The sequence below is a fragment of the Rattus norvegicus genome, chromosome 10 (assembly GCF_036323735.1).
Source record: "Rattus norvegicus strain BN/NHsdMcwi chromosome 10, GRCr8, whole genome shotgun sequence".
Taxonomy (NCBI): Eukaryota; Metazoa; Chordata; class Mammalia; order Rodentia; family Muridae; genus Rattus; species Rattus norvegicus.
Window position 1 is genome coordinate 41,562,401 of NC_086028.1, and position 144,179 is coordinate 41,706,579.

The window sequence follows — 144,179 nt, forward strand, 5'->3', positions numbered from 1 at the left end:
CTCAAACAATGAGGGTAAAGTTAATTTGTAAAAGGAAGTACCCATGCTTGAAAGTGATGTCTAATTAGGAGGCAGATAAAGTGATGAATCAGAGAAAGGTTTGGTGAAATGGGATACACCCAATTCTCACAGAGAAAAGAGTCTATTTAAGATTGAACAATGCAGAGAGAAGAAGGCAGCTTTACCAGGAGATTTTTCAGGAATGGGTTGAAGAAGAGAACAAGGTAGATAGAGATAAACAAGGTAGATACAGATAAAGACAGAATGAGGCAGGGTAGGAGTCAGAAGATCAAAACTGGCTGTAGAGTAAGTTTGAGGCCAAGCAGAGCAATCCAGTTATAGGCCAAGAGAGAAGCCAGATTGTATCAGTCAGCTTGTAGAGGAGTTTAAGTCAGAACAGTCAAATTGAATCTGCCACCCAGAGCTAAGAAAGAACTAGAAAGGATGAGCTTATTTAGAGTCAGTCTCAGAGGCTGAAACCATTCTAGACCTAGATTAGATTGTGAGAAGGTTAGAAGCTTCCAGGACTGGGCCTGGGTAAGCAGATGGAGGCAGTAAGCCTCAGAGATGACAATTACATTAGGTGAAAAGAAGCAACTTTAACTGCACCGTAATTTTTTCACTGAAGGTAAGTATGCCTCACTCTTTTCTCTATATATTTGGGCTACTGTTGAAATAGGTATTGATGGGCATATGTACAATCTGGAGACTCGGCTGTTTTAAACTGGAGAGATGGGCTGGCAATGATGACTCAGCAATTAGGCAATCGCTGTCCTTGCGGAAGTCCCAGGTTTGGTTCCTAGCACTTACATTAAATAGCTCACAACCTCCTGTAACTCCAGCTCCACTGCGAGCCAAGACCTTAGGTATCTGCAGGTACCTGCACTCACATGTGTATGCACACCCACATGCATGCTTACGATTAAAAGTAAATCGTGAAACATCAGTGCCTTTGGATCTCTTTCTCCTAGCTGGGCTGCCTTGTCTGGGCCCAGTGGAAGAGGATAAGCCTAGCCCTACAGTGATTTGATGTACCAATGCGCGGTGGTACCTATAGGGAGGCTTCCCTGAGGAGAAGGGGAGCTGGAATTTCATTGATGGGGTGAGAGAGTGGAACTGGGAGGAGAGGAGGGAGGAGGACTACAATCGGGAGGTAAAGTGAATCAATAAATTAATGAAAAAATACATAATAAGCAAAAGAATAAAACTAGGGAAATTTTACATCGTGTTTAATTTGTGTGTGTGTGTGTGTGTGTGTGTGTGTGTGTGTGTGTGTGTGTGTGTGTGTGATGTTTGTGAATGTACATGTGTATGCACATCCAGGTGGAAGCCACAGGTCAACTTAAATTGTCATTCCTTTAGGTACATTCTAAATTGATATTTCAGACAAGTTCTCTCATTTGCCCATAGCTTGACAACTAGCCATGACTCAATGATTTGCAGGCGTATGTAGCCAGACTATTTCAATCTCCCAGGTTCAGGAATTACAAATGTGTACCACCATACCGTCACACCCGGGTTTTTTGGTTTATTTTAATGTGGGTTCTGTGGGATCAAATTTCATGTTTGCTTGGTAACGACTTTGACAACTGAGCAGCCTCCCCAGTTTGAGGTGTAACACTAAAAAATGTACCTCATCATGGAGAACTGTGAAGATTTGCTTTCAAATCTGGTGATGACAGGTAGTTAGAGCAGAGAGGCTGTTATCTGAATTGTGACAGGGCTAGGAGAGCTAGTCATAGACCACATTGCTTCTAAATAGGTACTCCTCTCCTAACTTTACCCTGTGGATGCCTGACTTTTGTTCTGATTCCTAATAAATCAGAAGTTGATCCAGAGAAGTTACAGTATGACAATACTTAATCATTGTGATGGCTTGTATATGCTTGGCCCAGGGAGTGGCACTATTAGAGGGTGTGGTCCTGTTGGAGTAGGTGTGGCCTGTTGGAGTAGGGGTGTGTCACTATGGGGGTAGGCTTTAAGACCCTCATCCTAGCTGCCTGAAAACCAGTATTCTACTAGCAGCCTTCAGATGAAGATGTAGAACTCTCAGCTCCTGAACCATGCCTGCCTGGATGCTGCCATGTTCCTGCCTTGATGATACTGGACTGAACCTCTGAACCTGTAAGCCAGCCCCAATTACATGTTGTCCTTTATAAGAGTTGTCTTGGGCATGGTGCCTTTTCATAGCAGCAAAACCCTAAGACACCCATTGATTCTATTTATTCTAAAGACACCGACAGTTAAGACATGACTTCAAGTGACAGCTAATCAAGACCTGTCTGAGAGGGGTATAAGCACTTCCCCTTCTTTCTTTCTTTTTTGTAAATATTTATTTATTTGTAGGATAGTGACATGTATGGCACAACTCTAATGTGGAAGTCAGAGGACAAGATATGGGAATTGGTTCTTCCTTCCAGCACATGGATCTGGGGTTTTGACACCAGGTCCTGAGGTTCAACAGCAGGTACTTCCCCCCCACTGGACTCTTTATCTGTCCTTATTTTTGAGACTGTTGACTTTTTCCTCTCTAACCAAGACCCCATGTAGGAAAAATTAAAAGCAAGGCAGCTAGTTGGCCAACTGCTATATTCAGATTGCTTTTCCCAATTAAACTAACAGCTGTTGCCTTTCCCTTTCACATTAGTGTCTCCATTAGTGTTTTCAAAGTGACAATCCTATATAGACCCTTTTCCTGACTCCTGGACCTTACCTCTTTCTTAGACCTGAGACTTTGCCATTTGAAGTATTGTTGCCCTATTACCTTGAAACCTGGAGAGTTGTCCTTGACCAAGCTGTTGACAAATGTTTATAATGTGCTTCTGGAGTTCAAAATGTATGCTTTAACATTTTACAACACAGACAGGATTACTTCTTTCTGGAAGCTTTGTTCTTTTATTTGGGGCCAAAGAAATTGTGTAGCCCCATTCAAAGGATGATGCTAATTGTATTTTCCAACAAACTCTGCTGCCAGGCTCTCTGCAAGTCTTCACATTCAAATATCTATGAGATGTGGGATAATATCAGTGTCAGGTAAGCAGTATTACGGAGAAATAAATACAGTTAAAAGCAAACAAGTATTTTTAAAGATATTAAATTGGCTTTAAGAGCTAAATTTGATGATGGTGATGGTGATGATGATGATGATGGTGTGTGTGTGTGTGTGTGTGTGTGTGGTTGTACGTGTACATGCATACACACACATGAGTGCATGTGTGTGAACATGCACATATAGGTAACTGCAGAGACCAGTAGGGGGCACAGGATCCCATAGAGCTGGAGTTAAAGGCAGCTGTGAGATATCCTACATGGATCCTGGGAATCAAACTATCCTGATCTTCAGAAAGAGGGATAAATGCTGTAACTGCTGAACCATGTCTCCATTTCCAACTCTTAAAAATTTAAAAATATAATGATATTAATAACTTAATAGTAATGTCTGTCTTGAATAGTAGTTATAACAATTGGGAAATAACTCATGTACTCCATCCTTCATACATTAACAGGGTTTACCTGCTTCTGCACCTGATGCCCCTCAAAAAATGTTTAAATATCTATAATAATCACAATACTATCTGTCCAGGTCTGTCTGAGAACCTGTAGGGGTCCATGGGGAGCACACTCTATGCTGGAGTCCCACTTTCTATCATGAAGAGCTAGGTTCTACAGATTGTTCAAGCTCACGGGGTGGAAGGACCACTGGCAACAGGCCTTTTATTCTTCACTGACTTAATGTACAAGTGGCCAGTGGGTACAACATGATTCATGTGTCTCAAAAGTCCTGAAGTGAGGGGGAAAGTCCTTGAACACGATGTTTCAATTCTGCAGCTTATGCTAAGGAGCTGGTGGAGCAATGCAGAGGTTTAAGCACAGGCCACCCAGGCACAGCTGTGCCCAAAGTAATATGCAGCCAATAAAATATGATGAAGATATGTGATCGTTGACGTGGAAAAATGATAGTCATCATGGGGCACATAGAAGTAATTCCATATGCATACATTTGCACAGAGAAAAGCTGCAAGGATACACACTAACTCTCTTAGCAGTGATTGCTAGTGATTTAATGACCATTTGTATACTTGTGTTTTCTTTTCTCTTCCTACAGTGGAAGTAGGATCATTTGTACAAATAAATAGATGAAAAAGGAGCTGTCACATCACCATGCTCAGTCCTTATTTACCTTGCTTGGGAAGAATTTTGTGGGGAGAATGTATATATACTTTTATTCATTCAAAAACTTCATGTCAATCACTTTTCTGGGTGCTAATGATGCAAAACTAGACAAGGCAAGATGCCTTACTTCACAGAACTTTCTTCCCACTGTAGAAGGCAGATAATTATCAAACAACAAATGCAGAACTAATAGTATAAGAGGCAGGGATAAGCACTTTGAAGAAAATATATTAAATACTTGAAGGTGGTGTTGAATACATGGGGTGTGAGAGACTTCTGTAAATTAAGTCTTAAATCTTTCATTGTGGTAAAACTGGAGTAGAAAGGCAGTCAGAGATAGATTTTAAAAGATCTGGAAGAGAAGAACATTTTATACACAAGGAAAGCAGATCAAAGGCTTTGAGACAGGAAGAAACTTGGTATACTTGTAAAGAAAAAAGATTGTGTGTGTGTGTGTGTGTGTGTGTGTGTGTGTGATGCAGTGAGGGAAACAGCAGAACTAAGAGACACTACAATGAACAAGATTCAAGTCACACAGGTCTGGAAAACATCAAGAATCATTTGAATATTATCTAAAGTGTGTGGTAGATGGAAATTTTGCTTATTATATCAAAGAATCTCAAATCTGTACCCTTGAGAGGTGTAGGCCATCTACTGACCAAGAGTCCATGCTAGAGGGGCATACATTTCCACTCCTTATATTTGGGCCCTGAAGACCTCCTTGAGAAGTGAAGCAGAACTGTGGGCCAGACCATGGAGATCAGGGGACAGCAAGTTGCTCATCTCTGTTGGATGTGCCCCAACTGGATGCAGCAGGCAGGGGATTGACTTAGAAGGAGTCTAACCTGGATATTCCTGCCCCCTTTTTTCCCCATGCAGGCTTCCTCAGGAAGGCAGGCAGGGCTGAGGGCAGGAAGATGGATGTTAGGGGATAGTGAGAAGCTTACCTCTGTAGGCTGTGCCCCAGGTGGACCCAACAGGCATGGGGGAAACCTATATCTAAAATCATCAGAGGAGAGAGTCTCAATTAAGGAATTATTTAGATCATGGACCATGGTAGACATCTGTGGGGATTGTCTTGGTTGTTACTTGATATTGGAAGACTCACCTTGCATGTGGGATGCACTTTTCCATGGGCTTGGCCCTGAACTGGGTGAGAGTAAAGACAGCCAACTTAGTAGCAACAAGCAACTGAGGACTTGTTTCCTGTCTCCTTGCTCTTGACCATAGATTTTCTATGACAATCTGCTTGGATTTCTGCCTTGACTCCTCCACCATGATGAACTATAACCTATAATTTTAATCTTAGTAATCCCCCTTTCCCGACACTGCTATTTGATCAGTGAATTATATCATAGCAACACAAATGAAACTAGGAAAAGATGTAAGACAGTAACTGTCATCTATTCAAGCCTGCTTGTCACTGCCAATTCACTGAACCAAGCTGTTACATGTAGCTTTGTTCTACCTGTATTTGCTCTGGGAAGTGGCCACACGACCAGCCCCCTCCTAGCTTCCCTTGAATCCATGGATAAAAGACATACACACAGTTGTTCATTTTCAACCTGCCTTCTTGGCACAATTGCTGGGTGCTACTATCTCCCAGCTGGAAAACGTATGTGCCAGTATCATTACTCTTAGCTCCACTTCTCCCACCTAACTTAGTTGGTCAGTTGAATCGAATTCCAGCTTAACATCTCTGACCACTTGCCTATAGGAGCCGCCACAGCCCACCATTCCTACCAAGACCTCACATGGTTGCCTGGTTCTCCTCTCTCCTTCCTTTCATTTCCTTTTTCCTCCAGGGAGCCAGCAGTCTTGCCTGTACCTTCCGCCCAACAATTGGCCCACGGCTTTCTTTACTGGCAGATCAAAAGAAGCAGTCAGGGAAGAGGACCATAGCATCAGAACCACCCTTACACCAAGCCTCTTTTTAGAAAGTTTTAGTTGTAGGACCAAAACTAAGCTAATATTTTACTTTGAATGAAGTGTGAGGACCCAGATAGAACATTTTAAGCCCCAGAACAGAAGCCTTTCAAATGGAAGGTAAAGGAAGGTGCAGAAAACACTGTGCACCACAATGTCTCCTGTCCTTCTATTCTACATGAACCATGTTAGGTTGTTACCTAGCAACACAGAGCTCATCTCTGGTCGATTTGCAGTCATTCCTCATTTGTCATCATTTGTCTAATCAGATCTGATCATAAACAAAATCTCCCCATATCCCACTGACTTCTGTTTGTAATTAGAATCTTTCTCCATCAGGGAAAGGACATTAATAGCCTCACACCTCTCATGTGCTGATTGATTTGTGTCTTTCTGTCACTGTCTAATATCCCACTCCCTCCTGTCTTCCATGACTTTCGTAAAATTTCAATTTTTTTCTCATAAGCTGCCATCAATCCAGGTGCCTTTGTAGAACATCTCCACATTAAGTCTCAGCTGAAAAGGTGGTTTGCTTGGGCAGTATGCTGTTTATCTTAAACACAGCATCTTCAATGATATTACGGCAACTGACTTTACCAACATGAGTCCACACTAGAAGCATTTCTCATTATCGGTGGTAGTAGGCACAGGTTGCATATATGTGTATACATATACATATGCACATACACACATATGTGTGTTCACATGCATGTACACCACACACACACACATACACACACATACACACACACACATACACACACACACACACACACACACACACACACACACACACACATATGCCTGGCATTCTCATCCTCTTATTCTCCTAACACAAATCCTATTCCTTTAAGGACTTCAACTAGAAGCTTTGAGTTTGGCTAGCATTAAAACTTAAAGGAACAATGGTCAACATCTTGGCCGAGTCACAGTTTTTCTCCTAGGATGAGCCTGATACCAGTAAAATCATATTTTGGAGGTTGTCTCTTCTATCTTTTTTGAAATAAAGTGATATAGGCTCAGAGTTGCCTGAGCCATATGAAAAGAGAACACTGAAAGGCAGAGGTTTGCTGTGTTTTGCTATAAGTCTACTCAAGTTGGGTTCCATTCAAGGCTACAAAACTGAATTTAAACAGTATAGAAATAACCCAACTGAGCTGCAAATGCCTTTAGTTTTAAGAAGTAGTTGCATATGCATTATCCTCACAACCATCTTCAACTGAGTGTAGTTATGTAGATTAGAGGTAGTGGATGTGAGCTGGACCCATTTGACGGATGAGAAGATAGGTAGAGAGCAATGACTTGTTGTCTAGCAATGCAGCTGAGATCAGCCATGTTTAGTCTCAGCCCAGTCTCTGAAGCTATAGCAGGCAGTCTCCATTGCTTCTAACACCTGTTAAACATGAGCAGAGTGAGGACAGTGGGCAGTGATGAAGACACACAGCTCTAGGCTTGCCTGATACAAGACATTTATTTACCTTTTGAGGGAGATCAGACAGCTTCAGCTACAGTGGTAACTATAACTACTGAGATCAGCCTCATGTAAACACAGCTAAACCATTACTACTGTTGCAGCCCTGAGCTAGGATCCTCAAACACATTGAGTTCAGATAGGCACGAGAAGGGATATGATATATTCCTAAGGACAGAATTTGGGAGACAATTGGGAAGAAATATCAGGAGACCTAAAATGTCATGGGAACTCATCTGGCTGGGGGCAGGACTTGCTAACTCCACTTTCTAACACATCTGGCACCTTCCTTCCCTTGAAGACCTCCTCACCCCCTCTCATCTTCTGCATAGATCACTGCAGTAGCACCCTGGCTGTTCACACCACATCCCCTCTTTCACTGCAACCCATTCCTCACAGTGAAATCTGAATGACCCTTGAAAGGGACAAATCAGAACTTCTGGATAAGCTCCTGCCAAAAGGGACAGGACAGAAATGCAGAGCAGAGCATCCTGCAATCCCTGGTGCGCATACTTGTGCTGTTTATCTACAGCAATGTCTGCAGTCAATCAATCCATCTGTCTGTCTATCTGTTCCACCCTCCTTTATCTTTCTGTCCCTCTTCCTCATGCAACTCTCTCCCCACTTCTCTCCCTTCTTCCCCTCTTTTGCTGTATCTTCCTTTCATTCTTCATTGATTAAAAATGTAAATAAAGAGGTAGACTTGACATGAGGCAGGCTTAAGACTACTCTCACAAAGATTATGGGACAAACTTCATGGTTAAAACCAGCTCTAATCTTCAATTCTGGCTGTCCTTTACAGATCTGAGAAGGTTTTGTTTCCTCTCCACTATCATTGTAACTGATGTGTGTGGCTAGAGATAGTCAAATATCAATGACTATCATAGAAAAGGCTGTGTGTCTGTAACAATCATCTCACTTTCTACATGTTAAAATAGGTCTATGACTACACAGCCTTCTCCAAGTCCTTAATGAAACTGGACCTGTATCCACAATCTCTTCTTTTACCGTATTCTCCTTTTCATAGTTAATCGACTTATCTGTCTAGATGAGTGGATTGAAACCGTCAACTGTTATCCTCAGAGCTGTTAGTTACTGCAGTGACTTGCAAAGTGAGCTGGTACACTCACTCCTCCCTCCTCCCACTTTGGAAGGAGCAGCACGAATGGCACTGTACAGACATGGCCCTGGATTATAAATCCTGAGGAGTTAGGCATCAAACTGGTTTTGTTCACCATTTTACCAACCTGTCTTACTAGTGACTGGTTTAGAATAGGTGTTAAATACATCAGTTAAACAAAAATGAAGGCCAGAATGGTAATTTTTTCAAAAATCCATAAAAACAAATGAGTTGAGGCTCCCTTGCATTGTCAAGGTTTAGAGAAGGTGTGAGAACTCTGTTGATTTCGCTGGATTGACTTCCATAATACTGATTGGTAAGGTAATCCACATAATTTCTGTTACCAACTGAATTTCTGCCACCTTATTTAAGGACACCTGGGTCAGCTTGCATCTCATAATGGTGAGTAGGATATTTCAAGGCCCCACCATCCCTCAAGATTTAAAACAATACCACAAAGACAAAGCAAAAAGACAGGGAGGCATGGAAGCATACGCTAGCAGATATTTAAATGTCAGAGGTAAAGAGGTCACATCCTAGGACAGCTGAAGGAAAGGAGAGGCAGGAGGAAAGATCAAAAGGAAAATTCAGCAGCTCCCACCTCTGGGCACTTCCATCAATCACACCAGTGGTTCAATGACAGCAACCACACTGTGTGAGACACAGACTAGACAGACCTTCTTGGTGATGGAAGAGTGTACTCCTAGCTTCTGACTAATGAAACTCCATGTTGAGGGGCTACTACACCTGCTACCCTCCCTCCTTCAGTTTGAGCATTGACTTGGCTGACTTCAACTTGGCAGCCATTCATAAGATTAGATAGATGATAGATAGATAGATAGATAGATAGATAGATAGATAGATAATGAATAAACATTTATACACACATAAAAATAATATTATGCATAAACATATCCATACACACATAAAAATAATACTATGCATAAACATATTCATATACACATAAAAATACACATCTACATAGGAGATATACAGGTAAGGCTGGACCCTCAGTAAAATCATAGGTAAGTCAAGTTGGGAAGACATTATCAGAATTCAGAAACAATCTATATAAATCAGCCAGATGAATTACTTAAAGTCATCTGGATCCTTCAATATAAAGTCTTGAAAAATCTCTTAGGAAAGCGGTCAGGAGAGACACTTTGAACATGATCTTGTTTTCCCCATCCTTTTTTTTTTTTTTTTTTTTTTTTTTTGCCGCGGTTGGCCGAGCATAGAGTCATGTCTGGATCTCTGTAGAGCTGTGGAAGGGAGGACTGTGAGTCAGAATTACAAGAAGAAATACATCATTTGTTATTCTTGTGCACACTGAGCCTATATTGTCTGTCTACCTGTGTCACCAAAGCTACATAGAAGTCACTTCTGTCTGGCCATTGCTTGGCTCAACACACTGAAAACATTTGGTAGACGCTCTCTGGAGAGCCACAGAACCTGCAGAGAGCCCACAGCACAGGAACTGGACCAAACAAGGACTAAGGACCAGTGGTATACAGTAAATATTTACAGGCTGACTTCCCACGAGAAGAAAATATGCATAAATGTTTTTTACAAGTGTGAGTTTCAAACAAATTAACAATGTAGTATATAGAGTATGACAATGACAAGTTAGCAATATTTTTTCAATTTTTAATTTTTTGAATTTTTAACATTTTTATGTTATTTATTCAGTGTGTGTGTGTATGTATGTGCGTGTGTGTGCACTCGCACATGTACATGTGCACTTGCAAGCAAGCATGCATACATTCTATGGCCTGCATGCAGAGATCAGAGGACAACCTGTGGAAATGAGTTCTCTGGTTTTATCCTTAGGGTTTTGCGGAACTCAAGCTGTCAGTTGTGGTGGAAAGCGCTTTCCCTACTGTGCCATCTCATCAGCCCAATATTCTTTCTTATACATTTTATGTAGTCAGCTACTCCTCATAGGAGGCTTTCCTTCGATTTAGGAGAAACTCTAATGTCTGTAACCAGCCTACTTCCTTGTTCACAAGCAAGATAAAAGAGAAATAAACAAAGGGGGATTTGAAAACAGAATTCTCTGACCACCCACAATCCACTTTCCCTTGAATGCCTGGTCTTCCTGCCTTTACTTGTGGAATGCTGGGGTCAAAGCTGTGTGCCACCTAATCCATTTTTTCATAGTGCTAGAACTGTAACCTACGTGCATGGAGCTCCAGTGTTGCCTCTGGGGTTGGACAGTCCAGCTGTGAACTCCATTTCTTCCTCACGAGCTGTGGAGGTCCTTAGCTTACCTCACAGCAATCTCCTCCTGTCACATAGAGATTCATGTGAGTCTACTTCACTAAGTCATTTTGAGGATTAAGCAAGATGATGCATATGGATTCTTAACAGCTTTTTAATTAACACAGATTCATTATGAATATTAAAGGTAAATTGTGGGATATTAACATACATGCATACCAGGTGTGACCAGCCAAGTTCTTAGCAAAGGAACAGACAGAAGTGAAGTCTCAATAAATTTCACTTCCTAATTTAGATGGTAGAAATCAACAAGTGCTTACCAACTGACTTTTCAAAGCCTCCGTATTTGGGGTGTGTATGCCTTTTACTATTTTTTTACATCATTTACAGGTTTCAGGACTCAGTTCAGCAAAGGTTGTAATGGATGGTTATTATATGCATGACAGGGATACAGGGAGTCAGTAGAACCACTGTCCATGGGGTCATACGTGGAAGAGATAAATTATAAAAATAATGAGAAAATGAAACCAGCGTAGATTTCTACCAATAGAAGAATGGATAATGGCATGTGGTAAATAGACACAGTGGGATTTTATTCACCTATAAAGAAAAGATAAAGCATGAAATCTGAAGGAAAATAGATATGCCTTGACAATACAATATTAAACAAAGTTATCCAATTGCAGAGAAGCAAAAATTGTACTTTCTTCCTTATGTGTATCTCCTGGCCTATAATATGTACACATATAATATGTGTACTGTATGAGTATGGATAAAAGTCTCAGAATCTGGAAAGGAGATAAAAAAGAGCAACGCTGGGTACTGAGGAAGGATGGAGATCAACACAATGACCTTAGGACAGGAAAGGGCAAAGCATCTGGCTGGGGAGGTTATAAGCTGGGAACCGAGAATGCAGTGGGAGCAGGGCAGGAGGTGGGGTAAGGAGAATTACACACTTCATCTAAAACTGTCACAATGGATCTAACACAGCATATGATGGTTAAAGTAATACAGACTTAGGGGCTGGAACAATCATTCAGCAGTTAAGAGCAATTACTGCTCCTTATAGAGGACCTGTGTTCAGGCAGCTTACAACTGCCCGGACCTGCAGCTCTAAGGGATCTGGCCTCTGAGGACACTGCATTCACATTCGCAGACACATACACAAACGTGTAATTTTAAAAATTAATCCCTGAAATAATAAATAGCAACATTAACATTTAATAGCTTTATTTCGAAGTAGACCATTACTAAACCTGTTTGTGGAGAAGAGATTGTTCATATATCATGGCAGAGCTTCAGCTGGGGTTCTATAGGATGGTTTCCTGAGACAAAGAAGAGATTGGAGCAGGAGAGGAGTGTCTTAGGTCTACCTAGGAACCAATAACAATCTAGTTTCTTTCCTCCTGATGATACCAAGTAAATGATAGACTCAGAGACATAAAATTGATACAAACTGGTAGACACTCTGAATCACAGCATTCCTGGAAAAGGTGGTCCTGATTAAGCCCTAATGGTCACCATGGAGAATTGACATGGAGGACATAAAGTCAACCACTTTAGCTGCCTCCAAGGGAAGAACATCTGTTGACTGTTTCTCATCACATAGGGTGAGAAGAAGAAGAAGAAGAAGAAGAAGAAGAAGAAGAAGAAGAAGAAGAAGAAGAAGAAGAAGAAGAAGAAGAAGAGGAGGAGGAGGAGGAGGAGGAGGAGGAGGAGGAGGAGGAGGAGGAGGAGGAGGAGGAGGAGGAGGAGGAGGAGGGAAAGAAAGAAAGAAAGAAAGAAAGAAAGAAAGAAAGAAAGAAAGAAAGAAAGAAAGAAAGAACAAACATTTCCAGGTGGACCTTTGCTCTCTCACTCTTTCTTTTGGTGACCCACTAACCCTATCATCATCCTCACCCAAGGCAAAATGTTCCTCTTGGGAAGAAACTACACATTTCTATTCTTACTGGGAAAACAGAAGACACTTGGGAAAGATTTCTCAAAACCAGCTGTCAGTTCACACACACACACACACACACACACACACACACACACACACACATATCTCCCAAGACAAGGTCCAAGGAGGCTGTGTATGTGTCTAAAGCTCTGACACACTGTACTAATAGAACAAGCTGAGTGTTCCCTAAAGAACAAATGAAGCATTAAAATATCCCTCCTTTGACGACTCATCCACACTTCCTCCTGCTCTCAAGCTGGGAAAATAAATGGCCAACAAGAAGTGTTTTAAAAGGGATGTAGATTTCTAGATATTTTCGAATGATGTTGCCCTATTTAAATAGTGAGAAGCCTTCTCTAATCTGGCAAAGTTATGGGCAAAGGAATACTGCTTGGTACACCCTTCTCTCAGATGTCTGCTAGAACCTGGATGAAGCATCTCAGGGTATATGAAAATACAGGAGTCTCTCATGAGAAATGGAAGAAGAAATGGAAGGAAGGAAGTTTGGCGGGCATGAAGAACATTGTTTTATATTTTTATTCATGTTGTATATTGCCTGTACATTCTGTAGAAAAGAGAGGGAGTGGTGGCTATTCTTGGTTGTCAACTTGACTACATCTAAAATTAACTAAAATCAAAATGCACCTGTGAGGAATTTTTTTCCTTAATTGAATCATTTGAAGTAGGAAGACTAACTTCTAATCCAGATCTTTGAGGTGGGAAGATACACCTTTAAACTGGGTCACACCTTCTGCTGGCGACCTATATAAAGCACTTGGAAGAAGGAAGGTTGCCCTCCCTTTGCCTGCTCACTCCTGTTCTCTCTGGCAAATCCATTCCTTCACTGGCATTAGAGCATACTTCTGAGGGATTCCAGCATCTACTGAAGCACAACTGAGACATCCAGCCTCATGGACTGAACAACTACTGGATTCTTGGATGTCAGAATTGTGAGCTGGAATCAGCTGGCCAAAATGCGTCATCCCCATGTAAAATCCAACCCTGGGGTCTGCATGTCAATGGCATAGACACAAAGGGGGATATGGGGAGCTGAGAAGTAGCTCATGTGAAACCATTCAGTAGACTGAACAAGTGATGGATGATATGTCTGCAGTGTTACAAGCACAGTGTGAGGGTCGAGTATTTAGAATGCTCATTAGGAGTGATGGAAACTTAAAACAAAAAAATTGAGGGTCTGCTCTTCTCTGGAGTGTCACTTCTTGGTGTTTAGGAGGGAATGACCATGGTTAGAGGAGAGTGTAGGATGAAGAAGGGCCTCAACCCTGGCCTTCAGATGCCATGGTTTGGAGCTCAGGGCTCTGTGTGACACAACTTGCTCAGACACATACTCCAAAGGTTCCAATTAGAGCCCTGTCTTGTGGATCGTTGAAGGCCTTTATCTCAGAAAGTGGGACAGGTAGACATACCAAACATGACCAGTCCACACTGGGAAGTGCTAAAAAAAATTATAAAACATGTCTCAGAATTTGAAGATTCATCATGAATAGAAATTTATAAAATATCAAACCCATCTTAATAAGTTGCCCTTAGGAGCCCAGCTGTTTCTTCTCTCAAATCTGAAGCATGCAGGTAAATTAACCTGCTCAGGGGATAACAGGAGAGATGGAAAATGTTGTTCCTCACTTGGAAGGGACTGAGAGCAGAGGACCTGAAGAGACTCTGTGGAGTGCATGGGTCAAGGAAAGGACTTACAATACCCTTTTCCCCCAAGCCAGAGACACACAGAACAGAACACAGAGGCTTCAAAGGCTCTGACTTGACCCCCCACCCTCTACAGTACCAAGTGGGGACTGCTGGGTCTGATGATCCAAAAGCTTTGACATCAACCCAGCCCAGCTGTGCCAGTAATTAACTGTTAGATTTTATTTTCTATTATGGCCTCCCCACTCTTGCTTATATGTCTCCTGATGGCTTCACTTTTGTCTGCAGCCTGATTCTAGGTTTTAAGCTTCTTATGTGTCACTCAGCAAATGAGACATTCTCTGCCCATACCTCTTACGCATCCCCTTTTGTTTCTACATCTCCTCCTCTTATTATTTCTTAATTAGAACCTTCTATAGCTTTGACAGTCTCTAAAATCTGCAGTCCTTAACTCTTCCCCTCCCAGTTCCTTTAAATGCCTCAATTCTTTTCTTTTTAAAGTGGATCTTCTACTCTTTCCTATTCTCACCAACCCTACTTCCCTCCTGACCTAATCTAACTAACATGTGAATATATTCCATACTATCTTTGGTTATTTATCTTCTAGTTGTTACTGAAGTCAATGAGGACACTGTTGTTAATGGACTAGCACAACATTTGCATAAAGGCCCATATCCAGCAGCTGTTCCTGTAATTAATATTCTATTCAGAGAATAATATACAGTCCACATCAGGCACCCTGGGCTCCTAGACAGAGGAACTATTTTCTGAACTATGCACCTCGGCTCTGCCATATCCAAGTCCCCCAAGTACTTCCAATAATTCAATAGAAAGAAAAGAGCTGATAAAAATAAAGTCTGAAACAACAAAATAACCAAGGTGTAAATCCCAACTCTGTGCCAAGAACCCAAAACCCACAGATTTTCCAATAATTACTGGGAATGATACCTATTGAGAGTGAGTTAGCTGAAACTCTAGAGAACTAAAGGGGTTGTGGGTTTGTTCAAATAAACTAAAGAGGAATCGAAACTCCTGCTCGAACACAGAAACAGCTGAATAAAAAGAGGAGGGTGGTGTGAGACATGAACAAGGAATTTAACCAAGAGGAGGACTGAAGAAAAACTGCCCTGACAAAAGTCAAATCAAAAGCTCTGAGGAAAGTGTCAGCAAGAGAGAGAATGGGCGAAGGACAAGGAGAGAATCTGGCCTGAGGACAGGGAGGAGGAGGAAGAGCAGTCAGAAAGGGACAAAGATTAACAAAGAAGGAGGAGCTTGTGGGAATTCCAAGACAAGTGTGACCATGAAAAAGGCGACTCTGTGGGTTACAGGCATAGAAAAGGGAAGAGAATCTCACTCTAAAGGCACAGAAACCATCTGCAAGTCAATCTTAAGAGAAACCTTCCCAGAGCGAGGAAAACTCAATCTAGGTACAACAGGTATTTAGGTCAGCAAACAGAAAAGCCCCTATACTACCTCCCCTTCTCACTTTATAGCTGAAACACTTAACTATACAGAAGAAAGGGCATGCCCAGAGAGCAACAAAAGAGAGTCAGCAGGGCAAGCCTAGTGCCATAAAAGCAGAAGGACCAGTTGAAACTTGAAAAGCCAGGAGGTCTTGGAATAAGGTATTGCCAAATTCTGAAAGACAGTAACAGCCCTTCCAGAGTCCTGTAAGGTTTAGAGTCAAACCAAATCAGATTAGTTTTTTGCCCTCATGACCTCAATCTCAGGTTAGTGATTCTTCTCATTTGTGTGACAGAATGCCTTGCAAAAGCAACTCAACGTAAAACTAATTATTTTAGTTCACCGTTCAAGGCTGCAGTCCATCAAAGCCATTTGCTTTGCATCTGCACTCAGGAATCAGAGAGAGACGAATGGATGATCAGCTCCATGTCTTATTCCCACTCAGGCCAGGACCCTCACTCGTGGAATGGGGCAGCCCACATTCAGGGTGAGTCTTGCTGCCTGTTACCCATACCTAGATAATCGCTCACAGACAGGCCCAGAGTTTGGTTCCCATGATGATTCTAAATAACCATGAGCTTACAGTCAAGGTAACCAACACAGTCCCTGTCATCTCCCCCTCTAAATGGATTTCTATGTATTTCTTTTTTTGTGTGTTTGCATCATGTGCTCAGTTAAGCATTGCCAGGGTCTCTTCAAGTGGGTGTGAAGAGTCTACTGGTGTAACCAATTTGTGTATTTAATTGTTGTAAGGAGCCATGTGTGTGAACCTCGGTGTGTGAGTCCATCTCTGCATTAGAACTGCAAAATAACACAGTAAGTTAAAGTAGGGGTGAAGATGTATCTCAGTCACCCAGCGTTTGCCTGGGATGCATAAACTCAGTATACAAATGATAGGACTTCAGAGTTATTCTTGGCATCCAAGTAAGTTTGAAGTCAGTCTGGACTACTGGTTCTCTAAACAAACTAACATTGGATGAAGGGGAAGCGTCGGGCAAAGCTTCACTCAGACAGCAGAAGTGTGACAGGTAGAAAGTGCTTCCAACCATCCTCTTTGCTAAACTCTTCCAGTGTGAGCCATGCGTGTCACCTAATTTAAGCCACAGTACGAATCCATACTGACTCAGTTTCCTCACAGCTGCATACCAGACAGCCCCTTTCCGAATGGCCAGGCCCAAAGTCTGCTCATTTCTTATCACTCCTAGGCCCACACAAGCATTCCTTGTCCTCTGTCTGAACCGTAAAGGTCCTGCATGAAAATTCAGTATCGGTCATACTGCATTCAGAATGGTTTGTGTCCCAAAGTAGATGCTGAATGAATGCCAGCTGAGCTAATGGTGACAGCAATCATTTATTAGAAGCCTATCAGTCCCAACCACTGCATAAAGTTTAAGCTTTTTGCATACACATCTAATTCATTCTTAACTGGAAAAGCAGATATCCATCTTACTCATTTTATAGGCAGACAGCAACTCTTTTGGGGATTAACTACCCATGATCACACCCGCCTTCAAAAGAGGAATCCGAACTTGAGCGCTGACTGGCTCAGGCTGGCTTGCTCCTGAGCTCACGATCTGAACCACGGGTACCAGAAAGGTAAGTGGACAGTGTTCAGACAAACAGAAGGATGAGCGAAATGACGGAGGCAGGATGTCTGCATCCTCAGACGCTAAGTTCAAGATCAACTTTCAAACTCAGCTAGCTTTCCTCCCAGCATTCAGTGGGAAGTTCGTCAGGAAACGGGGGGAAGGCGGGCTTATTTCACCATTTTAAAGATTCATAATGAGCTAAAAGGCCAAGTCAAAACCAATTTATTATTCACCAACATCTCAGGTCCCCGTCTGTTTTGTTCTCCTGAATAAAACATACCTTCCTTCTCAAGTGCAAGGTCTGCCAGGAGCTGGGAAGGAAAAGGGGGCCAGTGATACATATTTACATAATTAGGAAGAAAAGACTCGCACTCACGCAGGTTTCCTTGTGACTGCTTATGTTTGGCTGAGTCTGGCTCTAGAAAATGTTTACCTGGTGTCCAAATCGTGGGTCTCTTTCACCCCAAAGCAAGATTTTTATGAGACAGGGTTTCTTCTCCTTTTAGAACTGCAACATTCAACAACTGCCCTACATCACTCTGAGCTCAACAAAAGAAACCACAGTCCATGAAACCTGGGTTCTAGCCCAAGAGAGGATGAATCTACCTGCTTCCCTGGCACAGACTGGGACTTAGCCCTGTCTCAGAAGGTGACAGTAATTATGATTTATCACCTAGGCTGATGCGCAGGACTTGAGTCCTTGTGCAAACAAGCAGGAATTTTGCAGTTGCAAATCCCACCAAGAAAACTGCCATTGTCCTGCATATACTGTGCTCTCAAAATCCACTGAGGTGGGCATTGCAGTTGTGTGCATTCCGCACAGACGAATAGCATGTCCCTGGGAAAAGAAGCCCCACGCAGCTTCTATTTAACTTTAAAACTGCGTTTTAATAATGCATTTTCAGGGAAAGAGCTAAAATCAATGATTTTACTCTCACTAAGCCCAGAGCATGCAGGCAAAATGAAATCCTGTCTGCTTGCTTTCTCTCGCCCACCCATCTCTGAGCGTTTTGCAATAGAAGTCCCTTTTCAGTCACAATGTCATATTTTAATCCAATCAATGCACATTAGCTACGACGTAATGTAAATGTCATTGTATTATTTCCTGAAACCATTCTTTTAATTTGTTGAAGCCCGGAACTTCACAATCTTTCTACCTCAAATTAATAAGTATTGGACAGCTTTTCTATATCTCTCTCCACCCTCAATGGACTGTTATTGAACAAACCTGTACTAGGACACTCCAGGGTGGGGCAGGACTGGATTTTCTTCAATTCCCTAAAACACTGGCAAGATGAGACCTCTCCACCATGACTCCTTGTTATCTTCCATTTTGCGAGACTATAAGTACATAATTGGAACACATAAATGGCATCTTATATATTTCCTTATATATTCGTACAACACCTGCTCAAAGGTGCTAAAAATATGTCAGGAAGGAAGAAATGAAGAGAGACAAAGAGAAGAGGAAGAAGAAAGGGAAGGGAGAGAAAAATAAAAAGAAGACTTCAGACTCAGGTTTTCGCCCTATTTTATTTTCCACAGCATGAATACTAATAATAATTATTATTATTATTGTCATTATTATTATTGCTGCTGCTACTACTACTATTATTATTATTATTAATTCAAAAATTTGTCCTGTGTTTTGGCTAGGGTCTTTGTCTCTTCCTAGGTCCCTATTTGTGTGTCTTGAGTGACTTTCCTGAGAAGACATGAACAAATGTCTATTTGTGCCATGTGGGACAGCAGTCACAGACTAAAGAAACAGGGCCATCAATATCTGACTTGGAAGCCCAGCTAGACTGATGAACCAATGAGGTTTTGCCAAACATCGCAGCCCAGCATGGACAACACCTCACAGAGAATTCACATCCCGAGAGCCCCGACACAGCCAGCAGACTGCTCCATGGAACAGGGTATTTTTTCACCAATGGCTTACTGATTTTATAACCCTGGGGAGGGCCCCTGAGAATTTTCTAAGTTTCAGGATATCCTAGGCCTAGTGTTGACTGAGCCATAAGTTTCTTGAACTTGCTAACCTCCCTTTTCCCTCCTCCACCTGGACAGAACAGTTCACTTTGAAGGAAATAGCTACACAATGCTATGTTGCCACCATGTTGATTCTCAGCTTCTCCAAGCCCACCCACCACAACCACTAACTTTCAGACTATTGGATACATTAAAGGTACTTATGCACACATTGGCCTTCTGCTATTACTTCTAAACCTAGCCATGTCTGCCTGTCTGTCTCTTTGACACACTCTATGCTCCAGTGTCACTGAATAAGACCATGTGATACCACCACCAGAGCTGTGCTACCCCAAGGATTATAGCAATTTTCATCATCTAATAGGCCACTGGATGCTTTCAAACTATGATTCCATATGCTGCCTGGGAGGTAGTAACAAAAATATGTACTCAAAGTCTTCATTCATTTCCCAAGAATAATGGTCACTTTATATAAAAAGTAAAACAATATTGTTCTTGGAGTTTTATAAAGACCTAGCTTCATAAACCCAGTTCCAAGGCTTACTCGCACTACCAGCATGGTGACTCGGTAATCCCCCAAGTGACTTCACTCTTATGTGAGGCCATCAGTGCCAGTCTGCACCAGGAAGTGATAGAAAGTCTTAAATAAGGCAGTGAGTGCGGAGAGAAGACCACTGACCCTGCCTGGAGGTCATGGGAGGCCATTTTTTTCTGTAGACACAGTGGTGTCTACTGACAACTTGGCTAGACTTAGAATCTCCATGGCAACACACTTCTGGGTGTATCTGTGACTTTGTGTCCAGAAAGGTTTAAGTAAGGAGGCAGCACCACCCCATTGGTTGGAGTCCTACACAGAATAACAAGGAGGGTGAGCTGAGCGCCAGCAACCACCTCTGTTTCCTGGTTGTGCCTGCGTTGTGACCAGACATCTCACACTATTGCTACCATGCCTTCCTGCCATAATGCACTGTACCCTCATAAAAGGAGTTCAAACACTTCCTTCATTAAATGTCTTTCCCAGGGTTTGGTCATGTCAACAGAGACATAGTGTGGCTGTGAGCATGATCAGTGACACAAGCTCCTCACTCCTCTTGCCGCCATTTTCCCTCACCAGTCTCATCGTTCATGCATTCTGTGAATACCGAGCTACACTTGTTTGCCCCAGAGGCAGCTTCTGTTCTGAGGGATCCAAATGAGGATGATAATGGTATAATGACATAAGGCCTGAGATTAATGTTTAATACAATATAAGGTGGTAATGTGACATTTAATAAAATTGGAAGGGCCCCAATCATCTAATCACAAGCTCCTCTCCCCAAGGAAAGATCCTCTAGCCAAAAAGACATTTCTCTAACAAGAAGACCAAAATCTCTTGCAGCAGATCCTTAGTTTAATGCTCCCTATTTGCCATGGACCTCAGAAACATTCAAGCAAGTCAGTCAGAGCCTCTCGTAAATTAGAAGACTACAGCCACGTATTACCACTGTGTCTTGGCTGTGTCTTGGCTGTGTCTTGGCTGTGTCTTGCAGCCCCTGGGTGGTGAAAAGGCTCCCACATGCAACCCTTGGATTCTGAGCAGTGTCCTTCTCCAAACTGGGACTGTACCTGACTAATACTCTCTGTTGACCCCAATCACCCAGTGGCAGGTGTCATGTATGCACAGGACCTTCTATATCACCTTAGGGTAGCATGTCAGCTCTCACCATGAGGCGAAGAGGGGGCATATAACACTGTAAACATGGCCCCTGGTCCTACCATTCTGTCTAATGGAGAAAATTTGAGGGTAAATGGACTAAAGGTGAAGTTGAAGGTAGAATATGTTATGCAAGCGGAGAGAGAGGTGCAAGATTTCAGGGCATCAGGAATCACAATTTCCAGGGTATCTTTTAGGCTCCCTGCCCTTATGTGCATCCTAATAAGTACATACGTCACTCAAGTGATCTGCTTATAGCTCATGCCCAGGTTTCATCCAGTGAGCAAAACCCTATCAATTCCATATTTAAGCCTGCTGCTGATGCTCTGTGCTTAAGGTAGGGCTCTAGGGTTCAGAATGCCTTAAGCCTGGCTGCGTGCTGTCTTTATTGTTCTACCTCCTTTGTCCCAGGGTCCCTTTCAAATCACTCTCTTCTCACATTCTTCTGTGAAGTATTTCTCTGCTGTAATAGAGTAGCTTGCCAGCATCACTTGGCTTCCGCTTGATCATGTTCTACAGAAAGCATGCTCAATCTGTCTCCAGAGCTCAGCTGAGCCCATCAACCACCCATCCAAGACAAGAACTTTGTCAAAGACAAATCAGGATCTATTACCACGGCTCCTTCTAGAAAATTCTTTCCTGTTTTTCTCCATCCTCTCCTCCCTCCTACCCATCTACCTGCCTTTCCTGCTTTCTTCTTTCCTCCCTGCCTGCCTTATTCCTTCCCATTATACATGCACACACACACACACACACACACACACACACACACACACACGATATATATGTACATTAAATTTAGAACACATTTTAAATCAATAATAGCACTTACTATTTGAATGTCTAGTGGGCCCCAGGCACTGCAGTAAAGATGCTAAACCCATTATCTTGTTTAAATCTTAATATTCCCAGAGCCCTTCAAGGTATAGAATTTCCCATTGAGAAGCAAGACTGGTGAATATTGAGCCATTGATCCAAAGCATGGATTCACTATGTATAAAATTAAGTATTTGATTTGGGATTAGGTTTTTTTTCCTCTAAATCCCTACTCAGAACCCTTGGCTATCTCTATGCATGTATACACATGTGCCTAGGTGAGGCAGAGATGTCAAGCAGTTTGAAAGTTTAAATTCAAAGTAAGTGATGACATCCTCACACCTTGACAGACCTGAGCCAGTTCTTTAAAAACAACCCTTTGCTAACAATCAGCACAGACTTCTGTTTGCATGAGTCCAATCTTGTTTTGCATTCTTTCCAGCCAGGTTGCATGTTTATTTGCATGTCCTGCCTAAGAGGAGTGAACTAAGTAGAAGAAACAGGATTTGGGGCTGGTGGCCTGCTGTTAAGTGTCTTTCTAAACATCTGCAACTTGCCTTCCATTCTCTGCACCTCTGCAGGATCGTGCCTAAGCAGACAGAATTCATCTTCCCTCTGTGCACATCACAGAGGAGCAGTAGCTTAAATAAGCTTTAAAACACAAAAGCACCCAGCCTGTGTTTTCTCAGGTGCGACTCAGGAAAGTCTAATGGGCTGGGGGATGACTTTTCCCAGAGACTCAATTATCATAAATCTGGAAGATTAGAGTAGAAAAAGCTACTCAGAAAACCAGGCATGCGGTGCTGGAAATGGGCTGTTGGAAATATCTGTCTGTCTTGAACTGTCCTGGGCCTGGATTTAAAAACCTTTCCCTTTTGTGGTGTTAGACTTCAGCAACACCCCATCTAAGTGGTCCAGAGATACCTCAACGCCCGTGAGTAGAATTGAATCCCCTGCTCTTCTGAGCAATTCAGCAAGGCAAAGAAGTTTATATTAAGAAATCATGTTCTCTGGAAGTAGTCCAACAACCAAAGGGGAAACCCTGACTGCTGATAGGAATTTGGACCCAGAGACACTCCGACTGGTGCCTTTCCCTGTGTCGGCTGCCTGACTTTCCACAAAAGATGGAAATCTGGGAAGCAGAAACCAGAATCCCCAATAGATGAAATGTGAATGTAATGTCAGCTTTAATAAAACAGCTGGGCTTTAGCTGGAAGGTGGCTTAATTGAGAAATCTCAGCTAGGAGAGATCATTATTTCTTTAATCAATTCCTCGTTAAACCACCAAATGCTGGAATGCAGCAAAATAAGAGTGCCAGCATCAGGTCCCAGCCAGGGTCTACTGAGTCCTCCTACATACAGGGTGACCACAGATGATTCATGGAGATGATTCACGTAGAAACATTGGTTGTATTTCTTTTTCTTTAAAGTCTCATACATGGGTGAATGCGCAGAAATGGCACAGCATCTAAGATCCACCGGTGTAAATTGTTGTTTATTTATATATGATCATACATGCAACCTGACAGATCAGATGATATCATATAACTATAAAACAAAAAAGAAGCAAAGGTTCCAGGCACCGAGTCTACTTTCTTAGTTGCTAGCTGGATGCAACTAAGTATGGGCGGTGACGGGCTTGATTCTTTATTGTTGAGAAAACAGTCCAGAGAGACTTGACTACCTAGTCAGAGAGCCTAGTCTATGGCCATAGACTACCAAGAACCTCAGAAGATTTGGCGGCTTCACAACTCCTGCTAAACAGTGTTTAGATGAAGCTCATTTATTTGAATTTTTTGAAGTAGGGTCTCATCTTGTTAACTAAGATTGTTGTGGATTTGCAGTGTAGCCCAGGCTGATCTCAAACTAACAGTCTTCCTACCTTAGCCTCCTCACAACTGTAGAGGAAAGAGATTTTGTAAGTGAAGGAACGAATTCTATGTAGTACAGCACAGTCAGATCACACAATCATATGACTAATGCTGACTGATGAAGTTGCCTACTGTAGTGGCCCCTCCTTCGACAGCTCATTCAAAGTTAAGTGTTTGGGAGTAATGTACCACCATGTCAGGCAAGCAGTCTACCGCCCAGTTTAGGCTGAGTCAACCCAGCCCACAAGACTTTTTCTAATGCTACTTAAGATGTTGATTTCCACTATCCACTCTGTGTCAGGAGATACCTGGTTTTGATCCACATTTATCCCTGGGAATTACTGATTTCATTTCCATGGAGATAGAATCTACTGGAATCTTCTACATGTGGCTAGCATCTCTCATGAATCTATACAAAATGGCTTCAAGTGCTCTTCCAAATGATAACTCATAGTGGTCTTCAAGTTCACCCCTGTGGTGTCTATATCAGATGTCCTTCCCTGCTTGTCTCCCCTTAGGTGGAGCAAGGCTGCCTTTTTTAACCCAATAGAATGCCTCAGAAATGAGAAAATATCACTACAGTGGCAATTAACACTGGTGCTGCTCTCTTATCACAGAGCGCCCTGTCTGGGGGATGCAGGATGCTATGTTGTAAAAAGGCCCAGGATGCCCTTGCTGATCTCTCTTCCCAGTGGCCACACAAGTGAACCCGGTCGGAAGGGAATTTTCAGTTGTTGGCCAAGTGTTCACATTACATCAGCTGCAGCCAGTATTTTATCTGTAGCTTCACAAGCGACCAGAATCAGAAACCTGCTGCTAGGTCCCCAGATCTTTACAGATACTGCAGGATGCATTGTTTTGACTCTTTCAAGCCTCTGAGTTTCATGAGAATTTGCACAGATCCCCAGAACTTAGCTTTAGGGACATTTATTTGTAAGGGAGGAGAGGCAGATGCATGTGGAGACCAGAGAACAACTTAGAATGTTATTCCTCAGGTGCTGACCATTTGTTTTGCTGAGAGAGGTTCTCTCACTAGCCTGGAATCAATAACTCTACTATCTATTAAATTGCCTGGACAGTGAGCCTCAGGGACCCTCATGTTTTGGTTTTCCTAGGCTGGGATTACCACCATGAACCATTCCATCTATCTATGTGTGTGCCTGGGTTCTCATGCTCACCTGGCAAACATTTGTCTACTGAGCTAACTTCCTGGCTTCTTTTTTCTTTCTTTTTTTTTTTTTTTTGTTTGTTTGGTTTTGTTTGTTTGGTTTTTTTGTTTTGTTTTGTTTTTTGTTTTGTCTTAGGCTTATTTCCTGCTGTTGTGATTTTTAAAAATACCCTGACAAAACCAACTTAAAGGAAAAGGGGGCTATTTTGCTTACAATTTGTCCTGTCAGGGACCTGACATTCTAACTAAGCAAAGCTAGAGCCCTGCTGTGAGCAGATTCCTGAGAAGGGCTTGACCTTTTCAAAGAACTTGTCCCCAGAAGACTGTTGTCTCCTTGTCTAAGGAGAATATCTTGCAGTTTAGAGATTCACTTTATATCCTGGGGCTCTTCCCAGTACTCCCCCCGCCCTAAGCTTCAGTTCCTGCTTCAATTCCTGCTTCAGAGCTTTAAATGCTGTACATTCCTCTCAATAAACAGACCTTGACAACAGAACCGTTCTTGGTCTCCTTCTTTTCTCTCCCCCTTGACCCTCAGGTAGCACCTCTTCAGGACCCTGAATAAGTGGACCTGCTGGATGGGCCACTGTCCGTAACTAGAGGAAAATAAAGGTGTCAGAATGTTCAAGCAGCAGGTCACATCACATTTGAAGTCAGAGAAACAGAAGGATGAACACAGGCATACTGATTCTCAGCTTGCACTCTCTGCTCCCTCCCAGATCCACTATGGGTGGGTCATATACAATCGAGAAAATCCCTCACAAGCATGCCCACAGGTCAACATGATTTATACAATTCTACATCGAAAGTCAAAGTGAGTTCAGATCGTGTCGAGCGGATTGAAACTAACCATCGTGGTACAGAAGAGCAGCTCTCCACGTCAGCCGAATGAACACTCTACTTTGCGTTTCCTCTACCTCCTTGTGGCCTGGGCTACTGTTTTTTTTGTACCATTCTAGGACCATTTCTGCATATCAATGGCCTTTGTAGTGTCAATCAGTGTTAGTCAAACCTCCTCTGAAAGTAACAGAAATTCAAAAAGCCATTTGTGCACATAGCAGGGATTATGATTGATGTCTCATGCGTCTGAATTCCAGAAGAGAGGACTGGTCTTAGAGATAGCAAAAACCAGGGTTTTAAATGATTCCTAGTTTATATCCATTCTCTCTCTCTCTCTCTCTCTCTCTCTCTCTCTCTCTCTCTCTCTCTCTCTCTCTGTGTGTGTGTCTGTGTGTGTGTGTGTGTGTGTGTGTGTGTGTGTGTGTGTGTTTGTGTCCACCTCCTTTCATTCTCCCTCCCTGCTCCCTTCCCTCCTCCCATGGATTGGCTTAGTTTTCTAAGCATCTACAGAGCTGTGTAGTCAAAAAGCAAAGAATGTTGGAATGTTGGAGACCTCAGGAAAGAATCATGCCCCTTTCCCCAGACCCCTGCAATGTGAATCTCTTGTTATGCCCATGTAGGTTATGTGTGTGCCTTCCTGTGGATAAAAACTCATGAAATAGAAGAAGTTTATAAGAGCTGCTTGAAGAAGTAACTCTAAAATGAAGGTAACTTAGGGCAATAACTAAGTTCAGCTGTCGTACTGGGTGGCATAGCCTCCCAGTGCTCAGATTAATGCCATGTGGACAGAGAACATTTTCCTGTCACTAGATCAATCCACTTTATAGAATAAATGTAAACGCTTGATAAATATAGGCTCTATTGAGCAAAGGGGATGCTCATAAGCATTGATGGAGGTAAAAAAAAATCCATTCTTGATTGAGCATAAGGACAAGACAATCAGAAAAGTACTTGGTTTTAGACAAATAGATGTGTACTTATGGCCATGGCTTCATAACTACAAAGTCATGGCACATTTGAGTCAAGCCACTTTGCAAAACTGAAAAGTTCACCTCACCACTGTGCAGACCACAGATGAAGTATTCCTTTTATTTTGCAACAAACCACACTGGTAGCCATCAACATGACAGTAACTTTCTGGCTAGCTGGCAGCCTGAGATATGGTACAATATGGTGGCCAGAAAGACAGGCATCTTAGAAAACAGCCTGGGTCTGAGTCTATGATCTGCTTATTACTTAGTCTATAATGATTTGGAATCAGTTCTTCAACTTATCCCTACCTGTCCCCTCATAAATAGAATTTGAGTAACAATGATGCTACCAGTATAGGGATGCTGTAAATCAAATGATTAATGTTTACAAAAACCCCTACCCCAGCTTCAGGTTTAGGATTACTACCACATGGATAGCAGCAATTATCATTAGTATTATCCTATCCATGTCATTTTTCTTAAGAAGAAATAAGTGTTGTTTATGTAAGTCCAGCATCATAAAACTTATATACATGCTCAGAGGAAAGGGCCACATGTTCAAACATCGTTTATCATTTGGAAGAGGAAGATAATTTAAAAGTCATTCTTAGCATCCAGTAGACTTGGTCATGTTCTCTAGGATAAGCCTGATAAGACGGGTGAGTACGGGAGCGTTTGTAGGACACTTTAGCTGGAAATAGAGACTTCTTAGAAGGCCTCACCATCTCTCTCGCCATGTGCTGAAGTCTGCACTGACGGCATACGGATCTGCCTTCAAATAATACATGGGCAAATATATCCCAATGCGCTTCTGGGAGAAATGAGCATTCATCTGCGGTTTGTTGGCTTTCCAAATGCAGAAGCAGAGATTTAAACCATATTTAGGTCCCAACACAACCATCCTCAGATCCAATCTTTTCTAATGCCCATTTTTATCCATGTACAGCGCATAATTAAATGCTAGCGGGAAGAGCACTGTATTTAGAAACGAACAAGGCAGGATCATCGGCCACTGCTATTTATATATGCCTAGGCTCAAATATCTCAGGCTCTACATGTTCACTGCTGACACTGCTTAGTCTTAAATCGCTGTTTAAAGTATACATTTCATTTTGGAAGGGTGTGTCTGTTGGGCAGTTATAGCCAAGAATCACATAACCTGAAAACCTATGGGACACCAGAAGAATGCTCTGCACATCTGCCTGAGAAGATTCTTTGATTGAGTGTTTAGAAAATGCCTATCCCAAGTCACAGGAGGATTCAGACACAGGGCAAGTATCTGTGTCACATACCGAAACCCTGGGGAAACAGTGACTACCTCCTGTAGGTCACACTGGAATGATGTCCTGGGACCATCAGGAACACTTCCTATAAGTCACCTGCAAGCATTGTGCTGGAACCCTTACAACCAGTTCCTGGCAAGGCCAGATGTAATGTAGCAGTGTTTCCACAAGAATCCACACAGACACATCGAATCAATGAAAATTAGCATCACCACTGTTTACTGTGCCCCGGGACACTCCATTTCCATCTTTCTTATTACATCATTCAGTCCTCAGTTATAAATGATCTGAACCAGGTTTGCTCATCTCTGTACTATGTGGCTGACTCATCCATGACACATTGGTCCATCTTAGGAAATACGCTTGGAGACCTGGTCAGTGAGGAACCCATTACACAAAATGCCTCTTCAGGAGATACAATTCACTAATCACACAAGATACACTTTTAAAGTAAGTAGTGCAGTGGAGAGGACGTTACTATATCCTCAAAGTGGTTCACTATATCCAGCTTCTCTCCCTCACCAGTCCTATTCTCAAAACTCATGGGACACATGTCAAGATGGCTTTCCTTTAGTGGGTATGGATGACACTATGGAGCTGATGGGCATTGCATCACCATGCTCAACAATGCCATTATTGACACACCTAGACAAGGACTTGTTTCTTTGTTTTTTCTTACTCTTGCTGTCTTGTTTTTCCTGCTCGTTTTGTTTTGTTTGTGTTGGGTGGTTGCTATGTAGCTCGGGTTGGCATGCTGGTCTAAACCTTCCTACCTCAGCTTCAACGATTCTGAGATTATATCCATGCATCACCACACCACCTTAATTTTTTTTATCTAATGCTTTCAAATGTTGTCTGTTTCCTTGCTTGCTTGCCATGGTATAGATTGAAATCAATGCTTCACCTGTGCTAGGCCAGCACTCTACCACGGTGTTCCATATCTACCATACAATTATTCATTCATTCATTCATTCATTTACTTATTTATTTATTATCAGAAAGGATCTGGGCATGTGTCACAGGCTAGCTTTGAGCTCATGTTATAGTCCAAGCTGACCCCAAGCTCTCAGGGATCACCCTGCATTAGACTCCTAAGTGGTGGAGTTATAACATGTATCGTCAGCCCTACAAGTGTTTCATATTATATTTTAGGTTCTTTTGGGAATGTGCCTAGAAGTGATTCTTCTGTCATAGAGTAGCTCTATGCTTAACTCTTGAATAACTTCCAACCTGCTCTATAAATGACTGCAGTTTCATGTTCACAACAGCAGTGCACAAGTGTCCCCATCGTCTCCCATCATTCCCCTCCTCATTCACACTGATGCTGTCTGTCTGGGCACGTGTGCTCTCTGGGCATGAGTACGCTCACCATTGTCTTATGGTTTTTATTGTTTTGCTTTAACAGTTAATGGTGTTGAGAATCTTCTCATGTTCATTAACATTCTTCTAGCTTATTTAAAGAGTGCTGTATCCAAATCCTTAGTCGGTTCTAATTAGGTAATTGCTCTTTTTGCTACTGGTTTATACCAGTTCTATTATTTGTGACCTCTCAGTCCACTCCAGATGCATGCTTTGCACATGGTTTTTCCATTCCATGAATCATCTCTTCATTTTCTTGATAGTGCCCTTTATATGCAAACAGTTTTCATTTTGGTGCCAACTTACTAATATTTTTCTTTAGTTGCTTCTAATTGCAGCTGTTGTTGAGCCTCCGACCTCTAAGTTTTAGTGCTATGTTTTCATCCATGAGTTCTTTAGATTTAACTCTTTGATTTGTAGTTTCGATCCATGTAAACAAATGACATTTCAGTAGTGTAAATTATTCATCCCTCTTCTCTCAGGCTGGCTTCATCACAAAAATGACATCTTCTGTACATGACATGCCTATTGACACAGAACTACAGCTTCTACCTCATACAGTGATCTTTTGGTTTTTAAATCAGATGGGAAAGAAATAAGCGTCACAAGTCTAGAATCTGTACCATCTGTTACCTGTTATCCATGTGGATGCGAGTGCATTCCAATTACTCTGGGCAGTCTTTCATTTCAGACAGAATGAGTCCAGTTAGGATTTCTTGCAGAGATGGTGGATGGTGTTATGGACTCTGAGGCTGTTGTTTACCTGGGAATACCTTGACTTCTCCTTCAGCTCTATAGGACAGTTTTGTGGAATGTAAATTCTTGGTTGTCAAGATTTTGAGCACAGTGTCCCACTGACTCCTGAGTACCATAGCAGCTCTCCAGGGATCCATTGTTAGTCCTTTAGACTAATAAAGGGACTAATTAGATTGAGGAACCCTAGTATGCACTGAGCCACCTAAATCTTGATCCTTTCAAGGTTATCTCCTGGACTGGAAAAGTAGCAGCCATAGAGTACTTACCTAGGATGCTCAAGGTCCTATTTCAACCCCAACATGGGATGCTGCTGCTGCTGCTGCTGGTGGTGGTGATAGTGGTGGTGATGGTGATGGTGGTGGTGGTGGTGGTGGTGGTGGTGGTGGTGGTGGTGGTGGTGGTGATAAAAAAAATCTCTATTTTTCACTTTTTTAAAACTTTATTACAATTTGCCTAAACGAGAGTCTCTAGTTTTACCTTATTTAAAGTACATAGACTATTGGAATTTTAAACTCAAATTTAGAGAACTTCAGCAATTACTTCTAGATGTCCTTTCATCTCTGCTTCCTTTCTTTTGTGGGTTCACATTCATAGTGTAGATCATGGTTCTTACCCACACTCTGTTGCTTGGTTTCCTTGTGTAAGCTGAATAATCCAACCCATCTCCATTGCTCTTTCTTCCCTTCGCCCAGATCTCCATTCTCTGGTCAAATGTCAAGCTTTTTCTATACATTGCCCAGCTCAGAATGTCTAGTCTTTTTTTCTGTTTTCTTCTTCTTCTTTTTTTTTATTGGATTTTTAATTTACATTTCAAATGTTATCCCCTTTCCCAGTTTCCCATCCATAAGCCCCCTATCGAAACCACCCTCCCCCTGCTTCTATGAGGATGTTCTCCTACCCAACCACCTATCCCATCCTACCTCCCAACCCTGAGATTGCCCTACACTGGGCCATCGAGCCTTGGCAGGACCAAGGGATTCTCCTTCTTGATGCCCAACAAGACATCCTCTGCTACATGTGCAGCTGGAGCCATGGGTCAGTCAATGTGTACTCTGGATGTTGGTTTAGTCCCTGGGAGCTCTGGTTGGTTAGTATTGTTATGGGGTTGCAAGCCACTTCAGCTCCTTCAATCCTTTCTCTAACTCCTCCACTGGGGACCCCATTCTCATTTCAATGATTGGTTGTGAGCCTCAGCCTCTGTATTTGTCATGCTCTGGGAGAGCCTATCAGAAGACAGCTATATCAGGCTCCTGTCAGCATGCACTTCTTGGCATCAGCAATATTGTCCAGATTTGGTAGCTATATATGGGCTAGATCCCCAGGTGAGACAGTCTCTGATAGCCTTTCCTTCAGTCTCTGCTCCATACTTTGTCTCCATATTTCCTCCTGTGAATATTTTTGTTCCCCCTTCTAAGAAGGACTGAAGCATCCACACTTTGGTTCTCCTCCTTGAGTTTCATGTGAGCTGTGGATTGTAACATGTGTAACCCAAGCTTTGGGGCTAATATCCACGTATCAGTGCATAATGTGTGCTTTTTTATGTTTGAGTTACTTCACTTAGAATGATATTTTCTAGTTCCATCCATTTGCCTCTTAATTTCATGAACTGGGTAGCTTAATTTCATGAATTTCATAGCTGAGTAGTACTCCATTGTGTAAATGTACCACATTTTCTGTATCCATTCCTCCATTGAAGGACAACTGTGTTCTTTCCAGCTTCTGGCTATTATAAATAAGGCTGCTATGAACATACTGGAGCATGTGTCTTTGTTATATGTTGGGGCATCTTTTGGGTATATGTCCAGGAGTGGTACAGCTGGATTCTCAGGTAGTACTATGTCCAATTTTCTGAGGAACCTCCAGACTTATTTCCAGAGTGCTTTTACCAGTTTCCAGTCCTACCAACAATGGAGGAGTGTTCTTTCTCCACATCCTTGCCAGTGTCTGTTGTTGCCTGAGTTTTTTTATCTTAGCCATTCTGACTAGTGTTAGGTGGAATCTCAGGGTTGTTTTTATTTGCATTTCCCTGATGACTAAGGATGTTGAACATTTCTTTAGGTGCTTCTCAACCATTTGATATTCCTCAGCTGAGAATTTTTTGTTTAGCTCTGTACCCCATTTTTTAGAGTTATTTGTCTCTCTGGAGTCTAACTTCTTGAGTTCTTTGTATATTTTGGATATTAGCCCTCTATCAGATGTAGGATTGGTAAAGATCTTTTCCCAGTCTCCTTTGCCTTACAGAAGCTTTGCAATTTTATGAGGTCCCAGGTGTCAATTCTTGATCTTACAGCATAAGCCAATGGTGTTCTGTTCAGGAAATTTTCCCCAGTGCCCATGTGTTCGAGACTTTTCCCCATTTTTCTTCTATTAGTTTCAGTGTATCTGGATTTTTGTGTAGGTCCTTGATCCACTTGGACTGGTGCTTTGTACAGGCAATAAGAATGGGTAGATTTGCATTCTTCTACATGCTGACCTCCAGTTGAACCAGCACCATTTGTTGAAAATGTTATCCTTTTCCACTGGATGGTTTTAGTTACTTTGTCAAAGTCAAGTGACCATTGGTTTGTGGGTTCATTTCTGTGTCTTCAATTCTATTCCATTGATCTACCTGGCTGTGTCTGTACCAGTACCATACAGTTTTTGTCACTACTGAACTGTAATACAGCATGAAGTCAGGGATGGTGATTCCTCTAGTTCTTTTATTGTTGAAGATAATTTTCGCTATCCTGAGTTTTTTGTTATTCCAAATGAATTTACAAATTGTTCTTACTATATGAAGAATTGAGTTAGAATTTTCATGGGGATTGTATTGAATCTGTTGATTGCTTTTGGAGAGATGGCCATTTTACTATATTAATCCATTAATCGGTAGATCCATGAGCATGGGAGATCTTTCCATCTTCTGAGATCTTCAATTTCTTTCTTCAGAGACTTGAAGTTCTTGTATTACAGATCTTTCACTTGCTTGGTTAGAGTCACAACAAGGTATTTTATACTATTTGCTACTATTGTAAAGGGTATCATTTCACAATTTCTTTCTCAGCCTGTTTATCCTTTGAGTAGAGGAAGGCTTTTGATTTGTTTTGAGTTAATTTCATATCCAGCCATTTTGCTGAAGTTGTTTATCGGGTTTAGTAGCTCTCTGGTGGAACTTTTGGAGTCACTTAAGTATACTACCATATTATCTGCAAATGGTGATATTTTGACTTCTTCCTTTCCGATTTGTATCCCTTTGACCTCCTTTTGTTGTCTGATTACTCTGGCTAGGACTTTGGATACTATATTGAATAGGTAGGGAGTGAGTGGGCAGCCTTGTCTAGCTCCTGATTTTAGTGGGATTGCTTCAAGTTTCTGTCCATTTAGTTTAATGTTAGCTACTGGTTTGCTGTATATGGCTTCTACTATGTTTAGGTACTGGCCTTGAATTCCTATTCTTTCCAGGACTTTTATCATGAAGGGGTGTTGAATTATGTCAAATGCTTTCTCAGCATCTAAGGAGCTGATCATGTGAGTTTTTCTTTCTTTGAGATTGTTTATATAGTGGATTACACTGATGGATTTCTGTATATTGAACCATCCCTGCATGTCTGGGATGAAGCCTACTTGATCATAATAGATGATCGTTTTGATGTGTTCTTGGATTCGGTTTGTGAGAATTTTATTGATTAATTTAGCATCAATATTCATAAAAGAAATTGGTCTGAAGGTTTTTTCTTTGTTGGGTCTTTGTGTGCTTTAGGTATAGTGTAATTGTGGCTTCATAGAAGGAATTGGGTAATGTTCCTTTAGTTTCTATTTTGTGGAATATTTTGGAGAGTATTGGTCTTCTATGAAGGTTTGATAGAATTCTGCACTAAACCCATCTGGCCCTGGGTCTTTTTTGGTTGGGAGACTTTTAATGACCGCTTGTATTTCTTTACATGTTATGGGACTTTTTAGATGGTTTATCTGTTCCTGATGTATCTCTGGTACCTGGTATTTGTCTAGGAAATTGTCCATTTCCTGCATATATTCAAGTTTTGTTGACTATAGGCTTTTGTAGTAGGATCTGATGATTTTTTTTTATTTTCCTCAGTTTCTGTTGTTATGTCTCCCTTTTGATTTCTGGTTTTGTTCATGCGGATACTGTCTCTGTGTCATCTGGTTAGCCTGACTAAGGGTTTATCTATTTTGTTGATTTTCTTAAAGAACCAGCTCCTAGCTTTGTTGATTATTTGTATAGACCTTTTTGTTTCTACTTGGTTGATTTCAGCCCTGAGTTTGAATATTTCCTGTGGTCTACTTTTCCTGGGTGTATTTGCTTCCTTTTTTTCTAGAGCTTTTAGGTGTGCTGTCAAGCTGCTAGTGTATGCTCTCTCCTGTTTCATTTTAGAGGCACTTAGAGCTCTGAGTTTTGTTCTTGGCACTGCTTTCATTTCCCTAAGTTTGGGTATGTTGTACCTTCATTTTCATTAAATTCTAAAATGTCTTTAATTTGTGTCTTTATTTCATCCTTGACCAAGTTATTATTGAGTAGAGCATTGTTCAGCTTCCATGTGTATGTGAGTTTTCTTCTGTTTTTGTTGTTTTTGAAGACCAGCCTTAGTCCATGGTGATCTGATAGGATGCATGGGATTATTTCCATCTTCTTTTATCTCTTGAGGCCTATTTTGTGACTGATAACATGGTCAATTCTGGAGAAGGTACCTTGAGGTTCTGAGAAGAAGGCATATATATTCTTTTGTTTTAGGATGAAATGCTGTATAGATATCTGTTAAATTTATTTGGTTCATAATTTCTGTTTCCATGATCTGTACATTGATGAAGGTGGGGGATTGAAGTTTCCCACTAATATTGTGTGAGGTGCAAGGTGTGCTTTGAGTTTTAGTAAGATTGTTTATGAATGTTGGTGCCCTTGCATTTGGAGCATAGATATTTAGGATTGAGAGGTCATCTTGGTGTATTTTTCTCTTTGATGAATATGAAGTATCCTTCCTTATCTTTTTTGATAACTTTTAGTTGAAAGTCTATATTATTTGATATATAATAATAAGCTCTAGCTTGTTTCTTGGGACCGTTTGCTTGGGAAATTGTTTTCCAGTCTTTAACTATGAGGCAATGTCTGTCTTTGTTACTGAGGTGTGTTTCCTGTATGCAGCAAAATGTGGGGTCCTCTGTATGTATCCAGTCTCTTAGTCTATGTCTTTTTATTGGAGGAATTGAATCCATTGATGTTGACAGGTATTAGGAGCCAATTATTGTTGTTTCATGTTATTTTTGTTGCTAGAGGTGGTATTATGTTTTTGTAGCTATCTTCTTTTGGCTTAGTTGAAAGAAGATTACTTTCTTGCTTTTTCTGGGGTGTAGTTTCCTTCCTTGTATTGGAGTTTTCTATCAATTATCTTTTGTAGGACTGGGTTTGTAGAAAGATATTGTGTAAATTTGCTTTCGTCATGGAATATCTTGGTTTCTCCATCTATGTTAAGTGAGAGTTTTGCTGGATACAGTAGCCTGGCCTGGCATTTGTATTCTCTTAGTGTCTGTATGACATCTGCCCAGGATCTTCTAGCTTTAATTGTCTTTGTTGTGAAGAATGATGTAATTCTGATAGGTCTATCTTTATATGTTACTTGATTTTTTTCCCTTACTGCTTTTAATATTCTGTCTTTGTTTTGTGCATTTGGTGTTTTGACTATTATGTGACAGGAGGAATTTCTTGTCTGGCCCAATCTATTTGTAGTCCTGTAGGCTTTTTTTTATGTTTATGGGCATCTCTTTCATTAGGTTAGGAAAGTTTTCTGCTATAATTTTGTTGAAAATATTTACTGGCCCTTTAATTTGGAAATCTTTGCTCTCTTCTATACCTATTTTCCTTAGGTTTGGTCTTCTCATTGTGTCTTGGATTTTCTGGATGTTTTGGTTTAGGAACTTTTTGTGTTTTGCATTTTCTTTAATGGTTGTGTCAATGTTTTCTATGGTATCTTCTGCCCCTGAAATTCTCTCTTCTATCTCTTGTATTCTGTTGGTAATGCTTGCATCTATAACTCCTGATCTTTTTCCTAGGTTTTGTATTTCTAGGGTTGTCTCTCTTTGTGAGTTATTCATTATTTCTATTTTCATTTTTAGATCCTGCATGGTTTTGTTCAATTCCTTTGCCTGTTTGGGTGTGTTTTGTGTTTCCTTTTTAAGAGCTTCTATATGTTTACTTGTGTTGTCCTGTATTTCTTTAAAGGAGTTATTTATGTCCTTTTTAAAGTCCTCTAACATCATCATGAGTTGTGATTTAAAATCAAAATCTTGCTTTTCCAGTATATTGTGCTATCTAGGGCTTGCTGTGGTAGGGGAATTGGGTTCTAATGATGCCAAGTGGCCTTGATTTCTGTTGCTTAGGTTCCTGCCCTTGCTTCTCGTTATCTGCTTTTCTCTGGTGTTAGCTGGTCTTGCTATCTCTGACAGTGGCTTAACCCTCCTGTAATCCCTTATGTTAACACTCCTGGGAGACCAGCTCTCTCCCAGGGGGATCTGGGTACAGAGAGCTGTGGTACAGGATCAGTTCTGGGTGCAGACAGAAACCAGAAGGATCCTGTCCCAGACTGTTCCTCAGGTCCCGTGTCCAAAAGACTCCATGAGAGTTCCTCTTGGGTCAGCAATGTGAGCAGAAATGGTGGGCTCACCTGTGCTCTCGAGTATGTCAGCACTTCTGAGAGACCAGCTCTTTCCCTGTGGGATCTGGTACAGTTAGCTGTGGCACAGGGTCAGCTCAGAGCACAGGCAGAAACTAGCTCATTTTTTTTCTAGCTGTATCTTTATAGACATTCCCTCAGAATGTCTACTTAGTCTTTTTTTTCCTAGCTCTATCTTTATAGACATTCCTTCAGAATGTCTACTCAATCTTTTTTCTAGCTGTACCTTTGTAGATATTCCCTGAAACATTTAAATAGGTTAGTGGTATTGTCACTCACTTCTTTAACATACTCAAACATCCCAAGTCCAGAAGTTCAGGGTGTGGCCTATTGCCCAGGCTTGACTTTTTCACCAGCCCCTACCCCTGTGCAAATAACCCATACTTTCTTATTTCTGTGTATCTCTTACAATCTTTTCTTGAAAACCACACATTTTACATAATACAAATTAGCAAATATGGAAATTGATTTCCCCTCCCCAGGGATTTGTGGTTTTGCTGTAATTAATAGTGTTGCCTATTGACTTTTGTAAATGAATTTTTAGTCTGTAATCTCATTTTGTAGTTTGTGTGTGCCCGCTGAAGTTGCAATGCACCTGTCTTAGAGGACAGCTAGCTCCTAAAATGTCTCAAACCAATGAGGTTTTGCTGAGTCTTGCATGATATGTATGTCTGTGTGTGTTTGTGTCTGTGTGGCTCTGGTGTGTGTGTGTGTATGTATGTGTGTGTATATGTGTGTGTGTGCACGCATGTGAGCATGTGTATGTAATGTGTGTTTATAAGTACATATATACATGTGAGTGTGTGCATATCTATATGTTTATGTATGTAATTGTTCACATACACACATAGATGTGTGTATGTACATGTGTATTGGAACATGTTTTCAACACTCAGAAGAACTTACAACTCTTCTTTAGCCTTCTCTTCCCAATTCCCTGGAGTCTCAAAGTCAACCAGATATGGTACTCAGGGCTTTCCCAGCCTCTCCTGACATACATATCACCTTTGAAATTCCCTAAAACATGTCACCAGTGTTCAAATCTCCTCTTGAGCCTGTTAAACTACTCAAGAATAAAAAGTAGTCCTCTGACATTTCAGACTAACACCCTCAGGGGAAAGGCTACTTGCTATGAACCACCAGCCAGGCTTCACAAAGTCAGTCCTTAACAACCACACAATTCCTGTGTAGCTGTCACTAAGGAGCTCTCGGTCCTGTTTCCCCAGCAACTACCACAGTTTCCCATCACAGACCAGACATTGATCCAAGGGCAACTCCAGCAGATGGAAACGCAGTAGCTCTGACTATGCTCACCAATATCAGGGACCGTTCTTGATTAACTGCTCCCTCTCGGATTTCTGTGGCTGCTCTGGCTAATTTCTAGAGTTCCAAAAACATTGATTTAGAGAATCTGTCCTGAGTTCTTGTTACTATTATGGAAAGAGGATTTTCAGAAACTTTCCCTCACCTTTTCTTTGATCTATCACCTAGCACCAATCTTTGCTTTATACAATATTGCTTCTGCTGTTTCTACAGCTTTCTAGAACCTGAAGACCTAACGGTGAATTACCAGACCCTATGTGAGCTCATCCACCCCCCCTCTCTCTCAGGTTTATTGTATATGTGATTGCATGCATATACACAAACATGTGTGGGTGTCTGTGCATGTGAATATGTGTGCATATGTGTTCATAAACTCTCAAAGGTCAGAGACCCTGGAGCTAGAGTTACAGGAGGTTGTGAGCCCAACATGGGTGCTAAATCCTCTGCAAAAGGAAAGCCTGTATTTAGCCATATGCTCTCCACAGCTGAACCATCTCTCCAGGCCCCCTCATCTTGTTCTTTGTTGTTGTTTTTTTTTTCATTTTACTGTATTTTCTTGACTTAGAAACCCTATAGAGTTTGTATCTTCAAAACAATCTTTTAGAATAAGAGCCAGACCTATTGAACATCAGAGAAATGTCCCAGTGCATTGTGAAACCACAGAATGATGACCTCAGATCTCTTTCATCTCTTAGTGTAGTAGGTTCGCAATTTATTTCATTACAAATAAAAAGGTAAAAAAACAAAAACATCAGCAACTCTAATCTCAGTTGCATCTTCGAGCAGCTTAAAGTACAGTAGCCATACGTTGGTTAAGCAGATGAAAGAGTACAGTCTTTATTATACTATTTTAAATGTCCCTGGCAAAAACATTAAAATGCCATTACAGACATAAAAAACATGTCCATTACAGTGGTGTCCTGGCGTTTCATATTTATTCTTTTGCTGTATGGCATTTGAAATCAATTTCACTGCCAGGATTTTATGTGGCTTTCCCTCTAATTGCAAGCAGGGTGTGCATGAAACTCTAATCCCCTGGGGTAGAGGCCAGAAGGCAGGCTGAACTCACCTGATTCAGCATGGTGACTGCAAAACTCTGTTAAAGGGACGAATCTGCCTTATTATGGGTTTTTGCGGGATTAGGCATCAACTCCAGTTCTAAGACAAGAGACTTCTCTGCCATCTTGGATTTCTCTGACAGATGGAGTTCAAGGCCTGTCTCACCATGCCAGTGTGCTATACTGTGCCTTTTTCCCACCAGTACCTTGTGAGATCATCCCACTGACACCTTTAGGGATAGCTTTGGTCTTGGACAATGAAATAAGCAGAGTGGCAAGGGGATAGCCACACCCGGTGGCAACAATAGGGAAGCTAGGCTTAGGTCAGGAAGGTTACAGGACCCTAACCTGAGAGTCCAGCCATCACTCCTGCCTCCTTTTCCATCCTGCTGAGTATGAGCATTATCATAGGAGATGCTGGAGCATACAGGAAAGCTAACCGAGAAGGTGACTCTATGATGCAGCTCCCACAAAGTCATTCATGATGGGGTGGGATGTTCTGGTGATGCAGCCATTTAGGGCTCAGACAGACTCCTGTCAGTAGCTCCACACTTGTCCTAATTAGGATTAGAAGGGGTTATCAGTTTGATCTTCCATCCATGCCTAACTAGAGAAAAGTAGCATTTGTTCATATCTGCACAGGAAAAGGTCAACTGCCTCTCCATCTCCTAATTATGCTTCTTTTTAAACTCTTGGGATCTAATTGGGAGATGAAGTGTGCTTGTAGGATCTCATTTTGTCACCAAAGAAGTCTTGTCATCGCTGATCTGTCTGTTATTCACTCAGCCATCTACAAAAGGAAACCCATGGTGGTTTTTTTTGTTTTTGTTTTTGTTTTTTTTAGAGCTGGGGACCGAACCCAGGGCCTTGCGCTTGCTAGGCAAGCGCTCTACCACTGAGCCAAATCCCCACCCACCCATGGTGTTTTAAAAGCTGTGCCAACCAAAGAGCTATAAAGGAAGGCATGGGTTCCCATCCTTACGTGGCTATCATTTCTACTAGAGAATTCAGAATGAATAACAACGTGGTATATTTGTGGAGTATAATAATGGTCCAAAAAGAAACACACTATGATGAGGGAGGAGCCCTGGAGTTGAGAGGAGGAAGTATTTCTCCAGAAAAAAAGGTCAGCAATGTCACTTGTGAAGATGCTATGAGAGTTGAAGCCATGCAGACCAAGTTTCCTTCAGAAGAAGAAAATCCAAATTCAAGGGCTATGATGGTAAGGGCTATGCCTACAGTCTACATAGGAGACAGGAGGTTGACTGGAAATAGCTAAGAGGATCCTGGATAAGAAAAGACATGACTCTTGCAGGCTGTGCAGATGCTTCATGGTTAAGATCATTTTTGTTCTTCCAGAGGACCCAAGTTTGGTTCCCAGACCCTATACTGGGCAGGACACAGTGACCTGGAACTCCATCTCCAAGGGATCCAACATGCTCTTCTAGACACTGGGGGCACCTGGTCTCTCTCTCTCTCTCTCTCTCTCTCTCTCTCTCTCTCTCCTTCTCCCTCTCTCTCTCTCCCTCTCCCTCTGACTTTAGGTCTCTATGTCTCTCTCTCTGTCTCTCTGTCTCTCTGTCTCTCTCTCTCTGTCTCTCTCTGTCTCTCTCTCTCTCTCTCTCTCTCTCTCTCACACACACACACACACACACACACACACACACACACACGCACACACTAGAAGAACATGTTAGATCCCTTGCAGATGGAATTGCAGGTCACTGTGAACTAATACAGGTGAAAGGAACCAAACTTGAGTCCTCTGGAGGAAGAACAGTAAATGCTCTTAACCAGTGAATAGCCCCACAGCTACCTCAGACTCATTCTTACCCAGCATCATCTCAGCCATTTTTAGTCAATTCCTGACAAGTCCTTGCAGTGTGAGCAGGAAGGCATGAGTTCAAATCTCCAGTGTCCATGTAAAACCAGATACAGTAGAGCAAGTGTGCAATCCCAGGCCCCTATGACAAGGTGGGAGGCTGGGGGAAGAAGTTTGTTGGCCTGTTAGCCTGGAGTACACATTGGCAAACAACAGGAGACCCCAACTTAAACAAGTTAGAAGGAGAGTACTGACTTCCAAGGCTGTCCTCTAACTTCCACATGTGTAGAGTGGCACACAGGTGCTTGTATACAACACACACACACACACACACACACACACACACACACACACACACACATGAGTATACACACACATATTTTAAAGCAGGAAACATGGATACGAGTTCAGTGGACATCTGGTCACTTCTCTAACTGGAACTAAAAGCCTGTTTCAGAGCTGGCAAAGGTGCCCCTGCCCAGTGACTCTCCCCCAAGGGCATGTGGGATATGCTGAGAGGTCGAAGTGACTTTCCATGGAATACCACACAAGGGTACCACAGACCCCAGTAAGGATAATGTTGAAAATCAGATGACAGTAGCATCATTTAAAAAATAACTCTCTAAAGTCATTTCTTCCTATTTTAACCTCCAGTTCATGAACGACTTCCTTTGATGGTGCTGGGGGTTGGATACACCTTGGTCTTACAAGGGATTGTCTTGCCTCTCATCCCCCGACCAGTCTTTGGTTGTTGTAGTTGTATTGGGGGGGGTGTTTTCTATTCCATTTTGCTTATTTATGTATTTATTTATTCATTCATTCATTCACTCGTTTATTTATAGAGAAATGATGCCACTGTGTAGACTAGGCTAGTTCTAAACTCACAAGACCCCTGGCTCTACCTTCTCCACATTAGAATTTTGAGGTATGCAATGCCATACCAGCTAGATAGAAGGCCTTCATGGGAACAGTCTACACTGGGTTTCTTGTTCAGACACAATTAACACATAAGGTTGGGCTGCTTTATGCACCCAGGTCTGATTTGTTCACAGGCTGTTGACTGGCTAGGAGTGGGGGGAATCCCTGGTCTATAGGGCCAATGACAATGTTCTGACAAAAGGTTTGACAACTGATAATGTTGTTGCAAGATGACCTCAGAGAACAAAATTCACTCTTGATACAGGATTTCTGCATTCTTAAGAGGGTGCTCCTGTGATATGAAAACCAAGAAAGCAGCTGACTGATTGACAAACTAATCAACCAACCGACCAACTGACAATATTGCAGGGTGCACCTGTGGTCAGCTGAACAAGGAGAAGTCACTTGGGATGTTAATTTCTCAACAAATATTTCTAGTATGCGCCTACAATCCTGCATCCAAATTTTCCAAATATGCATTTAAGAAATGAAGATACATAAACTGACTTAGCAGGATAGAATGCGGCCTAGGTTCACAGTTATGAGGTTCACATGATGATGAGGTTAATATTACCAGGGGAGCCTGTTGTCCTTGGGCTGTTTGTTATTGGAGTTATGACTAAAGCCTGAACACATTTGCTTTGTTGGAGTGGTCTCAAACACCAGAGCTCCGAGTATTAGTCTCTTGAAGTTTTTAAAGCCCATTCTATCCTTTTATTTCTATAAGTAAAGTGATTTCTTCATAAACTAGAAAGGGAAACATTCACTTGAGAGCATGAGCAGTGCCTCTGGGCATAGGATAGCTCCTTCTAGAATGCTGAGATATTGAAATCACCCCCACTAGGCATCAGAACCATGGGTGGCAGATTGCAGAGGATAGAAAAATTAGGGCTACAGTTTTCTGTGGAAATGAGAGGGACCAGGACTTGGAAGAAAAATGAAACCACAAACTCCCTTGGCTATATTAACTGGGAGTCCTTAAAACAAATAACTTCACTTTGTTTTATTAAATGTTTTATGGCTACTACCCCTGAAACCATGTATTATCTTTGATCCCAAGGCAAGTGATTGGTCATACTTGACAATCTGCAAGATATTGTATTTTACAGAATCAAAATCACTGATTTGGGCAGCTTAGAGGACAAAACAGCCCCAATACCGTACATACATTTCCAAATAGTTCTGCCAGTTGATACCAGGTTATAGCCTCTCATACATTCATATATAAGACACCCACCCCATACACACATATACAAACACACACACACACACACACACACACACACACACACACACATATATCACTCACTACCACAACATGCAGCATAATACATATATACAGCCACATATACCCACACAGACACCCATAACATTACACATATACACATATAACACATATATACACACATACACAAATACATACATACACTTATATATCCTACAACTGGCCTGATAATGGGTAAAAGAGAGTTTCTCTGCATTCTCTGTAATCTAGACCTTTCAGATACTCATTTAAGCCAAATCTTGAGGCAGAAAGACATGGATGTTTGATATGGACCATACTTCCTTCTGAAAGTTTATGGACATGGAAGAAGAATGCTTTTATTCTGTGCCCACTTGTCTTTGCCTTGATATTATCCCCATTCCTTCACTAGCATTGGAGCCCACTTCTTCAGGATTCCAGCAAATACTGAAGACCAATTGAGAAATCCACTAAACTGAGCAAATCCTGGATTCCTGCATGTTTTCTTCACCGTCAGCCATTGTTGGGTTAGTACTACAGTCTGTAAGTCATAAATCAATCTCTCTCTTTCTCTATCTATCTATCTATCTATCTATCTATCTATCTCTCCCCCCCTCTCTCTCTCACACACACAAATGTGTGTATATACATATACATACATATATACATACATACATACATATACAATACATATATATATATACATATATATACAGACAGACAGAGAAATTCATTCTGTAAGTGATGTTACTCTAGAGCAGTGGTTCTCAAACTTCTTAATTCTAGGAATCTTTAATTCAGTTCCTCAAGCTATGGTGCCTCAAACCATAAAATTGTTGTTTCTATGTCATTACTCTAATTTTCTACTGTTATGAATCACGATGTAAATATCTGTGTTTTCCAATGGTCCTAGGCAACCCTGATGAGGGATCATTCAATACCCACTAAGGGGTCACAACCCACAGACTGAGAACCATTGCATTAGAAAACCCTGATTAGTACATATTTTGGTGCTAGAAATAGTTGTAGAGCAACAGAAGTATAATTAATCTTTCAAGTATCAGGAATATGCTTTTCAGTTTGCCAACACCTACAGTTACCAAAGCTTCTCCAGTTACTGAATCCTCCCCAGGGAACTCAGAGAGTACTTCAAGCCCATGGCGTGAACTATATTACAAACAGCAAATAAATATATTTGGTTATTCTGATTCATCAGTGTGTGCACAATAGAATTCCTGTACCTATACATGAAACATTTGGAAGTTTGGGTAAAAATAAGGAATATGATGCTGGATAGTTGTTCTTGGCATCTCTGCATAAAATGACAAAGGAAGAGAATGAGCTTTGTGATAAAAATAAACCAACTTCTGACATTTCAGAATATGGTGAAGGACAACAATGAACTTAGTGGTAAAACTGACTGCTTCCAGGTGCATGTAACAGTCTAAAGATTTCTAAGTATGCCTTGGAAGAGACTTTTCTTTCCCGCTACCATAGAGCTCAAGTTTCTGAAAATCAAACTGAAGCATTCATTATATGACTGATTGAATTACAGTGAAAATTCAAGTCCAAGCCTTGAAGGATGTTGGCAGTTAAAGGTAATTGCTAAAGAACAAGATCCTGTAACTTGGGACAGAAATGTGTTTGAGGACCCTACTGAACTGAGAACTTTAAACCCTCAGATTCTCAAGGGTTTTTCTCACCCAAGGAAGTGGTACCCTCAACCCTACCTCTTGAAATATTGTCCTTTTCACTTCTGATGGGGGAAATGAATCCTTCAATATCTGCTAAACCAGCAACAACCTCTCTGAAGGAGATGGCAGCTGGGCAAGACGATACTGACATTCCTCGGGACCACCAACAGTTGCCTCTATACCTATAACCAGACTTAAGGAAAATTGGGCTCCTAGAGGAGAGATAGAAAGAGTAATCCATGAGGAAGTAGTGTGCTACACTACTAAAGAGCTTAATGAGTTTGCTAATTCATTCAAGCAGAAGTTTGGCAAATATGTGTGAGAATCAATTCAATTCTAAAGGTGTGGGATAATGATGGTAGGAACATAAAACTAGATCAGGTTGAGTTTACTGATATAGGCCTTCTGAGTGGAATTTCTAGGCTTAATATGGAAGCTTGCACAGTGGAAAAAAAACATGTCAAACATTTGTGTTTGAATAGTTGACTGAAGTATTTGCCTACTGAAAAGGAGTTTGAGTTGCCTAATATCCCTTTGCTTAATGTTGATGAAGGTATTTTTAAGGCTCAAGGAAACTGCAATGCTGGAGTAGGTACAATGTGTACCCACTCATAATCCTCCACAATGGGAAGGCCCAGAAGACACGCCCTTCATTAATCCTACAAGATGTAAAAACATGAGAGGGGCACCAGTACATTTGAAGAGTTTTGCTGTTGCCCTTTTCTTTCTGCCAGACCTTATATTTGAAGATGCTGCTGCTCAATTGGACAAATTAAATGTAATGGGTTTAATTGAGCTCTGAGGTAGCAGGGGCCATGTGGTAACACTGAATCTCTGAAGCAAGGTGATCATAGTTATGGTAATAGGCAACATAGACAAAGAAACGTTCATAATGGCCTAACCCATTATTATTTGTACAGACAAAGTAGATTTAATGGTGGCATGCCTTATGTAGACCTTTTGTATTGACTAATCAATCATGCTGTATCCTGGCATGAGATAGGTAAGAAGACTACTGAATTTTTATTTAATTTGGGTAAGCAGAAAAATTCTCCAGCAAATGAAAGAAAGACCACATTGGATCATGACAAAGAAGAATCTTGGCCCGTGAATCAGTTTCCAGACTTAAGCAAGTTTGTAAACCTAGAATCCCTTGAATGGAGGAAGACTAGATTCCTCTGAGGAAAAACTTTGATAAACCACCTAAAAGCTTTACTGCTGGCCTTTCTCTAGCTCTTCCCCAGAAGGACATATGGCCTTTTACAAGGGCAACTGAATACTGGGGAAAATGAAACAATCAGACTTACTAGGGCCTACTAAATACTGGTTCTGAATTGATGCTGATTCCAGGAGATCCCAACAAACATTGTGGCCCTCCAGTTAAAGTAGGAGCTTGTTGGATGTAAAACCATGCCAAGAAGTTTCATAAGGTTTCGTGAGATCTGGAGACTCAGTGGGCACACACCTGAGACTTAGAGAACTCCTTGCTTCCTATGAGACTTCTGGTCTAGAATATGTGTCATACTCCTCACATAAAAGAAATGTGTCCTATGGTAATGCAGGCCCATAAAAAAGTTCTCCATGCTAATGAGGTACCTAGAAGCCTGGAGGGTTTAGCCAATAATTTTCCCTTCTCGGATATTCTTCCCTGCCAAAGGTATTTAATCTCAGATGTGGTAAGGTATGCATTCATTTTCTATCATGAACAGCCAATAAAATGTTTAGAACAATGGAGCATCTCTTTCATCAAGATTTCACTATGGGAACTGTGAAAAAAGCTACATAGCTGCAGCTCAATTCTTCTGTAGAAGGCCTCTCTGTGCTCCCAGGCACAACCACCACCAAGCCTACCTCCACCAAGCTAAAGACAATCATCAATAGACAAGCCAGAACTCCCCCTTTCCCTAGCCCTGGGCTAGATGCTGTCTCCAGCCCATGGACCCCCAACTCCATTCTTGGCTCTTCTGCAAGTCCCAGCGCACTTCCTGGATGTCCAAGAGTCTGTAAACTCCACAGCCTGGGTCCAGCTTCCCACATCTCAGACTTCCCACATGTCCCTCCCCCAGAGCAGTATTTTAGCACTTCCCTACAGCCTGGCATCCAGTGGCCTGGGATAAGCACAGTCCAACTCCAGAGTTCATCCTCCCCCAAGAGGCCATGCCCAGTGGTGGAGCAGATGGGGACCCACAGGAGCTTATGGAGATCAAATAACTAATAGATCTTTTATTAGAGTCTCACTCACAGTAGGTCTGCTGTGTACTCAAACTCATTCTGTGGTTATTCTCCCAGTCTCAGGATGCATAATTGTTATAGAATACTTACAAGTTGGCAGAATTCTCACACTGGTTTCCTGAGCCATGAAGGGAGGGCTATTATGGCTGGAAAGACTAAATGGGAGCCTTTAGAATTGCCTCTGCCATGGAAAACATGGGATCAAAAAGAGTATTGCATCCCTCGATTAAAATTAGGGCCACCATCAAGGACTTGAAAGATGTAGGGGAGTGAGTGGTTCCCATCACATCTCCCTCTCATTCTTCTATTGGGCCAGTACAAAAGACAGATGGATCATGGAGAGAATGACAGTTGACCTTCAAAAACTCAAAAATAGGGTAGTGACTGTGATTGAAGCTACTGAACCAGATGTGAAGACCTTACTTGAGTAAATTAGCACATCTCCTAGTACATGGTATCCAGCTATTGGTCAAGTAATGTTTTTATTTTTCAGTACCTGTTCATAAGGACCACCAGAAGCAATGTGCTTTCAGTTGGCAAAGCCAACAGTATTCTTTTACAGTTTTATCTCAAAGAGATCATACTTCTCCAGCCCTGTGTCATAACTTGTTAAAGACATAGATCTTGAACATCTGTCGCTTCCACAAAATGTCACATTGATGCACTATATTGACAACACTACGCTGATTGAATCAAGTGAGCAAAAGGTAGCCACCATTTGGACTTAATGGCAAAACATAAGCACATCAGAGTATGGGAAATAAATCCAACCAAAATTCAAGGGCCTTCTACCTCAGCAAAATTCTTAGGAGTCCAGTGGTATGGGGCTTGCAGAGATATTCCTTCTGAGGTGAATAATAAGTTATTGTATCTGACCTGTCCCACCACTAAGAATGAAGCACAACATTTAATGGGTCAATTTGTATTCTGGAGACAGCACATTTCTCACTTGGGTGTGTTACTCCATCCTGTTGACCAAGTGGCTTGAAAAGATGCTAGTTATGTGGGGGGCCTGGAACAGGAGAAGGCTCTTCAACAGGCATATCTCTTTACAGCCTGCTTTGCAGTTTGCTCTACTACTTAGAACTTATGATCCAGCAGACCCAATGGTACTTGAGGTATCAGTGGCAGATAAAGATACCGTTTGATGCCTATAACAGACCCCTTTACAAGTGAATCACAGAACAGACCTTTGGGATTTTAGAGTAAGACTCTTCCATTATCTACAGACAGCTACTCTCCTTTTGAAAAACATCTCTTGGTTACTTCTGGGTCTTAGTTGAAACTGAAAGTTTGACAATGGGCCACCAAGTTTTCCAAGCTACAAGAACTGCCCATCATGGACTGGGTGTTATCTGGTCCAGCAAGTCATAAGCTAGGAGGCTCATAGCAGCAATCTATTATCCAATGGAAGTTGTATGTATGTGAACAGGCCTGAGCAGGTCCTGAAGGCACAAGCAAGCTAGAAGACGTTACCCAGATGCCTATGATTTCTATTCCTATTACAGTGGTATCTGCTGTGAAATACACACCGATAGCCTCATGGGTGTTCTCTGAGGAAGTGAAGACTAGGAGTGGGCTTACTGATGGCTCTGCATTATGTAGGCACCACCCAGAAGTGGACAGCTGCAGCATTAGAACCCTTTTCTGGGACAACCCTAAAAGACACCAGTAAAGGGAACTCTTCACATCTGGCAGAACTGTGGGCAGCACACCTGGTCATACATTTTGTTTTGAGGAAGAAATGGCCAAATGTATGATTTTCCACTGATTCATGGGTTTGAAAGATTTGAAAGAGCATGATTGAAAATTCACGAGAAAGACATCTGGAGAAGATGTGGGTAGATCTCTCCAAATGGGGAAAGGATGTAAAGATAATTGTAGATGCTCATCAAAAGGTAACTTCAGCTGAGGAGGAGTTTAAAATCAAGTAGATAACATGACCCATTTTATGAACAGTGAACCACTTTCCCAAGCCTTTCCTGCCACTATCCAAAGTGGCTACAGCGACAGAGATGAGATTATACATGGGCTATATAACATGGATTTCTGAAGTGGGAATTTCTGGTTCATTTGTAAAGTCAGTTATGTCAAATTATCTTTTGCTGGGGCACACAGGTGAAAGGATGTCTTGTAAACGCAGACAGATTAAAGAATGTTTTCCTGAAGCAGAGAGAGGTGAAAGGATGTTTTGCTATAGCAGACATGTGAAAGGATGTGGGATGAAGGAGTATAAATACGACCCCACAGACAGTGGGAGAGGAGCATTGAGCACTGGTTTGGTTTGCTCTGCCTTGCTATTCTTCACTAATGACCCAGATACATTGTTTCACCTTACATAGCATTGTTGAATTCCACTTGTGGTAAAGCCACTATTGAAAGAAACTTGCCAAAGAGCTTCTCACGAAGTTCCTGCAGCTTCAAAATTGGACTACAGCTGCTGGTTTGTGTATGCTATCTGCCTGCTGAGAGGACTGACTGCAGCTGCTGGGTCATGGTTGGTGTTTGCTATGGGACCAAACTGCTGCTAAAGAAGCTCACCCAACGCACACGAAGAACCACTGCCAAACAGGTCCACTTCCCCCATATCCTAATACGTTTTCTTTTCACTACCTCTGGTGGATGGTGGGCAAGAAGAGAGGTTGAATGCTTATTAAAATAGGTTTGAGAAAATTTTATCCCTATGGATTTCCACCCACAAAAGCTAACCTGGCTACAGCTGCTGCTAAGAGCCAGATTTGCCAAGAGCAGAGACATGAAACAACTTTCCTGGTAGAAAGATGGAATGGCCTTTTCAAGACACACAGTTATAATGCCAATTAGGGACAAGCATTCGGGAGGGCTAGGACAAAGATCCACAGGTCCAGGAATTGAGGGGTGGAAAAGAGAATAGTTCCAATTACCATCACCCCTAGAAACCGACTATGAAAATATTTTCTTCCTGTTCCTACAACCTCGAGTTTTGCTGGTCTAGAAGTTTTGGTTCTGTAATGGTGAGCATTCATGCCAGGAGCCACAACAAACATTCTATCGAACTGGAAGTTCATACTTATCCCTGGCCACTTTGGGCTTCTGATGCCCTTAAACCAACAGGCTAAGAAAGAAATAACAGTGTTAGGAGGGATGCTTGATCCAGATTACCAAGTAGAAATTGGATATATTCTTCACAAATGAAGTAAGAAAGATTTTCCAGAGTGTAGGAGATCCCTGTGATGCCATGTCCTGTGATTAACGTCAATGGGAAACTACAATGGACTAATCCAGGCGGGATGACAAATGGCACGACCCCATCAGGGATGAAGATACAGGTCATTCCTCCAGGAAAAAAGTCAACGCCTGCTGTGGTGCTTGCTGGGGGTAGAGGAAATACACAATGAGTAGTAGAGGAAGGCAGTCATAAATAGTAGCTAAGGCCATGTGACCAGTTACAGAAATGAAAATTATAATTGACATGAATATTTCTGTGGTATTTTGTTAAAAATGCATTTGTACTTTTCTTTGTATTTTCTTTCTTCAGTTTCTTTACCATGTGTTGTGATGCCAATTAATAGAATATCAGTGATTATCATATTTAAGATTGATATAGTAAAAGAATGTCCCTCAAGGGACATTGCCACCTATTCTAGATTTATAATGTGTTTGCAGTTGTACAAGGAATAGTTATGTCAGGGATAACCAGGCATAATTATGACCTGGTTAATTATATAATGCATTCGTGATTATACATGGGATAGTTATATTATGCTTAGGCATTATTATGACCTACTTATTGTTTTAATTTGGCAATTAATTGCAACATAAGGAAATATGATTGTGTGTCCAATTGAAAGGGTGTGGACTTGTGATGGCTATTCTTGGTTGTCAACTTGGCTATATCTAGGACTAAACCCCCCAAATAGAGGGCACACCTGTGAGAGATTTGTTTTTTGCTTAATTTGAAGTAGGAAGAGGCACTTCCTTTTTTTTTTTAATTCTTTTTTTTTTTCGGAGCTGGGGACCGAACTCAGGGCCTTGCGCTTGCTAGGCAAGTGCTCTACCACTGAGCTAAATCCCCAACCCCTATGGAAGAGGCACTTCTAATCTTGATCTTTGAAGTAGAATGATGGAACTTTAATCTGAATCTTGAGGCAGGAAGATACACCCTTAATCTTGACTATATCTTCTGCTTGCAGCCTGTATAAGGACATTCAAGAAAGAAGCTTTTGATCTTTGCCTGCTTGCCTTGGCCTTGCTAGACATTTCCAATGCCACTTCCTCACTGGCACTGAGGCCTACTTCTTTGGGATTCCAGCATATACTGAAGACCAGCTGAGACATCCAGCCTACCAGATTCTAGGACTTTCCACTCAAAGCCAGCTATTGTTGAATTAGCTGAACTGAAGCCTGTAAATTACTTCTCTCTCTCTCTCTCTCTCTCTCTCTCTCTCTCTCTCTCTGTGTGTGTGTGTGTGTGTGTGTGTGTGTCTCTGTCTCTGTCTCTCTGTCTCTGTCTCTGTCTCTCTGTGTGTGTGTGTGTGTGTGTCTGTCTGTCTGTCTGTCTGTCTGTCTGTGTGTCTGTGTGTAGGGGGAGAGAGAGAGACTAATTTTATAAGTTCTGTTACTCTAAAAAACCCTACCTCATACAGCATGCTTTGTGAATTGGATTGTATTTGTAACTGAAATGCCATGACACCTCTTTTCTTGCTAGTATTTTTTTTCTTTTTGTTTTTTTTCGGAGCTGGGGACTGAACCCGGGGCCTTGCGGTTGCTAGGCAGGCGCTCTACCGCTGAGCCAAATCCCCAGCCCCTGACACCTCTTTTCTTATTCAACATCTGAGAGTTCCCCTAAGTTTGACGTCCTGTACTTCATCAAATTAATAGACAATTTGGGAATCATACTTCAGTGGAACATCCTCACATCCTCTTAGTTTTAGCTGAAGCTTTCATTTCTCTCCTCCTCCACCCTCTCTCTCACTCTCTCTCATACTCACAGAGAACCTTTTATGTACCTGATTATAAGTAACGCATGCATCTTGTGTTTTCAGCTTCTGTTTTGACCTTTTTATTTATTTTTATTTTGTTAATTATCTTTAATCTTTTTTTACAGTCCAATCTTAATCCTCCTCTCAGTCTGTTCTCTAACATTCCTCATCCCATTCCTCCTCCCCTGTCTCCAAGAGGATGTCCCCACCCCCTCCACCCACCAGGCCTCCCCACTCCCTGGGGCCTCAAGTCTCTTGAAGGTTAGGCACATTTTCTCTCACTGAGGCCAGATCAGGTAGTCCTCTGCTGTATATTGGGGGGCCTCATATCAGCTAGTGTATGCTGCCTGGATGGTGGATCAGGGTCTGAGAGATCTCAGGGGTCCAGATTAGTTGAGATTGCTGGCCTTCCTATGAGGTCACCTTCTTCCTCAATTTCTTCCAACATTTCCATAATTCAACCACAGAGGTACTCAGATTTTGTCCATTAGTTGGATATAAGTATCTGTGTCTGACTCATTCAGCTGCTTGTTGGGCCATGCTAGGCTCTTGTCAGTACCATAGCATCAGTAATAGTAAAAGGCCTTAGAGCCTCCCCTTGAACTGGATCCTAAATTGGGCCAATCACTGGCTCTACTTTCCCTCAGTCCTTTCTCCATTTTTGTCCTTGTAGTTCTTTTAGACAGGAACAATTCTGGGTCAGAGTTTTTGAATGAAAGATAGCAACCCCATCCCTCCACTTGGTTCCCTGTCTTTTTACTGAAGGTGGACTCTACAAGTTCCCTCTCCCCACTTTTGGGCATTTCATCTAAGGTTCCTCCCTCTGAGTCCTGAGTGTCTCTCACCTCCCAGATCTCTGGTACATTCTAGAGGGTCCCTCACCTCCTATCTCTAGAGGTTGCCTGTTTCCATTCTTTCTGCTGGCCCTCAGTCAGGGCATCATCTCTGTCCGTTCTCTCAATTCCTGATTATGTTCTTCTTTTCTGCTCCCTGTTCCCTCTCCTACCCTGATTCCTCCCTCCTTCGGCTTCCCATGATTGTTTTCTTCTCCTTCTCAAGTGGGATTGGGCCTCACGTGGGCCCTTCTGCTTGTTAACCTTGAGTTCTGTGGATTGTATCCTACATGTCTGTACTTTTTTGGTTAATATCCACTTATTAATAACTACATACCATGCATGCCATTTTGGGTCTGAGTTACCTTACTCAGGATGATATTTCCTAGTTCCATCCATCTGCCTGCAAGATTCATGGTGTCCTCTTTCTTAATAGCTGAATAGAATTCCATTGTTTAAAGGAACTACATTTTCTGTATCCATTCTTCTATTGTGGGACATCTTAGTTGTTTCCAGTTTCTGGTTATCACAAATAAAGCCTCTATGAACTTAGTGGAGCACATGCCCCAGTGGCATAGGAGGCATCTTTCAAGTTGCATATCTGGGTCTTCACGTAGACCTATTTCCAGATTTCTAAAAAACCTCCAAATTGATTTCCAGAGTGGTTATACCAGTTTGCAATCCCACCAGCCAAGGAAGAGTGTTACTTTTTTTCCACATTCTTGCCAGCATGTACTGTCTCCTGAATTTTTTACCTTAGTCATTCTGATTGGTATAAGGTGGAGTCTCAGGGTCATTTTGATTTGCATTTCCCTGATGACTAAGGACTTTGAACATTTCTTTAAGTGCTTCTTGGCCATTTGAGATTCCTCTGTTGTGCATTCTCTGTTTAGTTCTATACCCCAGTTTTTGATTGGGTTGTTTGGTTTTTTGGAGGGTAGCTTCTTGAGTTCTTTATCTATTTTGGATATTAGCATTCTATTGGATTTGGAGCTAGTGACGATTTTTTTCCCAATCTGTAGGTTGCTGATTTGCCCTATTGACTTTGTCCTTTGCCTTACAGAAGCTTTTCAGTTTCATGAGGTCCCATTTATCAATTCTTGTTCTTAGAGGCTGAGCCATTAGAGTTCTGTTTAGGAAAATTTCCCCCGTGCCAATGAGTTCAAACTTTTAAACCCTAAATCATAATTCAGGGTTCAACAAACAATGGAACAATGGATCATATTGACAAATCAAGTGAATTCTGATATTCATATCTCTCTCTCTCTCTCTGTCTCTCTCTCTCTGTCTCTCTCTGTCTCTCTCTGTCTCTCTCTCTCTCTCTCTCTCTCTCTCTGGTCTCTTATGTACTTCAAACTGGCTTTAACTTCAAACTCACTATGTAGCTGTCTGATTTTTAACTCCTGATCCTTCTGCCTCTACTTCTAGAATGTTGCCATTGCAGGCACAATGCACCAAGCCAACTGTTGCCTTTCTACTCTTGCTTTGTTTTGTTATAGACATTCTTATTTACTTATATTTATTTGCATGTGTGTGAGACTCCATGAGTTTATGTGTACTATTCACATGCCTGGTGTCTGATGGGGCCAGCAGAGGGCACTGGACCCCTTGGAGCTGGAATTCCAGATAATTGTGAGCCATCTTGTGAGTGCTGGTAAAAAAAAAGGGGGGGGGGACTAAAGAAACCTTGTCTTCTGCACTTCTTCAATAATAAGTGCCCTCAACCACTGAGCCAACTCTTCTGCCCTTCTCCTCACTTCACAGAGTTTCACCGAGCCACAGCCATCCAGGTGTGCATGTGTGTCATCTGTCTATGGTGCTTCTGGGTGACAAGACTCCGTGAGTTGTTGCCACAAGAATTATAGATGCCCAAACTTACTCTTTGGCTCCAGGAGAAAAAAGATATCTGCTAATCCCTGCTCCACACTAGTGTTTCCAATCTTGTTCTCATTATCATTTCCCCGAGGAGCCTTTGAGGCTTTTTGTTCTAAAATGCCCTGCGCTGTGAATTTCATGTGTTGAATCTGTATCTGTGATCCTCACAGGAATATACTAAGATTTTCTTTCCTTCCCTAAAAACAAATTTTTACCCTGTCGGATGCAGTATTACCCCTGTGGAGAAGGCATGCTCTAGTATACCGAGACTCAATTTTGGCCCTATTGACATTTTAAACCACATAATTCTCTGTTGTGGGAAGCTGTCTTGTCCACTGTGGGATCTTAACAGCATCCCTGATCCCTGCCCACCAGATGCACATAGCACGCCTTCACAGGATCTGTAAACCATCTGTAGACAAGGCTAACAGTCCTGTGAAAGGGCCAAGCAAGCAGGAAAGGAGACCACCCGAAGTTGTAAAAAGGCTTATTTCAGATGGTATCAAAACCTAAAGAGGTATAATTTCTATTATATGTCATAAACCTTATATATTTTTCTTTGCAGCAGATACCATTAACGTGGACCATCTTTTTTTTCTTTTTGTAACTTGTACTTTTGGCTATGAGCTCTCATCTTCAGGTCAACTTCACACTTGTTATGGAGCTAACAGTGGCCTTGAACTTATGACCCTCTTACTGCTTCCTCCCAAGTTCTGCATTTACAGACAGTATAGGGCCTTGTGCTTTTTAGGTGTGAAGACCTGTACTTGTTGCCAACTTGACAGAATCTAGAATCACCTGAAAGACAAACTTCTGGACACAACTATAAGGGCCTTTGTTGATTAGATTCACTGGGATGAGAGAATCTACCATAAAATGAGTAGTAGCATTTCCTGGGCTAGGATTCTGGAGTTCATATATAAATAGGAAGCTGGCCAAGCACAGGAATCCCTTGCTCCCTTCTTGCCTACAGAAAGCACGACCAGTGGCCATAAGCTCCTGCTTCTGTCACTTCCCCCTTATGATGGACAACACCCTTGAACCATGAGCCCAAATAAACTCCTCTTTCCATAAGTTGCTTTTGCCAGACGTTTTTATAATTTATAAAACAACATATTAGGCAAGCACAAACTGAATAATATCCCTATTAATTGATGGGATGCACAAGCAAAGACCTCATGTCTTAATATATGTATTCCTTGTCTACCTTGAAGCACATGGACACTTTCCTTTTAATATATTTATTTTACTTTTCATTATGTGTTAATGTGTGTGGCTATTTGTACACAAAGGCAGGTGCCTACAGAGGCCAGAAGAGGGAATCTGTTTCTATGGCTCTGGAATTATAAACAACTGTTAGCTACCCTGTATGAATGCTGGAAATTGAGTCCTCTAGAAGAGTCGTAAGTGTTCTAAACCACTGAGAAACCTCTCCAACCCCCAAACCCTTCTTTTTAAACAAAGTTCTTCAAGGACCAGTACAGCCATTCTTTTTGGCTATGTTATTGGCTTCTTATATCCAGCACACATTACTCCATCCCAATACCTTCCAAACCCCCAACAGTAGGTAGGTGAGAAAGAAGGTTAGAAGGAAAAAGGAGAGCTCTTTAGACTACTTCCTGCTGATTAGAAGCATTGAGTTCCTTTTTGTCGAGTCCAGTCTTCTTCATTGTCAGGATATCTCCAACAAGGAACAAACAGAGATCCAGCAATCCAGCAAAACAGCAAATGCAACAGCAGGAACCAGCATCAGAGACAAGTAACATCAAGGCTGCAGCCACTACCTATCTTGGGGCTCTGGCATTTATATACCCTCTGAAGAGTCTCCAGAATTCCAAACACAAACTAGCTTCAGCCGGCAGAATACACCCCTCTCAGAGCACAAGACAAATCATAGCTGTGGATTATGTGAGCCAGCTCTATCCTTAACTCACATCTGGGATTAAAACAAAAACATGTTCATGTAATATAACTTTTTTTTGGTTTTGGTTTTGGTTTTAAGAAACCAAAACTCTCACTGCAGTCCACCTAGATGGTTCTATGGATAAAGTCTTTTGCCATAATGATCTGGATTTGACTCCTGGAAGCCGCTATGGAAGTAGAACTCAGATTCCCAAGAGTTGTTCTTTGACCTCCCCACATGAAGTCCGGTACTCATGTGCCTGTGCTGTCATATACCCTCCCTCTACCTCACCCCCACATTTAACAAAATAAATATAAAAAAATCAAGGCTCTCCAAAGGCCTGTTATGAACTCCAGTCATCACCCTTAACGATTCTTTCTGTATCTCTTCCAGGCTGAGAAGTCTGACCTTTTTGATAATAATCTTCACTATTCTCATGATATGTCAAGATTCCATTCTTCATTAACAAAAGTCATTCCACCATTTCATTTTTGAGGATCATCCTCGTTGTTAGGGATCCAAAAGGGAAAATATACATAAGGAATTTATTTTCTTTGCCATTGAACTCATTCAAGTACATATTTGTTCTTCTTATAAAAAGAGATACATTTACAACTCAACCTCACCACAGTGTAGAGGACAACAGACAGACACCAAGATATACAGATTCCTGAGATGAGTAAAGAGTGTGTGCATCTCTCCTAGAGTTCCAGGATGGAAAGTTGGGGATAGAATCATCCAGAACAGGAAAGACGCTGATTTCTGACTTGTGTGTAGTGAAGGCTTTTTCATCATGTGACCTTTCACGTGCTTGCCTTAACGAAACATCTTTTCACTAGTGTCTGCTTTAGGAAAACACTCCATCGTGTGTTTGCCTCAGGAAAACATCAACAGAAAAGAAAACTGATTGTCTGAGGAGACCATAATTTTCTATTTCAATCATGTCCCAAGTTACGAAACGCAAGCCTATTATCTGCTGGCATGCTCTTTGCTTTAACAGAACTTCTTTAGATCCCATTATTAAACTACAGTCCCAGAACAAATCATTTACCATAAATATTTGATCGTTTATCAATTCCCTTAGGAACTTTCCTGCATTTTTCAATGTTTGTGTTATTCTACAGTGTTACATTTACTTCTTATTTCTCAGTACACTGTCGTATTTATTTTCTTCTGCTGACGTATTTGGCTGCTGTCACATACCCATGGATTAAGTGTGGTGCATGCCAGTCATGCAGCTTCACGTTCTCAGACATCATGCTACTTTGCAGTGTGCAAACTGACTTTCCAGCTGCTTTACATTGTGTGGTAACTCTAAACCTCAATGATTAGGACAAAATTGAGTGATGGAAACATTATCATCTATACCAGAGCCAAGAGACAATAACCAAAGAAACAAATCTGGCCCCCTCCTTGATTTTGTGAATAAAGTTTTATTGACGCACAACCATGTCCCCTATTGCATAAAGTATCCGTAACTATTAACGTATCATAATAGCGAAGTCAAGTAGCTGTGAATTTTTGCAGGCCATTTAGGGCTTGTGGAACCATGTTACAAGACAGACATGAGAATGAGCAAGGTTGAGTGAACTCAGACCCCTGGAATCTCAAGCTCTGAATAGAAGTGGAGCTACTCCCTACCCGTCTGTACCTGCTCTTGAACATGTAACCACAACCATGATATCCCACTAAATGACCATGGGTACTAAGTCACATAGCATAACACCTGGAGTTCTTCTCCATGCTAATGAGGTATCTAGATAGCCCTGAGCCTTCAGCCAATGAGCTTTCTTTCTGGATATTTTTTCCTGCAAAAGGTATTTAATCCCTAGTTCACCCCGAATAAAGTATATGCATTTATATCCACCACCAATAAACCAGTATGAACAAGCAAGGGTTTTTTTCAGGGGAGCTGCTTCATTAAGGATCACTTCAGAGAAGAATTTAGACTAAAGAACCACACCTAAAACTCCTAAGGAAAGTTTCCTCCACTCCAGGTCTCAGGTGTTCTCAACACTCATCTCAGACCCCACCTTCCCACCTCTGCCTGGCATAAAGACACCTCAAGGGGAAAGGTAGACCTTGGAGCCCCATTCCAGACTTCCATCTCCTGACAGTACCCTGTCAGTGCCCAGGTACCCAGAGAAGAGACTGGAAACCACAGTGGACCCTTGCTTCAGACCTTGCCCATCTCAGGCATGTGGCACCCACCCCACACCCCAGTGAAGAGGCAGGATGCAGTAAAATAGCCATTCATTTCAAAATATTTATTGTTTGGCATTTTCTGGAAGTTATCGTCAGCACTCAGGGCTCTCAGGGCTGCTACAACTGCCAAACCACCATAGACGGCACATGGATGTTGAATGCATAAGGAGTTGATACATTTAAAGGCTCTAAGACATATAATTTTTTCATACTGATTCCTCAGAATAGAAAATGCAGCAGCCAATATTCACATAAGGACCTCTCATTCTTAAGGGTGTCTGTATTGGAGTTCTGAAAATGAGTGTATGATCCTGTCAGAGAAAACTTACTGTGGCCACTGAAGGGAAGGAAGGTGGCTTAGAAGCATGGATACAAGACTTCTCAACATGCTCAGAAAGGAACAACACAGGCTTCCCTTCTCAGTGGTTATAATCAAGCAGCAATGGCCATCTTGCTGAGAAGGCAGTGTCCCCAGCAGAACAACAAGTTGGGCCCTATTAAAATTCTTCCTGACTCATGAAGAGTTGAAGAAATTACTGGGTATTCTTCAAGTAGAAACAGCCTGGAAGCCATTCATATTCCAGATGATGTTCTCTAGGCTGTGTTTACCCTCACCTCCATGCCCTAGCAATGTTCATGCTGGCTGGTTGTTCTATGTTTTGTAATCAGACAGAAAAGGAGCCAGAAGGAAACTCTCTTTAAAATATAAGCTCCCAGTGGAAGCTTCACCAGAGGACTACACTTCCCAGAAACCTTAGGACCTGAGAGACAAGGTTGATCAGTGACAGTGGATTCAGACAGCACAGAAGGCAGGGATCATCCCTCTGACAAGTAGGAAAAATGAAATGAATTTGCACAGAACTATTCTGTCCTTCTTCCTTGAGATGTGTGCTTAGCTTGTACCCATCCCTTTCCACTAAGAGTCCCCTGAAAAGGACAACTGGATAGAAGACTCCAGAATGAAAATGCCATTGCTCTCAGCTGGTGTCTTTTTAATGACCCATCCCCTGTTTCTCCTTGTTCTGAGAAGCCACACAGAGATTAGCAGCATGGGTGGCCCTGGAAGGCTCGTCGGAGGGTCTCCAACCCTCAGATCTGCCTCCCAGTTTGTCAGCTGAGAGACAGGTCCTGGCTGCAGCTCTGCCATTGCCTGGCAGAGAAAAGAGTTCACTGCCCAGGCCATGGCTCCTCAGCTTCTTCCGTGTGCTTCAGAGTCTCTGCCAGTGCTACAAGGCCACCACAGTGTGGGGGTGGCCTCACTGGCTCTGTCTCTGCTTCAAGGCCACTTCAGGACTCCGAGCTGTTTGGGAAGGGACAGCTGTCATGGCAGGTGCCATAGGGGGTGGCAGAAGCTTTGGGGACTAATTACAGGGTCTGTTCCCCAATCACTTCCTTAGGGAGCCTGGCTTCGAGCCATTTTAAGAGACTGTAGGTGTTGCTTTTTTTCCCCCTTACCCTGTTTGAAAGCTGCCAAGGAGCTGTAATCATTCCCAGTGTATACCTGACCTTGATCTCCAGCTGCTCTTTAGTCACTTGTTCCAAATTTCAAAGTCTGGGCCCAGCCTACCTGCTTATGACCGTCCCAGGTTCTATGAATGCTTCCATTTCAGACCAACTTTCAAGACTTGATGTCTTGCCTGCTGGCTTAATAGTTTGTTTCTGGGCAGGAACTGCACGACCTACTGCTGTGCTGAGCTCACAGTGCTTGATGTGTGACTTTGGCTGAGTTACTTAACAAATCTGATTGCTCTACTCGAAGATGAAGCCCTGGAAATAAATGGTCCCTTAAGTCCCTTCCAATGTATTGTACACAGACAGAGTCTTCCTGAGCTGCTTGTAACAGCTGAGTTGATTCAGGCTTGTCATTGTGGAGGAGGTTATGTAGCCTGAGTAAGGCTTGGTCTTCCTCTGTATCATGGAGGTGAAGGCATCCTCCTGGCCTAGTAGGAGGACCTTCAGGGAATTACGGGATATCAGGTCCCTCCTCTTTCCTTTATGCTTTTTGACAATGAGGTGAGTCCTTTGCTGGAGCCCAGTGCCCCCTCTATGGCCTTCCAATTCTCCCTGCAAAAGTACTGAGCCAGGAGTCTATCCTGTCAGGCCCCGGGAGGGAGTTAGTGAACTCTATGTTCTGTTGTGCTCACAGGAAGCTGTCTGGCATAGGACACAATCCTGTTTTCCCAAAAGCCATGAAGACATTAAATATTGATTATTTAATCCTTAACATTCTACTGTATAATTATCCATGTCCTTTGACTTCCGGTTGTTCTGTAAGTGGACTCAGTCATAATCGAGATGACAGAGCAGCCCAAAAGAAATGAAATACCTGGCCCAATTTCATACGATTTTTAATGTAGCAGGATTTGGTGACACATGCCTATTTTGCCAACGTTTGAGAGGTTTGGGAAATTTGGAAATGATGAAATAATAATTTCGAACCTCAAGTTCATTTTTTATAAAAAAAACTTGGTTCCAGAAACAGTTTCTAAACGATGGAGCTCGTATGTGAGCTTCATGATTCTAACATTCAAACACAGCTCATCTTTGGTCCTTTGCCTTAGTCTCCTCTTTCATCAAGAACAAGTCAGGCATGCCACAGCCTATCAAATCAACTACTTGTGGCTGCACAATCTCCATCAGAAGCTTAGTTTTAGACTTTTGGTGCTTTGCCTTTTCTTTTTTTTTTTTTTTATATAGATTCAGTCTTTTATTCACAACATGTGATAATAGCAGTGTATTATTATTCATTTTTTTATTTTTTTATTAACTTGAGTATTTCTTATATACATTTCGAGTGTTATTCCCTTTCCCGGTTTCCGGGCAAACATCCCCCTCCCCCCTCTCCTTCCTTATGGGTGTTCCCCTCCCAACCCTCCCCCCATTGCTGCCCTCCCCCCACCAGTCTAGTTCACTGGGGGTTCAGTCTTAGCAGGACCCAGGGCTTCCCCTTCCACTGGTGCTCTTACTAGGATATTCATTGCTACCTATGAGGTCAGAGTCCAGGGTCAGTCCATGTATAGTCTTTAGTTAGTGGCTTAGTCCCTGGAAGCTTTTGCTTGGCATTGTTGTACATATGGGGTCTCGAGCCCCTTCAAGCTCTTCCAGTTCTTTCTCTGATTCCTTCAACGGGGGTTCTAATCTCAGTTCAGTGGTTTGCTGCTGGTATTCGCCTCTGTATTTGCTGTATTCTTTGCCTTTTCTTTTAAGTCGGAAGGACTATTTTGTGCTCAAACATAGACTCTTCTTTGTGAGAACATAATGAGCTCAGGACAGAGAATACGAGCAGAATGCATATACTATCATTATCACACATAGACATACCCATGCTGGTACACACATGCACATTTGGCATATGCACACATATGAACACACATACACACTCAGGTACACAATACACATAGGCACACATATGCAAATATACAAATACATACCACATGCACACACACAGGCACATAAATGCACATAGACACATGCCATATAGACACACATGTACATACATACATGCACATACATATACGTGCAGATATATGCACATAGGTACAAACCTGCATATATCAAGACATGTACACACATATACTCATACACCCACATTTATACAGATACACATATACATACACCTGTATGCACATGTACACAATGCACACCTGCACATAGTACATACATATATACACATACACATATATACATATATATGCCCATACATACATACATATATACATACACATTCACAAACATGTCTCTACACACCCACATCTCCATGTGCACACATGAACACACATGCAAACACATCAAACACATGTGCACACACTTGTACATGCATATACACATATACTAAACACACAGGCACAGTCCACTTTCCTTCCTCGTTTTGTTGCTACCCTTAAGCTTACTAACTCAGTAACTACAACAGTTTCCATTGCTACTGAAAGCCATAAAGAATAGCCGAAAAAAAAAACCTAAGTATTTGAAATGTCAGTGGAACTACTGCTTCTTCAAAGAGCAATCAGTGGGTGATGTGGAAGAGAGACAGATGCGTAACTCCCACAGTGCAGACGGGTATTGATTAATGCATTCCTATCCCTGCAGATGAAGCCGGGAGTGGGACAAGGAGGCTGCACTGTTGGATTATGGTCCCAGGGCTCTTCATTTGGTGGATCTGGAATTACTTAGAGCTCATTTCTAATATCCTACTATCCTAGAGCCAATTTCTCAGAGTTAGATTAAGCAACCATGACCCCCAAAAAAAAAAAAAAAAAAAACAATGTTCTTTGTAATACTGACCTTGTTTCCACTAGGATTGGGGTCAGCAGTCATTATATTAGCAACTTTACACATCGCTGAAACAAAATACCTCACCGAGCCAACCTAAGGAGGGAAGGGTTTATTCGGGCTTCCAGTTCAAGGCTTCAGTCCATCATAGCAGAGAAAACATGGTGGCAGGAGCCTCAGGCAACTGGTCATACTATGTCCACAGTCAGCAAAGAGAGAGAAAGGAATGTGGGTGTTTATAATACTGTTTACTTTTATCTAGTTCAGGAACCCCATCCCCAGGAATATCACCGCTCACAGTAGATTTGACTGCATCTGATAGCTGTATTATAAGTTAAAGTTTTAATTCTGAGGGCATGGCTATTTGTGTTTTCATTTGTTAAATTTTTCTCTATGTGGGTGGTATCTATTGATGAGAAATACAATCCCTCGCTATGTGTTCTCCACAGCCTCCTTAGCAACATGCCTTTTTAGTTTTAGTCCTTATTTTCAATTTCAGGAAGTAAGTTGTGTCCCTTTCATTTCCTGACTCCAGGAGGAGTCAGGCAAGACTTGTGTCCATGGATATCAGCCTTTGGTATTCAAGCCTCTATTTTAGCTTGGTTTAGTTTGGGGTGATCCATTTTATTCCTTGGCAATCACTCGGGGACTCATTTACTTTCAAACAATTATTGAACGCCCATCCCCTGTCTGTTTTCCTGCCAGGTACTGGGATTATATTGTTGAACAAACCAGTTTCAATTTGGGCTCCTCGGAATTTACAGCCCAGTGAAGATACACCCCCCCCCAACAAATAACCAGGGAAGAAAAAACAGCCATTGATTCTGCAGCCCATAACAAGGGGGCCTTCTGTAATCTGAATGTAGGAGGAAGATTTCCCTGAAGAAGAAACTGAGATAGAAAAGATAATAGAAAGAATTGAGATGAAGAGAGGGGGCTGGTAACACATGTACCGCAGCAGTGATAAGAGAAATGGCATCGGTGGGTCTCACGGAGTTTTACAGTGCATTTTTCTTGATGACTATCTCAGAACTCTCCGTATTGAGGGTATTCATCTTCAATGTCATCCCTCCTCTGATTGTAGATACTCAAAAGCACAGTCTTTTGCTTTTGTGCAAATTACAATGAATTGTTCTTTGCTTCTTCTTTAGTGGCCTCTAACTGGTTTTTATTTATGGTACAATGCCTGCGGGACCACAGCTCACACCTTGGCCTGACACCCACTCTGCTTTTATATTTTCGGTGTGTATAGAGTGGGTGTGTTCATTTGTTGAGTGTGTTTGAGTCAGTGTTCTGCCATCTTCGTGTGTGTGTGTGTGTGTGTGTGTGTGTGTGTGTGCTTGAATGTACATGCAGGCCAGAAGTATGAAGTGGAAACTTAAGTGTCCTTTGGAAAGTCAGTTGTGTTGAATGGTGTTCTGTTGGGGCAAACACTTAAAGGACTGTTTTCCTGAGGCAGACACAGGTGAAAGGCTAAAGCAGATTTGCGAAGCAGACACAGGTGGAAGGATGTTCTTCATTAAGAACACTGCCTTACATCCCTTTGTTGAGCTCCATTTGTCCAGACTCCACAGAGAAAAACTGTACCAAAAAAACTTCTGGTGGTGTGCAGAAGTTTCTTGTCACTTCTGTAGACTTGGGTTGATTGGAAGAGTGATGTCGGTTAAGACAGATGCACTTGTTGAGGCCAGACCTGTGGAGGACATGTGATGCTTGGAGGGAGTATAAAAAGGACTCTCCACACAGTGACAGCGACAGAGGCTGAGCTTGGCTTGCTGGTACAGCTAGATGTGCAATGCTAGCAGGCCGCAAGTCTTCACTGATCTTTACTTTCCTGAGAGAGGCACAGCAGAGAACTTTTCTTGGTGTTCCTGTTGGACCCTCCTGTTGACTCAAGCTGAAGCCAAGGTCAGGGTGGTTCTGCTAGGTAGTACCACCATTGCTGATTCATGTTTGCTATCCCGATTATGCCGAACTGGACTGCTGATGTAGCCGTGAAGTGTTTGCAAGAAGATCAAGCTGTCGCTGCTGCCTGTGACCTGAACTGTTGATTTCCAGACAACACAGATGGGTGTTGCTCCAAAGAACCATTTCTAAACAGGTCCCCTTCCCCCATATCCTTTCTTTTCCACTTCCTCTGGTGGGTGGTGGGCTAGCAGGGAGGTTAAAGCATTTAAGAGCCATCATTAAAAATAGATTTTGAAAAAATTAAAGTTATAGAAGTCCAAGTCCATGTCATGTCATTTTTCAGGTATGGCTACCTTAATTTTTTTAAGCATTTAACATTTATTTATTTCTATGAGAAGCAGGTGCGTGCATGCCACAATATGCTGGTGGAGGGCAGAAGTTGCAAATGTCAGGTCTTTCCTTCCTCCACGTGGACTCTGGTCAAACTTGGACAGCAGGTTTTACAGCAGGCATCTGTACTTAGGTAAGACTTCTCACAGACAGCCCTGCTCTCATGTCTTAATATAATATGTCTCACTAGCCTTGAGCTGCCCATCAAGTCCCTAGGATCTTCCCGTCTCTGCTCCCCCTTGCTGGGTTTACAAACTCAGGCCACACCCAGCTTTTCTGTGTGGGTGGGTTCTTAAACTCAGATCCTCACATTTGCAGAGCAAGAATTTACTAACTGACCTTTGCCCCAGTCTTTTCTTTTTGGTCTCACTTCCTCCACAGTTTTCTCTTGCTACCCCTGCTATCAGTATCATTGTAAATCTGTTAGCTATTGCTGTGTAACAAAATAACCTGAATCTATATGATGTGAAAGAAATCAGGTATGATTATCCCATAGTCTATGGGTTTCCTGGATGGCTCTGTTCAGATCTGGGATGGGATGGAATGCTGGCCCACCCATGCATCTGAAACCAGTTGACACCAATGAGGTTACTCTAGCCTATGACCTAGACATGCTTAGTATGACTGACTTATTGTGGTACTGCATACGACTCCATAGATCTCCTTGACTAGTGTGGCCTGGTTCTGGGGAAGGAAACGTGATAGAAACATGAAGTTTTGGAAACATATGTTTGACATGGTCATGACAACATTGCTGTTAATTCCTATCTGTCAAAGCAAGTGTTAAGACCAGCGGTGCTCAAGGGGTGGGGGCACAGATCCAGTGTCTTCATAGGAGGAAGCATAAAGCCACACTCCATGAAATGGTGGGCAGTTGGCTCTGACTCGTCGTGCATCCACAGAAACTAACAAGTAGGACAGGACTCACTCCGTATTCCAGGTTAACCTTTACTGCACGGTCCTTCAGTTTTCACCTCCCTGGTGCTATGATGACAGGTGGGTGCCGCCACATCTGCTTCCTTATTCGTGTTCAAATATTGCTTTAAGGCCCACTTCAAACTCACTGACTTATTTTTACCCTGTGTTTCTCACTGTCTAAGAATTATTTAGCACTCATGCTGAACGCCTCGGCAAATGCTTTGTCCCTACCCATGGAATCTTGCTAATCAATTGACAAGGCAGGTATTGTGATTCCTCCAAGCTTGTAGTTAAAGAAATGTTTTTTTCTGAGTACAACTTTTAGTTTAATGTTTTTTTTAATTGTGTAGATGGGTGTCTGTCTGTCTGTCTGTGGGTATGTGCAAATCAGTGAAGGTGGGTGCCCATGGAAGCTAGTGGTGTCAAATCCCCTGGAGCTAGAGCTACTGACAGTTTGGGGCCATCCAATGTGGGTGCTGGAAACATAACTAGTATTCTCTAGAACAGCAAGTGATTTTTAGCAACGGAGGCATCTCTCTAGCCCTGAATGCAACTTTCCTTAAAGACTCTGAACTCAACTTTGAGTCTGATAGAGAAGTTTGTGCTTTAAATTCCTAAGCTCTTGCCTACATAAAAAGCTATTTATGGAAAACATTTAAGAAGTTATATTTAACCCAAATCACCACATTTTATCTTCTACTAAAGTGAATAACATTTTTGCTAGTTAGTGTAAACAGATGTATATAAATAGTAGCTATCTATTCTGGGAATCCCCAGCAGTGAATGCTATCTATTAATTACTTTGTACAAATTAGAACTAAAGCTACATGACTCAGTGTTTAATAAAAGTGTCCATCAGTTTCCTAACAGTATGGAGACCAGTGTACCTAACAGGGAGGAGATTAGCCTTCTATACCCTGAAACAAAATCAGAATGTCTGCAGCTGGTTGGTTGTCCCTGGTATTAGATGACAGAATTGTAGAATTAGGAACACAGAGAGTATAGAACACAAGTTTTATCTGTCACAAGCGAGTCAGAGAACCACAGAAGAGTGGTGATTGATACCAGGTCATTTGAGCAATAAATACTAAGTTCTAGACTACACACGTCTGTATCTTCCCTCAACTCATAACCTTCATTTCATTTGTTTGCTGTTCTAGGACACAATGGGACTCTCTCTCTCTCTCTCTCTCTCTCTCTCTCTCTCTCTCTCTCTCTCTCATTCATAAACATGCTGGCCTCGGTGCTCCTGGGAGCATTAAAACAGAATGTGCTTATTTACGTTCATATTTTTTGCACCATTTTCCTTCTTCTTTATGATCCTGGCTTCCGACCGTGTGGCAGAAACACATAAAAATTGGCATAAAAGTAGGAAAATGTGCCCCAGATGCTGTATTAGCTGTGAAATAAGTTAAAGTGCCTGCACACAGGGTCTGCTTTCCTATCTGTCAGCTCAATGCAACCCCTCCTCAAATCTTCTGTCTATAAAAAGGGGATGAGTGCAGGTAAACACACTGCCAGCTTGGCCCCCTGTGGCTCCACCACAAATCATGTCACCAACTCGGGAATCTCTTCCAAAGAGGAACAGACATGGCTGGGGCTCCTTTTCTGTCTGAGAAGCTATTGGGGTGAGGATTTAAGGTCATAGTGGAGCCAGGCCAGAGATAGATAGATAGATAGATAGATAGATAGATAGATAGATAGATAGATAGATAGATAGATAGATTGATTTAGGAGCCAGGCCAGAGATTAATTGATTGATTGGTTAGTTGATTGGTTGATTGATTGATTTACAACTTAAGTCAACATATGTTAAGGTCAAGTCTGATGCTTGCGATTCTCAAAGCCCATTTTGGACTCAGAAATTTAAAAGGGGGTACATGGTCATTTCCACACTCCTAAGTCTATCTCCTGGCCTCCTAGTGTCCTCCATCCTTGAGATTACAGGAGTTGTTAAGAAACCCTCAAGTCACTGAATCTCTAGCAATGAACATCCTCTCACTTCTCTTCTGTCCCAGGGATGAGGTCTGAGCTCCCAGGCTAAGGCTCCTACTGCTCTCAAAGTCACCATTCACCTGCTTCAGCATCAAGAGTACAGGGATGACAAGCATATATCACCAGTCAAGGCCCCCCTACCCTCAAGTTACTGTCACAATCTGCACAAAAGCTTACATGGCTGAAATGAACCACGTTTTTACCCTTACCCTAGCTCAGCTGCATGGTCCCAAAGCCTCTGTGTTCCTTTTATCATAGCAATGCTTTCCAGATTCTATAGCTGAAATGTTTTAATGATATAAATAGTTGGCGATTTGTGCCATATATGCATGCTGAGCATCAAGTGTTAGACATCAGGTTTGCCTAATGGTTATAGCAGCTATTTCCTATTTTAATTACTGGTTTTATAAGTATTGTCTCTATGGATGACTCTGACACGCTCAAACCAAACAGTTCAACAAGAGTAAGACTAAAGCTACTTCACTGGGTAATGCTAAATGTCATATTAGATTTTAAACATTTGTTTTTTAAATATGTGTGTGTGTGTGTGTGTGTGTGTGTGTGTGTACAAGGGTGCAGTGTTAACAGTGTCCAGAAGGAGACATAGAGTCAGAGTGAGAGGTACAGAAAGTTATAGTCATTTAACCTGGATGCTGAGAACTGATCCTGGATCTTCTGAAGAGCACAGTGCTCTTTTTCTTTTAAATTTATTATATATTCCTTTACATACATTTCAGAGATTATTCCCCTTCCCGGTTTTCTGTCCATAAACCCCCATTCCCTCCCCTCCCCCTCCCCCATATGGGTATTCCCCCTATACATCCCCCTTATTGCCCTCCCCTATATTCCCCTGCACTGGGGGGTCCAACCTTGGCAAGACCAAGGGCTTCCCCTTCCACTGGTGCCCCAACAAGGCTATTCTCTGCTACCTGTGCAGTTGGAGCCCTGGGTCAGTCCATGTATAGTCTTTCAGTAGTGGTTTAGTCCCTGGAAGCTCTGGTTAGTTGGCATTGTTGATTTGATGGGGTTGCAAGCTCCTTCAACTCTTTCAATCCTTCCTCTAATTCCCCCTAAGGGGGTCCTATTCTCAGTTTGATGATTTGCTGCTAGCATTGACCTCTGTATTGGACGTGCTCTAGATGCATCTCTCAGGAGAGATCTATATCTAGTCCCTTTCCGCCTGCATTTTTTAGCTCCATCAATCTTATCTAGTTTTGGTGCCTGTATATATATATACAGACCACATGTGTGTCAGGCTCTGAATGGCCATTCCTTGAGTCACACTGCTCTAAACTTTGCTTCAATATCCCCTCCTATGAATATTTCCCCCTTTTAAGAAGGAGTAAGAGCATCTGCATTTTGGTTATCCTTCTTCTTGAGCTTTCTGTGATCTGTAGATTGCATCTTGAGTAATTTGAGCTTTTTGGCTTATATCCACTTATCAGTGAGTGCATACCAAGTGTGTTTTTCTGTGATTGAGAAACCTCACTCAGGATGATATTTACTACTTCATTCCATTTGCCTATGAATTTCATGAAGTCATCATTTTTGATAGCTGAGTAGTACTCCATTGTGTAGATGTACCACATTCTTTTAATCCATTCCTCTGTTGAAGAGCATCTGGGTTCTTTCCAGCTTCTAGCTATTATAAATAAGGCTTCTATGAACATAGTGGAGCATGTGTCTTTGTTGTATGTTGGAGCATATTTTGGTTATATGCCCAAGAAAGGTATAGCTGGGTCCTAAGGTAGTGCAATGTCCAATTTTCTGAGGAACCTCCAGACTGATTCCAGAGTGGTTGTACCAGTTTGCAATGCCACCAACAACAGAGGAGTGTTCCTTTTTCTCCACATCCTCACCAGCATCTGCTGTCACCTGAGATATTTTATCTTAGCCATTCTGACTGGTGTGAGGTGGAATCTCAGGGTTGTTTTGATTTGCATTTCCTTGATGACTAAGGATGTTGAACATTTCTTTAGGTGCTTTTTGGCCATTCAATAATCCTCACCTGAGACTGTTTTGTTTAGCTCTGTACCCCATTTTTAATAGGGTGATTTGGCTCTCTAAAGTTTAACTTCTTGAGTTCTTTGTATATTTTGGATATTAGCCCTCTATCAGATGTAGGATTGGTAAAGATCTTTTCCCAATCTGTTGGTTGCCGTTTTGTCCTAATGACAGTTTCTTTTGCTTTACAAAAGCTTTGCAGTTTTATGAGGTCCCATTTGTCGATTCTTGATTTTAGAGCATAAGCCATTGGTGTTCTGTTCAGGAAATTTTCTCCAGTGCCCATGTGTTTGAGACTCTTCCCCACTTTTTCTTCTATTAGTTTGAGTGCATCTAGTTTGATGTGGAGGTCCTTGATCCACTTGGACTTAAGCTTTGTACATGGTGATAAGAATGGATTGATTTGCATTCTTCTACATGCTGACCTCCAGTTGAACCAGCACCATTTGTTGAAAATGCTATCTTTCTTCCATTGGATGGTTTTAGCTCCTTTGTCAAAGATTAAGTGGCTATAGGTGTGTGGGTTCATTTCTGGGTCTTCAATTCTGTTCCACTGATCTACCTGCCTGTCTCTGTACCAATACCATACAGTTTTTATGACTATTGCTCTATAATACTGCTTGAAGTCAGGGATGGTGATTCCCCCAGAAGTTCTTTTATTGTTGAGTATAGTTTTCACTATCCTGTGTTTTTTTATTATTCCAAATGAATTTGCAAATTGCTCTTTCTATCTCTATAAAGAATTGAGAGGAATTTTGATGGGGATTGCATTGAATTTGTAGATTGCTTTTGGCAAAATGGCCATCTTTACTATATTAATCCTGCCAATCCATGAGCATGGAAGATCTTTCCATCTTATGAGATCTTCCTCAATTTCTTTCTTCAGAGATTTGAAGTTCTTGTCATACAGATCTTCCACTTGCTTGGTTAAAGTCACACAAAATATTTTATGTTATTTAGGACTATTGTGAAAGGTGTCATTTCCTTAATTTCTTTCTCAACCTGTTTATCCTTTGAGTAGAGGAAGGCTACTGATTTGTTTGAGTTAATTTTATAGCCCATCACTTTGCTGAAGTTGTTTATCAGGTTAAGTAGTTCTCTGGAGGAACTTTTGGGGTCATTTAAGTACACTATCATATCATCTGCAAATAGTGATATTTTGATATCTTCCCTTCCAATTTGTATCCCTTTGACCTCCTTTTGCTGTCTGATTGCTCTGGCTAGGACTTTGAGTACTATATTGAATAAATAGGGAGAGAGTAGGCAGCCTTGTCTAGTTCCTGATTTTAGTGGGATTGCTTCAAGTTTCTCTCCATTTAGTTTGATGTTAGCTACTGGTTTGCTGTATATTGCTTTTACTGTGTTTAGATATGGGCCTTGAATTCCTGATCTTTCCAGGACTTTTTTCATGAAGGGGTGTTGAATTTTGTCAAATGCTTTCTCAGCATCTAATGAAATGACCATGTTGTTCTTATCTTTGAGTTTGTTTATATAGTGGATTACATTGATGGTTTTCATATATTAAACTATCCCTGTATCCCTGGGATGAAGCCTACTTGATCATGATGGATGATCGTTTTGATGTGTTCTTGGATTCGGTTTGCAAGAATTTTATTGAGTATTTTTGAATTGATACTCATAGCAGAAATTGGTCTGAAGTTCTCTTTCTTTGTTGGGTCTTTGTGTGGTTTTGGTATAAGAGTAATTGTGGCTTCATAGAAGGAATTTGGTAGTGCTCTGTCTATTTCAATTTTGTGGAATAGTTTAGACAGTATTGGTATGAGGTCTTCTATGATGGTCTGATAGAATTTTGCACTGAACCCATCCGGACTTGGGCTCTTTTTGGTAGGGAGACTTTTAATAACTGCTTCTATTTCTTTAGGAGTTATGGGTTTTTTAGATGATTTATTTACTCCTGATTTAACTATGGTACCTGGTATCTGTCTAGAAAATTGGCCATTTCCTCCCGATTTTCCAGTTTTGTTGAATGTAGGTTTTGTCGTAGGATCTGATGATTTTTCTTTAATTTCTTCAGATTCTGTTGTTATGTCTCCCTTTTCATTTCTGATTTTCTTAATTTGGATACTCTCTCTGTGACCTCTGGTTAGTCTGGCTAAGGGTTTATCTATCTTGTAGACTTTCTCAAAGCGCCAGCTCCTGCTTTTGTTGATTCTTTGTATAGTCCTTTTCATTTCTACTTGGTTGAGTTTGATTATTTCCTGCCTTCTACTCCTCTTGGGTGTATTTGCTTCTTTTTGTTCTAGAGCTTTAAGGTGTGCTGTCAAGTTGCTGACATATGCTCTCTCCAGTTTCTTTTTTCAGGCACTCAGAGCTATGAGTTTTCCTCTTAGTACCGCTTTCATTGTGTCCTATAAGTTTGGGAATGTTGTATCTTCATTTCCATTAAATTCTAAAAGTCTTTAATTTCTTTCTTTATTTCTTCCTTGACCAAGTTGTCGTTGAGTAGAACATTTTTCAATATCCATGTATATGTGGGTTTTCTGTCATTATTGTTGTTATTGAAGACAAGTCTTAGTGCATGGTGATCTGATAGGATTCATGGAATTATTTCTATCTTCCTGTATATGTTGAGGCCTGTTTTGTGATTGATTACATGGTCAATTTTGGAGAAAGTTCCATGAGGTGCTGAGAAGAAGGTATATCCTTTTGTTTTAGGATGGAATGTTCTGTAAATATCTGTTAAATCCAATTGGTTCATAACTTCTGTTAGTCTATGTCTCTGTTTCATTTCTGTTTCCATGATCTGTCCAGTGATGAGAGTGGGGAGTTGAAATCTCCTACTATTATTGTGTGAGGTGCAATGTGTGCTTTGAGCTTTAGTAAGGTTTCTTTTATGAATGTAGGTGCCCTTGTATTTGGAGCATAGGTTTGTAGGATTGAGAGTTCATCTTGGTGGATTTTTCCTTTGATGAATATGAAGTGTCCTTCCTTATCTTTCTTAACACTCTTTTTTGAAAGTCGATTTTATTTGATATTAGAATGGCAACTCCAGCTTTTTTCTTCCAGCCATTGCTTGGAAAATTATTTTCCAGCCATTTGCTCTGAGGTAGTCTCTGTCTTTGTCTCTGAGGTGTGTTTCCTGTATGCAGCAAAATACTGGGTCCTCTTTATGTATCCAGTCTGTTAGTCTATGTCTTTTTATTGGGGAATTGAGTCCTTTGATGTTGAGAAATATTAAGGAATAGTGATTGTTGCTTCCTGTTATTTTCGTTGTTAGAGGTGGAATTATGTTTGTTTGTCTCTCTTTTTGTTTCATTGCAAGGAAACTATATTCTTGCTTCCTGTATGGTGTAGTTTCTCTCCTTGTGTTCAAGTTTTCCATCTATTATCCTTTGTAGGGATGGATTTGTAGAAGGATATTGCATAAATTTGGTTTTGTCATGGAATATCTTGGTTTCTCCATCTATGTTAATTGAAAGTTTTGCTGAATACAGTAACTTGGGCTGGCATTTGTGTTCTCTTAAGGTCTGTATGACATCTGTCCAGGATCTTCTGGCTTTCATAGTCTCTGGTGAGAAGTCTGGTGTAATTCTTATAGGTCTGCCTTTATATGTCACTTGACCCTTTTCCCTTACTGCTTTTAATATTCTTTCTTGTTTTGTGCATTTGGTGTTTTAACTGTTGTGTGATGGGAGGAATTTCTTTTCTGGTCCAATCTATTTGGAGTTCTGTAGGCTTCTTGTATGTTTATGGGCATCTCTTTCTTTAGGTTAGGGAAGTTTTCTTCTAAAATTTTGTTGAATATATTTACTGGCCCCTTAATTTGGGAGTCTTCACTTTCTTCTATACCTATTATCCTTAGGTTTGATCTACTCATTTTGTCCTGGATTTCCTGTATGTTATGGACTATTTGCTTTTTGCATTTTACTTTATCTTTGACAGTTGTGTCGATGTTTTCTATGGTATCTTCTGCCCCTGAGATTCTCTCTTCTATCTCTTGTATTCTGTTGGTGATGCTTGTATCTACGGCTCCTCGTCTCTTTCCTTTGGTTTTCTACATCCACGGTTGTCTCCCTTTGGGCTTTCTTTATTGCTTCTATTTCTATTTTCAATTCCTCCACCTGTTTGGTTGTGTTTTCCTGTAATTCTTTCAGGGAGTTTTGTGTTTCCTCTCTAAGGGCTTCTACTTGTTTACTTGTGTTTTCCTGCATTTCTCTAAAGGAGTTCTTTTTTTTCTTTTCTTTTTTTCGGAGCTGGGTACCAAACCCAGGACCTTGTGCTTGCTAGGCAAACGCTCTACCACTGAGCTAAATCCCCAACCCTTCAAAAGGAGTTCTTTATTTCTTACTTAAAGTCCTCCATCATTACCAAAAATGTGATTTCAAATCCAAATCTTACTTTTCTGGTGTGTTTGGATATCCAGTATTTTCTTTGGTGGGAGTACTGGGCTCTGATGATGCCAAGCAGTCTTGGTTTCTGTTGATTAGGTTCCTGCACTTGCCTCTAGCCATTGGTTTGTCTCTGGTGTTTGTTTGTCTTGCTGTTTCTGGGAGTGACTTGGCCCTGCTGTAGGCCTCTGTGTCAGCACTGCTGTAGAACTGTTTTCCTGTTTTCTTTCAGCCTTTCCTGAGAACAGGTGCTCTGCTCTCAGCTGTGGCAGCGCTCCTGGAGACTGTCTTCCAGCTCTGGGCATGAGCAGGAATCAAAGGGTCCTGCCCCTGATTGCTCGTGTAGGTTCTTGCACCCAGAGGGCACAGTTGACATTATGTGTTTCCCTCTTGTGTCTGGACTGTGGGCAGAGGGTATTCTCCTCTGTCTTCTCAGGAGTATCCACACTTCTGATGTTCCAGCTCTCTCCCCAATGGGATTTGGGTGCAGGAAGCTGTTTGGCCGGATCAGCTCAGTCCTGGGCACAGACCAGAACCGTGGGTACCAGCAGCTGTCTGTTCCTATATCCCTCTGTCCAGAGGCACTGTGCAGTTGCCTTGGACCAGGGATGTGGGCTGAGGTATGCAGACGTGGCAGTCTGTCTTGCAGCCTCGGGTGTTTGCACTCCTAGGTGGTCAGCTCTCTTCCCCACCAGCGCAGTGCTCTTAACTGCTAATCCATTCCTTCAGCCTTAGGATTGTATGATGATTCCTGTGGGTTCTTGGTAGGGAATGAATCCTACAGCGAGTCTTTAGATCCTAGCACCACTCTGTAGACACTCACTTGCGTGAAAAGCTAAGGTGTCCGTTCTGACCCCTATGAGCTGGGTGTTTATATAGGATCTATTTAATTTCCCCATAAGGAATCTACGAAAGCAGCAAAGTTATTTCTAGGGAACCATAGAAAGTCATGCAAAAGACACAGACACTTCTGCTATTCAATCCTATCTTTCCAGAATACTGCAGAATAGGTGGATAATGAGTAAGGAAATTAAAGACCAGGGATATGAGGTGACTGCTTTTGATCCTCTAGACAAGCAAAAAAACAAATCTAAACCCTGAGTCTCACAGCTATGATGATCATCACTGTGAATACAAGTACATTTGGAATCACCAAGGAGACACACACCTCTGGGTATGATTCTGACGGTGTCCCCAGAAAGGTATAACTGAGGAAGGAACTCACATTGAATCTGGGCTGCATCATCTCATGGCCTGGGCCTTCAAAAGAAAGCCAGTTGAGTGCCTGTAATCATCTCTCTTTGCTTCCTGACTGTGGTCACAGTGCAATAGGCCACTTCATACTCCCATCTCCATGCCTTCCCCTCCATGATGGGCTTTACCTAACACAATGCCTCATGGCCAATATCCTTCTTCATTGTTGCTCTGCCAGGTTTCACCGTGATCAAAGGACATTCTCATGATGGTTATCTGCAAACTAAGAATGGCTTCAATTTCACAGACCTCAAAGCTACAACAAATCCTAGCTCTATAGTTATACAAAAAGCAGAGGAGTCAGGAGGTGAACGGTTAAAAAAAAATATCAACAATTGTCAGCTGCCTCTCAGTGCCAAGCAAACCTCATACACATCCTTTTTGGCTGATTTCCTTAGAGTGCCTAGAATCCAGATTCCTTCTTACATGATAACACCTTTAATTAAGGATCAATTAAGTCTGAGACTAAGCAGATAAGATAATTTGAAGTGAAGCTTTTAGTAATCGTTGCTACTACTGAGCATGAATTTAAAGAGCCAGTTACTTGGATAATGGGTAGCACCCAGTGGTGTTCCCATTTGACATTTCTCACACATTTTACTCTGTTGCAAAGGTCTGAGTGCTTGCTCTATGCTGGGCCCAATCCTATCTCTAGGTACAGGGGCCACGGAAGTAGATAAACAGAAAATCTCCTTGTTATTGATTGATTGATTTGGACTGTAGACCATCATTCCTTCTCTACACTTAGGACTTGGGCTACTTAGGTTAACTTTACATATAAGCAATGTACTTTGGATAAGGTTTCCTAAAACCCAAGTGTTGAAGGCTTGGTCCCCACACGCATTACAAGGTAATGAAGCCTTTAGGAGGTGGAGCCATGGGAAGGATACATTCTGTGATACTGTGGGATATTCTTCCCTCCTTGTTTGCTTTTGCTTTGCAGTCACCCAGAAAAGGACACCCTACCACGCACTGAGATCTCTGGCTGTGAGCCAAAATTAGTATTTGCTCCTCATGAGTTGTTTAACTATTTTGTTACAATAATGGAATGCTGACTGATACAGTGTGCTGTTCATGTGATCAGTAAATATTAAAAGCTTAGTAGGAGTTAAGGAGATGGCAAAGTGGGCAAAATCAGTTGCTATGCAAACCTAGCAACCTGAGTTCAGACCCCCAGAATCCTCATAAAAGTTGAGCTCAATACCATGAGTGTCTGTAATTCCAGTGTATCCTGACAGGGAGATAAGCTAATACCTAAAATCTGTCTAACCACCCCTCCCCTAATGCAGAGACAAATATACTCCCTACACATAGAAATAAGTGAAGACCCCATTGCACGCATGCACACACACACACACACACACACACACACACACACACACGCATCCCACCACCACCACCACCAACAACAACAACATGAAAATAGTAGTATTTATAATGTCAGCTTATATTTGAATGTCAGCCTGGCTAGCTACCCACATTACAAGACTATCGTGTTAAATAGAGTCTAATATGGGATGTTTGGTTTTATTCTTATCCCTAACCCTAGCCTAGCAAGTGACATCATGTTCATCCCAAGAGAAGATGACTCTGCCTGTCTCAAAGACACACTTTTATCCTATATAAACTGACTCACATAAATGTTCTCTCAGCCGCCCCAGCTTTCTTCCACAGTGATTGAATGAATACCAATCCTGAAATCTGAGCTGAAAGCACCCATCAAAGTCATTTTACAAACTGGAAAATCTGTGCTCGAGAAATGGAAAAAGAATTGCCTGGCTGGACATAGTGGGTTAAGAGAATGAAAACTAGAATTATGGTTTCCTTGTCCCTTATAAATCTTTCCTACAGACACAGCCCACTCCACCTGAGAAATAGGCAGGGGTGAATAGAAGCCTGTCATGGTTAATCTTAATTCTCAAAAAAAAAGATGAGATCTTAGAGTAACCTGGGGAAGGCCTTTAGACAGTTGTCATGGTTTGGATACGGTTGGCCCAGAGAGAGGCACTATTTGGAGGTGTAGCCTTGTTGGAATAGGTGTGACACTATGAGTATGGGCTTTAAGACCTTTATTCTAAGTGCCTGAAAGTCAGTCTTCTACTAGTAGCCTTCAGATGAAGATGTAGAACTCTCAGCTCTGCCTGGATCATGTCTGCCTAGATGCTGCCATGCTTCCTGTTGATATCAGATCGAACCTCTGAAACTGTAAGCCAGCCCCAATTAAACATTGTTCTTATAAGAGTTGCCTTAGTCATGGTGTCTGTTCCCAACAGTAAAACCCTAACAAAGACAACAGGCACGTGGGTGACTGCCTTGATTGCATTAATTGAGATGAGACCACCTGCCCAATGTTAGCAGCACCATTCCCGTTCTATGATCCTGGGCATGAGAAGGGAGCCCATGAGCATGTATTTATCACTCTCTGCTTCCTGACCAGAGTTGATGTGACCAGTGTGGTCAGTTGCTTCAAGCTCCTGCCTATTTTATTTCAATACCATGATGGACTGTACCCTTGAACTGTGAACCATAGAGAACCCTCCCACACTTAAGTGACTTTCATCAGAAGGTCATCAGTGTTTTATCACAGCAACAGTAAAAGGAACTAGGAAAAGGAAGATAGGGTTTTTATTTTATAAAGACAAGACTGAGAAGGAAAGTGAATTTCAACCCTGGAAAGCACCATGTGAGTCCAGGTAACTGATAACGTACTGCTGGGTAAAACCAGGGGACCATACACAATCCCATAAGATACTTTCAGAGAAGCCTTAACCTCAAAGTAGGAAGACTAAATGCATATAGAGAAGAGTGCTGTCTAGATTGACCCAACTCAGCCTGAACTCTTGGTTCTACCATCCAGACTTGCTCTCTCACCTCAGTCCATGAGGAAGGCCTTAGGACTCCTGGATTGGAGCAGAAGCCACACTGAGATCAGTTCTCAACTGTACGGAAACCAAGTCTTCAGGCATGTGAATAAAACAAGCTAGGACCTTCCGGACAAGCCCAGATCCCAACTGAACACTAGAAACTATATCTAACCATAGTCTACCCATCAATAAAGACAAGATGTAGTAAAATTCCATCTTAATGCCAGTTTTCTATGTTAGAAATAGAGGAGTTGGGTACTTTTCTAGCAATCAACATTTAACATACAGAAGACATACATGAATACATTTATCATGTGCCTAGCTAGAGATGTAACTCAGTAAGTAGAGAATTTGCCTAGCGTGTGCAAAGTCCTGGGTCCCATGCATGGCACCACATAAAACAGGTGATGGTGCATGTCAGAACCCAGCTGTTCTGGCTGGTTTGGTGTGTCAACTTGACAGGAGCTGGAGTTATCACAGAAAAGGAGCCTCAGTTGTGGAAATACTTCCATGAGACCCAGCTGTAAGGCATTTTCTTAACTAGTGGTCAAGGTGGGAGGACCCAGCCCATTGTGGGTGGTGCCATCCCTGGGCTGGTGGTCTTGGGTTCTATAAGAAAGCAAGCTGAGCAAGCCAGGGGAAGCAAGCCAGTAAGTAACATCCCTCCATGGCCTCTGCATCAGCTCCTGCTTCCTGCCCTGCTTGAGTTCCAGTCCTGACTTCCTTTAGTGATGAACAGCAATGCGGAGGTAAGTTAAATAAACCCTTTCCTCCCCATGCTTCTTAGTCATGATGTTTGTGCAGGAATAGAACCCTGACTAAGACACCAGCAGAGAGAAGGTCAGGGTTATCCTCAACTACATGATGGGTTCAAGTCCAGCATAGGCAACATGAGGCTTTACTGAGAAGAGACAGTGAGGAGGGAGCAAGAGAGAAAGACAAAGGAGGGAGAAAAATGAAGGAGTGATAACGAAGTGAAAAGAAAAATGGAGAAAAAGAGAGGAGTGGGCAGGCAGGGAGAGAAGGCAAGGAAACTCATCTGATGATAAACATCCATTCTTCATGACTTTATAAAGATTGTCTATTGTAGAATAATTTCCTCAAAGTTAAAACATTTCTTCCAAGAGGAGAGGGATAGTGGAGAGACTCAGAATGAAGTAAACAAATGTCACATGTCTAGGAAAGCTGAAACCTCATAGGTTCTCCAAGGCCCCTTCCCATCTGCATTGAAGCTGTTAACAACTGTTGGGATAGGAGACTCCCAACTGCCAGGCTACAGAGTGGAGATTCTCAGACCTGTGGGGCTGCCTGCAAACTGTGAGAGAGCACCAGGATTATAGCTGTCATGAGTTCTCTGCCCTCCACTACCAACAGCATGTTAGGGTGGATTTTCAGTGATGCAGCCACCGCTGAGCCATCCTTGCTCCTATAAATGACCCCTCCTCCACACTCCTGTTAGCAACCCCAATAAGAACTCAGTGGTTCACCAAGTTAGACTTTGGTGCAACTGTTACTTTGCTCTATTATGAGTTCCCTCTGTGGGATGAGTAAACACGGGGGGAGGGTGTGACTGTGAGTGGATGAGTGTGTGTGTGTGTGTGTGTGTGTGTGTGTGTTCTGCATCTCCCAAAGAAGTCTCTCATAATAGCAATGTTTTACCACTCTCCCTGATTTACAAAGATGAAACGCAAACACAAAAACATTAAATAACTTCCCCCAAAGAGATCTCAGATCCAGGTATAAGAAAACTAGGATAGTAAAATCCGAGTTGTAACACAAAAATGAATAATAAACACATTTGATCTTTAAAAACAGAAAATCTAGGGCACATTTTCTCTGCAGATGATCCTGAGAAGCTGTAACTAGATGGCGGGCTGCTACAGTGGAGGAGACAGTCCTGTGGGAGTTGTTGCTGGATAAAGAGCACATCTGTCTTACTACAGCGGTGTGCGATTAAAAAGTGCCCCACACACTCCAGGAAAACAAACACAGCCGGGTGTAGTCCTGGGAGTTTCACCCCCTCCCTTTCTAGATTCTTTTGACCTTGACTCCCAAGCCAGGTTATGAGTCCGCTGAGGTATGTATATGTGCTCTCCAATTAAACCTGGATCTGAGTGGTGGTTCTGCCGTGTGTTTCTTATTCAATTCTGAATGTCATTTCATTTCTCTGGGTCTGTTAGAGAAATTAGAGTAAGGAGAATATTACTTATCTAATTAGGCCATGGTTAAATTAGATACACATAAAGAAAGTCCACTCTCAGGGGCACCTTCCTATAAATTATTATTAAATATGGAAACCTGAAATGAACAGAATGAGAATCCATGCTTTCACATCTTCTCCTTCTAGAGTTCATTCTCTCTCAAGAGATGGCTTGTGAATTCCGTGGGATGAATGGTTCTCACTCTGAGATGCTATTGGGTAAAGGGAAAGGAAGGCCTATGGTGACCACAGATGAAGGTTGTAACATACACTCCACTGATTACTAAAAGTGCAACTTTGGGAGTTCAAGGTGACTGAATCAGACTGACCATCACTTAGCTCCTCCTCAAAGATGGGTGGTAGCACGTGTTAAAAATGCATTTGATGCCAAGGCTGAACCCCCAGTGAACATGATTGTTGGGGGGAGGGCGGTAGTTGGGGGAGGATGGGGAGGGGAACACCCATATAGAAGGGGAGGGGAAGGGGTTAGAGGGATGCTGGGAAAGGGACTAACAATCGAAATATAAATAAGAAATACTCAAGTTAATAAAGATAAAAAAAAAAACTGCATTTGAGGTGAACATCCAAAGGAGAACCCTGGAGACGTGCAAGAGAGGCCTGCAATCATATATGATTCAGATCTTGAATGCTAGCATAGGAAGAGAGACCAGATTTGAGGCACCTACCACTTTGGCTCCATAATTGCTGTAAGGGCATGTGCCTCTACAGGGTAGAGGTGCAGGAGTATCTGAGTGAACTCTGTCAGAGTGTGTATGGCCATCCTAGCTGCTAAAAGCGTTCCCAGTTGTCTTAGGCCTTCCCACAAACTTAGCTAACCTAAGATGTTCCCCACCCCAAAATACACACTCGGGCAACTCGAGTATGTAACTAGGTGTACAATGCTAAGAAATAGTCTGTTGACTGAGTTCAATTACTTTAGGAGTCAGAAAACCATGAGTATTCCCATGTCAAAATCCTATAGGCATTCTACTATGCTGAATCAAAGGGAAGGTACCTTGTAAACTCAAGTTAGCCTACTGAAATGTTGGTAAACCAAGCCTACTGCCTGCCTTACATGGTAGAATACAGATGTTATAACCCAAAGAGACACGTAGAGAGGTCTCCTCAAGAACAAGAAGAGAAGGATGCTGGTCCTCAGAGATCAAGAGCATGGGTAGTCACACAGAAACTAACAGCAATACCAGGCTCAAAGGCCCACAGAGTTCCTGCTATCCCTCTCTACCATGGAATTGGGAGAGAGCACAGTTCTCGCTACTAGCAACACACAGGAGTATATTATGGATCCTTGAGCAACTAGGTCACAACAGCAGACACCCCAGCTCTAAGAATGCATGACCACTAAAGGGGACTAAGAAATACTACCCAATTCCATTTACAGTCCTACCAGGCATGTATTATACTCCTAGAGGCAGGGGAATGTAAATCTCCTCTTGCCCCAACTCTACACAACACAATGGAAAAAGAATAAATGAACCTCATTATTCCAGTTACAAGCCCACCTATGAACCCCTCAACCCCTGTTGCTGTCAAAATTGGATACTGCAGTTTCTGCCTGGACCACTACCAGTGCAGAGTCTGGGTTCACAGTGGTGACTGCTATTAAGTCCTTGCTACTCCTGGACTCCACACCCTTTGGTGTCTTATGTAGTAACAAATCTGAGGTTAACAGTGCCAGAGGAAACCATCATCACACAATTAAATTAGGCTACCACTCCCTGAATGACTAGAATGTCCCTACTCTTGGGTGGCCTCAAGACAGTGAATCCCTGTAGTTCTGATCATGTATGTACTATTTCCAAAGTTCTCAATCACAGGTGATTAAATTATAGGGATAATGTATCATACTATTTCCTTAGACCTCCCTCACATTGCTAAGAAACTGTCAATCGTGGGATCATTACCAATCTGAAGCAATGTCATTCACTAGAGATACTGGAAGCCATGGTAACAGGACATGGGATGTGTTTTCTCTAAGGGAGTGGATCTGAACACACTCCAAGACTGATTTGAAATCCTGGATTCAGCCCTAAATTGTAGAAAAGGAGTATTTGATGTCCAACAAAGGAATACTAGCAAAATGACAGTAACCTTGCAAAGCCATTGCTTTTTGAAAGAAGAGTGTACCACATCTGAAACTAGCTAGCAAGCTGGAGCACACATGACCAAAATGGACTCCGTCTTTATTTCTAAGATAAGTGGGAGCTCAGCTATTCCACATGGGCTGTTGTTCAACCTCACAGTCTGTTCCTGGTTGGCTAATTTGAAAAACATTGTGAATAAGAAAAGAGGGAAAACTCAAAATCTGCCATGTTTAGATATTTAAGCATTTCAGGAAGCTAGTTACACCTGGTCAAACAGACTAATCTAACAAAGAACAAACAAGAGAGGTCTCAGGCAGAGAAAGGGTCATGATGAAAAAGAACAGAGACACAGTCATTAAACCTGTTTGTAAGGAAGTATATGATTGGGCCTCAAAATTCCGTTGCTTTTCTGCTCATTTTCTAAGATGGTGTCAAATCTCACCGATCCTACACCTTCACCAATGAGTTCTGAGGCCATTGGCTCTTCTTGGGAAGAACTATTGCAACAGTCCCTGAGTAGTTTTCCACAGTGACATCACCACTGCCATGACTTTTGTCCTATTACACTATAGAAGGCAAAGTCACATGAGCAGGAACTGGGCCATCAGATACTCGTAATATAATGGGCTCCCAATAAAATTCTCTCCAGGTACAAAGTCAATGATGCTAGGTTCCCTCAAAATTCTCAATGAAATTCCAAATGTCCCAGAATGGTGTCCATGGGACCCAAACCTACACAATAAGAAAGGAAGAAAGAAGCAGAAGAGAGAGGAAGGGGGAAAGGAAACATGTTGTCTGAATATTATACAATGCTCCCCATAGACTCATGTGCTTGAACGCTTGATCTTCAGTTGATGACACTGTTTCACAAGGTTGTGGAATCTTTAGGGAGTGAAGCCTTGCTGCAGGAGGTGGGTCACTGGAAGTAAACACTGATATTTTATACCCAACCTTCTTCCTGTTCACATAGTGACTAGCTGGCCTCCCACTTCTACAATCAAGTCTTCCCTACCATGATTTCACATAGTCCCTTACTCTGGGTAGTTGTGTGGTCACATTAATGAAGAAACAACAGCACAAAACATAGCAGGAAAAAAGACAAGAAGAGAAAGAAGCTGGCAAATGGCAAGGTTGGGCAGAATGCACTGTTGCAAACATTAACATAGGGATGCTCTGTGCACTGATCTTATGTCCAACATGAACCTATCATGCTGTCTCATGGATGCTGAACACCCGAAAGGATAATCACTAATTTTCTCATGTTTAAAATTATTTTCACCCCAAAAAACACCTTTATCTCATTTGTGGTATTTGAGCCAGTCCTAAGATTTGAGGTGGGACTTCTATGCTTATGTTTCTGTTAGAAAGCAGATGCCTTGAGTTTACTCCTTCCTGCTAAGTCTTCGTAAAAGGTGAAGGGTGATTTGGATTTTCTGTCTCCTTGTTTCTGAAATGGAAACATAAAGAGTCAAGTTTTCAAGACATAAATTTCTTAGGACACTCTATTCAATAAATCCTATATTAAGTAAATGGCGTAGTAGAGCACTCTTTCATACATTGTTTTGTATCTGAAAGTTTTCCAGATTATAGAACCAGACAACAAGAAGTAGACATTGTCTGAGTGAGTAATTACCACCTACATATAGGTAGCCTTTACCCCGCATTTACCACCATAACCCAGAACCTCCCATAAGAGTTCTGCTGTTGCACCATTGCCCTCTCTGTACCCAGGACCTCCCACCAGAGTTGTAGCTTGGTCTTGTGTATACCAAGATCCTTCCATCAGAGATACCCCCTGGTCTTCTGTGTGCCCACCACTCTCGGCCAAAATTTTCTGTTAGGCACAGCCCTTGCTTGACTTCCTAACAACTGTTGCCTGGTGATTTATGTAAGCAGAACTCTACCCTCTGTTTAACACTAAGCTCAAAGCGAGTCCTTAAGACTAAGGACATGTCAGGCTGTATCACTCTCTGATGAAATCACAGCCCCAAATACTACCTGGAAGGCATTCAGGTGTTCAATGAACAGACCTGGAGCTGAGTCTATTTAATTCTCTCCTATGCTCTGTTTCCAAATGCTTCGTTTTTTTTTTTTTTATTCCATGATAAAACGGTGGGATGACATCAGCTTCGGCTGCTGGCGAAACACTCTAATTCATAACTTCTAAAATGTGTAACTTGAGTCCTTAGACTCGCTGCCAACTCACATTTAAAGCTATAAAATGTGATCATAGCCATTTATCCCTATCTTTGAGTCTCTTTATAGGTTTTAGAGGTAACTGTGGAAAGTTCTGCCCATCTCCTGTTCTTGAAATGGCGCTTTTGTTGTTGGCTCCTATTCACCGTACATTATCAGGCTCATTTACATTCTTTCAAGTAAGTCATATACTTTGACCATATTCACCCCTTCTAGCTCCTCCCTTCAAACAGTTTTTTTATTTTACACTTCATTATTTATTTTTTGCCTGTGTGACACAGCATGTGCGCAGGTGAGGAAACCACTTGTGGGAGTCAATTTTCTCTGTCCACCACCTGGGTTTCGGGAATTGAACTCCTTCCTTGTCAGGGCTGAGTGGCAAATGACAGTCTGCTGAGCCCTCCCTTTAGTTCCCCTCCCACTAGTATTAGTCTCCTTCCTCCCACTAGTCTCCAATCTCCCTCATCTCTCCCCCCCCCCTCTCTCTCTCTCTCACACACACACACACACACACACACACAGCATTAGACTTTATATACTTAGAAGAAATGCTATGACCTACAAATGGGAGAAAAGTTAATATTTGTCTTTCTATGTCTGACTTATTTCACTAAATATGATATTCAAGTAAATCCACTTTCCATCAAATGACACACTTTCAATTCTTTTTATGCATATTTATGTGGGGCTCCATGTGTGTGCAGATTCATGTAGAGTATGTGCACATAGGATGTGCATGTGGTTTGTGGTGTGTGTGTGTGTGTGTGTGTGTGTGTGTTGTCTCCTGTGCATGTGTGTGGTATGTCCTGTGCATGTATGTATATATGTGTTGTTCTGCCTATGTGTACATGTTTATGTGGGAGTCTTATGTATGTTGTGTGTATGGTATATATGTGTATATGTGCAGGTGCGTGTGAATTGTGTATGCATGTGTGTGTTTTCCTATGTGTGTGTGCATAAATACATATATAGTGGGGGGAGCACACGCACCCTTTTATGTGTTCCTGTGTGTCTGTGTAGGCCAGAGAACAACCTTAGATTTTATTTCTCAGGTGCTGTGCTATACTTTTTGAGACAATGACCTCCTTAAGCTAATGGGCTAGCACACCCCAGGGATGCATCTACCTTTCTTTTTCTATTAATGATATAAAAAACCTACCACTCTGTCTGGTTTCTTTTGTTCACATGGGTTCTGGGGATCAAATTTGGGTCCTCTTGCTTGTGTGGAAAACACTTTACCAACTGAGATAACCCCTCGGCCCTATTATTTCTTCATTTTAGATGAATAGAACACCATTAAACATGCATGTACAGACCACAATAAGAGAAGACCAACTCCTATAACTTGTCTTCTGACTTCCCACATGTTCACTGTGGCATGTGCACTGACACATAAAATCAAAAGATAAATGAGCAAATGTAATTTTAAAAATTTGAAAACCAATAAAAATTTATTAATCAGGCTAGGAAGATGGCTCAGTGGGTAAAGTACCTGCCATGTCATAGGAGAACTTGAGTTTGAACACTCCGAATCCACTTAATCCAGACACAGTAGCATATATCTGTAATGCCAGTGTTCCTATGGTGAGATAGGAGGTGGAGAGGAGCATCCCCAGCAGCAGAAGCTCATGAAGCAGCTCACTCAGCATGCACTGGTGAACAATAAGTGACCCTGTCTCAAAATAAAGTGGGTTTGAAGCACTGCGACCTTGACATGGTCATGCTCACATCAACCACACACATTCACCCAGAACTTCATCCACTCTCCACAGCTCACACACTACAGAAGTTCATTAATGATCAGTGGTGGAAATGAGCTAAGACAAGCATCTTTATCTGTGTATGTATATACCCACATGGTCATTTAGTGTAGAAAGTATCCAGTTATTTGCTGGAATTATTATCAGTCTATAGATAAGGAAAAAGCACACACAGGCTATTTTCACTGCTCTTGATTGTCTGTGACAATCTGGAAAGATTGTGACACATGCACATTCTCATCATGTCTATGTGGGTAGCCCAGCACTTTCTGATTGGATGTGAGACCTGCCCCACAACCTGTATCCCATACCTGGTGTTGTAACCCTGCTCCAAAGCCCATGAATATGGAGCTCATAGGACCTAATGAAGAACCTACTGATACTGTTTGGCTCAATGGACAATACACCAAACTACCTTGTTAACACTTATGGTTTGAACTCAGAGCTTTGCGCTGCTCCCAACTTTGCTCAAAGAAACGTTTTTTTTTTTTTTTTTTTCAGTTGGTAGTGGTTATTGCAAAGACTCATAACTGGTCAAAGTGTCAAGTGTAAATAAATACCTGTGAATGCTCAGCTATAGGTGATCATATCTGTCTACATCCCCAACATCCAAGGCCCAAGGAGCTTCATGGGTGAGTCAGTAGAAAGAATGCAAGAGTTGGCAGATGAGGAGAATGCTGACTTCTGGATGGGAGATGGACACGAGACATCAATCTCATCTATGGTTGCCAGCACAAGACTGATATAAGCTCCAGCCAATCACTTCTAGCACTAATGAGTAAGAACCTCCAAAGCTCCACCTTTCATGAAACTATTGATAGCCAATGGATGCTGAGGAAAAGAGAGTCACCTTCCTTTCTGGACATGAGCACTGGCAGGTTGCTGATGTCCCAATAGGTGGCGACACACAGTGCAATGAGCAGCACTAATTGGACTCAAGCAGGGAAGAGGGGGGTATTATTAACAATAATAAAAAATGCAAGAATTAAGCTGGGAGGGAAACAGGGTGGAGCTCTAGTGGAAATTGGAGAGAGTAATGGTGGACAGATATGATCAATACACATTCTGTAATTGTATGAAACTTTCAATGTCTACATAGTTCCATGGCCAAAGCCTAAGCAGGCATTGCATGCAGTCTCCCTTTTAGCATGATTTTCATCTCTTCTACAAGACCTAAGCTCCCTGTGCCCTTCTGGTAACAGTGAATGAGTTTATTGCCATATTATCCACTGTCTCAAATCCTGCTTGCTTTCATGTTTTCATTTATTATTCTCTTCTGGTCTCAGAGAACAAGGACAAAACTTGGACACCCTACTTTCCAGATGGCAGCAGAGGGGGAAGAGGAGGAGGAGGAAGAGGAGAAGAGGAAGGAAGGAAAGAGGGTAAGGGGGGGAGATCATTGCCTTGACTAGTGAAAGTCATAGTCTTTGTAAAGACACCATAATGAATTTTCACAGAAGAGAAGAAATTATCTAAATCATAATGTGTTTTGACAGGGGAGCCTGGTGATGGATATTTTGCCCATAGCTTTTGTCAGAACCCAGCCTTTCATAGTCCTCGTGGGAAGCATGTACAGGGGGGTTCTTAGCATTTGCTTTGAAGACACCACTACATGATTTCCATGTTCAAATCTTCCTAGGGCTTGAGGTTGAGAGGCATGGAAGGATATCCCCAAAAGTTAGAGCTGAAAGTGGGCTTGGAGCACATCTAGTAGAAGACAATTCTCATAGTATCACTAGGACCCTTATAGTAAGAACAAGGCTCAGCACACAAAACATACTACAAACCTTTAAAGTTGATGAATAAATGAAGGAGGTATTTGTGGGGACGATGAACATATATACATGGAACTCAGAGGTCAACCTTAATTGTTGGTCCTCAAGCCCTCACACCTTAACCTTTATTCCCTGAAATAGTGTCTCACTGGTGTGGAACTCACTGATTACTGATTAGACTAGAACAGATGGTTAGAGAGAGCCCAAGGGATCTTCCTGTCTCTGCCTCCCTGGTTATAAGTGTACAACACTTCACCCAGTTTTGCTTTGTTTTATCATGTAGGTTGTGGGAATGCTTGTGCTTGCAAAGGAAGCGCTTTAAAAACTGAGCTTTCTCCTGTGCCTGAAGGAGAGGCATTAGGTGATGGGCAAATAGAGGCTCAGCCAAGGAAACTGATTTATCCTTAAGTGACCCTGAAATCAGAGTCGAAAATCCAGTCGCACAAGATTATTTTTTGGGATCCCTTGAGGAGGTACATAATAACTAAGAAATAATATCCATTAGGGAAAATGAGATGGGCTGCCAAGTGGGAGGAGGGAAAGCAGCTGGTGGTCCTCACTCAGCATCCAAGCAAACTCCAGAAAGCATCTGTATGAGATATGCAAAGACCTCTTAAGATGCTGAAGAAATCCTAATGCTTGGACACCTAGTAACAGGCTGCATAGTGAGCAAATCCAGGGCTTGTACATCAGAAAATACTGTGTGTGTGTGTGTGTGTGTGTGTGTGTGTGTGTGTGTGTGTACGTATGTACGCGCACGCGTGGGGGGGAGAGAGAGAGAGAGAGAGAGAGAGAGAGAGAGAAAGAGAGAGAGAGAGAGAATCCTGTGAGACATATAACCATGTAGAGTTCAATCTAGATGTCTCAAAGTCATACTATACCTTTACTTAAAACAGCCTGGGTTTAAGGCTAGGCTTATGAGACATAAACTCCTGTCTATACTGACAGTCCACATTTCCAGAGATTTTAGTTCTTTTTGTTTGTTTGTTTGTTTGTTTTTCTGTTTATGTAATAAAATACTTGAACTAAAAACAATCTGTAAAGGAACGGGTTTAATTGGCTTGCAAGTGTAGGTCATAGTTCTTGATGAGGGAAGCCAAGGCAGGAACTAGAACCAAGAACCATGGAACAATACTCGCTGGCTCTTTAGAGTTCGTGTTCAGCCAGTTTCTTTATACAATCCCGGAAGTAGTGCTGCCCACAGTGGACTAGACCCTACTACTACTAAGATAATCAAAGCATGGGCATGCCCAAAGATGAGCCTGATAGAGACAATTACTCAGAGGAGGAGGAACTTTCAATTGATTCTAGGCTGTGTCACGTTGACAGCTGGCATAGGGTCATAGCTGACCCCACAGTCAGGGCATGTACTCTACAATATAACTTGTTCAGCATAGAAATGCAACTGCCTTGCCCTTCTGGGCACTTGATTCTGTCCCTCCGTCCATTGCTGTAAAGGGCATTGAAAGGACCTATGTTGACTATCCTACCCAAAGGACTTATGAGGTGGGAATTATGTTTGAGATCCTGCGTCACAGGTTTTAATGGCTCGTTTTATAGACTTCCATATTAATGGCAGACTTACTCATAAAACATGACAAAATTATAAACAAAAAAACTAGGCAAGAAAAAGCAGAACATACAGATGTGGTTATGGCTTGAGTATGGGAGAGCGGAGGTAGTATGAACCAGGAAGAGAAGAGGATCCTAATAAAACCTCTGAATGGGTCATTTCTGCCTCAACAAGGCATTCAGTACCTGCCCCCAGGCAAAGCACATGGAATTATCATTCCAGAGAACCTAGGAGTCTATGCCTATATCTGGTTCCCAAGGCTGAGTGGTCCCCCAAGGCAAAGACTACCAAGCCCCACCCCTCTCAGGCTGCTTCCCTACCGACTCTTAGTCAGCAACAGGGATTATGGCTTCATATTTCTGCATTTTTATATTAGATAAGTGGAGAAAACACTAAGAAAATCCTAAATGGAAGGTGGAGGAAATGAAGCCAAAGAAATATAGAACTATGGTTTGTGCTCCACTTCGATCCTGACTGAGGTAGTCCCAGCCTCGGTTTCCATGCCTGTCAAGTCAGGGAAATTGACTGGGTGCTTTTAACAGCATTCAAGCCCTATAGTTGGGTTTTGGCTTCTGGATTGATCCATCTAGGAAATTAGAGTGTAGCCCAAATGGCTTAATGCTGCCTTCCCTGCATGAATTCTGTAAGAGCACTCTTTCAAGGAGATGGACGTGGCTCTCAGGTACCATCTTCGCTCTGTCAATTGTCTAGAGCTGTTACCACAGAGAAACTCCAATCAAATGCTTTCACCAGCTTCTCTGAATCTGTGGGCAGGTGAAATAATGAGACCTTAGATTTTTACTGCAATTTTTGCATTTCTGAAGTGCTATATGTCTCCGTCCCAAACTTCATACTTCTATTAATACTAAAATAGAGGCATGGCAGGATATCTTAAAAATCACATTTAAATAATGAGGAAGCTCAGACTTGAGCTGTCTCAGGAAAGTGGCAATGATGTAGTCAGAAGTGGCTGTTAGCACTGGGCCAGCTATTTGCTTAACTGCTAGTAGGCTGGCTGGGAGACTCTGGGCAAATATCTTAATTCCTTCAAGCTACCATTTTGTTATGTTTGTTGGGAGTGCTAGTCACCTGCAGGAATCCATATGGAGTGGGAAGGGGAACAGATGGACAGACAGACAAAGATAGAATGACAGAGAGAGGTGGCAAAGGGGATATGTGGTCTGTAATTCCAGTCCTGAGAGGCAGAGACAGGAGGATCACTAGAGTTTGCTGGCTGTCAGTCTAGCCAAATCACAGGTCCAATGAGAGAGCCAACTCAGAAAACCAGTTGGAGAGTGATTAAGGAAGATAGCCAATACCAACCCTTGGCTTCCACACGAATTGTGCATGCATATATAACTGTGTACAAGTGCTCATGCATACATACACACAAACATGTACACACACATATGCACATACACACATATGCACATACACAAATGCACATACACACATATGCACATACACACATATGCACATACACACATATGCACATACACACATATGCACATACACAACACACACACATACACACACACACACACACACACACACACACACACACACACACGAAGAGATACCAAAGGCAGAAGACCACAAATGCTGTGTCTGCCTGTTTCTCTGCTTGCTTCTTTCCAGTGTTTGCTCTAACGCATCAGCACTGGGTCTCTGAAATCAAAGCAGCAGTTTATGATGCTCTCTTCACTGAGGGCCCAGACTTTCCAAAATGGAAAAAAATAATAGCACACCCTGAGATGTGGCCTATAAGAAAACACTCTATAGTAAAATGATTTAAAGAAACTCAATAGAGCTCTCTTACATTTCTTCTTCCCCTAAAAGACTGGCAGGCGTTTATTAAGAGCTGTCAGAGGGATGGTCTGAAGGTAAGCTTGTTTAATTTTAAACTCAGTCTGTATCATCAGACCATAGAATCCTCTTTATTTCCCATAATGTCCTTCTGATTGATAGTTTGTAAACCTGATTTTGTGAAACAGATTTTCACAATGTTTTCATGTATCCACAGAGGAAAGGGAAGCTTCCACCGAGTCCATGCTTTGTCTAAAGTATCCCAGTTGCTATCTTGTCTGACAAGAGCATAGGTTTCCTGACTGCACATGTTGGTTCCTGTCTGCCTCCCTATTTTGTCCACAGTGCATTCTCTGTGTGGGAAGAAAACGGATGGACAACATCAATTGTCACCACCACCCTTCACTAGATCTCACAGCAGAGCCTCTGAAATTGACTTCACCCTGCTGCCTGCTTAAGCCATCAAGAAAGCAATCTAATTCATGTTTTAATAATGTAAGTTTACACTCCTGTCATACCTATTACTCAGGGTTATCAAATCATTCAACCAACCTTAATGAATTTTTGTAATCCTCCTGAAAAAGAGATTAAGGGGATGTTTCACTGGTGAGACTTTCTGGGACCTTTTAATGAGGATACTGATAATATCCTGCTGATTATCCCATCTTCAATTCATTTCATCCACAAGAAAGGATGCTGTCTAGTTGTGTAGTCACTTCATATGTAGATTTATGTGAGATGTCCCCCATAGTCTTAGACATTTGAATATGTCATAATATGTGGCCTCAAGATGGTGGCATTGTTTAAGGAAGCTTAGGAGGTTCACATTACTCAGAATTGAAGTTTGTGCTACCCAGTGATGCTGTTGATATAAAACACATCTCTCACCTCATAATGGACAAGAGAGAGTTTATTTTGGAGTTACTTATGAATGACCATGGTCCAAGAACATAGTTGGGTCAGCCAAAAAGTCCACATTACAGCATGGTGATAGTTCAACAAAAATTTTATAGAAACAGAACAAGAAAAGTTATAGATCAATACACTTTTCAAAAATGTTGGAGAGAACAGTAGGTGGACTGGTTAGAGAAAAGCAGGGAAGTCTCAGCTGTGAGCCTCAATGCTCTCTGACAGCATGCATAGCCTTTGCTGGGTGGGATCTAGAAGTCTATTAAGTTACTCATTGCAACGGCTTTTACTTATTAATCACAGGATGTTAGGTCAGACAGTAGTGGACAAGGAATGGCCATTTATTTAGAGGCTGAAGATAACCCAAGATAAATTATAACTAGGCTTTGGACCTGCAACATTCTAACCCTGACCCAATTACTGACATTCTAATACATTCATCAGCCATGATGAAGGTTAAGTGGAAAATACAATGGTCTCCAGGAACTTTTTCTTCATGAAGACAAAAGGATATTTGTTAGTGAGAGCAACTAACACCCAACAGAAAATAAGTTCTGTGATCCTGTGATTATGAGACCGTAGGACTGTGTGACTATTGGACTGTGTAACAGGCAGTTAGAAGATGCTTTGCTAAAAGCACTGATGCCTCTGTCAAGCCCAATAAGAATCTAAAAACATGATGGAAACTTGATAATTCTGCCTTCTTTGTCTTTCCATCTCTTTTTACATTGGCGAAAGGCATAGAGATAAATCATGGTTCCAAAGGTGAAGTCATGTTGTAGTCAGAGAAGAGTAGCTTCATGGAGCAGGCCACCTCAGTGAGAGTGATGGTAATTACACACACACACACACACACACACACACACACACACACACACACCCCTCTTCACTGGGCTCCATCACGGGTCCCAACTCCAGTCTCACTAGTGAATCACTATGGCAACTTTCTGGAGCTTCATCCTCTGCCACACAGCAAAGGGATGGACCTGTACAACTTCTTTTGCAGCTGGAGAATGTAAAAGCAAATCTTACATTTAATCACACTCCCAGAGCTGACATTCAAATCAAAAAGCTTTGTTAGGACTCAGGGAAAATGGAGTGTCATTTTGCCAGCAAGATGTTTCTCTCAGAGACGCATCCTCCTCACTTTGAAGTGCTAAATGAATGGTGAAGAAAAGACTCTTTTTGCTTAGGGGTGGGGGAGGGAGAGAGGGAGGGAAGGAACAAAGTCTGGGTGAATAACAGGAAAATGAATAAGCGCTGTGGAATCAAGTTCTAGTTCGAGGCAGATGCTGTTGGAAATCCTCCTGATTTTTTTTTTCTCTGTAATTTTTTTTCTCTTAAAGAGGCAACATCACTATGCAAAGAGCTTTTAAATCAGGGAAGAACTTCCTGCTTTGCTGTTTTGGGGTCTCTGGAAAGTCATTCCTGATGTCTGGACGTCAGCTTATAAACAGAGAACTAAATAAATACTCACCTAAGAGGCTTTTCTGAAAGTAAATGGTGTGTGTGTGTGTGTGTGTGTGTGTGTGTGTGTGTGTGTGTGTGTGTGAAATGCATAGGGGTATAGAGTGTGCTTGTGTGTCTGCCTGCAATCCCAGGTAGAAAAATCAGAAGTTCAAGGCCAGCTTGGACTATGTGAGACCTTGTTTCAAACAATCAAATAGCAACCTATATAGCATCACTTCTGTCACAAGGTCAAGTGTGCACAAATTCCTTCCAGAGCTAGAGTTTGTCTTAGTTACCTTCTATTGCTGTGCCACGTGTCCTGACAAAATCAACTTAAAGGAGGTAGGCTCTGTGCTGGCGCCCAGTTCAAGGGTGTGTAGTCCATCACGGCAGGGAAGACATAGAGGTGACTGCTCTCTCCACAGCAGCACTCAGGAAACAGAAACAAAAAGCAAAGTGGGGCTGAGCTATGAAACCTCAAGGCCTACCCCTAAGGACTACTTCCTTCAGCCAGGCTCCACCTTTAAAGGGATCCTCAACCTTACCAAGCAGACCCACCAGCTAGGAACCACGTGTTCAAGCATCTGAGCTGTGGAGTGGCTACAGGTGAACCATCCTGCATCCAAACCATAAAAGCATTACTACCCATATTTTGCAGATTAAGACACATTGGCTTAGAGAGGTCAGTGATTATTTTCAAAAATCCTCCAAAACTATACAGAAAAAGGTTGATCATACATCTCTTCCACATTGGAACTCTTGCTAGAAGGCTCACTCAAAGTTTATTTGCTGTTTAAATCAAATATACCTTCAGAAGGCCTCTGATGAATTAGACCTAGACCCTTTCACAGAGATGTTAATTTATAGACAAGGGATACAGTCTGCTAAAGAGCAATGGTTCTGTGCAGTGAAAATGATATTCTCTAAAGTGATAATTGGCCCCACTGCCCTGCAGAGAGGGCACCTCCTTTATGTAACTTGACCACTTTATTTCATTGTTTATCCCCCAGTAATTATGTATGCCAGCTTTCAGCCACTTCTTTGGATATCATTCTTCAGATTTTTTTCATCAAAGAAATAATAAATTTCAGACGTGTGTGTGTGTGTGTGTGTGTGTGTGTGTGTGTGTGTGTGTGTGCACGTGTGCATGCAGAGCTCTGATTTCTGTTTTAGCCCTTTGCAAATTATATGTTGAACTCCTTGTCCCAAGGACTTGTCCCAAGGAAAGAGAAACAATCTAATTGGACCACCTGTCTTCCTACTATGTTTGCTCTGATGTCTAGGAGCATGGACTACTATGTAAAGATGGGGCTCCATCCTCAAGAAGTACCACAAACAATAGCCAACAGCGATATGACTAAATACTTGTAATACTACTGTGGCCTCGAGTTAGTTTCATGGAAACTTACAAGAGGGATGTTTGTGCTCCTCTTTTGCAGGAGGCAATGAATGACAGCTCTCACACTAGAGGAGGCACTGCGAACAGCATCTGAACAAGATCTGCCTGTGTGTCAAGGCTCTCCAAGGGCTCCAGAGTGTTAAGGACATAAGGGTAACAAGGCATTGTGCCTTGTCGCTTTACAACTCTCAATCTACCCAGTTTGACAAAACCCTCTGAAGTAGGCACTTTGTATCTTCATATGAAACCGAAGGATGAAAGCTCACAGGGCTCCCCCCAAGGATGAGTGAAAGCAAGAAGGGTTCGGAGACCAAATTCTGACTGTGGGGCTCTTTCAGGTCCCCAGCGCTAAGTTTAGAGGGTATCGTTTCCATACATGGAGCCCAGCCTTAGGAAGGATAGTACTTTCTATTCCACTTATGAAGAGCATTTGGAAGCTCAAATAGGAAAAATGATATGTTGGCTTGAAAGGTGTAGGTGCAGGGGGCCTTTAAGATGAATACCCTGCCCTTAAGACTCGCCACTGTTCCCTCTTGTGACTACGCTTTCGCTGGCTTGCTTTAGAATTCATCTCAGTTATCCATCTGCACTGCATCCTAGTATCCAATAGTCAGGGGACAAATGTCTTTTCCCACATCATCTCTGTTGAGGAGAAATGATGTAACCCATGGCAATGGGTCACCAACACAGAACAGCAAAGGCAACTGGAAGGAGTGTGGAAAGGAACAACAGAACTTAGCCTTACTGAGGACAGTCAACAGCTCATCCTTCATGCATTAGGATGGCATCGTCTCCTTTATCCATTTGCTAACTTGATACCACAGTTCCTCGATGCTTTCCTTTGACTTCTACAGTTGCATCTTTGAAGATCGAAGATGCAATGGATGGAGGAGACAGAGTGAGCCCTGGGCGGGGAGTCTAGAGACTTGAGATCCAGTCCTGGCTGTGTTTCTAGTTTGCTAGACATGAGCCTAAATCTGCCTACAGTTTGCCTAGTCAACTTACTGTTCCTGTTTCCTCATCTATACATGGAATAGGCTGGCAGAAAATGTGACAGCAGTTCCTGTATCTTTCTGTAGTCAGTGGTAGGAGACTATGTCACCTGTGAGGAGTGGCAGTGATGAGGACACACACACACACAGACAGAGAGAGAGAGACACAGAGAGAGAGAGAGAGAGAGACAGAGAGAGACAGAGAGACAGAGAGACTGAGATGGGAAGAGACCATCATGAGGAATGGAGGAAACAGTCAAACTCCTAACTTGGGATAGAGGTATTGGCCTACCACATGTTAGAAACAAACAGGCAGTGATGTTGGAGGCTATTGGAGTCACACAATGGAACACAAGAACAAAGTGAAAGGAACTCAGTGAGGCAAGTCTTGTAACAAAAAGAAGGCATTAAAATCCACACTAGGCTAGGGTAGTGACTGCAAGGTAGTGACTACATCTTTTCCCCATTGACAGGAGTTCAACCTCATACAAAATCTTTGTCAACTGAATCCTCTCAATGGGATTGAAGGAGGTGGAGCAGGGGTTGTATGGGGGAGGGGAAGAAAGCTTTTCATTAAAAAAGAAACTGTCTTACCAGGTAGGAGAGACTAAAATATTTGCCTAAAGATCTTACAAGGTATATATATATATATATATATATATATATATATATATATATATATATATGTGTGTGTGTGTGTGTGTGTGTGTGTGTGTGTGTGTGTGTGTGTGTGTGTGTGTGTGTGTATGAGGGATATTGCTTCTTGGCCATCAAACCACCTTTGATTTTAAAAAAAGATTATTTCTCACATATAAGTAGGAAGACCAATGAGTCCATATGAGAGGGACTGCCCTGGTTAGAGGCTCCTGAGTACATAGAACCTCATGTTCTCATCCTGGATCAGCAGAAAGAATCACAGGCACAAGTAACTGCTCTGAGAGGACATATTCTTGTCTGACTTGCCACTGCCCTTCTACAAAGGGTGCCTAACTCAAGTTCCAGTCTTGCTCTGGCTCATCAAGCCCCTCTCCCCATCAGCTTTCCGTGTTTGCCCTAGGGAATCAGAAAGCTGGAATTTAGTCCTGGTTCTTGCCAGGATTACAATGGGAGTTCACCCTGGGCCTCCGGTTGCCCGTTTGCAAATGAAAGGAAGATAAATCAAGCTCAGCTATGGGACATTTCTAAAACAGACATATTATCTGTTACAATACTTGCAGTCCCTAAGCAATGTGATCACCTTCCTGACAAATGAGAAAGCTGAGATCTAAAGTGACCAATTTACACATCTAGGAGTGAACCTCTGTGTGCCAAGTTGGGACAGTCACTTGCAAGGCTCCCAACCTCTTATCTCAATGAATGCCTTTCTATCCTCTATTGGTCTCTCTATTTTGGCTTTAATCGTCATCATCGTCGTCGTCGTCATCGTCGTCGTCATCATTGTTGTCATAATCATTAACTGAAACAATTTGTATTTGTTTATTAATTTTCCCATACCTTCCAAGAAAAGTCCCCATTAGACCAATTCTCAGACCTCCAACAGTGCATTTCACCCGATACATGTTTTGTACTCATGGAAATTATTCATTGTATCCTATCATAGCTCAGTGTCCCACTCTGGACTAACAGCAGATCTCTGGCTCCTGCCACAGACTGAGAAGAGATTCTTAAACAAACAGACGTTGAGATGGTGGCAACAAGCCGAACCATCTAGGTCTCTGAAGTTCACAGTGTGCAGTTACAGAGAATGATGTGGGATACCCCGAGAGGGCATAGCCCGAGAATGTTCTCATCTGCTCTGCTTTGACAGGAGCACTTTACCCTTGTAGTGGGTGCAGCAAGATTGCAATGAGAGGTGATTCAACCTGGCTTAACCCAGACACTCCAGCAGTGTCACCTGACTAGAGTTCAGTGTTGTAGGAGCAGGGACCATAAGTCTCCCTAAGCTAGAGGAGCCTCGGGGCAGCCTGCTATCCCCCTCCAGACTCTTCAGAGGCTCTCCAGTGTTACTGACCACAGCTGCTCCCCAGACTTTCCCCACTCCACACACAGTACGTGGCAATGAGATGGATAGAATGCTCCTCCCAAGAGCCAAGGAAGGAGCACACAACCCCTCTGCAGAGAAAATTTCTCAGGGTTAGCACACACAACCTAACTCACTATTAACTTGAAAAAGCAGCCTTCTCAATTATCCCTGAGGAAAGGGTTTATCCCAGAGGGAGGAGGTGTTCTTTCCCTCGAAGTCCCCTAGTGTCTTAGTCATAGTTTCAATTGTTGTGATGAGACACCATAACCAAAAGCAATTTGAATAGGAAAGAACTTATTTTGCTTATATTTGTATTGAAGAGAGTTGGGAACTCAAACAGGACAAGAACCTAGAGGCGAGAGCTGATGTAGAAGCCATGGAGGAGTGCTCTTGCTGGTTTGCTCCTTTTAGTTTGCTCGGCCTGTTTTTTTATAGTACCCAGTACCACCAATCCAGGGATGGCACCATCCACAGTGCCTGGGCCCTCTCCCACCAATCACTATTTAAGAAAATGCCCTACAAGCTCGTCTACAGACATATCTAATGGAGACATTTTCTCAATAAAGGCCCCTTCCTTTATCCCGCTTTGTGTCAGATTGACAAAAAACTAGCCAGTACACCTTCCCTCTATGACCTTTTACCTCAGTCCCTTGCTCCAGGGGCATGACAGTTCCCTCTATCAGCACAGATCCAGCCTGGCTGTACCAATAGAGGAGGGAGGAAGGTAGCAGTGGAAGCTGGGAGTTGCAACGGGAGCCAGTGAACTCAATATAAAGGCAGTGAACTCAATTCTGTTCACTTTAAAAGGAAATAAACTTACCTTAACAACACTGAAGCAAGCACATCCTTCCTTCTGGGAGGAGAAACAATGTTCACTGGGAGACATGTTTGGAGCCTTGAGGCTGAGAGTTTCTTCCTGACTGTTGTCGGGACCTGAGTGATCGGAGGCCTCATATGAGAGTGACCCTCAGCACCCTCCCTCCCTGGCTCCTCCTGCCTCAGGGCACAGAAGCCCCTTTGTTGAAAGCACTTCTGTTCCTAACCTCTCCAACCACCCCACAGCCCTTCCTTCTAGAATTTCAGCACACTCTACTAAACCTTCCCAGTCAATCTAAATCTACTGACCCCTTCTCAACTCCTGGTTCCAAATTCTGATCAAGCATGCTTTCCTTTCTAGGACACTCTTATCCTTCCCAAGGTAAAGGAGAAATTTTTATTGTTCAGACTCAAAAAGGCATGTTGTCTTTCCTGTTCTGGGTGTCTTCATTGCTGTCTCACAGATAAAGGGACTGTTCCAAGAACAAGGGACAACCAGGGCCAGGTATAGTCCTTATTTTTCCTCTCATTGCTGTGACAGAATACCTAAGACATGAATGGTTTTGTCATGCAGATTAAGAAGGTATAGAATCCATCACTGACCAGGAGTCATGGCTGCAGGAATGTGCGACCTGGCTGATCACATGGAACCCTCAGGTAAGAATTAGAGGACCAGAAGTAAGGGAGCCAGAATGAACAGACGTCAAGTCCCACTTCCTCCCGTGAAGCTCCACCTTCTAGTGGTACCAGAGCCTTCCAAAACAACGCATCAGCTTGGTACCAGCATATGGGCCAATGGGGGACAGTTCACAGTCAAGGTATATGACCAACTCTCTTGAGTTTCTGTCCAGTAACCTTTGAGAGCATCATACGCCCCCTTGAACTCTGGGGGTGGGGTGGGGGATTCTGTAACAGAACAACCATACAGAAAGAGGGGGCTTTGTTTCACATCCAAATTGGCAGGTTGCAAAAAGATGGTGACTTAATCTTCACAGCAGGAAAATGGCCGTGGCGACTACTGATCCTCCTGTACCACCCTCTGTCTACTTCTTACAGGAAGGGGAGCCTTGTGGGAGCCTTGTGGGCATCTATGAGGCTTCTCACATATAATCGGAAATGTACTGAGATGGAGAAAACTTTGCTGAAATCCCTGCTAGGATGGATGGAAAAAAAATATTTTCTAAGGTCTAGAGATAAGGGCCTCATAACCAGCAGGAGACAGTTAACTGTTACCAGACTCCCCAAGGGCTCAGCTATGGGTTCGTAGCCATCTTCTTTCCCATTCATCCTCCCTAAGGGAGTTCTGAGTTGTCCTCCTTCCAGCTTCTCTCTCAACGCAAGAAAGAGCCACCCCACTACTTTTTTTTTCTCCAGAAGACATACTGATTAATCCAAGCCTTGCTTCCTCAGTCAAGGTCCATAAACCAAAGAAAGACAGCTACTACTACCCACAAGACAGACATCTACAGTGACCCACATCAAACACAGCCAACCACTACTGCCTACAGCAAAGACAGCCAATCACCTTTTCCCATAGGCAAAAACAAAAATCACGTATTAAATGGTAGAGATGGTAACGTTTCTCCATGTATGAAGTGTATGGGATTCAGATTTCAGTATCCACAGAGGGTTTTTGTTGTTGTCGGTAGTGGTGGGGTTTTTTGGGGGGGTTGGTAAAGAGCATTACTGATATATAATTCACATATAATAATGCATGGTATCCATTTACAGTTTAGGGCATGCAGCTCAGTCATAGAGTAGCAGAACTGTGCTCATCGTCTTCCCTGTGTTGAATCCTCAGCACAGGAGAAAAATATTACAGAAGACAGCTGTTCCATACAGAGAGTGCCTGCCTTTAGTTTTGAATAAGTGGTCTTATTAAGTGTGTAACAAGCAAAATTAAATGAATGGAAAGCAGACAGAGAGAAGCAGCAGATGACAGCAGAGCACCATCAAACTGGGGATGTACACCATCCAGCAGAGATGACAAGGGAAGCCTGATGAAACTGTCATGCTGGAGACAGAGGATTTCAGGCAGAGAAGTGCATTCCCTCCATGGATGATCTTCTAGATCCTTGGTCTCACAACAAGCATTTTTACAGCATGAAATAAACAGCTGTAACCCCCATTGGAAATGGTTCACATCCTATCTAGATGACATGATATTCTTTACGCCTTCTGTTCCTTTGTCCCTGTTCAGGCCCAGGCTGCTCTAGAACAGGGAGTCTTGGGGGACACTTAAGGAGCTAAGAGTGGAGTCTGGAACAAGTGAGTCCTCTTCAGGCCCTGAGTCTACACTCAACAAGTTTAAAGAGAACATGACGACTCACCAATATAATGTCTAAAACATCAGCTAAAATATTCACTGTAACAGATCTATATTCATGAGGTTTGAAAATGATAGTTTAGAATGTTAAAAAATGTTAAAGTTGTCATTGTCCCCAAAGAACACTCATATCCTGTAAGCATGTATGCCTCATATCCCATCCCTTTAAAACCTAGGCAGACACTGACCTATTCAAGTTTCATTTGCCCATCCTGAAGATTTCCTTTTCCAGTTCTTTTAAAATGTGGGATTTACTTTCAATTATTGTTTTAATAATTGAAAATAGATTCTTTTCTCACATAATGTATTCTGATTATAGTTTTCCTTCCTTCCCCTCCTCCAAGTTCCTTCCCATCTCTCCCCTCCAGGTGCACCCTCTTTCTGTCTCTCCTTAGAAAAGAACAGGCATCTAAGAAATAGCAATCAAACATGACAAAATAAAGTAAAATAAGATGAAGTAAAACCTTTTATATGGAAGTTGAACATGGGAACCCAACGAGAGGAATAGAGTCCCAAGAGCAGGCAAGAGTCAGAGACCTATTGGTTCTGAGTCAGGAGTCTCATAAAAATACTAAACTAATACTATAATATATGTGCCAAGGACATGGCACAGACCCATGTAGGTCACTGTGCTTGCTGCTTCAGTCTCTGGAATCGCATGTGTACTTTGATTTGGAAGGCCAGGTTCTCCTGGGACCCTCTTTCCCTTCTGACTCTTACAATCTTTCCTCCTCTTCTGCAGGATTTCCTGAGCTCTGAGGCAAGAGATTTAATGCAGACTCTCTCTCCCAGTGTCTGGCTGTGGGCTTCTGGATCTGTTCTCATTTGATGCTCAAGGAAGCTTCTCTGATGATGGCTGAATAAGACACTGACGTATGAGTACAGTGTAATATCATTAGGAATTATTTCATTGTTTTTTTTTTTGTCTTTTAGACCAGACATGTTTGTTTTACCCTAGGCATCTGGGCTACCTAATCTCTAGTTTTTCGTTATCCAAGCAGTGTCGGGTATGGGTTCCCTCTTGAGGAGTGGGCTTTAAGTCAAATCAGAAAGTGGTTGGCCACTACCACATGTCTGTGTCACCATTGTCCTGGCATAGTTTGCTGACAGGACAGGTTATAGGTCAAAGGTTTTGTAGCTAGGTTTGTATCTATGTAGGTTTCAGTAGCTTTCAGAGCACCTTCCTTTAAAAGGAAACTAGAATGCAAGGTGAAGGGTCCATGTAGGCACCAGATCAACTTTCTCCTCCATGTTCAATGAGTTATATGAATGCTGTCCTTGGCAATAGTGCCCTGCTGTCAGTTTTCGGAGAGCAATCCTTTGTCTCAGCATCAGCTTAGGTTGCATGGGATCCTCTTGGCCAAAAATTCAATTGAATGCAATTCAATCCCTCCAATGGAAACCTTGTCTGGCTACAAGAGGTGGCCAGTTGAGACTCTGTATCCCCATTATTGAGAGTCCTCAATAGGATCACCCTCATAGATTCCAGGAAGTTTCTACTGCTCTAGGTTTCCATAACACCCCCAGATGTCCTCCATTTCAGTGGTCTCTTCCTAAACTCTCTCTTCACCCCATCTCCCCTGATATAATCCTTCCTCCAATAACCACCCACCCACAGTTCAGCTGCAAATCTATTTTATTTTTTCTTCCCAGGTAGACCCATATGTCCCTCCTAGACCACTCCTCTTAACCTAATTTCTCTTGGTCTGTGGATTGTAATAAGGTTACCATTTACTTGATAATTAATATCTACTGATAAATGAATATATACTATATATTTGTTTGTTTGTTCTTTTCTGGGTCAAGTTATCCCACTGAGGGCTTTTTTCCAGTTCCATCAATTTGCTTGCAAATTTGATAATGTCATTTTGTTAACAGCTGAGTAATATTCCATTTTGTAACTGTGCCACATTTTATTTATCCATTCTTCTGTTGAGGGACATCTATGCTGTTTCCAGTTTCTGGCTATTATGAAAAGTCAAAACTGAACATGGTTGAGCAAGTGTTCTTATGGTAAGATAAAGCATTCCTTGAGTATATGTCCATGGGTGGAATAGCTGGGTTTTGAGGTAGACCAATTCACAATTCTCTAAGGAACATCCATATTGACTTCCTTAGTGGCTGTACAAGTTTGCACTCTCATCAGCAATGGACAAGTGTTCTTCTTGCTTTACATCTTCACCAGAATGACCTGTCACTTGTATTTTTTACCTTAGCCATTCAGATGGGTATAAGATAGCATCTCGGGGTTGTTTTGATTTGTATTTCTCTGATAGATAAGAAAATTGCACATTTCTTTTTAAGTGTTTCTCAGTCATTTGAGATTCCTCTGTCGAAAATTCTCTGTTTAGATCTGTAACCCATTTTTAAATTAGATTATTTGCTTTTGATATCTAGTTTCTTTAGTTCTTTATATGTTTTGGATATTAGTCCTCTATTAGATGTGGAGAGAGTAAAACTAGTTTCCCATTCTGTAGGCTGTCACTTTATCCGATTGACAGTGTTTTTGGCTTTGCAGAAGCTTTTTAGTTTTATGAGATTTTATTTATTGATTGTTGATCTTAATGCCTATGCTAGAGTTCTTATTCAGAAAGTACAGTTACACAATGGAGTATGTTTTTAAGGCAACCCCCCCCCACACACACACACTTTCTCTTCTATCATGTTCAATGTATCTGGTTTTATGTTGAGGTCTTTGATACATTTGAGCTTTGTGCAGGGTGATAAATATGAATTTACATGCATGTTTCTACATGCAGTCACCCAGCTTGGTAACTCTAACTAAGCAAGAAAGACTTCAAGGATTTGAAGAAAGAAACTGAAGATGATATCAAAGTTGGAAAGATCTCCCATGGTTTGGTAGTATTAATATAGTAAAAATAGCCATCTTACCAAAAGCATTCTACAGATTCAATGTAATACCCATTGAAATACTAACACAATTCTCTTCAGACATAGAAAGGACAATTCCCTACTTCATACAGAAAAACAAACAAAATTTAGGATATCTAAAACAATCCTAAACAATAAAAGAACTGTTGGAAGTATCATCATTCCTAATTTCAATACAGAGCTATAGTAATAAAACCCACATTGTATTGGCATAAAACCAGACACAGTGAACAATGGAATCCAATTGAAGACTGAGACGTAAATCCAATCACATATGACCACCTTAATTTTTATAAATAAGCCAGAGATGTACACTAGAAAAAAATACCACGTCTTTGACAAATGGTGCTATGACCATGTCATAAGCACAAAGCTTTATTGTAACACATACTCGCTTCCATATAACTTACGCACGCCTCTACATGAGCATGATAGACTTGAATTCTTGTGACAAACCCTAAAATATAAACTCTCTGGTCTTCTCAGAAAGGTTTTCAGACATCAGGTCTAAGCCAATTAGGAACTGATTTTTACTTTGCAGTCTATTTGTGGACCAGTGATGACTATTGGACTATACTTTCAGACAGAAGTGATTGTCTCCATTCCTCTTCACAAGGAAGAAGGCTTCTCCTTTCAGGGTGACAGTTGCTATTGGAACAGACTAGGGACAAGAATCAAGATGGCAGAGCCAAAAAAGAGAAAGAATAGCTGGAGAGATGGCTAGAGAGATAAAGTGCTATCCATGCAAGTATGAAGACTTGATTTCAGTTCCCAGAACCCACATTTTAAAAGTGGCCCATGACAGCATTCATAAACAGATGGATCAGACCAATGGTGCTAGTTACTATGGAGATGGCAATCTGTGGAGATGGCACTCTTCCTGTTTTAGAGTGGTCCACTAGCATCAACTGAAAATTGAACAGTGACACATACACACAGACACATTTGCACACACATACACACACACACACACACACACACACACACACACACACACAAATTACATGCGTGCTTAGTGTTCAGTTCCTTCTACTTTTGTAGCCTAAGAATCTCTACCTAGGGAATAGTACTGCCTACAGTGGGCTGAGTCAACCCATATCACTTAATACATAATTAAGACAATCCTCCACAGACATTCCAAGGCTAACTTGATCTAAATAATATATACTTGTAATTGTAGCACTGGGAAGGTAGAAACAGGTAGATCCTGGGTCTCACTGATGAGCCAGCATAGCCAAAGCAACAGACTCCTTCTAAAAGTGAGAGACACTGATTAAAGGAAAATTGTTAGTATCCTGAGAAGAAATACCCAGCGTTGACCTACACACAAACACACACACACACACACACACACACACACACACACAAAGTACTCATATACATAACAAAAAGACAAAGAAATAATATGGGCCTGGGCTCTGTGCTACATGGACTGACACAATTCTGAAAACTTCCTGGCTCTGGATTCTTAGTTATATGAAATGTCTCTATTTAAGACAAGGTAAGGTGGGCTGGAGAGATAGCTCAGCGGTTAAGAGAACTGCCAACTCTTCCAGAGGTTCAATTCCCATCAACCACATGGTAGCTCACAACAATCTTAAAGGGCTCTGATGCCCTTTTTTGGGGATGTAGGTATACATGCAGCAGTACAATTATATATATATATTTAAAGATAAGGTGAAATAGAATCCCTGCAATCTGTAGTCAAAAGCACCCAGAGACAATATTTGGGATGAAAATTCCCCCATAGGTGGGAGGTGGGACACTTTCAACCAGCTGGGAACACTGTTTCAAAATGTTATGGACCAATTAGGGAGAAAATCTTTCTAGAGAAAGTGGGTTTCCCCGGAGCAGGGTCCTGGTTTGCAGGACCATGTTTCCCATCCTGTTTCTGCTTCCTGATCTACCTAGATATGAACAGGCAGCTTCCCCCTTCCCTTGACATAGCAAGAGCTACTCTCATCCCCACACCTGTCCCACCTTGGTGGACTGTGTCTTCAAGCTGTGAGCCACATTAACACCCCTTCAATTTACTTTTCTCACATATTGTATCTAACAGAGCCTCCCTTCTGCCCTCCACTCCTTCCTTCTGTCTGGTGAGTGAGGCTACCTTACTACTTAGAACGACCTTGCAGTGCCCTTGCAATTTTAACTACTTTCTTTATGGTTCTGAACTCTCTTTTATAATAGGCATGGGTGCTTTTAAAAATCAAACTTCAGTAGGATTTGGTACTGTAAAATACCAACTGATATTTCCCTCCAAAAACTCCGTTGCTCACCAGTGTGGCTCGTCACCGTCTGTGTAAGGACCCATTTGTGTTCCAGCAAAGCAAAGGGAGTAAATTATCATCCTGTGGAGTTTCTCCTGGGGTCAGACCTCTAACCTTGTCACGGTGACGTCTGTGGCACTCGATGGTGAGTTTCCATCTATCCTGATACTTTTTGAAGCCTTAGTCCCAGGCTTGGGTCCTTTAAAAGCTTCTGCTGCTGTCTGGGCCTCCTAAGAGTGAATTAGTTAATCAACTTCAATATCCCAAAGCCTCTTGTGCTCTCCCCTCCATTACTGTTCGCATCTGGCTGAATGTTTAAGGCTCTTTTTCAAAGCTCCTCGGCTCTGTAGTGAGTACTTTGTAGGAAGGAGCTGTCCCCTTTTTATCTCAGTTTCCCTGAATTTGATACAGCCTGCCCATTCAATAAATGCTTTCCAAAGGCATGAATAAATAGCTTTCATTATTCAATCTACAGCATAGGGCTATCGGGCCAAACCAGAGAGTGCTTTCATCTCTAAAACTGAATTCTTCTCTGATTGCTAAGTGCTCTTCAATAGAAGTGCTTATGGAAACAGACACCTATAACTTAGGAGTCTGTGTGTGGGGGGAGGGTGTATTGTATACATATGTTTGGCATGTGTATGTGGTATATGCATGGTATGTGTGTACATGTGTATATGTGTATGTGTATAGTGTGTATGTGTGTATGTGTGGAGTATGTGTGTATGCTGTATGTAAGGTGTGTGTGTGTGTGTTGCATATGTACATGTGTGTATGTGTGTGTAACTGTATAGTGTATATGTGTGCATGTACGGAGTGTGTGTGTATGCTGTATATAAGATGTGTGTGTGTGTGTGTGTGTGTGTGTGTGTGTGTGTGTGTGTGTGTACATATTCTTCAATGGCATGAGTATGCCTGTAGGGCTGTAGGGAAGCTAGAGGTGCTTTTTGAAACTTACCTTAAGTTATATGTATCTGTGTGCCCTTATGTGCATGTGAGTACAGGTACCACAGAGGTTAAAATAAGGTTCAGGGCCCTATGGAAATGGAATTACAGGCATCTGTGAGCTGCCCAACTGGGGTACTGGTGATCAAACTCAGTTCCTGTGTAAGAACATAAAGTAGCCTTGACCACTGGACCATCGCTTTAGCCAAGGTGTCTTCCTTGATCGCCCTCTACCTAACTTTATGAGATAGATGCTCTAATTGAGCTAAGGGCTTACCAATTAGCTAAACTGCTTGCCAGTGAGCGCTGCAGATCCATTTAACTTAGCCCCGCTCCCTTCAGCAATAGGATTATAGAGGTACCATTATGCCCACATTTTACATGGACACTAGGGATCTGAACTCAGGCCCTCATGCTGATAGGGCAGATATTTTACAGACTGGGCAATCTCTCTAGTTCCCAGGAATTATTTTGATGGATAGTGACAACCAGCTTAAATAGGATTCACACATTGAAGTGACATGGAGCAATAGACATCTATGCATCAGGAACTCCAGATTTGTCTCCCTGGTCTACTATCCTTTCTGATTGGCTGCTGTCCTCTAGGCTGTCCTCATGGTCTTTTATCACTGCTGCAGATGCAGTCATTAAGAATAAGTCCCTGGCAGCAGGAAAGAGGGGCCATAAGGAGAAAGAAGCATTATGGGTCCTATTCGTTTCAGATCTAACCAGAGACTTTCACAAGTAACTTCATCTGTGAAGAGTGTAGATAGATACAGATTTATACAAGCAAATTGCCATAGTCTACAATATAGGAATCTCCTACTGAGGAGGAAGAGAAAAAGTCATTGGATTTAGAAGATGAACTTTGTATTTATGCATTGATGAATGGCCATCTGGTGTCATCACAGAAGAACAAGACTAGAACCAGAGAGGTAGTGCAGCCATTAACAGCACATAGTTCTAACTCCAGATCCAATGAATTGGATGTTCTCTATTGGTGTTTATGGAGTGAGGGAACCGGAGAGAGCGAGAGCGAGAGCAAGAGCGAGAGAGAGAGAGAATTAAAAAATAAAATACATTTTTAAAGCAAACTCTTGCTCCAAACCCCACTAGGGATATCTGATTATACATCTCTATGGTGACAGCTGGGTAGATAGAAGTTGACCCTCTATACATCCCAGCCTCTAATCCGTGTTTGAGCTTAAATCTTAAGCTCTTAAAACTCCGCTTGGTCATTAAAAATGAGTATTTCTTCTCTGTTTTTCCTCATACTGAACAAAAGTCCGTGTTTTCACTCACAAGAGTCTACGGTATGGGAACATTCTAGACAGGAAATCACAGGGCACTGGGAGCATCTGGTAAACTATTCTGATTCTCACTGACTCTAGGACAGAGCACACAGAGGATGAGCTGAGAGTCACATTTAAAGAAAGGCAACCATGTATAGTTTTATGTATTAGTGTGTGTGATATATATTCATAAATCTCTCTCTCTCTCTCTCTCACACACACACACACATACATACACACACACATACATACACACACATACATACATACACACACACATACATACACACACATACATACATACACACACACACATACATACATACACACACACACACACACACACACACACACATACACCAGTACTGGGGAATTAACTCAAGTATTTAGGCTTGTGCAGCAAGCACCTTTACCAGCTGAGACATCTTGCTAGCCCCAAAGGCAATCATTTAGATAGCCCAGAAGTTCTTGGTGCCTCAGCTCTCTAAGGTTATATCTGAGCCCATACTTGATAAAACTCGTCCTTCTAGATGTGTAGTGTTTGATCTGAAGATATGCTTGATGTGTAGAAAGCTGATAACTGGAGCAGAGAAGTGGGTCCTGGGCATTGGCGTGCCTATAGGAAACACACACCTTCTTCTGTCCCAGGACCACCAGAGTCTCCCCTGAACTATTTTTTAGTGTCTGCCCGTGTTCCTTCTCTACAGTGAGATCTTAAATGCAGCCCACAGCAGTGAGGACGAGCTTGTTCTTAGGGCACAAGCACCCTCATCCCCCCACATAAAATCAATCTGATGGCTTCTACAAAGAGCTCAGAATTTCTGGTAGGCTTTTTTCCTTCAGTTGCTTCTGTATTTTCAAGAGAATATTGAACTGTTTCCACGGTGACATTTTGTAATCACAGAGACTGTAGGAAAAAAATTGCCATAGTAGCAAAGTGGGAGGAACAGGAATCTCTTCACAAATCATCCTGGGCTCTGACAGCCGTGTAGGCCTCCCCCTCCCTGAAAACCACCCTGAGGCTGTAGACAGAAACCAGGACCTGAAAGGACATGAGGCGAAACTCAGGCAGCAATAGAACATTCTTTATGTCCGAGTGATCCTAAAACTTCACCTCTTTCTTTCCTTTCTTTATCCTGAACTCAAGAGAGTTACTGTCCTCTGAGCTTTGCTACTTCAATTTCTGAGCAAAGAACGTGAAAGAAAAAACGACAAAGAGGGAAAATGCTGAATTTAAGGATCACGTTCTTCTAAATTTGGCTTCTCGGGTCTGGTTAGGAAGGGTGAGCTGGAGAGAGGGGTCACTTGAGCCCAGATTCTTGCCCTAGATCTGCTAAATCCCAGCTGTGACGTTGGAACAAAAAAACAGAAAGCAAACAAACAGCAACAACAAAAAGCCAGTAACTTCCTATGCCTCGCTGTGCAAGCACCAAGCATCTGAAATAATCCGTTACAACACTTTGTCCCAGGCTGGGAAGAGGGCTCAGTAAGTGTAACAGTGCTTGCTGCACCAGCAAGAGAACCTGAGTTCCAGTCTCCAGTGTTTACATAAAAAGGCAGGTGTGGCCATGCACATGACTTTAACCCAAGTGCTAGAGGGTTCAGAGACAGGAGGATTTCTGAGGGGGGACACTGACTTCCATCCTAGCTCAGTGAGAGACCCTGTGTCAACTGAATAAAGTAGAAGTTGAGAGAGCAAAATGCTCGACAGCCTCCTCTGGCCTCAGAATGCTTGCCCAGGACTATGCACAGGCACACACAGGTGAGCACATGCCACACACACACACACACACACACACACACACACACACACACACAGGCAATCGTGTTTTATTAGAGAAAAGCTGTTCTAACAAAGTATACCATGTCCATGTGACCATCAAGGGGATGTAGAAGCTGGTGTGCTTCTTCATGAATTATAAGCTCCCTTCTCATCTCTAAATTATAAGATCTGAGATCAGGGATGCTTTAAACAGACGAAATCTGTTTCTCCTGAATCTGTTGGCAATAAGTATACACACTTTTTCCACCGTGTGGTCCACCTTTTCAGCTCTCATGGCATTGTATCTTGGGGAACATCATTTGGCAAACTCTAGATTAAAATGCTCATTAAAGATGATAGTTTAAATATGGTGGAATTAGAGGACTTGGCAATATCCTGTTACATCACACAGGCATCCTACTCCTGAGCTATGATAACTCATGTCCTCAAGATCCTGAAGGGGAGCAGAGCCAACAATGCAAGGTTGAATCTGTGTGTGTTTGTTTGTACTCATGTGTGTGGTGTGTATGCGGGTACATGTATACATGTATGTACTGAGGCCAGAAGAAGATAAGATCCTCCTCTATCACTTTGTGTCTTATTCTCTTGAGACAGAGTTTCTCACTGAACCTAAAACTAGGCTGGTGGCCAGCAAACCCCAGCATCCTTCTACCTCCGTGCCTGCCCCTGAGCATTGTGGTTACAGGCTATACCCAGCTTTTAATGTAGAGGCTGCTTTGTTTGAACAGCAAGTGCTTTACCTGCTGAGACATCCTCTCTGCCTTGATCCCTGTTCACTATTTTTTCAGGTCATTTCTAACCTTGCATTCGGTGTGTTGAGGTGCTAAGTACTCTATGGTATCAGCGAGATAACAAAACTGAAGTTTGGAATAAGCCATGCACTGAATCTTGTTCTGACAATCCTGCTGGAAGTCCACTGGTAGAACTTGGAAGTCCTTTCTCTCTGTTGTAGATTATTCAGATTATTCTCTACAAATGACAAATGTAACATTGTCCCTTCCTCAAGAGGCCTCCATTGGCTGGATTGACCTGGACAAATGCATCAGACAACATGAGTGATATTCTCTCTCTCTCTCTCTCTCTCTCTCTCTCTCTCTCTCTCTCTCTCTCTCTCATCTCTCCTTCCCTCCCCTCCCCTCCCCTCCCCTCTCCTCTCTCCTCTCTCCTTTCTTTCTGTATCCTCATTTCTTTCCTGATTTCTCTTATATTGCCTTCCCTGCCTACTATAGATCTGGTCAGCCAGGCGTTAACTCTCTAAAGCAGACACTCTGGCCACCTGTTGAAGCTTGACTGAGAATGCCACCCCCTGGTCTGTCACCTGTTGACAATATGTACCTGTGTGTTCATTTCACCATTCTTTAAATCACTCACACACACACACACACACACACACACACACACACACACACACACCCCACTGAACAAAGTGATGGATGCACAGAAGCAGAATCTTTATGCTATGTGCTTATGTATAGGTGCACATGCATATGCGTGCATGAGGGGACCATGTGAAGAAATGATTTCCTCAAGTGCCAGTCACCTCTTTGCTTGTGATGAGACCTCGGGCTCTCCTGGAATTGTCCAATCATGCCTGGTGAGGCCAAAGGATCTAACTCAGACTCATGTGCTTGCAAGACAAGCGTTTCACAAACAGAGCTGTTTTGTTGCTGTTTTGAGACATATCCCAGACTAGCTTTGAACTGATATAGTCAAGGATGACTTTGGAGTTCTAAGGCTTTTCCAAGCCTTATGCTGGTGTGCTAAGCAGCCTCTGGTGATATCAGAAACATTGGTGGGTGTCTTTGGTTTTAGCTATTGCAACTGACCTTGGCAGACTGCCCTGGGACCTTAAACCCAACATGGAGATTCCAGGAAAGGAGATTGATAAATACAGCTCAATAGCATGATATATACCAAGAGCAAATGGTGACAGAATCTTCTCTGTCCCCCCGTCTCTCTGTCCCTCTCTGTCGTCTCTGTCTCTGTCTCTCTCTCTTTTTCTCTCTGTCTCTGTCTCTCCCTCTCTGCACTACTCCAGGAGAATTTTCTGGTTCTGATACAGCTGAGAAAGGATGAATTCAGACACATTCCTTCTCTGGGTTTTTCTACAAAGAGCATGTTAAAAACTCACTATTCATTTTTAAAAATAGAGTTCTGCAGTGAGAGCCACGCTGCTGGTTTGTAGTACATGCAATGGTATCATACAGGAGAGAAACCAGACACTCAGTCTTCTTCAGCTTCAAGAAGTTACTTGATACTTCTTGTTCCATGTTTCCCTGAGCACCAACTGCCCTGGGCTCCTTATATTACTATAAGTTCTAATGCCATGCAAAGCTGAAAATAATCTGGGCAACAACAAAGGCTAACCTTTACCGGTCACCTATATGTACCCTAGGTAGGAAGGTGAGTAGCTAGGTACCCTGTTATCTGTTGTGTAAAGCAGTAACTGTGGCACAGAAAGACAGATCTAAGTATATTGAGAAAGGGTTTTTATGTTTTCCCTACTTATTCTAAATTAGTTACCCTCTCTGCAACCTGTCTCCAGTATCGCCAATATGTCTTACTAGCATAACCATTTGCTTTGGCTCTTGGTTCCAGCAGTGGTTGGTACCAGCCATATTCCCATTGGTCTTTGTTTTCTCAGTACCTGGCATAAATCCTGGCGGATAAAAGGTGCTTAGAAAGTGTAGAATGAGCAAATGATCCAAAGCCACTTTAAGGTAACCTCCAGCCAGAACGTTAGAGCATCAGCAGCTGCTGTGGTTTGAGTGTAAAGCATCCCCTACAGGCTATTGAATATTAGCCCCAGCAGGTGGCGCTGTTATGGGAGGTTATGCCGCCTTTAGGAGGTGGAGTCTTGTTGAAGGATGTGGGCCACGAGGGGTGGGCCTTGAGGTGTCACAGCCAAGCCCCACTTGTTGTTTCCATGTTACTTCTAGGCTGTGAATGTAGTGATACTAGCCCACCTTCCGCTCCTGCTACTGTGCTTTCTGACCACAATGGAATGATCCCTTTGAACTGTGATCCATAATTAACCCTTTATTTCCTTATGTTACCTCTTGTCACTTACGTTGTCATAGCAATGAGAAAAGCACCTAAGAACAGCTAAGTCTCTTCAGTTCTTCTGTTCTCTGTGCTTAAAGTCATGCTTGTCAAGGGTAGATGATTGATACCTATTAATATAAGGGTGGGTGGGTGGGTGGATGGATGGATGAATGATGGATGGATGGATGGATAATGGATGGATGGATAGAAAGGTGGAAATATATTTGAGGGCTTGTGGAACAATGGTAAGAGCTGAGGAAAGGTAGGTAGTGGGTTATCATGGCACAGGGCAGAGAAATGCCTTGTTGTCCAGAGCAGAAACTTTCATTTAGCCAGTGGATCATTCATCCTGATAATAAAGACAAGATAAGGGAGCCCTAGGTCTGAGGTTACTGTGAGGGATAAAAAGTGGATCCTTTTCTCCTTGAATAAGTTATGTTCAAGCAAAGCTCTAACTTCCTTGACTATAGTCTGTTCTCAGTCACTGCAGGAAAGACCAACATGCATTCATATTCCACAAGCTTGCAAGGGAGTTGGCAAAGGAAGCTGCCACCTCATAGGTGTTATCTTGACAACCATTTTTGAATTGTGGCAATTGCTGGAACTCTAACCACCCCTGCCCTGTTCCCACCCCCATTTTAATCTACAACATTTTATCTTTATCATTTCTCCTGTCTTCTATTTTCTGCTTAGTTCTAATGCTGGAAATTAAAAATTAAGAATCAGTATCCAAAGGTGCCTTATAACTGCCCAGCTGAGACCTCTCCACAAGACATTGACACTCCCAATATGGTTCTTCCTAAAAAAACATAAGTGAGAAGATCTTCAGGTTGGAACAACAGACAGAACCAAAGATATCTATGAAGGGGTTGCCAATTGCAGCCTTTGGTTATATAGAATGAGAGGGAGGGAGAGGGAAAAGGAGAGGGACAGGGACAGGGAGAAAGACATAGAGAGAGACAGAGAGACAGAGACAGAGACAGGCAGGCAGGCAGGCAGGCAAGCAGGTAGGCAAACAGACAGACAGACAGAGACACAAAGATACAGAAACACAGACGGAGACAGAGCCAGAGATACACAGAGGAAGAAAGGGAGAAATAGAGAGAAGTAAAGAAAGGAAAAGAAAGAAAGGTAACCAACAGAAATGGAGGTTTCTGAAGCTTTGAAACACACCTGGAATCCAGGTTGTTGTACATTTTGGGTTGCTTCATCAACTTTGGAAAACTTATTCTTTATTGGTATGTCACTTTGAAACACAAACTATCATATTATATGGGATGCATCCAATAGATAAGGAGTTAGTAAGCTAGTTTTGCCTCCTTAAAATTTTGGTTACATATCTTTATCTTACTTATAGAGACTTAACTCTGTGTGTCCCTTTGATTGTTGCAGGATAAGAAAAAGAGGCATGCCCTAGAAAGTTTTGTCAACTTGAAACAGCCTAAAGTCATCTGACAGGGAAGCCTCAACTGAGAGATTACCTAGGTCGGAATGACTCTGAGCATGTTTGTGGAATAGTGTCTTGGTTGTTAATCAATGAAGGAGATCCCAGCCCACTGTGGGTGGCACCATCCCTATGGCAGTGGCCCTGAGTTAAATAAGAAAGTGAGCTGAGCATGAGCCTGTCAATGAGGCAGTGAACCAGTGAGCAGTGAGTGATCTTTCATGGTTTCCCCATTTAGGTTCCTGCATAGAGTCCCTGCCTCAACATTTCAATGATATTTGTGACTTAGGAGTATAAGCTAAACGAACCCTTTCCTCCTCTAAAATTTTATCTCAGCAGCAGAAAAGAAAATAGAACGTCTTTAGCTAAGGTTCTTTATCAGTTACCATTCTCGTTGCTAAAGACAAATACTTCACAAAGGCAAGTTAGAGGAAAAAGGGTCTGTTTTGGAGAACATCGTAACAAAAATGTCAGGATGTTCACATTTGATCTACAGTCAGGAAGCAGAGACAGATGCTGATGCTGAATTCGCTTCCTCTGTCTTATTTCATCCAGGCCTCACTCTGTGGGATTGTGCCTCTTATATTCAAAGTGGAGTGCTTCCTCAGGTAATCATCTCTGGAAACACCCTTGTCCAGTGGCACATCTCCTAGGTGATTCCAAATCCAGCCACCTTGACAGGTAGCCATCACGCATCCCTTTAGGTCTCATTGAAAATAAGAATTGTGAGCACGATGACAGTGACTTCCATCACTAAGATTTGAGACAATATTCTCTGTGCCAGACACTGTGCACAGTGCTTTTCAACCACAACACTCAATTCTTACAAAACCAGCATGAGGTGGCAACTTTTCTTATCCCCAAAATATCAATAAAGAGAGGTGGTTTAAAACAGTTCAAAACCGACTTCCCAAACTAGGCCACATTCCCTCATTACACTCTGTCCCTTTTCTTTCATATCACTTATCAAAGCCCTTCCTTAGCACTCTGCACCCTGCCCAGGGCCTGCCTTCCCTCTGCACTGTAAACACTATCAGGACCTGGGATGAGCTGTTGGTTTCTGTAAGCTGGGCTGTGTTAATAGTCACCGGAGGAGTACACACTGGTGACTGGAAGAACAGGTCCCTTCCCAAGGTACCCAAGGGCATGGGAACAAGTGCTAGATCCCAGGATCTTATTTGTACAGTCAGGGACATTTATATTAAAGGTTACACAAGTCATCCAGATGATAACAGACAGGTGACAGAGTCTCATGCCCAACACCTCGAGCTGAACAGGAGATTTCTATTTCTGCAAGAGAGAATGATGAAAACGGCTCCCCAGACCTGCAAGTTTTTTGATATTGGAGACTTTTGTCGTAGATTATGTTCTGGAAATGTTACATAAAGAATACTAGAATTAAGTTTTAAATTGTACTTGGGACCTCATACTGCCTTGATCCATCATTCTGGGGATGAAAATGATCCTCTTGCCCAGTATATCAATGCTGTGTATACTACCCCCTCTTAGTCACTGTCCTATCATTAGTTATTGTTATCATTATCATCATCATTATCATCATCATCATCATCATCATCATCATCATTATTATTATTATTATTATTATTATTATTATTATTATTTAGTAGTAGCCAACAGTGAAAAAGGCAGAACAATAGCAATTCAGCTCCAGCTGGAGAAGAGGCCACTGAATCCATGGTGCTATGGGGTAAAAGTATTGTAAATATCAGAAAGTGAAGGCATATTTAGGATTGGGGCTGCCCAGGGTTTCAGTCATCTGTCTACTGGGCATACTGGGGTGAAAAAGCAGGGACTGCTGTAGTAGGGAAAAAAATGAGCAGACAGATTGTGATCCACCTAGTGTGTGCAAATTACAAAAGAAACCAAAGTCTGGATGTTGGAATAACCTTTCTTCACACTGTGTGAAGGCGTGGCTCTGTATTTCAATTGTTAATTCTGTCCCACCAGAGAGTTAAGTGCTGGCAGGATTTTGGTATTGCCAGTGTCTATGGCCCATCACCAGGCTTCCCATTTTGTAAATATGTCTCCTTCCTCACCTGCCTAAAGGCAATCTCCCTGTCTCCCTGCTGATTGGTTGGAATAAAGATCTAATGCCCAATGGCTGGAACAGGAAGGAGGAGGGCAGAACTTCCAGGCAGAGGAGTGAGGCAGGGAGAAGGCAGAAGCTGGAGATTCTGGAGTGGTCAGGGTAAAGAACAGACAAGGACTGGAGCAGAGCAGGGAGGTATAGAACTAGCCACATGGCAGGGACAGTCTGGAAGTCAGGTTAAGTTAGAAGCTAGCAGAGAGACTGCCCCAGAGAAAGGCCTAAGTTTAAACTACATTAGAACGCTCCGTATCTTAATTATACCTCAGGCAGGTCTGAGAAAAGTCCAGCAATATCTGAAGCCAAAGGAAAAACGATGAACTTCAAAGGCAATATTTAAAAAAAAATATGTACCACGACAGGTATATTAGTGTCTACATGTATTTCCAGCCCTGAGGAAGCTGAAGCAGGAGGAACATAGGTCAGGACCACCTTGGAATACATAGAAAGAAAAACCTATATTCAGAATTACAGCTTAGAAAAAGAATGTGTGTTTTAGAAAATGATAGGGGGTGTGACAAAAATCACTCCATCCTTCTACAATGTTGGGGTTGGTTTGGTGGGCATGAGGTTGGCCCTATCTTAGCACAGTTCAGGGTATAACCACATTGAGCCCTAGACATCCTAGCCACAGCTTCTTCTCCCATGGTTTATAAATTCTTGCTCAGACTGCAATGGCAACAACAAAATATTATAACTCTCTCTGGCCATTTGCACAAAAGGAGAGTGGCTTATACAACGTTTAGGTTAGTATCTGGTAAAAGGTGAGGCTTGATCTGAGAGGCACTTCAAACAACAGCATACTGTGCCATCTGCCTCTGTTTCAATGAAGCTATTACATCCTCCCTGCCTGGGTGGTACAGTGGCCTCTGGGTTTCAGCCTACAGACTGAAGGGCCTAGAGTTGTGTGGGAGGGGAGCAGAGATTTTTGAGAGCAAAAGGTATTTCCTTCCCTGCCCATTTTTGAATGGTTTAGAGGTTCTTTCCCCTGCCTTGTCCCTCACCACAGTTTTTTTCCAACTAACTTCCTGGTCTATTTAAGACTCTGGGTGTGTGAAGGAGGGCAAAGATAACATCTGACTTCATTGACACTACCTCACATTGACAATTATCTCCCCTGGACTTGGGAACCCCATACACCCAAGAGTTTCCAAAAAGCCATTATTAAATGGTTCTGACATCCTCAGTTCCTTAGAGAAGGATCAATGCACTGCTGTTTAGCCTCTTAAAATGGGCAACAGGTACACTAGTCTCTCTGAGGATGAGAACCTTCCATTTCTCCAGGGATCTGGTCTTTGAAATGATTAAAGCGATACAGCCTAGTGTTGACCATGCATGGTCCACATTTGAGCACTTGTGGTATGTGTGTGGGGTGGTATATGTGTGTGATATATTTACACATGTGTGATGTGTGGTATGTGTATAACTTGGTGTGCAGTATGCATGTTGTCTATTTCTCAGATTCTTGGCTTTATGGGATGAAATGAGGCAAGTCCAGAGCTTGGGATGGTAAGCTGTGTATCTGCCATCATCTCCCAGCAAACCTGACACAGCACCCTTAAGTTGAGACATAGCTCCCAAGTTCTTTCTGCTTCTATTAACACTGACATAGGAAAGCAGGCTGGCCCAATTAAACATCCTAAGGCCCTAGAATCATTTCTTGAACATTTTCTTGAGTTAGGCTGTCTTTAGAGTACATAGCCACACACAACTTTGCAGATATTTGCCAATTTCTCAAAGCATTCTTACGCCAGTGTTTCATTCAATGCCTTCTCTTATGTGACGTGTAGGATTCTCTGCAGTCCCTTCATTTGATTAGTGATTTCATTTTGAGAGCAGCAGGTTCCCAGTTAGAATACAGACCACATCTTCCCATGACCAGCTGCCCTCTATTAGCCTTTATTTTAATAAAAAAATGATAATAAAGCCAGATATGGTGGTACACACCTGTTCCATAGCTACTCAAGAGACTGAGGCAGGAGGTTTGGAAGTTCAAGCATGGCCAATATAACTGAGTGAGACAATGTCTCAAAATAAAACTTAGATGGGTAGGAGCCTGTGAGTATAGCTCAATTATAGTGCTTGCCTAGCAGATGGGCAGCCCTGGGTCAAGCACTTAGTGCCACAAAACAACAATAGCAATATTAATGAGGTAATGCTTGCCTCATATAGACATTGCTTTCAAGTGTGACAGCTTTATCCACCTATGAGTTTATGCATGGGGACCATTTTGATACTGCTCGTCTTACTGATGAGAAAACCACCACACAGTAAATTTACACAAGGTCATGTAGTTGGTAAGAGTTCTTACCTTTGAGGGAGAGAGTGTGGATCTCTACCATACACTCCCCTGCCTGCAGAGCCCTTGCCTAGCCTCTACTTAGTTTGTCATTTAAGCTGGGTAAGAGGGACAAATATTGCTTTCTCTCCTGACAGGGACAGAGTAGGACATGCAAGCTCAATAGGAGACTGGTGTGGGTCATACTGTTTTTGGGTACAGCCCTGTAACTGTGAACCCAGATCTCTGGAATTCCCAGGTGGGATCCCGGACACTCCTGAAAGAATAAGAAAGCACTGTGTGGCTAGTGTGTGTGTGAGTGTGTGTGTGTGTGTGTGTGTGTGTGTGTGTGCGTGTGTGTGTGTGAGTGTGTGTGTGTGTGAGTGTGTGTGTGTGTGCGTGTGTGAGTGTGTGTGTGTGAGTGTGTGTGTGAGTGTGTGTGTGAGTGTGTGTGTGTGAGTGTGTGTGTGTGTGAGTGTGTGTGTGAGTGTGTGTGTGTGAGTGTGTGTGAGTGTGTGTGTGTGTGCGTGTGTGAGTGTGTGTGAGTGTGTGTGTGGCTAGTGTGTGTGTGTGTGTGTGTGCGTGTGTGTGTGTACTGTGTGTGTATGTATGTGTGTGTATGTGTGTGTGTGTGTGCACTGCTGTGTGTGTCTGTGTATGTGTGTGGAGATGGGTGGGTGTGTGTATCTGCATGGCTGTGTGTGTGGTGTGTGTATATGTGTGTATGTGAGCTCATGTATATGCAGATGCACATATGCAGGTGACTGCAGACAAGCATGTGAGCAACAGAGGATAGCCTGGTTGCTTTTACACCTTGAAGGGCTGTCTGTCTTGTTTTGTTTTTGTTTTTGAGTTACAGAGGTTTTCTCAGATGGGATGTCTCTCACTAGAACATGGAACTCCCAGATTTGCCTAGGCTGGCTGGCCAGCAAGTCCCATGGGTCCACTTTTCTCTGTCTCCCCAGTGATAGGATTTTAAGTGTGAGTCAACTGGCCTGACCTTTTTGACCTGGACACTGAGGAACAAACTCTCGGCTTCATGCTTACAAAACAAGCACTTTAACCCCTGAACCATCTCCCCAGCTGGAGCCTCTACTTTTATGTCTGTTTTATTGACATATTTTTATTTGAGATAATTGTTTGCATAAAGAGATGGCTACCATTCTCTTTGAACACCAAAAATGGTGTCCCACCTTCAGTTTTGCAAATAGGGAAACTGGGGCCCAGAGAAAGCAAAATCAATAATGAATTCACACAAAGCTGAATTTAGAAGCCAGACAGTACAGCAGTTCTGCAGGCCAACACTTTCCTGGCCCTTGCTGGTTCTCCTGTGTGGTCACATACCCTGGGGTCAGGCTGGCATCTGACATCCAGGCAGCGTGACTTATATTCATAACTTGGCTGTAATACAAAGTGATTATGTTTCAATTAATGACATATGCATATGTATGCCAGAAAGCAATACCCTGCCATGCATATGCATACATTGTTAATTATGCAACATGCTTTCTTACATTTATATTTTCATCGCTTTTTATAGCATTAATTACTTCATTAAATGTAAGGGATGGCATAAACAGGCTTTCCTGCCAGGAGGTAATCAAGTGCTAAGTGGCATGAGTTGTCTATGTGTCAGTGAACCCTTCTCTCACACCCAAGTCTTTGACAGTTGAGGCATCTGCTAGTCTTGAGTTCTGTGCTGATGGCCATATCAGCTGCATGTTGGGTCTTGGGAGCCCAGAGAAGCTCTGCTCTGTAGCACCATCTGGGTATACAAGCACTGGACTTGGGGGTTGGCAAACCAGCCTTTGGGAGGCTCTATATGTTTGGATCACCCCAATTCTTTCTCCGGTGTTAAGCTGACTTTGTCATAAATGATAATGGAGAGAACGGTCTTGTCTGGAAATGAAGATAGAAAAGAAACCAGTGGGAAGGTTCAATGAGGCTCAGGAGCGAACGCTCACCTACAGGGGAAGACCCAAGACACCATAAGTCACAAAGACAACACAATGCCATTGCTCTTAGCCTGGTGGTCTCCAGCCACAATGCCTTCCTCCTCTTCCCCAGCCAAGTCACGCTTTCTTTACTTTCATGACTATTGTTCCCGCATCCTGGTCCCTCCTAAGCCATGCATGCTTTTCCTCGTCAACACACAGCAGGCCTCACTGAAATTATTTATTCAGCAGCTGCCTCTCTTGGTCGACCAGTCCTCCCTAATGGCAGAAACTGCATCTGTCCAGTTCCTGGCTCTGTCCCCAGAGCTGAAGTGCTCAAATATTTATTGAAGGACTAGTTTCTTAAAAGAACTCACTCTATATAATTCTGTTTGTATAAAACCCTTAGAATTCAAAATATTCTTTTTCTAATGAGAGAGTGCAGGTTGGTAATTACCTTGAGGATGGGGATGAGAGAAAAGGGAGATTATGAGGGGAAGGATCTTAGGAAGATTCTGAATAGCCAGGCAGAGGGACTGAGAAGGAATGAGTGCCACTGTCAGCACAGGACTTGGGAGCAGCCCGAGAAGCACAAGACCAATGGAACATCTGAGGTTGTTTGTGCCTCTAGGTTCATTCTCTTTCATACAGCCATCTAGAAGGAGTTCTTCTTATCAGCCTTGAGACTGCTGTCAATTTCGCTGTTTGAATAACTAGAGTTACCTTTAAATCTTTCCTTGTCATTACCATCTTATCAACCATAATCACAAATTAAATTGAATTTCACTTTTAAAGTAATGTTTGAAGCTTTCCGTGCCTTACAAGCCATCATTGCCAACCATCCTCCTTCTCTTATCTGCTGATGACAGGACCTCCATCCACCCATTCCAGTCCCCGCTGTCTACTGCTGGAGCAATGTTGAAAGGAAAGACTTGTTAAATTTACCTTCAAGGAATATGGCCTGCAGATGTGCCCCTTTGCCCCTAGGGTTTTTATCCAACCTCCACGCCTGGCTTGTAGAGCCATCAGTGACTAGTCTTTGCCTTCTGGATCTCCTGCCCCTCAGTCCATTGCCACACCTCTCGCTCCTTGGATAGTTCCAGAGCCCTAAGGAGACCGCACTCTCTGTGTATAAGGCTGACTAAACATGCAGGAGCCCAGGATGCAGTAATTCATGCCTCTGCTGCTGCCAATTTCCTGGATGAATCCAGGTTTGGTTTTCTGTTGTCTATTACTCCTGCATGACACTCAGTCTCACAACGAATTAAATATTTAACACCCGCTCCAATAAACCACCCATGCTGGTGAGGGCAAGGGTCCCCTGTAGGTGAGCATTCTCTCCTGAGCCTCATCCAACCTTCCCACAAGGCTTGAATAGCAAGTGTGTTTACCTTTTGGCTCGAGACCTGTCACTCAACACACATTTACTGATGAACCAAGGAGCTAAAATGGAGTCAGAGAAGTGAGACCAGGACATGACTGTGAAGGGCTTCAAATGCCAAACTGAGGTGAGGAGACTGAAGAGCCATGGCGGCCTGACTCCCTAGGCCCCTCTGGCAGTGGCCCTCGATGTTATTGCTCCCAAACTTGTACCTCATTGTCTGACACCTTGACGGCACAGACAACTTTATTCACCTCTGTATCCTTAACTGTCATCACGGGGCCAGCCATAGAAGAGCGCAGAAAACACACGGAGAAGGCCACGTTCTGCTACACTGAGGAAAAAGAAAAAAGACACATGAAGTACCCACTCTGAGTTTTCTCTTATACACTTTCCAACACAAGGGTGTCTGAGTTTCTAGGACAGAAGTATCCATGTCACAATCTGCACATGTGACAACTACTTCCATGTCAATATGTGCTTTCTAGCTCAAAATGACAGCATAACTGTAAGCATGGTGAATAAATGTTCCTTCTGGTGACCTTTGCCACTTAATCCTCGTGCCATTTGCCAGAGCAATTCGTATGGCTACACTTACTCTCAGGGCACACACACATGCATGCCTAATATATAGGCATTGTAATTGACTGGCATATATGTACCCATGTGTATATAACATTCTGTGGTGGCTTGAATAGCAAGTGTTCTTCACAGGCGCATGTGTTGGAATACTTGGTTACCAGTAGGTGGCACTGTTTGCAGGAGCTACAGAACCTTTAGGAGGTACAACCTTGCTAGAAGAAGTACATCATTGGGGGCATGGTGTCAGGTTTTACAGTCAAGCCACACTTCCTGTTTACTCTCTGCTTCCTGTGTGTGAATGAAAGTGTGATCAGCTAGCCTCCTTCTCCTACTGCCATGCCTTTTCCATCATCGTTGACTGGATCTTCTCCGGAACTGTAAGCCAAAATAAAGACTTTCTTCCCTGAATGGTTTTATTGTTGTGGTATTCAGTCATAGCAACAGAAAAAAATGACATATGTAAATAATATATTAATAAATGCATGTATGACATATATGCAAATTTGTGCATGTCCTATAGTAAATACATAAAACTCCAGAAGTATATTATGTGTCTTTTGAGGAGAACATATAAGTGTGCATGTGTGTATCTTCGTTTTCATTAAAATAGGAAATGGTTATTAGTAAACAGAACCAAAGTCTGCCCCAGTTTTGATTATGTAATGATAATAATTAATAACATTGATAAAGGATGGGAGTGAGAAGACATCCTGGCTCTGGAAAGAACTTGAATGCATAGTGTCTGGGGTTTGCTGGCTCTGAGTCATGCCGAGCTCTGTCTGAATCCACCACTGTAGCATCCTGGCCTTTCTTTCCTTATGCTCCCCTCTTGTAATCAAGGCCTGTCCTTTCTCATCATGTTGTCACAATCTAGACTTCAGTAGACCCGGTCACTTTATAATTTCCAAGAGGCTTCCCTTCCAAGCCTAGCCTTGCTCATTCCCTGTGCTGCCTTTGACCTCAGCTGTTCTCTCAATCCACTGATCTTAAAACATTTTCACTGTCTCTCATGGCCCCGTTCTGTGGCCTCACTCCCCTCTCTACTCGGCAAGACGCATGCTCAGTCAGCACAGATGTACTCTTTGATACCCTCTAGTTCATTTCCTATGCCCTGCCATTCTAAATGAATCATATCTGCACACCTGAACTACAGCATCCCAGGGAAATTTAACTCCTCATTCGGTTAGGAATAGAACTTGAGCAAGACCCCCCCCCAAAAAAAGCCAACCAACAAACAAAAAACAACAACAACAACAACAAGCCTACTTCCACTAAGTTCTTGATTTCTCTCTGCCTGTGATTGGCAGGTTCCTAGGCTGCATGGTCACGAGCTGCGGATCCTTGGTCCAGTCCCCTTCCCACTGGTATATAATCATCCCGTGCTTTCTCGTTTCTTCTCAAATCCCCAACACTTTCGCCTTCATCCTGACTCACAGCTTCTAACTTTGCTCCCCACCTGACAGAAATGAAGTATTTGGAAAAGAACATCTCGACCCTCGCACCTACACAGGCCGTCATTCCAGAATCCCTTTCCATCAGTCCTTTCTGTGGAAACATTTGCCTCCGTATACACACAGCTGTTCCACGTCTCTTCCTCTCGGTTAATGGCTTCCTTTCTCCACTTCTCTTCCGGGAACAGCGTCTAAATTTGCTGCCTCTATTGCCTCTCCTTCCGCACCCGTTCCCTCTATCAGTCAGCACATTTTTCTTCTCAACTTTTTTTGCAGAAGCTCATCTTGCAGCAACCCACCAGGCTGCATCAAGCCAAGAGGATAATTCTCAGCCCTACCCACGCCCTTTCCTCGAGCCTCACTGGACAGTGTTCCTCCTAGTCTAGAAGCACTTGCTTCTTCAATTTCCACATGGCTCACCCCCCTGGTTTTCTCCAACTCTTCCGGGTGCTTTCCTGGCCCTCTGGCTTGACTGGCTAGTCATCGACACATCCAGGAACCTCCTTGTTCAGAGGTCCGCTGGTTGAGCCCCTGAGCTGTTTGCTTTCCCATCTATACTTACTCCCAGACTGTTCTCGTGTAGGCTCCTTGCTTTAAAGGGCACCCATATGCAAACAAATGCACAGCCCAGGCCTGGATTTCTTCCCTCAACTCCACAGTCCCATAGTTAACTTCCGACTTGACATTTCCACCTGAATGTTTAATAGGCATTTTAAATTAAACATATGTCTAAAAATGAGCTCATGAAAGTCTCTCCCCAACAAATATGCTTTATTAATGACAACCCCATCCCCCTAGTTGTCTGGGTGTAATCTGGGATCTTCTCTCACTTCCTACCTCCAGCCATTTTGCAAACCCTACTTTTCAACCCTCAAAATAAATTAATTGGGTTTTTAATAAATACTTGGTTCTGGTACTTTTTCAAGTAACTTTATTTAGATTTATTGATTTTATCTCTATGTGCATGAGTGTGTTTCCTCCCTGTATGTATGTTATGTACACTGTGTGCATGACATTTTTTTTGTTATTTTTATTTATGCTTGCGTGTATGAGAAAGAGAGAGAGCATATGGCATGGGAGGACAGTTCTTAAAGAGGAGGGCGTCGGCCCCCTGGAACTAGGGACACAGGTGGTTGTGAGCCACTTAACGTGGGTTCTAGAAATCAAACTCAGCTCCCCTAACCACTGAGCAGTCCTTTCGTCTCTAATTCTTTTCACTGAACCCTCTCTTCTGGTTCCGACCCAAGCCAGAATCAGCGCTTGCTTTCTTTTCTGTCAATGGATTGTTGAGGCTCTACCCTTGGCTTTTTTAGCCTAGTTTTCCAGCATACCACTTGAGCTAAGCCACCTCGCCCGCCTTACTGAGTGCCCCTCCTCCACGACATCCCTCATTCAGAATCTCTAACTCGGCCTATCCTCTGGGCTGGGTTCCATTCCTCCTTTAGTCTCAGCTCTGTATCTCTCCCTCTCCCTGCTCTCCTGACCAGCTACACTAGGCCTTGTTTTTTACTGCCAGCTCTCCAAGTACCTTCCACCCATGGGACCCCTTGTTGCCCAGGTACTCTATCTTAAACAGGGAGGTCTCGTGCTGCAATTATGACCCATAAGCTTGTCTCTCTGCACTCATGTCCAATAAGCAACCCATTTCTTCCAGCCAGGGGCTACCTGCAGCAGCTTTCCAACCTCCCCTAAACAGTGCCACCAACTGGGGACAGTGTTCAAACACATGAACCCACAGGCAGAACCTCTTACCCCAACTCCTCCCCTGCCAGAATACACAGGCCACAAAGGCTGATTGCTGATTTTTGTGCCTGGTGAGACACTGTCAGCAATTAAACACTCAAGTGGACACATATGCAAAAGTTCTTTTCCGGGAAAATTACTTTGGGTGCCTACGCAGGCCAACTGGAGACAGAAAAGCTGATCTGTCTGGCCTGAAAAAAAGGGAGCAAAGATTTCTCTCTTCGATCTGGGAATTCCACCTTTGACCTCTCATGCACTTGCATTGCAGAGGCTTATGCTCTTGGCCAAAGGTGAGTAGATTGGCTGGGATGGTTCCCCATGCTTCCTGAAGCTCAGGAGGTGACAGAAGGCACAGGTTGATGAAGTGGGAGGGACTTTTCCCACAGATTTAATGTGCTTTGAATTGTTAGCATTTTTTTGTCTGTGTCTTTCAGAAAGTACACTAGAAGTCCAGTTCAGAGTCAATTGGCTGAGTGCCCACCCAACTTACAAATCGCAGGCCAGCCGTGCCATTGGTTTTGTTTGGCTCTGCCCTGTAGTTATGGCTTCGGTTTTTCTTGAGTCTTACATTAGCGTACAAAACGATCGAAGTAAAAGCCATAGTTCACCATCAGCCCTTTCAATTAGCTCTTCATGTGGGAGGTGGTCATTTTAGACAAGCACCATGAGTCACGAACTGCAGCCTGTCTCCAGGGAGATGGAGAAGTGGGTGTGGACCATTTGCCTGGGTTTGCATCCATCGTCACCTATCTTTGTGTCACCAAAGGACCTCAGAAGACCTTGGCTGTCAATATTCCCTTGAAGAAAAAAAAAGAAAAGAAAAAGAAAGGATTCATGAAAATGTTACACAATGTTACTGCGTGGGTCCCTGACTGCCCATAAGGCTAAAGTGCCTGTGTTCAGAGGCTCTCTTCCAACAGCCATGCACATGGCCATCAACACAGGGCCCAGCTACTCTGAGCTGGTATTGTCCATGCCAGATTGGTGGTTGCCCCATTCCTCCAATCTGTCAGTCCTGCTGATTAAATAATTTGCATCCTGATGTCTTTAGACCCTACCCACTCTGTCCCCTCCCCCACGCTCCCTCCCCCCCCCCCCACTTCACCCATTCACTGCTCTTCATGCTACAGGTCTCGGTTCAACATTCTTTTCTTAGGGAGACGCTTGAGAGAGTTGTGTCTTGCCATACACACTTGGTTAATTGTTTTGTTTCCCTTTTAACTGTGCATCTATGTCCATGTCCCGGTCTGTGTCCGTATGTGTTGGGGGGAGGGGGAGTGACTGACGAACAAGTGTGTGTGCCTGAGGATGCCAAAAGAGGATGCAGGGACCTCTAGAACTGAAACCATAGATGGCTGTGAGCTGCCCAACGTAGATGCTAGGAACAGAACTCCAGTCCTTTAGAGGAGAACCGAGTGCTCTTACCGGCTGAGCCATCTCTACAGCCCCCAATTATTTTTAGAGCAACTGTCACAATCTAGTTCTTTACTTCACTGCTCATTAAATGACAACCTCTACAAAATCAAGTCTCCCTTAAAATATCTTCTTCGACACTGCATGCTCAACTGCATCCCATGCTAACACGCAGCAGGCCTCCACCTTGTCCTCGGCAATCCCACCTGTCTCACAAGGGCTGTGAACACGCTCATAGTGCTTAATGGAGGCTGGCCCAGACCAAGCAACTAGGACATGTAGCTCCATCTGTCATTATACTAGTGACACGTGTAAGTTAAATGGTTCTGACTAAGGGCTAGGAGTGTTGAAGAAATGAGGGATTAGCTACTCCTGTTTTCTCTGTGCTGCTAGCACACTTGTGGGCTTTGTCCTTGGGTGCTTGGGCTTCTTCTCTGTGGTTCCTGCAAAGCTCCTAGTGCTGCCTTATTGTATTCCACTCCCTTTCTAGTAGTTAGCCTGCCCAAATCACCAGGATAGGGGCCCAGATTCAACTCCCAGCACCCACATTAGGTGGCTCATAATCATCTGAACTCCACCTCCATGGGCTCCAACATATTCTGGCCTCCACTGACCTTGCACTTATAGGTACAGCCCTCTCAACACACAACGTGTTAAAAAATAAAAATAACTGTAAGAACATTTTGATAACCCCTCAACACCATGTACCCATCACCATATTAAGATTTATTGCTGATTTTGGTCTTTCCTACAGTCATTCTCAACACACATCCCAATGAGTTATTTTGAAGCAAATGTTAGACACTCTCCTTGGATTCATCCATATTTCAGGATCTCTGTGAAGTACTTCTATTAAAAAATGGCCAAATCCTCATTATCACACATAAAAAGTTAACACATATTTAAATATTAAATATCTTGCAGGCTTAACATCCCATGTGTCCTACTTGGCTTCAACTATCAACTTGACATAGCCCAGAGTTACCTGAGAAGGGACTCTCAGTTAATAGATGGCACATACTAGATTACCCCCTTGGGCTTCTCTGAGGCATTGTCTTAAATGTTGTTTGATATCAGAGGGCCCAGCCCACTGTGGGCAATACCATTCCCTGTGCAGGTGATCACAGGCTGTTAAATAGGCTAGCTAAACATGAAGCTGAGAGTAAGCCAGCAAACAGCACTCTCCATGGTTTCTGCTTAAAGTTCTTGCTTGAATTCCTGCTGGTACTTCTTCCAATGATGGCTGGGGATCTGGAAGTGTCAGTCAAATAAACCCTTACATCCTCTAAGCTGATTTTGGTCAAAGAGTTTTTAGCATAGTCTAAGAAATCAAACTTGAACAGTGTGATTTTAAGACTCCCTTAAACTTTCTATTCAAATCCCTATACTGTGAAGGTCAGAGTATGGCATCGACTTTTATATATCTGTAGAATCTTATGGGATCTATGGGCTCTTATTTTTACTTATTAGAAAATTTCCCTTGTAATTTATTTGTTGCAGGTACTGTCGATTTATTTTGAGATTTCCATACTCTGGATTTTGCTGATAGTATGTATCTCTGTGTCTGCTGTCTGCAAGTAATCATCTGAATTCTTCTGTCTGACTCATCTTCCAGCAAATACTTATGATAGGTATTTCTGCAGCAGACCCTGGGAACAGCAGCACAAATGTATGTGGGGTATAGTGTGTGGTGTGTGAGCACAGTCCACATCAGTGCAGATGAGGAGGGCAAATAGAGAGAGGGAAAGAGAGTATAGAGAGGGGGAAGAAAGAGAAAGAAGAGAAAGAGGAGAAAGAGGAGAAAGATGAAGAAAGAGGGAGAAGAGAGAAAGGAGAGAGGAAAGAGGAGAAAATAGAAAAGGAAGAAGAGAAAGAAAAGACAGAAGGGAGAACAGAGAAGAGAGAAAGAGAAAAGGAGAGAGAGGAGGAAAGCAAAGTGATCAGAGATGGAGAGGAGATAGAGAGATAGAGCAAGAGAGATGGAGAGAGAGGGGAGAGAGAGAGAGAGAGAGAGAGAGAGAGAGAGAGAGAGAATAGAAAATAAGGGGGTATTATAGCTGCTATCTGACTAGTGGAAGTTCTGACTAACTGGCCCCTCACCTTTTATGAGATGACATGACTAGGAATATGTGAACTTACAAAGAGGTCAATGTTTCAAAAAGGGCAACAGACAAAAGTCCTAGCCCTCCTCCCCCCTCTCGCCTCCTGCTTTGCACCCCCTGCTTTGCACCAGTATTTCATGAGTTCACATCTTCAAGGATTGAGATTTACTGACTTCGCATATTATTAACTCAACAAATAATATGAGCATTTGTGGAGTTTAAGATGTGAGCTTCCAGTCCACTGCATCACAGATTCACCCTAAACCTGAGGCCTCATTGATATGCAGCTTCATAGCTCTGAGCATTTCAGATTCAAGTTCAAACACTGCTCACAAAACAGTTACAACCACCATCCCCATTCTGATCCCTGCTGGAATCACCCTGCTCACTTCCATGCCACCATCTTTCTCAACATTAATTTCTCTGACTTTTAATGATTTGTTCCCACTGATCCATCTACCTGGAAATGATTTTCTTTTCCATCAATGGTCATCTTCTGGGGTACTTTGAAGAAATGGTTCCCATAAGCTCATATATTTGAATACTTGGTCACCACTGGTGGAATTGTTTGGGAAGGACTGGTAGGTGTGGCCTTATTGAAAGAGGGTGGGCTTTGAGGTCTCAAAAGACTTCCACCATTCCCAGTGCATACCTCTCTCTCTCTCTCTCTCTCTCTCTCTCTCTCTCTCTCTCTCTCTCTCTGCCTCCTGCCTTGGGACGAAGGTGTGAGCTCTCAGCTGCTGCTCCAGGGACCAATCACTACCTCTTCACTCCACCATCAGAGACTCTACACCTCTAAAACTGTAAGGTCAATTAAACTCTTTCTTCTATATCTTGTCTTAGTCATGGACTTTTATCACAGCAATAGAAAAGTAACTTACATACTTATTTTCCCATTCCTGACTTCTACCTATTCTTTATTCCTTTGAAAATTCAGATTAGATACACCTCCTCCAGGAAGCCTGTCCTGATGTAATTCTACCAACCAAGACAGGCTTTTATCAAAGAATGAGGAATGAGAACACTGCATTGGAGTTTACATCTCAGTGATGGACTGTGAGCTCCTAGAGGGCAGAGTGAAGCACAGGTCCTCACAAGGGTGTGTAGATACAATCTGTATGTATGAATGGCTGGATGGACAGGCTCTGAGTAAACTTCTCTTTGAAGGTTCTCCACCAAGCTGCGCAATATATAGTCCGCCAGCACTCTCTTAATCCATTCACATCGCTCTCTCCTCTCCTCTCCTCTTCTCTCTCTCTCTCTCTCTCTCTCTCTCTCTCTCTCTCTCTCTCTCTCTCTCTCTCTCGCCATTGGCTACCCTTTCCTTCTCAGGAACCCTCATGTCTTTTGTTTCTATGACAACAGGTGTTTCTTGTCCTCTTATGGTTCCTGGAATCTCTCCTCAGCTTCTTTCACTATGTCTTTTTTCTCCTTTGGCCCCTAAAACCTGGTGGCTTCCAGAGATCACCCTCCCCATTCTCCCATAGAGACACCTCTGCTTCAAGGATTCACCTTACCCTAGCTGGGTGCTGCCAAGAATATGAGGCTCAATTTAGGAAGTTTTCATTCTGTTTGTTTTGTTTCTGGATAAAAGGACTCACTCTACAGCCCAGGCTAACCTGGAAGCCATTATGTAGACTTAGCCAACCTGAAGCTTCTGAAAATCCTTATATTGTAGCCTCCACGAGAACTGAGATTACAAGCGTTAGCCATTACCCCTAGCTCTCCCTGATGTCTGTCAATATTTATTTATTATTACACTATTATATGTATAGGATATACATCTGTGAGTGTGGGCTCTACATGTACCATGTGTATGTGTGAAAGTCAGGGGAAAACTTCCAGGACTCTCTTATTTCACCATGGGATCTAGGGATCAAATTAGGTTACAGGGCTTGATCCATAAATGTGGTTACCCCCAGCCATCTCATTGGCCCCTGCTCTGACTTTGGATTACACATTTACACACTGATTTGTGCATGGGCAAGTTACCACAATGATGTCCTATAGGAACATGCTTTCAGCATGTATGAAAGATAACAATTTTTCCTTGGCCATCCCTATACCAACAACATGTGTATGCAGGCATACCTATGAACACATATATTTAACACATATACTTACACAATGTATACACACTTATATGCACCCACACAAATGTGTACTCATACTTTTACATATCTGTGAGCACATTCATTTATGATTGCATAGATTTATGCACATACTTCTATGCATAACCCATATTTGTGCACACACCTATTTGTGCACTATATTTGTTCATACACCTGTGCACACATGTGTACATGAAAATACATATGCACATTATTTACACATATGCACAATGTTCACACACCTGTATTACACACCTACATTATTCACAATGTACACACCTGCAAGTGTACCTATATACATAACTGTACATACATCTATACATATGTACAATGTTCACTTATATGTACAAAAAGCATATATATACTTTTATACACACCTACATCTACACTCACCATATATACACACATACACACAAATGTATGCATACTTATGTGCTCACCTGCACATATGTACATACCTGTATACACACTCAGAAACACATTAACAATGTAACAAACCCATACACACACATATTTATGTGCATAATCTTTACACCCCTGCACATACATATCCGTACCTGAACATATACCTGAATATGTATATGTGTATTCCCATATGCCAACACTTGTACACATACATGTACCACACATGCAAATATACCTTCACATACCTGCATACACATGTTCACACATATACATGCACATGTCTATAACTACCCCAATAATTGTACACATATGTCCACAGATGCAAAGACATCAAAACACATATCCACACACATGTGTTCACACATGTTCATATATGTGCATATTCCCACATATACATGTCCACACCTGCACACATGTTCATGCACAAATAAATACTTGTTCACACTTATAATCTCCTTATTTTCTATGCCTCTCAGCTTGGCTGTCACCTGTCCTCTCACAGTATCTGGTTCAGACTACCAGCATGCATAGATTTTTCCCCCTTACTCTCTGTATCTGTTAAATAGAAACACTACCCATTTTACCATAATCAATCCTAATCTCATAACCCCTTTATGTACACTAAAAGAATGTTAAACAAGATCTTCAAACATTCACCAAAAGCCTGTAAATCATCTCAAGCATATCTGTCATGTCCATTCACAGATCATCCCAGAAATAAAAACATTAGGATTTCTACGAGAGACAACCATGGCCTTCTATTCTGTTAGCCTTTCCTGAACTAACTGTAGACCTGTGTTTCTTGTGTGATGCAATTAGATTTTTGTAAGGCGAAGGATTTATTAAAGTCAAAAAATAAAAGCCTATACACAGAAGAATGAGTGTCCATAGCACACTGCCTTCCTGGAAGTGACGAGCAGGTATGCAGTTGTCATACAATGGACTCTGGAGATGGGAGGTGGCGAGGAGAGGTGTCTAAAGCAAACTTCTCTGCTGGTTCTCCATTTCTGCTCCCTCTTCTGCTGCCCTAATTCAGGAATTCACCTAGTTAGCCCTAATTGCGATCACTTATTGGCTCCAGCTGAGGTCTTAGGCGTTTCTCTCTGGAGCTCCGCGTGGTACCTATCAATTCTCAAAAGCTTCTGAGGGCTCCCTTGATCCCCACTCTCTCCCTTGAGCCCACCCTCTCTCATTTGGCTTCACTCCAGGAACTAGGGATTCTCAGCCTTGGCACTATTGACATTTTGAACCACCGAGTTTTTCATTGTTGGGATCCATCCTGTGCAGAACAGGATGGGAAGCCTCATCTTCCTCCTTTTCATTCTACTCTTCCAGGCACTAGGATCCAAAATTGTGACATCAAGAACATTCCCAGGGACTTTGGAGATAGCTAGGCTGGCAAAGTGATTGTTTTGTATGCATAAGGACTAGAGTTTGATCTCCCAAACCCACCTAAAAATATTCTGGTGTGATGACCCATGCTTGTAATCCAAGAGCTAGAAAGGAAACAGGAGAATCCTCTGAGGTGCACTAGCCATCCAGCCTAGCCTACTTGGTGAATGTCAGGCCATCCAGAGACCCTATCTCAAAACTGCATACATACATACATGGCATACATACATTATATATATATTTACATCACATACATACATTACATATATTGCATGCATGCACAACATACATACATGCATACATACATACATACTTTAAGTCAAAGTAGAAGTCACCTGTGAAGTTGTTCTCTGACCTTTGCATGAATATACAAATGTGCACATGTACACACAGGAACATATGCATACACATGTGCAGGCATGCCCGTGCACGCGCGCGCACACACACACACACACACACACACACACACACACACACACATACACACACACCAAAGGTGTCAGAAGGCTTACATTGCTTCTGAAATTAGTAGGTACCCTAGGGTCTGATAGCAAGTTTTGTTGTGACAGAGAACTTGAGAAACTAACGGGTAAATCTATGGGTAAGGATATAAACTTATCCAGGTATCAGACCCAAGGACACTGCATTAACGGTTTCCATGATGTAGCCCTCAGACCCCTATATACCGTCAGTGCAGTTGGGTTCTGCCTCCCACATACCCTGCAGTGCTGTGGCTCTCTGTGTGTGATGGTCGGGCATGGCACAACAACCTTAAAGCTGTCAATTTGAAATACCCTAGAGTCACCTCCTGGGTATTCCTAACTGAATACTTAACTGAAGAATTGCTAGTACCAGACTGCCCTATGAGCCAGTTTATAGTGCATTGTCTGGATTGTTAGTTAATGTAGGAGGTTCCAGACCACTGTGGGTGGTACCATTCCCTTGACATAAGAAAAGTAGCTAGGTTACATAAGAAAGGGAGCTGAGCCTGAGACTGAAGGTGACAGAGAGTCTGTCAGCAATCAGTGTTCCTTCATGGTTTCTGTTTCAGGTTCCTGCTTGGGTCCCTACTGTAATTTTCAATAGACAATGACCCAGAAGTGTAAGTCAAAAATACCCTTCCTTTACTAAGCTGCTTTTCAGTCATGGCGTCTACACAGCAACAGAAGTGGAACTAGGAGTAACCCATGATGGGAAGTGTAATTGAGACTTGTAAGTGCCGACTGGGACACAGGCTGAATTTACTCTAAGCGTGGACTCACTTGATCTAACAGATCGGGAGACCTGCCACGTAGCACTCTCTCACATTTGTGGGTTCAGCTCCTGAACATCCCACTAGAAATAACCTCCTTTAAGGCTGCTCATGCTGGCCAGCCTTTCTGTTTCCTCTCTGGTTTGCTTTCAGTCTCTTGAAGCCTGAAAGCCACTTCTTCCCTGGGGAAGCACCATGGCAGTTGGCCCATTTACTAGAGACTGTGATCTCACCAAAAGAAGCAAGATGATTTGTCCCAGCCCCAGAACACTGGCTATGAGAGCCTCAAGGGACTAACTGGGAAGTGAAGTCCCTGCATTGAGTATCCCAGAGCAGCCCTGAGGGATGGATCATAGTTCCAGAAGGCAGTTATAAGACAGACTGAGGCAAGAAAGCTGCCCAGGAAGAGGAGCACCCTATCTGCTCTGGCACCAGTACAGCCAAGGTACCAGAGACTTGTACTATTGAAAAATGCCTCCAGAATTACTCAGTCCTGGGCAGGAGGCCATGGCTGCCCTAGTTCCCACGGATTGCCCTTGGACAGTTACCAAAGGATGCTAGAGGAAGAAGCCAAGGGTAACAGCCAAACTTAAGTATGTTCATTGGCTCCAGAGTAGGCTGGAGGAGGCAAACATGGTGGCTTGGACTGCTCATGCTTACTTGAGCCATGGGGAATGTCTAACATGGGCTGAGGATGAGAGGTACCCAGTAGCTGCTGACTCACATCACGTGGGCAGCACTAGGATCTAACAGCCCCTCCTCCCCTGCCCAGTTTTACATGCTCTCTGCCCTGGCCTCCTGGTTCTTGTGTTTACAGCTCTTCCAGCCTTCATTCCAGGATTATAGATTCAAGATTACAGTGTGAGTTACTCTGTTCTATCTGAGGGTTAGTGTGTGTGTGTGTGTGTGTGTGTGTGTGTGTGTGTGTGTGTGTGTGTGTACATGAGCATGCACATGTGAAGGCCAGGTGACAGTATCAGATGTCTTCCTCAGTTGCACCCCAGCTCATTTTAAAAGCCAGTTCCTCACTGAACCTGGAGTTCACCGACTCAGCTAGATTGGCTGGCCAATAAGCACCAGAGATTTTTCTATCTCAGTCACCTCAGTACTAAGATTACCAGTACAGATGTCCATGCCAAGCTTTTACATGCATTCTAGAAATCTACCAAAGATCCTTATGGCTGCACAAGAAACACTTTCCAATGTGCCATCTCCCAGGCCCCGAGTCAGCAGGCAGGTGGTACTGGTATCATGAACCACTAGGTATCCATGCTTCAGCTCAAAGAACTAGAGAAGTCAGCTGACCACAAAACCACGAGCGTACTCTAGGACAAGTGCTTGAAATGAGAAACGGAGACTGTAGGGTCACATCACCTGGGGTGTTGGGAATTGTGGCACCATTTCTCAACCACTTTTTGAACACTCTAAAGTGACCCAGAGCTTAGCCTGCTGACAAAGCTATATTACACCGAATGAAACCTCAGGACTGCCCATGCTTCAATCAACTCATATTTAGAGCTGGGTTCTCGAATCAGAAAGTCTGTGTTGAGGTGTATGCCAGCAGCAAACCACTGAACTGAGAACAGGACCCCCATTGAAGGAATCAGAGAAGGAACTGGAAGAGCTTGAAGGGGCTCGAGACCCCATATGTACAACAATGCTGAGCAACCAGAGCTTCCAGGGACTAAGCCACTAACTAAAGACTATACATGGACTGACCCTGGACTCTGACCTCATAGGTAGCAATGAATATCCTAGTAAGAGCACCAGTGGAAGGGGAAGCCCTGGGTCCTGCGAAGACTGAACCCCCAGTGAACTAGATTGTTGGGGGGAGGGCGGCAAGGGGGGGAGGATGGGGAGGGGAACACCCATAAAGAAGGGGAGGGGGAGGGGGTGTTTGCCCGGAAACCGGGAAAGGGAATAACACTCGAAATGTATATAAGAAATACTCAAGTTAATAAAAAAAGAAAGAAAGAAAGAAAGAAAGAAAGAAAGAAAGAAAGAAAGAAAGAAAGGAAGAAAGGAAGAAAGAAAGAAAGAAAGAAAGAAAGAAAGAAAGGAAGAAAGAAAGAAAGTCTGTGTTTGTAAACAAGCCCCAATTCTCTTTGAGCTGTGTGGCCTCCAGGAAGGAACATCGACTCCCTGAACCTCCCTTTCCTGCCCCATAAAATGGGGATAGAAATGCCTCAGAGACCACAGTAAGCATTAAATGAAAAGCTGTGTATGTAGTCCTTGGCACGATGTCTTGTAAACCATTGACCCTCAATATATATTTGAGGTTAGCTACAGTTTATTGGCATCTTATTTAGACCAGGGCTGAGTTCTGACGACTCAGAACAACAACAAAAAAAGGCAGTTTCAGATCTAAATCCATCTTCTGGTCTCCTCATTTGCCTGCCTCCCTTTACACATTAACCCCTGCCCTACATACATACATACACACACACACACACACACACACACACACACACACACACACACACACACACACCCCTCTAAAACTAAAACTAAAAAACAATTAACTTCAAAAGAGGCAGATTCTAAACTGTTTACTGTAGCAAAGCATAAAGAAGTTAGAAGGATACAGAGTTGTCTGTTTGGTCTCTGCCTCTGTGAGACACATCTCAGTGAGGAGACAGCTAGGTGCTGGGTCAGCACAGGCAGACAGTGTGAGAGTGTTCAGGAATTTTTACTGCAGAAACCAGAACTGTTCCTCATGGGTAATACTTTTTCTTGGTCCCCAGTGTGGGAGATGTTTTAGAAGTCTGACATCTTTAAGAGATAGGGCGTTGTTGACAAGGGGCAGAACAGGCCATTAGGGGAAGGTCCAGCTTTGAAGGTTGTAGCCCAGCTCTATGGTCTGGCCTTCTCCTTTGCTTCTTGGCCTCACCTCCATGTGAGCAGATTCTCAGTGGCCTTCCTTTTGCTTTTGTTTGTTTGTTCATCATTTGTTTGCTTGCTTGCTTGCTTGCTTTTTGAGACACCATTATGTGTCTTGGTCTAGCCTCAAACTCTCCATGTAACCAAGCTGGGTTTGAACTCCTGATCTTCCTGCTTCCTCTCCAGTTGCAAGTGCTGACACCCCACTTTCACTGAAGTTTTTAGGGCTGCTGTTTAATATTCAAAAAAATGAAGGTAATGCTATCTCAGACCTCAGAAAGTTGGGTCCAAACTGAGCCCCACAACATTGCATAGCGCACAGTAAGTACTGGGGTGTGAATGTCTGTAACCAGTGCTGCTTTGAGCCTGCACAGTCTTCCTCCCGTGGCCTTGCTTTCCTCACTCCCACCTCTGCCAGGTCCTACTGCCTCCATTTTCACCTGTGTCTCCACACAGGAAATCCATAGCCTGCCATATCTGCAATGGTATGCAGGTCCTCTCTGCATATAGCCAATGGTTTGGCCTCTCTGAACCTTAACTACAATCATCCAAGCCAAATTTATCTTCCTGAAATTTCAATCCCACACATGGTTCTTAGCATACGATAGGGATTCTAAGGACAACAAATTATTTCTTGTTACCAGAGTCAGATACTATTGAGAGGAGGTGGTAAAGAAGGTAGGTGAGGGCCATGGCACGGAGGAGGGGCTTACCAGAGGTAAGGGGTGTTCTGTGGGGTTTCACCTCCAAGGAAACACCTTGACCGTACCTAAGGATTTGCATGTGTGTGTGTGTGTGTGTGTGTGTGTGTGTGTGTGTGTGTGTGTATGTGTGTCCGTGCCCTCGAACGCCGATGCCATGCCACCTATGTGAAAATTAGAGATCAAGGTGAGAAAGTGGATTCTCTCCTTCCACTATTTGGGTCCTGATTGAATGCCTGTTACTAGGCTTGGTGATAAACTTCCCATGTAGTCATTAACCCCCTCTTGTGCCAGGAACTCTCCCTGAGCTTGAACTCACCAAGAAGGCTGTTGGCAATTCCGGATACCAACAGAGGCTGCTTGCTTCCACTTCCTGTGCTAGAACGGCCTCTAGATCTCTGAGTTGAAGCAGACATGACAGGCAGTTCTTACTACCAATGAAAACTCACCCTGGAGCCTGGAAGAGAGCAGTCTGGCCACCCCTTCCTGGACTCTTCAAGCACTCTCAGGAGTGCTTAGTGAAAACCTTACTGTAGTAACTTGAGCTATGGAGCACAGAGGTAGCCAATGGACACCACCTCCCTCTTCTCAAAGGTGGATCTACTCTAGCTCTCTTCTTCTGTGCCTATGATGTAGCTTTACGTACACACATATGCATCATTTTTAAAATTATAAGTATATTTTAATTAGCTTGGAGTCTCCACACGAGTTAATAAATGTTTGTTTATTTATTTGCTTTACATCCCAATATCAGCCCTCCTCCTCTCAGTAGCCCCTCTCCGTCCTCTCCTTCCCTTGTCCTTTGAATAGGGGATATCCATGGTGTTGATTGACCCTCTTTCCAACCTCTTTTTCGCCCCATCCCTTCTTACTTCCACCTCAGTTTGAACTACGCTAAAGTATCTCCTGCTGGACTCTGACTTCACAGATGTTTTATTGTCTCCACCTCTAAGGGCTCTGCCTTCCCATGGCTTTCTTTTTGCACCTTGGCCTCTGCTGACTCTCACTCTAACTTAAACACAGCAAGCCTCGCTCTGAGTGTGAATCTGCATATGAGAAGGAACACACACCGCTTACCTTTCCGGGCCTGTGATTTCCCAAAGCCACTATTTTATCCCTTTAAGAAGGGCTCCTGGTCATTCTCAGGGACAGGGCAGAATAAGAACTGGCAGCAGACAGGAGTGTCACTCCTGGTCTGAAGACCTCTACAGGGTGGCTGGGGATGAGGGGTGTGGCCTTCCTGAGACCTGCTTGTGTTTTGTAAGTTGAGATACTGGGTCTTATCCTTTAAAAAAGATCCTTCAGTTGCTTACCTCACAAATTGTACTCACATACTCTTCCTTAGTAGCTGGTCCGGCTTATTCCCCATACTTTCTCCCTTCTGTGTGATTTTGTCTCCTTTAGAGTAATAAAGAAGAGGTCAGAGGTTAGGCAAGCAACAAAATTGAATGCCGGGGGACAGCAGTCAATTATAATCACTTAGGCCTCCAGTTTCCTGAAACCTGATTAGAATTTGCTTTTGGCCATGTGGTGGGTGAGGACTCCAAGCAGGGCCTTGATGTTGGTGCAGGCTGTCAGAGAAGTCTGTGAACAAGAACCCACTGGCTTCTGTTTTCAAGCCTGGCTTGATTTTTAAAGTAAACATGTCTTGCTCTGGCTTTCTGAGTGACCTCTCAAGGTCCCTCCTGAGAAGAGTGTGATGAGCCCTTGATGGGGAAACTACACTCAGTCACATGTCCTGGGGCAAAAGCCTTCATGTCTCTGGAGCCTCTTAGGACTGACAAGGCTCTGCCTCCCAATATAAGTTGACTAAATACAGGGACACAGCCTATAGATGCTACTGCAGAAAGGTTAAAAGAGATGGTCAGGCCTCCTGCAAAGAGCCTGGCTCCCTGAACTCCTGGCTCAGAAATAGCCCAGCTGCAAGGCCTGTGGGCAGAGCAACAGGAGGCACTGGGCTGAGACGCTCACCCCAGTGAGTGTGCTGTAGCCAGTCGGGAGACAAAGCTAGTTAAGAGGACTGGGCAGTGTCCCCATCCCCCTCCCCCCAGTCACCATGACACCAAGGGTGCTTCTTCTCTCTTCATCTTTTTAGTCATTGATCCTGCCTGGAGGTGTTTTCTAGAACTTTCCTCGCTCCATAATTACCTAGTAACGCGGAACACTTATAAAACGGCTGTCATTTCTGTGAGAAGGGGAGGAAAGACAGAAGAGGGAAGAAGAAGGAAGAAAAGCACGGCAAGCCCTGCTCAGCCTGGCAGAGCTCCAGAGTGGGTAGTGACATTCTGCAGGGTGTGTTCTCGACACGCAGTCTGTGGAGTATTTAGGGATCTTTCGGCATGAAATGTGCTAGAAAACATGGGAAATATTATCACTATTATTTTTTTTAACATCTATGAAAACAAGGCTTTCCTAAAGCCACAGGGGCACCCTCTCTCTGACTGCATCCTCGACAATTTGTTAGCTGTCAGCAGTTTGTTCTCAGATTATAAATTGGATGGTGTCCCCCCACCCCTTGAATGGTTGCACACTGGAAATCCAAGATGTGGAAGCCAGAGCAGCCTCACATTCTACAGATACAGGCTGAGCCCCAGGGAGGCTGGGAAGGGGAGGGAGAGACTGCATACCCCTCCTACAGGTAACAGGAAATAGAGGGAAGATGGGTCCTCCAGATACCACCGAAGCTCACACTGCCCAGTGGGTCACAGTGGACCAGGGCAGAGCTACAACTGAACACTTCCCAGAGGAAGATACATATCCCAGATAATAAATGCACTTGGCTCCCAAAATAATGTAGAATAGGCAGTGTAATAACCCTCCTTACAGGTACTCTGTGAACTGCGGGTCAGATTGAGCCCAGAGATACCTACTTAACATACATCTTACCTCTCCATTCTTTCCTGGCCCTTGATTAAAAAGGTAGAGCTAATATTTAAACACACACACACACACACACACACACACACCACACACACACACACACACACACACAAAATCCACATTTCTTTATATATACATATTTATAAATATGTGTGTACCTGTGAAGTAGAGGTCACTGGTGTCTTCCTCAAAGGTACCTTCTCTACCTTATTGTCTGAGGCAGGGCCTCTCACTGAACTAGGAGCTCATGTGTTATCTAGCCTGGCCAGCCAATAAGTCCCCATGATCCTACTGCTCTCTACCTTCCAGCTCTGAGATTATAGGCACACAAGCCACTGGGCCCAGATTTTATGCGACTCTGAGTCTTAATCAGGTCTGTATGCTTGTGGGGCAAGCACTTTACTGGTTTAGCCATGTCCCCCCACCCACCCATCTGTATTTCTACTGTATTTTGTGTGTGTGTGTGTGTGTGTGTGTGTGTGTGTGTGTGTGTGTGTGATCTGCACACTAGACCTGCATTTCTTTATGACAATAAAAAAGGCCTTGGGTCCCTGCAACCACTTCCAGCAGGACTTGGTTGCTAGCCTGCGCCCCTAGCCCCCACTACCTCATGTTCTTCTTGGCTTCTATCATGCATTTTCCTATGTGGCCCAAGAAGGCAATTGGACTTGAGTTCTCTGCCCAACACCATTTCTTTGTTTTGCAAAGAAAAACCAAAGCCAAAGAAAGGAATTCAAAAGCTATTTTGGCTACAGAACAACAGAAGTTAAGGTTTGCCAAAGATGTCCCAGGATAGGTTATAATCCAGTTGAAGAGTCGGTGCCACCCTGTCCCTGGGACACCCTGCGGCTGGTTTTGGACTACTCTCACACTGGCTTATCAGCATCCTGGAGCCCTTCCATCTGGACCTCAAGGAGCACTCATTCTCAAATATTCTACTTTATAATGTGAAATCCTTTACCTAACCTTCTTTCTAGGTAATACAGAGGACTAGGAAGCTGTAACAGGGTCCCTGATAGCCAGATGCCATGGCCCCTTAAAGAGGGACCTTGGGACCTTGAGGACTCTCGCTTGTGTAGCCATTCCCAATCTTGATGGGCAGTCTGTCCCTCTATAATCTATGCTATCATTTCACACTGAATAGAGTTATCTTGCTTTCTTTTTAAGACTTGGAGATGACTCAGCAGGTTAAGATATTTACCCTCAAGCTGGAAGCAGGAGACCCAAATGGTGGGAGGAGAAAATTAACACCCAGATGTTCTTTAACTTGTGCTTGCCTGCTGTGGACCACGGCACCACATGCTCATGTCCACATACATGCACATACACAATGAATTAATAAATATAGTAATAGAAAATTATTTAAAGAGCTAGAGAGCTCACTCAGAGGCTTAGAGCACATGCTCCTCTTGCAGACAATCTGAGTTTAGTTCCCAGCACCCATGTCATGACCCACAACTACCTGTGACCCCTGTTCTGGGGTATCTGATGCCCTCTCCTATATCCCTTTGGCACCAGGTATACACATGGAGTACATATACACATATAGTTACCACAGGAATAAACATGGTATACAC

At 42.6% G+C, this 144,179-nt stretch overlaps 1 long non-coding RNA gene across 23 annotated transcripts; it reads left to right on the forward strand.

Annotated features, from left to right (window-relative positions):
- The first annotated feature begins 1,943 nt into the window (after window positions 1-1,943).
- On the forward strand, window positions 1,944-64,461 carry LOC102553349 (uncharacterized). 23 transcript variants are annotated; one of them, XR_010055354.1, is made up of 9 exons: window positions 1,944-2,124; window positions 2,347-2,467; window positions 2,975-3,033; window positions 16,317-16,465; window positions 17,440-17,574; window positions 19,224-19,486; window positions 26,565-26,651; window positions 43,752-43,866; window positions 64,017-64,461. It is a non-coding gene; the product is annotated as an uncharacterized LOC102553349 (long non-coding RNA). The 23 variants fall into 23 exon arrangements; XR_010055362.1 differs by lacking the exons at window positions 16,317-16,465; window positions 64,017-64,461 and adding exons at window positions 18,074-18,216; window positions 51,438-51,949; XR_005490230.2 differs by lacking the exon at window positions 64,017-64,461 and adding an exon at window positions 51,438-51,900.
- Window positions 64,462-144,179: the final 79,718 nt, after the last annotated feature.